The 144,179-nt window shown below is 36.9% G+C and overlaps 8 protein-coding genes across 10 annotated transcripts; 5 read left to right on the top strand and 3 right to left on the bottom strand.

Annotated features, from left to right (window-relative positions):
• Positions 1-36,385: 36,385 nt before the first annotated feature.
• LOC306847777 (TBC1 domain family member 10A-like) lies at positions 36,386-50,934 on the bottom strand. The gene is made up of 10 exons (XM_079381924.1): positions 50,580-50,934; positions 50,060-50,250; positions 47,345-47,444; positions 43,218-43,325; positions 42,881-42,987; positions 42,191-42,305; positions 42,002-42,067; positions 41,214-41,403; positions 40,970-41,124; positions 36,386-38,558 (listed from the first exon to the last, which is right to left on the bottom strand). The coding sequence occupies exons 2-10, from the start codon at positions 50,242-50,244 to the stop codon at positions 37,827-37,829; spliced, it is 1,758 nt and encodes a 585-aa protein (XP_079238050.1). The 5' UTR covers positions 50,245-50,250; positions 50,580-50,934; the 3' UTR covers positions 36,386-37,826.
• A 1,679-nt stretch (positions 50,935-52,613) lies between these two features.
• Positions 52,614-55,882, bottom strand: LOC306848727 (myosin regulatory light chain 2, atrial isoform-like). The gene is made up of 7 exons (XM_079383461.1): positions 55,757-55,882; positions 55,359-55,460; positions 54,863-54,938; positions 54,652-54,756; positions 54,456-54,534; positions 54,328-54,376; positions 52,614-54,113 (listed from the first exon to the last, which is right to left on the bottom strand). Exons 1-7 carry the CDS (start codon positions 55,757-55,759, stop codon positions 54,009-54,011), a joined length of 519 nt encoding a protein of 172 aa, XP_079239587.1. The 5' UTR covers positions 55,760-55,882; the 3' UTR covers positions 52,614-54,008.
• A 7,906-nt stretch (positions 55,883-63,788) lies between these two features.
• On the top strand, positions 63,789-69,243 carry LOC306848130 (hexokinase-4-like; the record flags this gene model as incomplete). Its single annotated transcript, XM_079382497.1, has 10 exons — positions 63,789-63,920; positions 64,070-64,232; positions 65,189-65,343; positions 65,424-65,543; positions 65,821-65,916; positions 66,120-66,219; positions 66,422-66,605; positions 67,872-68,027; positions 68,728-68,961; positions 69,096-69,243. Exons 1-10 carry the CDS (start codon positions 63,846-63,848, stop codon positions 69,241-69,243), a joined length of 1,431 nt encoding a protein of 476 aa, XP_079238623.1. The 5' UTR covers positions 63,789-63,845.
• Positions 69,244-72,747: 3,504 nt separating this feature from the next.
• Positions 72,748-78,278, top strand: LOC306848113 (uncharacterized protein). 3 transcript variants are annotated; one of them, XM_079382467.1, is made up of 6 exons: positions 72,748-72,939; positions 73,194-73,305; positions 74,446-74,494; positions 74,581-74,649; positions 76,548-76,632; positions 77,228-78,278. In XM_079382467.1, exons 2-6 carry the CDS (start codon positions 73,258-73,260, stop codon positions 77,280-77,282), a joined length of 306 nt encoding a protein of 101 aa, XP_079238593.1. In that variant the 5' UTR covers positions 72,748-72,939; positions 73,194-73,257; the 3' UTR covers positions 77,283-78,278. The 3 variants fall into 3 exon arrangements, with proteins under 3 accessions (XP_079238593.1, XP_079238592.1, XP_079238594.1); XM_079382466.1 differs by lacking the exon at positions 73,194-73,305; XM_079382468.1 differs by lacking the exon at positions 72,748-72,939 and having other exon boundaries at positions 72,970-73,305.
• A 321-nt stretch (positions 78,279-78,599) lies between these two features.
• Positions 78,600-95,422, bottom strand: LOC306848112 (NPC1-like intracellular cholesterol transporter 1; the record flags this gene model as incomplete). Its single annotated transcript, XM_079382465.1, has 19 exons — positions 78,600-79,442; positions 81,394-81,556; positions 81,661-81,774; positions 81,875-82,106; positions 82,423-82,573; positions 83,564-83,622; positions 83,710-83,842; positions 83,967-84,094; positions 84,361-84,551; positions 84,687-84,776; positions 87,118-87,383; positions 87,705-87,819; positions 88,550-88,732; positions 89,366-89,494; positions 89,580-89,752; positions 89,837-89,937; positions 91,890-92,154; positions 92,919-94,236; positions 95,360-95,422. 19 exons carry the CDS (start codon positions 95,420-95,422, stop codon positions 79,228-79,230), a joined length of 4,089 nt encoding a protein of 1,362 aa, XP_079238591.1. The 3' UTR covers positions 78,600-79,227.
• An 8,707-nt stretch (positions 95,423-104,129) lies between these two features.
• Positions 104,130-108,334, top strand: LOC306848785 (izumo sperm-egg fusion protein 1-like; the record flags this gene model as incomplete). Its single annotated transcript, XM_079383553.1, has 9 exons — positions 104,130-104,337; positions 104,877-104,984; positions 105,093-105,176; positions 105,263-105,283; positions 105,520-105,609; positions 105,735-105,853; positions 106,977-107,064; positions 107,143-107,311; positions 108,229-108,334. The coding sequence occupies 9 exons, from the start codon at positions 104,130-104,132 to the stop codon at positions 108,332-108,334; spliced, it is 993 nt and encodes a 330-aa protein (XP_079239679.1).
• A 6,623-nt stretch (positions 108,335-114,957) lies between these two features.
• On the top strand, positions 114,958-117,949 carry dusp2 (dual specificity phosphatase 2). The gene is made up of 4 exons (XM_079382386.1): positions 114,958-115,653; positions 116,185-116,312; positions 116,420-116,639; positions 116,727-117,949. The coding sequence occupies exons 1-4, from the start codon at positions 115,260-115,262 to the stop codon at positions 116,978-116,980; spliced, it is 996 nt and encodes a 331-aa protein (XP_079238512.1). The 5' UTR covers positions 114,958-115,259; the 3' UTR covers positions 116,981-117,949.
• Positions 117,950-121,850: 3,901 nt separating this feature from the next.
• Positions 121,851-126,024, top strand: adra2b (adrenoceptor alpha 2B). Its single transcript, XM_079382977.1, has 2 exons — positions 121,851-122,115; positions 122,975-126,024. Exon 2 carries the CDS (start codon positions 122,994-122,996, stop codon positions 124,518-124,520), a length of 1,527 nt encoding a protein of 508 aa, XP_079239103.1. The 5' UTR covers positions 121,851-122,115; positions 122,975-122,993; the 3' UTR covers positions 124,521-126,024.
• The last annotated feature ends 18,155 nt before the right edge of the window (positions 126,025-144,179 follow it).

The raw sequence follows: 144,179 nt of genomic DNA, 5'->3' as shown, positions 1-144,179 counted from the left end.
TTTGAAGTATACAGCTGTCAGGCTCCTAACACGTCAGATTTGATCTCTCGGCTTGATTTGTGGAACTTCAAACCCCACAAATCACACAAGGTGTGTGTGATTCTCTACTGTTGTGTGTCACCATATGCGCTTCAGGCAATGTAGAGGAAGGATAGTGAGTTTCAAGAGGCTGTTCCCTATATATAGTGGATAATATATTGTGTATTGGTTGTTTGGACTCTCTGTTGTAAAAGCAACGTCCCAAGTGTTCATATGGGTATGCTAAACACCAAGAAAGCTCCTCAGACGATATCACACCCATGTGCCACTCAACACCCCACTTCTGTCCTTACACACACACACTTAGATCACCAGCTTTCTGTTGATTTAGGCCTGTGAGCTAATTCATTGAGATTTAAAAGGCAATCATGTGTGTTTGTTTGCCTTTTAGCTTAGCATGTTAGCAGTCACTTCTGATTTGATGTAGACAGTCCTGTGAGTCTTTGAAATCCCTCAAATCATGTGTCTGTTCATCCCCTTGCTCTCCTCATGTGTACTTAGTAATCACATAGTGGAGGATACCGACAACGTGTTCTGTCAATGAATGTGCTTTTTCATCTCTTCTTAAGTGAGTTGCCATTCAGCTCTGGTTCGGACCAACCCAGCTCATTATTGAAGGCATGTTTGAAATATGGTGCCTGCAGGCAGCCACTTGACTCTTTGACTCTTTACCCTGAGACTGCCCTGGCTGATGAGCCTGATAACATGCTCACCTGGACTTTTAAAATCGTGTTTCTTTTAGTGGTTTCTCACCCTTAAATCTCAGGCCATAATTAAAATGCCATATGGACTTCCCTTATGGGCTGATTATTTATGTTACAATCATGTTTTTTGTAACATAATGTATGTGAAAAAGACTGGTTTGAATAAACTAGACTGTTCAAACTTCGAAAAACCAATACTGTCACAGCCGTTTACTGTATGAGTTTACATATACTGGGCCATGCTGCGCATATGGATGATGTGAGTTTGAATCATTTCCTTATTTTATTATCCACGTTTTATGCTGTCTCTCAAATATTATTGAATATAGTTTTTTCAATGGCCAGTTCCATTATCCAAATCCCAAAATGTGGTTACAGAGTCAAAAAGTAACAATTACAGTAAATGTAATCAGTTCTGCTGTGCATTGCCATAATTTAAGATAGGCCGTCTGTCTCATTAGTGTTAATGTAACAACAAAGGAAAAGATTGCTGCTTTTGATTGATCTGCTTTTGTAGTTTTAATAATCAATTTATTCGTAATGAACACAATGAAGTGATTTTAACATTTGATTATTTGTTTTTCTTACTTGAACGCTTTCGTTTAGATGTAAAATGAAAAAAGTAATGCACTATTTGTTGTTCTATTGTTTTTAATCTGTTCTTATTTTTAATAACAAAGATAAAATAAAAATGACTATATTGTGATTATTAATATGGTAAATAATATTACAAACAATGCAATGTTGCTAGGTGATTTTGCTTGGGAACCTTCAGAAAACTTCAACTTGTTTTGAACTTACTTTGCTGACTTTGTCAACTTCAAACAGCTGTAGCTCAGTCATTCTTCTAATAATAAAAGTAATAAAAATACACTCATTTAAAAAAAAAAAATTGCTCGTTACTAATTTAGTCAGCACAGGTCACAAATATACTTTTATATTGCAGTAAGTTCACATTAAATCTTCAAATTAATGTAGAAGCAACATATTTTTGCAGCAACAAAGACAGCATATTTTTTATATTTGTTTAATGGCATCTTTTTTATGACTGAAGGTGAATATCGTTAATACCAGTACTACTAATATCTCTATAAAAAAAATGTATAAACATTTTTTCCTAATATTTAACTATTGACTGTTGTCATCTGGGAATTTCTATCTGTCTTATATCTCATATTATCTTTAACCGAATAATCTATAAACCATTCTACATCATAAACATGGGCTCTCTCCACCTTCCACTATCTCTAAATCTGAATCAGGAACAAAGAGGGTTTGCAAGGTGTTTCCCTGCTTGCACCGAGGGCTTAGTGACCTCTGACCCCAGCTGTCTCCCTTGCCCTTCGTCCACAAAATGGATAAAGCAGCAAGCCAAGCAGGAAGTGCTCTGGACTCAGGATAATGGAAGATGCTGTGTGTGTTTTTGTGTGGGGTCTCCTTCAACATAAATAACATTTAGAGTTGTTGTTATGGAAGGTTTTGCTGATGAAGTAGGCCCAAATATAGGTCTTTTATGGGTTTAATAGAACATAGTGTTGTCTTTGGTCCAAACTTATATGTGCACTGGAAGGTTAAAATCACAAACGCCCACATCTATCCCACCGCACACACACACACACACACACACAATAGAAGATGTTCTATTGAGACTGACTTTAATGTTTCTGTTAACACAGTCTCATCCCAACTCGTCACATATTGACGCTTGGTTTTTGTGTCGCTTTTTGACGCTCAAGGTACCCCTTTCGCGTCACTTTTCGACGTGAAGGGAAGGTAATTTTTTTAAATAGGAAACACTTAGCGTATATTAATCATTTTTAAATAAATGATGCCAGTACTTGCATCTGCCTCCTATATCTTGCGTTTTCTTCACAGATGGTAGGTTTAGGGGCAGGGGTTGGGCAAGTCACTATTTTGACTGTTTACATTCAAAAATCACACCTCTACATATATGCAATAATGGCAACCTTATTATGACGATAAAATTCCCAATAGTGCGTTAGCATATCGACGCCGAAAAATTACGCTTCCCTTCACGTCGAAAAGTGACGCTAAAGGGGTACCTTGAGCGTCAAAAAGCGACGCCAAAACCAAAGCGTCAATATGTGACGAGTTGGGATGAGACCGGGTTGTTTCTGTTTATGGGGTTCAAGAAACTTCATTAATATACATGTATAGATAATAGCAATATAATCATTTTGAAAGTAATCTTTTTTGTTTCTTTCAAGTTTATTTAAAGGGATAGTTCACCCAAAAATGAGTGCACTATCCCTCACTGTTGTGCACTGTTATGAAGTATATTTGTGTTTTGTACATACAATGGAGGTCAATGGGAACCTAAACTTTTCAGTTACAAACATTCTTTAAGTTTTAACCCTTTTATTTGTCATTTTCATGTGAAATGTCATTTTTCATATACAATGTTTTGTTTACATAGATTTTATTGATAGTTATATCATAAGTCAGATGGTTATATTAAGTACAACTTTCAAGCTATTAAAACAGCCTTGAGGTCTCTAAGTGTTAAAGGTCTTGAGAACCAAAAGACAAGCTGGTGCTGCTGTTTTTCAGTTTTCCAATGTTGCTAAGCAGCACATTAACAGGAAGTGCCTTCTTTAATTATTATTTGTATAACCAGCATTTATGTGGAGCCCTTGGGCTGTGGATAAGGAAGAGGTGGTGATGGTGCAAAGGAGGGAGAGAAGGAGGACAAGGGCGGGAAAACATGGGAAGGAAAAACAAGGAGAGAAGGAAAAACAAAGATATAAGATAAAGGTGATGAGAGGCAGAAATGGATAATGACCAGGATTAGAGAAGAATGAAACACATAAATACTCAATCACACACAGTTACACACACACACAAGGTGTATTCACACCACTGCACATTTAAAACATGAGGATAAAGCTTACCGCCTATTTGGTTACCTCTTTCCTGGGGGGCTGAGAGGAATTTGGACACATCTGGACCCAAATCCTGCAGAAAACAAAAGCTTCTCCACGGCTTTACCTAAGACACACACAAATCGGTTTTACCCACTGGACAGATTGTGTGAAAAGAAAGACGGAGCACAGTACTAGAGTAAACAGAGAACTAATTCAGACCAGTTTTCACAAGCAAAAGGGCTAGTCATCATGTTAAGTTAGAGTTATTGCTTGTTATAATGTTCAGTGCCATAAACTATATCACAAATGTGTCATTCTCAGGAAATGGTGTATTTTTGCTGAACGTTTTGAGATAATTATGTATTTTTAATCATTTCATTTAAATGATTTATTGCTAAACCTTTAAGAAATCATATGTTGTACCTCAGACCCAAATTCTCTCACCATATGCATCCCATATTGTATTCAGATTAGTGGAGAGCAAATATGGGTTTTGCGCTGTACAGTACTTCAACCTTGTCACAGTAAGTTTAGTCATATGCTTATAAGTCATATGCTTATAATTTTGTGTGCTTTGTAATAAATCACAAACTAAAAGTATTGAAAAATATTCATAACCCATGACATTCTTCCAAAACCTTTCTTTGTGTCAAACCTGATAGAACGTATAAGCTGAATGCTGCAGGTCAGAAGGTCCAAAATGGCTAACTACTATAGTGAATACCGAAATACATTACATTAATATTCACACTGTAAAATAAATTCTGTAGTTTTTGCTAAATAATTTTGGCAGCTGTGGTTGCCAGAATAATTTAGTGAAAACTGTAAACACATTTACAGAACAAAACTGTAAAATTTACAGTATAAAACTGTAATTTACAAACAAGGAAATTTGAATGTAAACCACTAAATTCAACAACAAACACTGCTATTAAAATCTGTTTTGTACCTTTAACATACTGACAACCACCATAATAATGCCGGTGGTAAAAGAGAAAGCCACATGAAGAATCAAAGCTCATCACAAGTAGCTTCGCCACAAGCAGAAGTATATACTAATATATAGAAGGTGCACAGAGTCATTCATGCAAACACAAAACACCATCATGGTAACACACACGATACTTAAATAATGCAATAAACTTTCATTAAACAACAGAAGATGTAACAAAGCCCAAATGTACATAACTGATAACAAAAACTATTAAAAACATGATTCTTTAAACAAAATACTTTCAAATGTGGAGCGTCACGCAGGGACTGTAAATTATACTTTTATTACTATTATTTTTGACTGTAAATTATACATCAATTTGTTATTTTTTACTTCTAAAAACTGTATTTTATCTACACAGTTTTATCATCCACCTGGTATAAAATGCATGTTGGTCATCCGTTCATAAGTAGGCCATTCAGGTGCAGGTAGCATTTTCACCACAAATGCAATGTTGTTAAAATAAATCAGAATCAGAATCAGAATCAGAATCAGAATCAGAAAGAGCTTTATTGCCAAGTGTGTTTGCACACACAAGGAATTTGTCTTGGTGTTAGGAGCTTCCAGTACAGAAAGTACAAACATAGTGCAGACAACATATAATTAAGGTGATAAAGAACACTAATGAAGAGAATATACAATAATTAAGGATAACAGGAATATACAATAAATAAAGGATTCAGATCTCAACAAAACACATGGATTATGCTGGAAATCGCTAATGCCATCCATATTTTTATTTTTTATTTTTTGTTTGTTCATAGTTCCAGCCCAATCTCAGGGCAATTCGTACATATTTTACAAGGTGACTAATTCACTCATACAATTTCATATGATTTTTGCCAAATTGTACGTATTTTAAGAGTTGCACAGTTCATATGAATTTGTACGAATGACCTACACCTAACCCCGCCCCCTAAACCTACCCGTCACTGGGGTTTAGACAAATCGTACAAAATTGTACGAGTGAGGTCGTACGAATTCGTACAAATTACATGTAAAATTTACATACCTTGTAAAATATGTACAAAATATGTAGTTCACCAGTGGCTAATATTCATTTCAAATAATGTGACAGTGCCTTGTTAACTAAAATACACACATTAGGAAAAATGATGAATGAATCATAAAATGTCAGGATACTTTAGCAATTATTTCAGCCTAATACACTGTAAAAAAAAAAAAAAAAAAAAAAAAATGTTGGGCAAACTTTTAAGTTTAAGGCAACCAGCTTCAGCAGATTTGTGAGTTTTCTCAACTTGTTTTAAGTTTATACAACAAAATTTGAGAAATTTCCTAAAAAAATAAGTTGAGAAAACTCAAAAATCTGCTGAAGCTGGTGTAGGTACAAATATACCACCTCAATGCTAAGCAGAAATATATTGCAGCCCTTATTCAAACTGAATAACAAGAACATTAGAATAACAAGAAAATTTAGATTTCTGACTTGCCAGACAAGTTTTCCCTGGAGAGAGAGGTGCTTCGTAACTTTGGACTATTCCCACCGAAAATTTTCTAAATATGTATGTGTGTGCTATTCATGAGCCCCTGAAGGGCTGTTTCTGTTAAGGGCCAAGATTATTTTTACACTCTGTCAAAACCTCTTTTGCCATATGGTTTACAGTGACCCAAATGTGGCTGTTATTGAGCAGCCACTTTTAAACTAATTCTGTCCTTGTGTGTATGTGCTTTGACAGACCCCCATAGTGGCGTCCCGCTGAGAGGTAGAGGTGTCACAGTTTGAGTGACAGGTGGATTTTAAACATTGCATACCCTGTTTCACCAGATAGCTGTGTTTCTATTCCAGAGATTTTACTGTAGCTGTAAACCGCACTGAATGTTAAAGACAAACTCTTGCACTCCAAATGGACCAAATGATCCGGACTGAATGGATGGAGATATGAATAAAGAGCAAAAGTATGGAAGCTATTTCAACCATGGGATAAAATAGGGTAATTTTCGACTTTCGCCAATTCTGAGTTTATATCTCACAATTTAGAAAAAAAAAAAAAAAAGTCAGAATTGCGAGAAATAGTTGCAATTACCTTTATTTTTTTTTTTACATTTTTCATGGCAGATATAAACTCAGATTTGTGGGAAAAAAGTAAGAATTTCTGGTTTATATCAATTAGTTCTGTCTTTATATCTTGCAATTCTGATTTTATTTCTTCCAATTCTGAGAATGATAAGATAAACCGTCTCAGGTTACGTATGTAACCATGGTTCCCTGAAGGGAACGAGACGCTGCGTCGAAACGCATATGGGAACGCCTTCAGCGTGACCAGGCTCTGAATATGATGTGTAATCAGTCAAACAAGGGCGAGGCGTCACGGGCGGGGTGACGTCACGACCAGGAAGCATATAAGCACGTGCGGCGGAGCCGGCTTCAGCTTCAAGTCATGAAGCAAGCGCTGGCAGGGATGCCGGAAGTGTGGCAACGCGACGCAGCGTCTCGTTCCCTTCAGGGAACCATGGTTACATACGTAACCTGAGACGTTCCCTTCCAGGAACTTCGAGCTGCGTCGAAACGCATATGGGAACGAGATACCAACGCCGCCAGACTGACAAGTCCCTGCCTGGTGTCAGGACGAAAGGACAGAGGAGCCGGGAGTGGCTCGGATGTCGAGGTCATAGAACCTAACGAAAGTCAGGGGCGTGGACCACCCAGCTGCGTTGCAGATGTCCTGCATGGAACACCTGCCCAGAAGGCCTTGGAGGCCGCCACACCTCGGGTTGAGTGCGCTCTGACTCCCACCGGCGGGGGGAGCTCAGAGGCCTCGTATGCCAAAGCCATGACACCCACAATCCACCTACTAAGCGGAGGGCTTCGTAGCAGGAAGACCCCTCCTAGGCGGACCATAGCACACAGGCAGCTGGTCCGACTTTCTCCACAGGGAGGACCTGTGGATGTATGCGTCTAGTGCTCGCACTGGACACATACGGTTGTGCTTCTCCTGGTCTGGCTCCCCGAAGGGAGGAGGACAGAAGGCCTGCAGTACGACCGGCTGTGGAACGACCGATGGGACCTTAGGAACATACCCCACGCGGGGGTAGAGGAATACTTTCGCCGAACCGGGCGCAAAGTGAATAGAGGCTGTAGTCAGGGCCTGAAGGTCACTCACCCTCCTCAGAGAGGTGATAGCCAATAAGAAAATGGTCTTGATAGTGAGGAGTCTCTCAGTTATCTCCTGAATGGGCTCGAAAGGTGCATTGCACAGAGCCTCCAGAACCACAGCCAGATCCCACGTAGGGACGAGATCGTACCGGAGGCCTCAGCCTCAGCGCACCGCGGAGGAAACGTGTAACCAGGGGGTGTCTACCCACTGACTGGCCACCGGTAAGGGTGTGGTATGACGAAATAGCTGCCACGTACACCTTAACAGTGTAATGGGTTACCCCTGCGGAGAAACGGGCCTGCAGGAACTCCAGTACTGCACCAACGGGGCAGTTGACTGGGTCGAGCTGGCGGTCCCCGCACCAAGAAGTGAAGAGCCTCCACTTCAAGGCGTACAGTTTCCTCGTAGAGGGAGCTCTGGATTGGAGGATGGTCTCGACAACCTCGGTTGACAGACCGGAAGCTATGAGCTGTGCCCCCTCAGGGCGTCACACCAACAGCTTCCATCACTCCGGGCGAGGGTGCACCTCGGTGCCCCCGGCCTGTGAGAGGAGGTCCCTCCTGACGGGCACTTCCCACGGAGTGCCGTCGAGGAGAGATATCAGGTCCGAGAACCATACTCGGCCCGGCCAGAACGGTGCTACTAACAGTAGACTGACCTCGTCCCAGCGCACTCTCGCCAGAACTCCAGGGAGCAGAGCGATCGGGGGGAAGGCATACAGACGGAGCCTCGGCCACGTCTGTACCATAGCGTCCAGTCCCGGAGGAGCTGGAGGAACCAGAGGGGACATTGCGCTGACTCTCGAGTGGCGAAGAGGTCCACCTGTGTCTGGCCAAAAACCTTCCACATCTGCTTCACCCCTCAGGGTGAAGGATCCATACCCCGGGCCTCGGCCCCTGTCTCGACAGGACGCCTGCTCCCACATAAAGATGCCCAGGAATGTGCACAGCTCTCAGTGATAGGAGCTTGCCCTGGGACCACACAAGGATCTGGTGTGCCAGCTTATACAAGGGGCGCGACCGCAGACCTCCTTGGTGGTTGATGTAAGAGACCACTGCCGTGCTGTCGGTGCGCACCAGCACGTGGTGATCTCTCAGGTCTGGGAGGAAGTGCTTGAGTGCACGGAACACCGCTAACATCTCTAGCCGATTGATATGCCACGTCAGGTGGCAACCTCTCCACAGACCGCGGGCAGGGTGGCCACTCATGACCGCACCCCAACCAGTGAGGGAAGCGTCCGTCGCTAGCGAGACGCGGCGACAAGGAGCTCCCAACACCGGGCCCTGGGACAAGAACCAAGGATTCCTCCACATGTCGAAGGCACGGACACAACGGCGTGACACTTTGACAGCGCGGAGTGAGTTTCCCCTCAGGGAGACCCCCTTGGTCTTGAGCCACCACTGTAGGGGTCTCATGTACAGCAGGCCAGAAGGTATCACGCTGGACGCAGCTGCCATGAGCCCCAGCAGTCTCTGAAACTGCTTGACAGTGAGTGACTGGCCTTCTCGCACTCTCCTGACTGTAGTAAGGATCGACTCGATCCGAGCAGGGGACAATCGTGCCTGCATCGTGGTCGAATCCCACACCACGCCTAGATCAGTGATTCTCAGAACCGGAGAAAGCACACTTTTCTTGGCGTTCAGTCTCAACCCCAGTTCTTTCATGTGGGCGAGAACGACATCTCGATGCCGAACCGCCAACCGCTCTGATTGAGCGAGGATCAACCAATCGTCGATATAATTGAGTATGCGGATGCCCTGAAGCCGCAACGGGGCCAGTGCCGCATCCACACACTTGGTGAAAGTGCGGGGTGAAAGTGCTAGGCCGAAGGGAAGAACCCGATATTGGTACGCTTTCCCCCCAAAGGCGAACCTCAGGAACTTCCTGTGAGAAGGAAGGATGGAAACATGGAAATATGCGTCTTTGAGATCTATCGTGACAAACCAGTCCTCGGACCTGATTTGAGTCACGACCTGCTTGATAGTAAGCATCCTGAACTTCAGCTTTCTGACTGAGCGGTTCAGTAGACGCAGATCCAGTATGGGCCTCAGCCCTCCATCCTTCTTCGGAACAATGAAGTACCGGCTGTAGAAACCGGACTGGGTCTCGTGAGGAGGAACCAACTCGATGGCTTCCTTCCTCAGCAGAGTACCAACTTCCTGTTCCAAAACCAGAGCCTGCCCGGGGCGGACCGCAGTCATAACAACCCCGCAGAACGGCAGGGGTGGCCCGCCGAACTGAATACGATAGCCTCTCGCTACGGTCTGCAGGACCCAAGGAGACACATTCGGCAGCCGCTGCCAGGCTGTCAAATGCTCTACTAAGGGAATCAGTCTCTCGAGACTGACCTCTGGTGCAGCCAGACCGCTGTCTCGAAGCGGCGCACCGGAAGGAGGCACGTGGCCTGGCTGCTGGGGCGAGTTTCTCGGCTCCGCGCTGCCGGGCGGACAAACCTGAGAAATATACTCGCTGGGACCGGCTGTGCCCTAGAACAGCGGCAGGGTCAGCAGACAAGTCCCTGGAGGGCACCGAGGGGAGACGGTCACCGTGTGCCACGGTGTAAGCCGCTCCACCCCAGTAGGGGTCGTCCTCCGTAGTCCTGGGGCTCACCCGTCAGGACCTCTGAACGAACCAGCCCCTGCAAGGCAGGACCCAAAGAGACACATTCGGCAGCTCGCTGCCCAATGATCTTAAGGGAATCAGTCTCTCGAGACTGACCTCTGGGTTCAGAGAAGCGGCCAGACCGCTGTCTCGATGCGGCGCACCGGGATGAGACGCGTAATCTGGCGGCTGAGGCGAGTTTCTCGGCTCCGCGCTGCCGGGCGGACAAACCTGAGAAATATACTCGCTGGGACCGGCTGTGCCCTGGAACAGCGGCAGGGTCAGCAGACAAGTCCCTGGAGGGCACCGAGGTGAAGTGGTCACCGAGTGCCGCGATGCAAGCCACTCCACCCCAGTAGGGGTCGCCCTCCGCGGTCCTGGGGCTCGCCCGTCAGGACCTTTTGCGCGAGGAGCTGGTATGCAGAGGAGGCTGCGCCCGCCCAGCAGCCACCTGAGTTTATAGAGAGCGCATACCCTCTGCCCACCAAAGATGTTGTAAGCAGAGCAGGAGCCTTCAAAGGCGATGCCGTAGAGGGAGACAGATAGCTCGCAAGCGTCTGTTCAACCCGCTGCATCGCCGCATACCCGCGTTCTTTCAGTTCCCGCGGGAACGAATGGCCGGGAAGAAAAGATTTCACCCGCGATCTCGACACCTCGGTGAGGAGATCGGGGAAAACGGAAGGCTCCTGTGTAGAAGTAGCTCTCTGGGGCGAGAGAGGCGGCGAAACCTCGTCAACGCTCGTCACATCAACCTTCCTCGGAGGACGCAGCGTCAAGCCCTCGTCTCGGGGGAAGAGAAGAGACCGCTTCCGAACCGAGAGACGGGGCGCCAGATCAGGCGCGGGAGGATATAGGGACATGCCCGTCTGACTCTCGCCAGCCAGATCAGCCTTTTTCTCTCTTTTTTTTCTCTGCAAGCCCCGCGAGCGCAGCCGCCGCTCTGCCTTTTTTTCTCTCTGATTTAAAGGCAAGCGGGACCGGCTTTATTCATTTTATGCTTGTGCACGAGCGCAGCCGCCGCTCTGCCTTTTTTCTCTCTGATTTAAAGGCAAGCGGGACCGGCTTTATTCATTTTATGCTTGTGCAAACACTGCAGCTTACAAAGCTCATAGTTATATCATATTGGGGTGACAGAGGCGGCGAAACCTCGTGAACGCTCGTCACATCAACCTCCTCAGAGGAAGAGAGACGAAGCATTGAGCCCTCGTCTCGGGGGAAGAGACAGCTTCCACACCGAGAGACGGGGCGCCAGATCTGGCTGATACGGGAGGAGATAGGGACATGCCCGTCTCACACTCGCCAGCCAGATCAGCCTGCGAGCCCCACGAGTGCAGCCGCCGCTCTGCCTCGGCAGCAGCGGGACCGGCACCGCGTGGGGAGCTCGCAAAGGCTCCCTTCTCGAAGAGAGCCCTCCGGGTGCGGAGACCGATTTTGCGTGCTCCGCACCCAGGCAGACCACGCGCAAATCGTGTGTGTCTTCGCTCGTGATATAGCGAGGGCAAGGATGCACACACAACTCAAAACGTGGTCTGAAAGCTTCACCCCTGAGCTTGCCCTTGGCTTTGGCATGATACTGAATGCTTTCCACTTAAAACTAGGACAAACAACAGTAAATAAGACTGACACACACAGAGCGCTTCGCTGAATGACAAAAAGCTGAAGCCGGCTCCGCCGCACGTGCTTATATGCTTCCTGGTCGTGACGTCACCCCGCCCGTGACGCCTCGCCCTTGTTTGACTGATTACACATCATATTCAGAGCCTGGTCACGCTGAAGGCGTTCCCATATGCGTTTCGACGCAGCTCGAAGTTCCTGGAAGGGAACCTCTTCTTTTTGTAAATCATGTGGCAAAACAAGCTTCGGTATATTAGTGTATTTGTGAGCCCTGGGGGAATTTTTTTTTAAGTTGCCTTTTTTCAAATTAATTAAAAGAATAGTTTAGCCAAAAATAAACATAATTCTATCATAATTTCTCACACTCATGTTGATCCCAACCTGGGCTGCGTTTCCCAAAAGCATCGACTATGGTCGTTAGTTCCATTAAACTCTATTGGTAACAATTATTTATTTTTTGGTCCGTCATTGTTTCTTTATATAGATGAAAAACAGATGAAACACACAAAAGAAGATTTTTCTTAAAATGTCTTTTGTTAAAATGTTTATTTATTTATTTATTTGTGGTTTTATGGATGAAAACCAGAAGAAAAAAAATGCAAGATTTACTTGTGGGTAAATGATGAGTAAATGATGACAGAATTTCCATTTTAGGATGAATTATTCCTGTACACAATAATTTTGAAATTTAAATCCTGTATGAGAATAAGATATTATTTATGGCTTGTCTGTCCTATGATTAATGAGCATGTTTTGCTAAAGGCCTCATTGTTGTAGTTCTGATGACCGTCTGTTTTACTCCCGTAAGAGGCACAATCATCATCCTGTTGTTGAGTACAATGGCTTCTGTTCTTATTGTTAAAAGACGCGTGCTTGCATGTGAATTGGGAGTGCATCGTCTCTTTGCACGTGTGTGTGTGTCCTGGAGTTCTTAGCACTCTGTGGGCAGTCGGTAAAACACAACAAACAATCTGTAAGACCATGCAGACACTGACAGCCGGTAGCTGTGTTTATGTGCACATGTGCTCGCGTGCTTGTGTATGTTCACTCTAAACTTCCTTATCTTCATGTTAGTCTTTTAATCAAGCGCTGCAGCCAGAACCAATCAAGAACTGGCACTAATCACTTTCCTTCCACTCTGGTCTTTTCCTTCTCAGAAAATCGCCAGTCTACTCAATCCTCTCTTTCTTTCTCTTCCTTGTATTGCTCTATCCTTCTTTAGCAGTTGAAGGCCATAAACAGCCCTTGTGAAATTGAAGCATACTTTTGAAAATAATGCTTATTACAGAAATAATTTACTTTAAAAGAATATACTTAAGTGTGCACTGAATGCATTGTAGTTTAAATGTACTATATATTAAATGCAATTTTCTGAATTTTAGAATGCTTTTTTGACTACTTAAGTAAGACTTAAGTACATCTTTATATATAATTTCATAAGTACTTTTATTGTCTTTGCAATATTGTTAAAATTTACTGTCGAATCAAGCATATACGATTTTTTATTCACTTTATTACAAAGTGCACCAACGTGTACTTAAGTAGCTTAAGAAACAAAGCTCTCTTTTAGTACTCTTAAGTGGCCTTTTATTTCATTTATATTATATTTTATTATTTTCAAATATACTTTTAAGACTTGTAGTACACTACTAGTACACATTCAATACTATTAAGCACACTTCATTTTCACAAGGGCCGATAGAGTTCTTCAGCATTTCTGTCTCAACAGCTGATTCTAATATTACCTTCATTATTTATAGATGATTATAGCACACACACATACAAACACTGTCATTACAGGTTAAAAGGTTATGGCTATTATTATACCAAACCAATGGGATGTGGAAAAGGGAAAAATACACATACATTATAGTAGGGCTGAGAAGTTTTTTAAAAAGTATGCATGTATGGAATCTCAATCCCGCCTCAGGTAATTGCAACTTTATCTCACAAAATGCTACTTCATTTCTCAGAATTGCAACTTTTGGACTTTTTTTTTTACTTACAGTTGGTACTATGTCAGAAAGTGACTTAAAGGGGTCATCGGATGCCCATTTTCCACAAGTTGATACGATTTTTAGGGTCTTAATGAAGAGTCTGTAACATACTTTGGTTAAAATTTCTCAAAGGTAGTGTAAAAACCACCTTTACCCTGTCAAAATCAGCTCTGTTTTCAGCAAGCCTTTTTTAGTCCATGTTGCTTTAAATGCTAATAAGTTCTGCTGACCCTTTTCCATGGGGTGACGAGCAGTACTGTTTACTTTAGCTGCAAAACTGGCTAACTAGCACGTTATTAGGAAAGGCGATATGCAAAGATTCATAAAAACCATTATACTCAGTTCTTCTGTAGATGAAGCTGGATCACAAATGATTTGTGCAAACATAGATGCATTTAGGCAGATTGGGGATCGGCGTATTCACTTCAAAGCGAAAGTAACCTTAATCCTCTGTGTCTTCAGCGGCTCAGATGTCAGGAGTTAATGACGACTGCTATATTCATTATTACATCCAGTGTTGGGTAAGTTACTTTCAAAAAGTAATTAATTACAGTTACTAATTACTTAATCAATATTGTATTTAAATTACTTTACTAATTACTCTATCTGAAAAGTAACTTAGTTACTCAATAAGTAACTTAATTATTCAAATCGCTAATTAGGCTACATCTTAAAATCCCTATAAACCTTAATAGAAATTAAACTCTATATTCTTTCAATTCGAGTCAAACATAGAATAGTTTAGCCTTTTAGCTTTAAAACAACTGTAATACTTAAACATTTTTATGAAAAAAAATGTAACCACCTTTGGTTAACAAATAGAAATACTCTGCAAAATATCTGAATAACAAAAAGGCTTAAAAGTTAAACAATACATTTCAGTTTGGCAAGATGTTCAGGAAAAGCCCAACTAGTAAAATCTGTACAGGTTTATGTCAAAATAACTAATGTAGGAAAGAATAAATTACAGAAATGATCTTCTCTGCTGCATAATGTCAGATCGCGCTGTTCTTATGAGGTAAATTTCTCATAGCAGGTCTTCTTTCAAAAATGATGAATATTAGATGATTTTTTTTTTCTTAATATTTTACATTTTTTTTTTGTATCTATGGGCATATGCGCGCAGGTGACTGCATATAATGAGCTCAGACACGGGAAAGACTGTACCTTGCTTTAGTTTCATACGGATTGCATAATCAGAAACATAAGTTTTTAATTTCAAGTATTCAGTCTTATATGTATCTGAGTCAGAGCCGGCGCCAGGGCACCTCCATCAGTGGGGCATTTGGGGGGGGGGGGGGGGGGGGATGGGCACAAATCACGTTTTGTGTGTGTGTGTGTGGTGGGTGGTGGTGGTGGTGTGTGTGTGGGGGGGTTCGGGGTGGGATGGGAAGCGTGCAATCTGTGATTGCGTGCAGTTTCTGACGCTCGCTAAAGCGTGCAATCGCTTTCTTATGTGCGCTGTTTTACCGGTTTCACTTTCGCTTTCGAAACGATCACGTTCAGCAAGAAGGGGAGAGAATGGAAAGTGGGGGGCACAGTAACTCTGCCCGCGAATGCCCCCTCTTGGTGCCGGCCCTGATTTGAGTATTTAAGGTTTCTCTGTGAATCAGGAAAATCTGAAAGTGAACGCACCCGCACGCGGAGGGTTAAAGCCGCTGCATTCAATATCTTTAGACGGTAAATTTAGATTTCAAATTCAATATTGCTTTTAGAACTGTTGAAATTATTTACTGTATGTAACGCAAGTACTTTATAAGTAACTGTAATTAAATTACCTAAAAATGAACAGTAATCCCTTACTTTACTTTTTCAGTGGATAAGTAATTTAATTACAGTAACGCGTTACTTAGTAACGTGTTACACCCAACACTGATTACATCCAATAACAAAACGCCTCAATCGCTTAATCTGACACATTCTCGTCTTCCCCTGCACCAGAGTCGACACAATGGCGGTCGGACTGTTTACAGCTCACTCAGTTCACTACGCTCATTCAGGGCGGGTCTAAGGTAAAAGGCGGCTTTGTCAATCAACTATCGTGGGAGGGGCCTGTGCAGAACCACGCCATTGTGACAGGACTCTCAGAACAGCCTGATTTGAGACAGGGGGGATTTAAAGAAAACCACTAGGTGGATTTTTGTCATTATAGGATGGATGTGTACACTTTCAACAAACATTTATGTTCAAACAACTTGTAAATTTTGTATCCGGTGACCCTTTTCATATCTTTCCAGCTGGCTCTTGATGACCTTCAACATTCAAAAAATGTTAGATTTAAGTGTCAAAAGAACATTAAAACATCATTTAATGCTAAATGGTTTTAAAATACTCATGAATCAATACCGAAACTCATTAATGTAGCTATGTTTAAACAACATTGAAATATCAATGTTGATTCGAATTGCAAAACTGAAACAACATTCAACAGTGTTTCAATCTTGATCCATGATGCTGATTCACCTGAGATTCATCCAGCTTTTTTTATCACAATGCCACGTTTGATCTCACGTGTAATTACATATGTGCCAATGTTTTGCTTAAAGTACAAATAAAGACTTGGTTTATATGTTATTATTTAAAGCAATGATATTAATATGTTTTAAGAGAGTCTAAAGTGACTAAATACCTTTAGGGACCACTGACACATACGCACTCCAAAAGGCCAAGTTATGTAAGTAGGTGTGTAACAGGCTATTACTGGACTCTTTGGTCCTCTAAAACAGACAGAGGTTACTCTTTTGGAGCACTTTAGACAGTCCCTCATGTTTACGTCTGCCTGCTGCTGGTGAGCACTGACAAACTGCCCTTTAACGATGGCACATGGGCTCAAAGCCAATGTCAAAGCCATGTGTGTGTCTCTCATAATACACGCAAATAACAAGCAGTACTGGTCGCTGTGGGAAAATATTTGAACTGGCTACTTTCTTTAGACACTCGCAGACCATCAGTCAGTATTATCATTAACAGGATCACTAGAAGAGAGAGACAAACTGAAGAAATGTCCCAATAAATGCTGATTTGAAGTCAGGGAAGGAAAAAGGAAAGGGGTCCATACACACACACACACACACACACACACACTAACAGCCAAGCAGCTGACCTCCATCTTCTAAACGCTTACAGCTGCAGTACACCCATCAACACACACACAAACCTCTGTGAGCCTTTTTTGTTTGATTATAAACAGAGTATTTCTTTGCTGGAAGTTTCACTAAATAATGTGTACAATGTCCAAACTTGGGCACTTTTGGGACACTTAAAAACCAAACAAACCTCTTTTTGTCATATGTTTTTGGTTGAATACACACTTTTAAAGTGTGTTTAAGCTTCTGAAATCTTTGAGATCTGATGTACATTGTTATTCAGAAGTTTGAGGTTTGTAAGATTTGTTAATGTTTTGGACAAAAGTCTCTTATTCTCACCAAGGTTGCATTTATTTGATCAAAAACAGTAATGTTGTAAAAAATTAAGAAAAGTTTTTGTTAAATAAACATTTTATATTTTAATATATTTAAAATGTAATTTATTCCTGTGATGGCAAAACTGAATTTTTCGGTATTCATAAGTCTTCAGTGTCACATGGTCCTTCAGTAATTATTTTAATATGCTGATTTGCTGCTCAATAAACATTTCTGATTGTTATCAATGTTGGAAACAGTTGTGCTGCATTTTTATGGAAACCAATGATGCATTCTTTTTCAGGATTCTTTAACAAATAGAAAAGAACTAATAAAAAAAACAGCTGTTATTTGAATCAAAAATCTTTTATACATTATAAATGTCTTCATTGTCACTTTTCATCATTTTATCATGTTCTTGGTCAATAAAGGTATTAATTTCTTAAAACAAAAATTTTAAATTTTTTTACTGACTCTCTACTTTTGAAAAGGTACTGCCCCAGTGACTGCTAAATAATGTTTTAATAATTAATTATTAAATAATGTTTTAATAAAGGTGTATATAGCAGTTTCTGTTAGGGTTAGGTGTAGTTTTAGGGGATTGAAAAAATAACGTAAATATTTGGAAAGTTCCAATCATGGCTTCACAAAGGGGTAACAAACAACATCATTTCCCTTTGTCCATCCTTTGTGCATTTGTTTCTGTGTGGATTTGTGTGCTACTCTGTGTTTTATGTCCTGTAATCCAGGTGAGCATTTAATGGTTCATGACTAGGCCTGGTGGTCTCAAAAAATCTAAAGACAGAGGGAAGGAGACAAAGAATGTGATAAAAAGACTTTACTGATGGATGTAAAAGATTCCCTGTGACAGGTGAGTGAAAGAAGAACTGACTCGAGCTCTTAAAGAAGCTCTCAGCAAACAACAAGAATAGACTTGCTCGCAACCTCTGCTTCTTGCTCTTCACCTTGCTCAGAGGTTGCCCTTTCATTGACACATCAACTTTGTATATTGTATACTTTGGATGTTTCTGCTTATGAGAAAAAAGAAAAAGAAACACACAAAAAAAACAACAACAACATATGAGACGATTGTTAACATTACTATATTTTTGCTTTATTAAAAATATTGTGCTGAAACTAATGCATGTAGCATAGTCCAGATTGTTGAAAACAAATATCTGAGTTTAGGCTGAAACATCTGATGTTTGATTGCAGAGTTTTGTACAGGTCTGAGCACAATGTGTGACGTTCTGAAACTCTAGATGATATGTGAGATTACTGAGGTCTCAGGAAAAAAAAAATCTAAGAAAGCAAGAGACTTCAGTAAAAAAAAGTCCAGTTGCATGCTGTTAAGATTTTTGTTAAGATGTTCTGATCTTTAAAATACAGAATGCATCATCAAGAACATTTTCAATCTTCAAAGAGTCACAGATCAGCTCTAGAAGACAAGACATTTTTGCTGAGAACCATTGAAGAACCATTTTCCTTAAAGGAATACTTCACCAAAGACTGAAAATTTGCTTGAAAAATGTACTCACCCTCAGGCCATCGATGATGTCGATGAGTTTGTTTCTTCATTGGATTTGGAGAAATTTTGTATTATATCACTTGCTCACTAATGGATCCTCTGCAGTGAATGGGTGCCGTCAGAATCTGAGAATCCAAACAGCTGATAAAAACATCACAATTATCAACGAGTAATCCACATGGCCTCCTTCACTCCTCTATTTACCATTTTGCTCACCATCTGTGTATAGTCCCATCTGTTACAGAAGACCGGACCCCCTTACCGAACTATAAGATGGACAGCACCTTCTCACACCCAGAAAAGACACTTCTCATGATTTCCCAAAATGGCCGCCCCATTGAGTATTATATTGAAGAGTTATATCCAGGTAGCCCACCAAGTACCCTGGAATGATGATTCATTGAAGATTGCCTTCTGGGGCGGTCTGGATAATCACCTGTTCCTCCAGGCACCACCTGTTGCTATTCCTGGCTCCCTGGTGCAATACCTGAACTATGTACTGTACCTTGCGAGTTCATTCATGGAGGAGGAAGCCCTCGACAGCGCCCTCCTGTGCCCGCTCCACGCCAGCGCTTTCCAGTGCCCGCTGCTAGTCAGCATTCCTCAGTGCTCACTTCTCCAGAGCCAGTCCCTCCAGTGCCCTCCTTCGTCTCCGCTGGTCCCGTCCAGCTCTCCTGCGTCTCTGCTGGTCTCGTCCAGCTCTCCTGCATCTCCGCTGGTCCCATCCAGCTCTCCTATGTCTCCGCTGGTCCCATCCAGCTCTCCTATGTCTCCGCTGGTCCCATCCAGCTCTCCTATGTCTCCGCTGGTCCCATCCAGCTCTCCAGGCGCCCTCAAGTGTCCGCACCTCCAGAGCGCCCTCCTATGTTTCCGCTGGTCCCGTCCAGCTTCGCGCTGCCCGAGTGCCCTCAAGTGTCCGCGCCTCCAGAGCACCCTCAAGTGTCCGCGCTTCCAGAGCGCCCTCCTATGTCTCCGCTGGTCCCGTCCAGCTCCGCGCTGCCAAAGCGCCCCCAAGTGTCCACGCTTCCAGAGCGCCCCCAAGAGCCTGCGCTTCTAGAGCGCCCCCAAGTGACTGCGCTGTCAGAGCACCCTCAAGTGCCCGCTCCTCCAGAGCGCCCCACAGAGCACGCTTCTCCAGAGCACCCCACAGAGCCCGCTCCTCCTCAATGGCTCCCAGAGGGGAACTTCCCCAAGAAAATTGGGGGGGGGGGGGGGGGGGCGGGGCATATACCCTCAGCCTGTGTGGCCAGGCCAAGGCCACGGAACTCCCTGATCTACCATGCCCCCCTGAAAAAATAATATGGCCATGGCTCCCCGAGTCCCCGGATCCGCCATGGCCACCGAAGCCCCCTGACCCGCCATGGCTTCCTGGGTCTCCGATTCCACCCTGGATGCCTCCCCAGTGTCCCTGTCCTCCACCGACATCCAGGGTGCCCACCCACAAAATGTCACAGAACGGCCAGGCTCCATCGTCATCCAATCACTACGATCACCATCATCTGTGTTCTGAGCACCTGCACCTGTCACTCATTCAATAACCTCGTTAGCAGCCAGTACTAAAGCACACACCTCAGCCAGCACTTTTGTCCGGTCTCGTACATTCGTAGAGGACTCTCTGTCTCTGTACAGATTCTTGAAGATACCTACCTGTGTTATACTCACCTCTTGTGTTCCACAGTCGTCTGATTCTCCTGGTTCCAGTTCGTTTCCAGTGTCTTGGTGTGTGTGCTTCATCGACGTGTCATCTGCCCTCCTTCACTCTTCTATTTATCATTTTACTCACCATCTGTGTATAGTCCCATCTGTAACACCATAATGATAACCCTAACAGTCTAATACTCCAATAACTCTCTAATAAGAATAACTTGACATGTAATTGCAAAGTTACTTATAGTTAGTAAAATGTCTAAGAGTGGACTATCGAAATAAAGTGTAACCCAATGGAAACATCACATGAAAAAATGTGAAAAATTATATTTCCACCAGTTTGTGCTGATTCTTTCCAAAAGTCCACCTGGCCAGACGTGGCCAGACTTGAAGAAGCCCATAAAATCATCTCTATTACACACACAGCAAATCACAGGTTGTCACTTGTGCACATTCTCATAATGGGTCACAATGAAATAGAGTTTAGGGGTCAGTGCTGAAAACAGGACAGAACCCCACCTCTAGGCATTGTGGGAACAATGACAGGATAGGAGAACTAATTGAAGTAACAGCACGAGAGAGTTACAATGTGTGTATGTGACAGAGAGAGAGAGAGAGAGAGAGAGTGGTCAGAATCAGATTGTTTTGTCTAGAGATGTGATTGCAGTATACAGTAATAAATTTGTGTACATGACTCTGTTAAATACGCGTTTATGTGTGTTATGATGGTCATATGTGTGTAGGCATTACAGCGCTGTGAAAAAGGGCAAAAGTTGATCTTAAAATGTTGACTTTTTTGTTTATTTAATTTGTAAAAGCATTACAGAATGAGAACATTTTCAATTATATTGCCTTCTATCTATTAAAGTTGTTAAAGAATAAATATAATATGTTGGGGTTAGATATTTTTCACAACTCTGTCTGTGTGTGTACGCTGTGCCAATTTTGCAGGTTATAAATGACAGTAGATATGCAAGTATGTCACAGTTCACCCTAATTCAATAAATCATTATAAAATACTTTCACTTATTGCAATTTATCACTGCTCTAATGTCATTTCCTCTCTGTCCTCTCATGAAGCTGCAGACAAGCAGCTCAAGTTTTCCTCTCGGTCTAAAGCAATTTTTCTAGGAGACAAACACAGGTCAACAAGTGAGAAGCATCTTCCTAAAATAATAAGACCCTGTTTTTTCTTCACTGACCCCAATTCTCAGAGTGACAACTGAATTCGCAATAGGTTGTGGGACAGACATGCTATGACCTGTATTCTCCCCCGAACTTGTCTTTTTGACGTACGTTAATGAAAGTTCTCAGTGAGATGGAGAGCTGGAGGGCAGATTGGCCTCAACTTTGTCACAGTATTCAGTGTAGTGTACGCCACAATGCCTGCAGCTCATGGGGTCATCCCAACACACACACACACACACACACACACACACACTGATCTGAATTCTTTTCTGTTGTATTTGACCCCTCACCCGTATGGTAATTTGTAACAGGAGGGCAGAAAATGGGGCCCCAAAGACAAGCCCCAACACACCTGCCGACTCTCTGCTGCTCTCCTTTTGACTGACTTAACCTTTGGGTGTGTGCATATGGAAACTGCCTGACACAAGTGACTTATTGGACTAAATGGTTACGACGATGATGGTGCTGATGATGTGTTAATGTTCTGTCATTAAATAATGCAAAGGAAACCAGAAAACACTTAACATGCTGTGCAGTATTACTTCTCAAGGAAACTAGTCTTGTTTTAGGGATGTTTAGATGTTTTTACTGGAAAACAAGATAAAATACTGATTAAGAAAATGAACATTTAGTGCACAGACAGACCTCTGCAGTTGCTATATGACCACACACGGAGCCAGAGTCAAAAATGAACAGGCCTGTCAACAACCAACCAAATCAACAACCATGTGTTTCTCCACACACATGCACATATTACACGAGCTACCACTTCTTCCACGTCTGCCCCCGATCTTATGCATAAGGGACCAATTTACTGGTTTGGCACAAGTGCAAAAAGAACACAAAAAAGAGTGAGAACGTGCGAGAGAGAGAAAGAAGCAGATTTGGAATGAACGGAAGAGAATTGAGATACTTAATTGATATTAAATTGTCGAATTTGTGTGTAATTTCATAATTACATCCTCTTTTTCCGCAATGTTTCCTGTGTAGGTTTATATATAAATTAAAATGCATACGCATTTAGAATGATTTACAGAAGTGACATAAATAAGTAGATCATAGGTTTATTAAAAAAGAATTAAAACAAAGTATTAAAATTAAAATAAGGGAAGGAAAAGAACAAAAATCCATTCACAGTGTATAATAATGAAATAAAAAGTATAAATTAAAGCCATCAAATGGAATAAAATAACGTGCAATGATGTAAAAGATGTAAAGATTACATAATAAATCAAGTCTACCATGCAGAGACTCACTGTACTTTAATGTTAATAGCTTCCAGTCAAAGTCTTATTGCAGCATTTGTAAACCAGATATATTGGGAATGGGAAAGAACCCTTGGTGTCCCTCTTCAGTGTCGTTCATCTCTTTTTCCCGTGGCCATAACTCAACCCTTGACTTCCTTAAGGAGGAGAACCATTACACTCAATGTACACACCCATACCCTCCAATACTCTTCTATTACACAGTTCGTACACCCTAATTATAGGAAATGTGCACTCAAAAGCACACTAACTGCATACTAGTATTACAGTTCCACTACAAATTACTCCTGGAAGTCTTTAAGTGCCCAGTTGAGCCCTGCACGCATGTATGAGATTATGGAGACACTACAAAGGCTCTTGTTTAATCCGGATCAATATTAACTTCTCTTACTTAAGGAAAGATTATTTTAAAACCACTTAGTATATCCTAGTCACTGTAAATGCATGCACTAAAAACAACTCAGAATACCCTAGCAATCACACAGCAATGCTCTAAAACCCACTCAGAAGACTTTATTAACTGCATTGCAATGCACTAAAAACATCAACAACACTAAACACCATTCAAAACAACATAGCAACAGAAAGCAACACACTAGAAACCACCTACAACACTAAAAACCCCTCAGAACACCATAGCAACTACATAAGAACTCACTAGAAACCCCTCACAACACTAAAAATCACTCAAAACACCCTAGCAACCGCATAGCAACACATTACAAAATGCACAGAATACACCAGCAATTGCATAGCAACACACTAGATACCACCCACAACACTAAAAATCACTCAAAACACCCTAGCAACAGCATAGCAACACATTACAAAATGCACAGAATACACCAGCCACAGCACTAAAAACCACCCAGAACACTAACATTAACATTAAACATTAAACATTAACATCTACATTAAAAGCACTCAGAACACCCCAGCAACAGATAGCAACACACTAGAAACCACCCACAGCACTAAAAACCACCCAGAACACCATGGCAACTGCATAGTAACACACTAGAAACCACCCACAACACCAAAAACACTCAGAACACCCTAGCAACTGCATGGCAACACATTACAAAATTCACAGAACACCCAACTTCATAGCAATACACTAGAAACCACCCACAACACTAAAAACACCCTGAACACCCTAGCAACAGATAGCAACACACTAGAAAACATCTACAACACTAAAAACAACCTGAACACCCTAGCAACTGCATATAAACACTCTAGAAACCACCTACAACACTAAAAACACTCATAACATCCTAGCAACTGCATACCAACACACTAAACCACCCATGATACTACAAACACTCAGAACACCCTAGCAACAGATAGCAACACACTAGAAACCATCTACAACACTAAAAGACCCTGAACACCCTAGCAACTGCATAGTAACACACTAGAAACCATCCACAACACTGAAATTCTCTCAAAACAAACTAGCAACTGCACAGCAACACACTAGAAACCATCCACAACAATAAAAAACACCCAAGCAACAGCATAGCAACACATTACAAAATACATAGAACATCATAACAACTGCATAGAAACAGACAAAAAAAAAAAAACTAACACCCTGCAACACATTAAAAACCAATCAGAAAACCTTAGCAAATGCATTTTTTACATGAAAAAGTACATACTAACAAGGAAAATGTACAATGACTAAACTCTGTTTAACATTTATAATATTATATGTTTAATTTATGTCTGTTATCAGATATTTTCTCCATTTTGTTACCTCCACTTCCTCCTAATCTGTGTGTTTTATCTCTTTAGAGGAGGTGTGGGCCTCTCTGATGACATCACATAACTGGCTCACTGCCATAGCAACATCTGTGCAAACCTGAACCGCACGAAACCTGACATCTAACTTATAGCCACAAACTTGTTTTCACACACACGGTTGTGTAAATTATCTTGCCCTGCTCACAGTTTAGGCTGCAGACTGAAGTATGTGATGGGATTTTTCCTCTGGGGAAAAGAGCCACATGAGGGAAACCTCCAACCGTCTGAGATGGAACCCTCCGGTGTCACATAACACACAACTGTGTGAGTGTGTATTTGTCTAAGTGTGTACTTGTGTGAATACATACAGTGCAATTCATTTTGTTAACCTCTAATGGCACTCTACTGATTGACATCAAAGACAATTTCTCTGCTGATTGCAATTTGGGCATTGTGTGGTATGTGTCTCAATATGGTCATGTGTGCTTACAATCTGTGTGTGTGATGAAATCTTATGCGCAATTGACCTCAAAGCAGTCAAATATGCACACGCTGGACCCACATGCTCAATCAAGGTTTTCAGTGGCATATGCCTATAATCAGTGGGAAAAAAGAGTATCGGGTTTTATAGACAATCTGATTATAATGGAAGGAAAGAGTGTACAAGAGGCAGAGTGCACCTGTGGACACATCTTGAATCGCCATAAAATTATGAAGCCAAATGACTGACCGGATCAGCACATCTGCCAAAAAATATTATTATGAGTATATAGGAAGGATGCTAACAGGAAACACCTTCACATTTTCCCCATTAAATCTTGCATTACTCTTAATTGCTCATATGCACACAGACATTTGTTTTATTATAGTGGAAACTTCCCATTGACTTCTATTGTTTTAATATTAAGCAGCTCATAGCTGTTCCAGATAGTGAGCAACTTCGATGGCTGTCATGACTGATTTGGTACACTCTCCCTTAAATATAATTATGCAGTATATAAATATAAAAAATAATTATTACAAAAGCAATAATATAAGAAATTAGAAAAATAACATGACAACAATAATAGTAATAATATAGCTGCAAGCAGCAATGACGGGGCCAAGCACATCAGCAGCAAAATTAGGAGCTAAGCATAGTACGGAGCATCAGAATAACTGCAGAAATTAGTAATTGAAACCATTTTAAGATTATTACAGACCGAATGAGTGAAAAATCATTTAAAACTAGCAGTAATAGGATTGATTGACTTTTAACTTTTGACCAACAGGTGGCACCATTATCAAATCGATGTGGTGTGTTCTGTGTGAGGTAACAATGGCACACACAAAGTTTGGTGTCAATATGCCAAAGCATTGCAGAGATACGGCCTCAAGTGTCGTTTTGGCATCATACCTCAAATTCATTGTTGTGGTATGTGAAAACTGTTTTGTCTGTCAACACGAAATCCATAATTTTTTGTCAGCATGGTCTGAAGATGATACGATATGATTTTGGTGAAAATCGGACCAACGGTCTAGGAGGAGTTCGAAAAAGTAGTTTGTCATGTTTGTTATACCACACACCAAGTTTCGTGTCAATCCGTCAAACCCTCGTGGAGATATAGCCTCAGATCCATTTTCAGCGAATTCGTTCGCTCATTATTCGAGACCTGCTAAGCAAATCAACTTGAATTCCATAAATTTTTGCCACCATGGTCTGTTGATGATCTGAGCCAATTTTGGTGAGAATCCGACGAACCGTCTAGGACGAGTTTGACAAAGTAGGTTTTACGAACAATTGAAGATAGTGAAAAAACTAAACCTTACAAATCAAGTCCTAATTTTGGACTTGATTCGACTCGGCTTGAGCCAAGGATTCAGAGGAAAAAAGAATTTTAATTTTGTGGCTTACGGTTGAAAAGTTATTAGCATTAAAAATTGAATGTTTGGACAAGTGGTGGCGCTAAAGAGTTTGAGTTAGAGACTCCAAATTTGGTGTGGTTACTACTGACAGTATCATCTATCAGTGTGCCAAATTTGACAACTTTCCCGCAATCGGTTCTATGGGCTGCCTTTGACTTTCGGCGGAAGAAACGGAAGAAGAAGAATAAGAACGCTAACAATTACAATAGGTGCCTACGCACCGTCGGTGCTTGGCTCCTAATAATTTGATAATGTTTTACAATAAGATGTAATTTGTTAATGTATTATTACTGTATGAAATATTTTTGCACACATGCACATGTATTTTATTATACAGTGCCCTCCAAAAGTATTGGAACAGTAAAAACAAAATTGCTCTGTTGGCTGTGGAGTCAAGACTTTTACAAATATGATTAAAAGATGAATATGAGACAAAACTACAGAATGTCACATTTTATTATTGGGTGATTCAACACATAGATGTTTTACCAGCTAAGAAGTTCAGCACTTTTAGAGTTTCATCCGTCTATCTGATGTGAGCATAAGTATTGGAACAGTTGCCTCACAGGTCTTTCTAAGTGATCAGCTGTGTCCTGTTGCATTAATTCTTCAGATATTAAAAGCAGGGAATGTGTCGTGTCAGTTATATCCATTACTTCTGTCTTCTGAATCTTGCATTCGATGATGACACACACAAACCAGGATGAAGATGAGGGAGCTGACTTTGAGAGAAAAAGAAGCAATTTGGATGCTAAAAGAAAAGAGGAAGTCAATTAGAGCTCTAGCAAAAACAAAGGGCATGGAGAAATCAAGAGTTTGGAAACCACCAGCAACCATCAACTACCTGATCGGCTGAGAAAGCAACAGTAGTTGATGAAAGACAAATCATAAAAGCTGTGAAAATGAACCATAAAAGACGTGTCTGTAAAATCACCAACAACTTCCAGAAAGCTGGGGTGATGCTCTGACAATCTACTGTCCTCAGGAGACTTTGACACAGAATTACAGATGCTACTCAGCAAGATGCAAAATTAGAGTTTGCAAAAAAGCACAAAGGTGAGCCAGAAGAGTTTTGGAATTGTGTTTATAGACCGATGAGACAAAGATGAACTTTGATCTAAGTGATAGGAAAGCAAAAATGTGGAGAAAAAAGGGAACTGCAATGATCCCAAGCATACAGCCTCAACTGCAAAGCATGGTGAAGGTGATGTCATGGCATGGGCATACATGGCTGCCTCTGGAACAGGCCCTCTCAACTTTACTGATGACTTAATGTATGATGACAGTAGCAGAATGAATTTGGAAGGGTACAAAACCATATTGCCTACCAATATTCAAGAAAATGCCACCAGATTCATTGGGAATTACTTCATATTGCATCAGGACAATGACCCAAAACACCCTGCCAGTTCAGTCAAGGAATTTATAAGGGCAAATAAATGGAGAGTCTTAGATTGCCCAAGTCAATCTCCAGATTTAAATCCGATTGAACATGAATTTCACCAGCTGAAGAGGAGAGTAAAGGCAGAAACTCCCCAAAACAAGCAACAATTGGAATTGGCTGAATTAAAGGCTGGGAAAATATTTCAAAGGATGAGACCAAGAGTCTGGTGATGTCTATGGGTCACAGACTCACTGCTGTGATTGTGTGCAAGGGATCTGCAACTAAATAATAGCTTTTAATCTTTTATATCTGCCTTATGTTCAACTGTCCCAATACCAATGAGTGGGATGAACTCTAAAAGTGCTGTTCTTTTTATTTGGTAAAACATGTATGTGTTGAAACGGCTAATAATAAAATGTGACATTCTGTAGTTTTGTCTCATATTCATCTTTTAATCATATTTGCAAATGTCTTGACTCCACAGCCAACAGAACAATTTTGTCTTTACTGTTACAATACTTATGGAGGGCACTGTATATATATATATATATACTAAGTTCTTGTCACAGAATCTATAAAACATAGCAAGTTGGGCAAAACACACACACGTTGCAAAAAAAACCCCACTAAAATATTTGCAAAAAACAGGAACTCTGAACAATGTATCATCAATGTCTTTTGGTGTCTCATCTTTTAATTTAGATACTAGTATCCTCTACTGTAAACCAATCCATATCAAATGCACAACACACCTTCCCCAAAACAAACAATCGCAGGATGTTTCATTGATTCATGGACCATTTTTTAAACAAAGCATCTTTAAGAAGAGGAGCCAGTTGGGATGAGACACTTTGGCTGCTTGTCAATAACAGCATTCAGATTTAGTGCATCTGCATTTAGTGCACAGCCCATTTCCTATTCTCACGGGCCGCTGTATTTATTAATACATACGCAGACACACTCAAGAGCGTCTCTGTTCGTGTCATAACCCTCTCAATATCCGCTCTGCCTTCCCAACAATGCCACTGTGGTGACCTTTGACCCCAGTGGGTCCGAGCTTACTTCCTCTGTTGTGCGTGTGTTTACTTTGATGTGACCGGAGGGCATCTCTCTGCCAGCACTGGAGATTAGTAGGAGCTTCCTACTCTTCAAACACACAGACACACAGAGACAGACACACACACGCTGCACTGATTTGTGACCGCGTGTTTTGAGTTTGAGCTCCATCAAGTTGATTCTTTATCGTCTATTTTCTATCTTTAAAACAATTTTATACACTATAATTTTCGTTTCTATAACGTGTGAATATATCCCCTATAGCATTCTAAAACAAAACCAATCAGAGCGCCTTGTAATCACTAGTTTTATTTTGATTTCTATTAGCTGCTATTAGCTTATAGCCCGTTAGCATCGTCAGCGTGGCCGCCGCTAATCTATCTTAAATTGCTAATACTCTATTCACACACATTACCATTGTTTCACTGTTACTTGCTTAAATGGCGGATTTGTGTCTACCTTTGAGTGCGGATGAGGACACATTCGAGCTGCATTCGGTGCAGCTGGAGCTGGAGGCCGTGGAGAAGCAGATCCGCGACCTGGTGGAGAAGCAGGCCCAGCTGAGAGAGCGGAGAGCCGCGCTGGAAACATCCCGGGCTGACGCTCACAAGTCCGGGGTAAGTATACAGCACGCTGCTAACACTCCCACCACCTCTACTCCGTGTGTTTCTCTGCACAGACCCTGTGCACCCAGGACGCGATCTTCCCAGATGTCCTTCACTCCTGCGCCGGGACGCCACTGACCCTGGGTGCACCAGCAGCGGAGGACGAGAGCCAGGCCCCGGGCGACAACCTCTCTCCCTCCGCCGCCTCCGGTCTACGACATCTCCACCCGGAACCACTTCGCTCCCCTCCCCTCCGCGAGACACAAAGCGCAAAGCTGTGATTGTCGGAGACATATCGTCCAGCACATCCGTGCTACGTTAGCTGAAGGTAAAGTGCACACTCACTGTTTCCCCAGTGCTCGTGTTCTCGATGTTTCTGCTGTTGTGCTGCATGTGGGGGTTAACGACACCAAGCTGCGGCAGACAGAGACACTGAAGAGGGACTTCAGGAGCCTGATAGAGACGGTACAAATTTGTGTCCTCATAAACCACATAAACATGCACACACACACACACACACAGACACACACACACACACACACACACCAACAACACAGGATAAAGGGGTACAATTTGTGCCATACTGGTAAAAGCTCAAAAAAGGAAAAGAGACAGTTGTTTTGCATCCTATACAGGATACAGCTTTTTTCTTGTGTGTATACAGGTTCTACACTTTCACTGCACCCTGACAAACATGCCATCCCATATGATGGGTATTCACCATGAATTAGATGAATATTGCTTTAAATTAAGGCGATTGTAAAACCACCAAGACAATAAATTAAAAAAATTAATTAAAAAAAAATATTAAACTATATTATATTATATAATTTTTTACATCATTACACACACACACACACACACACACACACACACACATAGCCTATATATATATATATATATATATATATATATATATATATATATACAGTGGTGTGAAAAAGTGTTGGCCCCCTTCCTGATTTTTTATTTTATTGCATATTTGTCACACTTTAATGTTTCAGATCATCAAACAAATTTAAATATTAATCAAAGATAACACAAGTAAACACAACATGCAGTTTTTAAATGAAGGGGTTTTTTTTATGAAGGGAAAACAAAATCCAAACCCACATGGCCCTGTGTGAAAAGGTGTCTCTAAGAAGTCTCTAATGCTCACCAAGGCTGGTTTTCTTTAATAAAGAACTGTTTTCTATCGCAATGTATTTTAAAATATATTATAAATATTATTGATATTATTAATATATTTTAAAGCTGAATCATGCTGATGCTGATTTGCTGCTCATAAAACATGACTGATTTTTATCATGTTTATTTAAAACAGTTGCTTCTTAATATTTTTGTGGAAACCATAACCATTTTTTTCTAAATTCTTTGATGAATAGAAATGAGTCAGAATAATAGCATATACAAAGGACAGCGTTATATATATATATATTATACATATTTGAAATATATTTTCTGAAACATTTTGACATTTATTTATTTTCCTGCCCCCAAACCTTGCATATTTTGTAATACTGTATAATATTGTAAATTATTGGTAGGATGTGCCCCCCATAAATGTCAGTGCTGGTTAAAGTAATGTACAGTATATGACATATGAAAACACACATTTGCACAAAAATGTACATAAACACCCCCACCAGCACAGCATCTATGACTACTAACATACAGTAAAGAGTAACTGAGTCTCTTAAGGGAGCATGGAGACAGGATGGGGAGACAGGGTGTGCGAGCGCACATCGGGGTATCTGCTCCTCCTCGTGTCACTGATATCTACCATATGTGTGTTACTCATCACCTTATAGAGTACACACAAGCACGCACCCATACTTGTGTGCACGCACACACACACACACACACACACACACACACACACACAGAAAACGTACTGGATGTGAAGCTCTGCAGCTAAAAGATAATCAGTTAATTTCCAGGCAATATTTGACTCATAACTTTAAATAACTAGCCTAAGGCCTAAAGTGTGAAGATGTCAGTGCAGGTTTTTGGAAGCCTTTGGCACTGATGAATTGCTTTATTCAGGAGTCTTCCTCTGCTTATCACTTCTCTTATCTGACAAGTCAGACATGATGTCAGATTCCAGGAGCAGACCATGCTGTGACAACTCAAGCATCCAGTGCCAAGCTGAAGACTGAGACAGTCATGCTTTTAGAAAGAGCATTTGAGCTCTGCTCTTCTTGATAATTGGATTCATATTCAGTTCAAAGTAAGCCAGATGCGTTACATACAGCTGATAGGACAGTCTCAGCTATTAACATCCTCTCTTGTAGACTTTGGATGTTCTGCTAAAACAACATTCTTGAGAAAAAAGCAGAGAGAGTTTAAAAAGCAATACTAACACCATCATTTTTTTCAAAGAATCTGAAATCAAAGCAAGGTTTTCAGCTTGTGAATAAATTTTTAAACTGTCTCTTAAATAAAATAAAATAATAATAATAAAACCCAAAGGATCTGGAAAAAAAAGATAAGTTTTTCATTTGTGCACACCATAATCAGAGCAGTATAAACCAGGTCAAACATAATTCATAAAGATTTTCATGAAACAAAGATTTTCAACATTATTATTATTATTATTATATAGTGATCTGATTTTCAGTTCATTCATATAAACTGTCTGCATTGAATTACATTGAATTATTGGTAAAAGGTTTAATTTGTTATTATCAGTTAACTACATTAGTTAACATAAATGAACAATACTTCGACAGCATTTCGTAATCTTCGTAACACGTTTTTAAACTCAAAATATGAATTTGTTAATATGAGTTAGTGCGCTGTGAACTTATATGAACAAACAATGATCAGCTGTTATTTTATTAATTGACATTAACAATGCTCGTGATTAGTTATTATATTAACTAATGTTAACAAATGAGACATTCGTATAATAATAACTAATAATAATAATAATTTAACATATAAAGTTGTATAAATTATCATGCGTTTAGATATGTATTCCATAAATATAGCATATTGTATTATTTATATATTTATAATTTAATAATAAGATAGATTAATAAATGCTGAAAAAATTTTCAATGTTAGTTTAAGCCACCTAAATTTACTTCTATAAATTAACCAAAATTAACCTCACTGCCATGTGTTCCCCTTATTATTATTATATAATTAATATACTTTAATTATTAACTTTCATAAAACTGATTAAATCAGTCAGGCATTCATATGTAAACTATTACAGAGCAAATAGTTTGAAAATACAATCAAGAAATTCCAGAGATTCCTGCAGACTCCGTGGTTTAGTTCTCTAGCTGCTTTCTTGCATCTGATTGTGCTTATCCTGCTCTCTGTAGGAGTTTGATTAGTTGGATCAGGTGTTTGTGTGGGGATAAAGCCAAAACCTGCAGCCCCCAATTCCCCCCTGCAGAGTACAGACCACCCCTTCTTTGAGAGATAAAGATAATAACTTTATATTCTGACCATATATTGGTTATTACATCATTCTTTTGATCTCAGACAATAAGCCCACCCATGACAAGAAAGAAAGAACAGTTTCTTCTCAGTATCATAATAAAGATTAGCTTTTGACCACTGCATTGTGAATTGCTTCAGACGCCGACTCCAAATAGTTTTACTGGCCAGGAATCCTGTTCTGTCCAGCAGAAGTCCTGATTTTTTGACAGACAGACACCTGATGGAATTCATTAGGAGATCTGAGTGTTTTATGTGAGCTGAAAGAATGCTTCTTTTTCAGATTTTTATAGACACAGTGCTAAAATTTCATTTTCATGCACTTTACAGTGCTTCTCAAAAGTTTATATTACAGCTGGTGTTCCTGAAGCTTCATCTAGTGCTGAAAACTGATTATGTTTTTGAACTGCTCATAATGTTTAAAATTATAATGTTGAGAGTGATGTTGTCCAGACAAATTCTCTTCAGTGTATTCATCATGGTTAGTCATGTTGATATATGAAATCCTTTCATGAAGTGTGGAATTTACATGCAAAGATTCCTTATTCTGTTATTTTTCCTCTGTTCCCTCAGTGCTGTACAGCTGCTCTGCTCTCTGTCTGCAGGCCAAATCGGCCAGAATGAAGAATGGAGCTGTTTGAATGGCGCCTGTGCAAATGAGGACCAGTTGATAAAGTCAGACCCAGAGAAATATGTGGTATTATCCTGAGGCATGTCTGTCTTTTTTTCACAGGTAGGAACCTGCAGCACCTTAGGGTGAAGTGAGAAGTGTCATACCATGATACATAGCTTAAAAATGTATTTTTCTCACCAGCACACAAGTTAGCCTGTCAAATATTAAATTAATTAATATCATAGAACATCAAACCAATAGAAATGAATACAGTAGGTTACTACTGTAAACTATAAAATATAAAATAAAAAACTCTCCAGGAGTGATTTGTTTTTTCTAATAATGAAAATTTGTATCTGTTTACCATTCATTGTATTTTGTAAAAAAACCAAAACCAACTAATAATTCTCTTAAAAAAGACAGCGAATTTAACCGTAAAAGATTGTAAAAATGCTAAAGTAAAAACCTGCTAAATGGTTAACGATAAGTTCCCCTACTATATACGGTGACAACTTGTATCGGACATTACATGTAATTTTACGGTAGTATACAGTTTTTGGAAGTGGAAAAATAACATATAATTTACAGTGAATAACCGTAAATTGACATTCCCAGAATTCCCTGTGTTACATTTCAAATTCGATTTTTTTTTGTTGAAATAACTTTTTTCTTATCAGTTTTGTACATTAGGGTTGTATGTTACATCCAATGTTGGTAAATTCATGTTTGTTGCTTTATTTCAGTTTCATGTGTGTTACCATGATGGTGTTTAGTGTTTCTGTGAATGACACTGCACGTTCTATATATGTTAACATTTAAAAACTGCTTGTGATAGGCTTTGGTTCATCATGTGACTCTCATCATCACCTGCTGTTGGTGGTTATCAGTGTATTACAAAGGTACAAAATAGATTTCAGTACTTCAATAGGTTGGTATATTAACATTATATCAGTTAATGAAATTACAGTATTTAACTGTATATTTAAGTTAAAACCGTGAAACCTAAAATGTTGCCACTGTATTTTTTACGGTAAAATTCTGGCAACCACAGCTGCCGTTTTTTTACCATAAGTTTTATGTATTTTTTTGTTTTACACACATCTGATTGTATTATAATTCCAATGTTTTGAACAGTGACCTTAATTGTTGGACTTGGAGTCATATGAATTACTTGTGGATTATTGTGCTGTTTTTATCAGCTGTTTAGACTCTCATTCTGACGGCACCCATTCACTGCAGAAGATCCATTGATAAGTGAGTGATGTAATGCTACATTTCTTCAAAACTGTTCTGATGAAGAAACAAACTCATCTACATCTTGGATGGCCTGAGAGTGAGTACATTTTCAGCAGATTTTCTTTTGTGGGTGAACTATTCTTTTCAACTGATCAAAAGTGACAGTAAAAATATATATACTGTTACAAAACATTTTTATTTCAAATAAATGCTGTGCTTTTGAACTTAATTCTGTAAAGTATCCTTAAAAATACAACATCCCTAACAACACTGCACTGGCCAAGAAAGCCCAACAACGTCTCTACTTCCTCCGCAAACTTAGAAGAGCCAGAGCCCCGGCCCCCATCATGTGCACCTTCTACAGAGGCACCATCGAGAGCATCCTAACTAGCTGCATCACTGTGTGGCATGGCGCTTGCAACGCATCCTGCCGCAAGTCACTTCAACGCATAGTGAGAGCAGCTGAGAAGATCGTTGGTGTCTCTCTCCCCTCCCTCCAGGACATTTACAGCACCCGTCTCACCCACAAAGCCCTCTGCATTGCAGGTGATCCCACCCACCCGACACACAGCTTCTTCAGTCTGCTGCCATCAGGGAGGAGACTGTGGAGTCTCCAGGCGAGGACCAGCAGACTGAAGGACAGCTTCATACATCAGGCTGTCAGGAAGCTGAACTCCCTCCCGTCCTTGCCCCCCCTCCCCTCTTGTACCCCATGCAACACTGAACTCTGATACTACGTTCCCCCCCCCCACCCAGCTCCCCACACCCCCAGGACCTTCTTATCTGTATTTGAACGTCTACTGTCAGTGTTTAATGTTAACTGTATGCACCAAGGGTCTGAGAGTAACGCAATTTCAATTCTCTGTATGTATGTGCTGTACATGTGGAAGAATTGACAATAAAGCAGACTTGACTTAAAAATGTACCATCGTTTCTGCTAAAATATACTGTTTTAAACATTAATAATGATTTTTTTTTTTTCCTGAATGATTTCCGAAGGATCATGTGACACTGAAGACTGGAGTAATGATGCTGAAAATTCAGTTTATTCAGACTAATATGTGAATATGCATTGAACTGATCGTCAGCGATAAAACAGCAGTTTATGTAAAGCTGTAGTTTGACCTCAAGCAGGCAGGCAGTTGTCACTGGTAATTTGTGGCCAGAGACATGGGTTTAGACCTCCCAAAAAAAATAAAATAGAGTAAGGCGCTCTCTAATTTGCTACTTAGCACAGGCCATCGCAGATGACCCAGAGCATTAAGGTTTCAGCTTACACCAGCCTCTTTGATGGCTTTCCTTACGGTAATTGAAGCACAGCAGTGACAGAAAACAGACACGCTCTGTGACCCAGTGGGAAACGGCGCCTTCGTCCTGCGCATAAAACACAAGAACACTTTCACAAGACCTTACTATAAGTGCTTTTATTTGTACAAAATCTACATATAGGTGACAGTCAGTTGTTGAGGGTTGATTATATATTAGACATACAAATCAGAGTTTTTGACAAAGTAATTTGTAAGCATTAGTTTAGCATTAACAGTGCTCCCATAATCTCAAATTATAAAATCTGAAAATCTGACAGATTAGAATATTTCAGTTATTATTCAAATGTAACGTAAATAAAAATGACTCCCCCAAAAACATGTAATCACATCTGTGACCAAAAAACAGCACTTTTAGTTGTGTAACACACTTCTCTTCACAGATGATGACTGTACAAGTAACTAGAAATTCCCAATGTAACAGGTTACCATCTCTGACATTTGAGCGAACAAAATGAATCATCTGTAGGGAACGTGCGCCACCTAGTGGCTTGAGATGAAATAGGATTAGTCTTCAGTTTCTCATTTTAGCGAAATAAATACATCAGATGTGTTAAAGAGACACTTCAACATCATTTCAACATCACATCTATGTTTGTGATTTCAATGTTAACACACAAGAAATATATGTTTTTTTTAGCTATGTAGTTTATAAAAATCAGAAGTATTCAGATATTTATTTTTTATAAACAACAAACACTCACAAAAAAGTACAGCCTGTCACTGGAGAAATATCCTTAATGGCTCTCAAAGGAACTAATACGCACCTCTTAAAGGTACAAAGTTGTCATTTCAAAGGTACTGCCCCAGTGTCAAGCTTCAATACACCTAAAGATACAATTCTTGCATTTTTTTTTTCCTGAAAAGTGAAGTTTAAGGAAGCTTCCACTTCAATTGCTTCTAAGAAAGATTGAAAAACTTTTTTCATTTCACTCACATTTGAATGTAATTGCTGGTAACAGACATGATGTTGAAACACGAAATGCTCCTTTGCGCTTATTATGAAAGTTATACATTAAACGGTTTAGTGAAAATAATAATAAAAACAAAAACTTATAATAGTGGCAGTTGTAAGTAAATATAAGACTGTTAGATTGGAGATTCATACATTATCAACTCTTGCAATGTGACCTAATATTGGTAAGCAGCGAATAACACAATAACTAGCCAAAGATCTTTGATTATAAAGTCTGTTCTGCTTATGATTGAGGAATAATGGAAGAACTAATAGTCAGATTTTTTGTGGAGTCAATTATGGACCATCACAGAGACAAAAGGAGGTTTGTGTGCATGGACACCAAAATGAAGTCTTGGAGGTTGTTAAGTCATTTGATCCTTGTCATTAAGCTTTATATATTCTTGAATTCTTCACACTAATGAGCGCAAGATACTGACGACAAAGATTCTTGTCACCTCACCCAAAGAAAATCAAAATACATTCATTGTTTTTCCTCCCATCTTGTTCTCATGCATAATGCTGGTTCCCAATACTGTTTTCTCCCTGAATGCTGACCTGGAAAGCTACAGGTACGTGTCTTCTGAACCCACGCTCTCACATGAGTTACGTAAACCAGGAACTCTGGGAGCAGCGACCGAGTTGCCGTTCACAGGTGTGTCGTCTGGAAGAAGCGGAGTGGAGTCTGTAGTGGGTGGAGGATCTGTCAGGTGTGCTGAGTTGTTGGTGTTGCTCGAGTCTTTAGGCAGAGAGAGTGGTTGGACGGTGACTGCAGGCATCTCGGTCGGATGTGCGGGTTTGGGTTTTGGTGAGGGTTGGGGAGGTGGTGGGGTGCGAGAGAGATTTGGAGACGGTTGAGCTGGTTGTGGATCAGAGGAGGGTGTGTTTTCGGGTGTAGTGAGGTGGGATTGCTGTAGTGATGGAGGAGGATGGTTGGACTGATTGCTTGAGGCTGTCTCTTGTGTTTGATTATTAAGAGCGGTTGGTTTGGGGTTTATAGGCGGGGCATATGGGTTTGGGATGTCCATTGTCAGACTGGGGGCTTTTCGGATAGTGCTTCTCCTCTTGATGCGAGGGAATTCAGATTTAGTGTCTGAGGGGAGGGGGTACTGGACGACGATGGTGGGATTCTGACGGAGGTCTTGGCGGGTGTGTGGCTCGGCAGACATGATGGCGTGAGCACTATGCATTCTGGGAGGGGACTTGTAGCTGAGCTCGCCGTGAGTTTTCCGCCAGCGTTTGAGCTGCACACGGTGCTCTCGCTCCACATCCCGAGAAGATATGGGCAGCTCTAATACCTGCATGTGCAGAAGATAATTCATCATCGTCATTGGCCTTGATGTTTTGAATACTACCCTTAACACCAACGTCATACTCATAAACACTTCTACATGACACAAATAAATTACATCAATCATGAAAAGTTCCTACATGACAATTAAAACCAGTTATCAATTAAATAAACAGTAATGCAAATAAATGATGCCACCTATTGAGTCTTTAAAGAATAGCACCCAGCAGCGTTCATAGTTAAAGTAATTTAAGGCATGTTACATTGTCTGAATTTTGTAATGTTATTAACATGAACATTCATGTTTTTAAAATAATTATTATAATTAATAACAAAATCCACATGTGTAAAAGTCTTCACATTATATGACTATATGAATATTTGATTGTTTAGTAGTGACGGTTAGGTTAATAAACCTAAACCTTTATTTTAACATGGATCATTATATTTATGCAAATTAGTAGATTTGTAAATAAATTAATACTTTTATTCTGCTAGAATGCCTTAAATTGATCAAAAGTGACAGTAAATACATTTATAATGTTACAAAAGATTTCTGTTTAAAAAATGCTGTTCTTTTGAACTTTCTATTCATAAATAAATCCAGACGAAATGTATCAAAATTTCCAATTTTCAGAAAAATATTAAGCAGCACTGTTGCTGTTTTTGGCATTGAAAATAATCGTGTCTTGAGCAGCAAATCAGCTTATTAGAATGATTTCTGAAGGATCATGTGACACTGAAAACTGGAGTAATGGCTGCTGAAAATTCAGCTTTGCCATCACAGGAATAAATTCAATTTGAATATATATTCAAATACAAAACAGTTATTTTAAATTGCAAAAAAAAAATATTTTACTGTATTTATGATTCAATTAATGTAGCCTTGGTAAACATAAGCTTAATAAAACCATAAAAAAAAAAATATATATATATACAGTGGCATGCGAAAATTTGGGAACCCCTTGCAGAATCTGTGAAAATGTGGATAATTTTACCAAAATAAGAGAGATCATACAAAATGCATGTTATTTTTTATTTAGTACTGTCCTGAGTAAGATATTTTGCATAAAAGATGTTTACATATAGTCCACAAGACAAAAAAATAACTGAAATGATTAAAATAACCACATTCAAAAGTTTGGGAACCCTTGGTTCTTAATACTGTGTGTGGTTACCTGGATGATCTAAGACTGTTTTTTTGTTTTGTGATGGTTGTTCATGAGTCCCTTTTTGTTCTGAACAGTTCAACTGAGCACTGTTCTTCAGAAAAATCCTCCAGGTCCTGCAGAATCTTCAGTTTTCCAGCATCTTTTGCATATTTGAACCCTTTCAACCAAACATTCACTGATGCTCCTGAAGGAAACACGATGCATTAAGAGCCGGGGGGTGAAAACGTTTGAACAGGATGAAGATGTCCAAATTTTTCTTATTTTGTTGAAATATCATATTTTTCCATTTAGTACTGCCCTTCTGACGTGACAGAAGATACTTGCATGTTTCCTGGAAGACAAATGAAGTACAATTTACCTTGATCTTCAAATTCAGAAAGTTTTCACCCCCGGCTCTTAATGCATCGTGTTTCCTTCAGGAACATCAGTGAATGTTTGAACCTTTTTTAATTGTTGTGTTTGAGTCCCTCAATCATCCTCAGTGTGAAAAGGTGGATCTCAAAATCATACAGTTACTGCTGGAAAGGGTTCAAATATGCAAAAGATGCTGGAAAACTGAAGATTCTGCAGGACCTGGAGGATTTTTCTGAAGAACAGTGCTCAGTTGAACTGTTCAGAACAAACAAGGGACTCATGAACAACCATCACAAAACAAAAAAACAGTCGTAGATCATCCAGGTAACCACACACAGTATTAAGAACCAAGGGTTCCCAAACTTTTGAATGTGGTTATTTTAATCATTTCAGCTATTTTTTTGTCTTGTGGACTATATGTAAACATCTTTTGTGGACTATATGTAAACATCTTTTATGGAAAATATCTTACTCAGGACAGTACTAAATAAAAAATAACATGCATTTTGTATGATCTCTCTTATTTTGGTAAAATTATCCACATTTTCACAGATTCTGCAAGGGGTTCCCAAACTTTCGATCCCTACTGTATATCAAACAGACTCCAAATATTTGAACAACGATGTGTGATGATTATAATAATAATAAAAAAAAACTTATAAAGCTGTAGTTTTATTGTAATAATTATTCAGTTACTAATGTGCACAATAAGCATTAATAAAATAATTAATAAATACTGGTTCTGCATATTCTGGTTCAGGTATTAGTCACAAATATAAAAAATATTGTTATCTACATCACTTGCAAAAAAACAACAACAACAAAAAAACAAATTCGAATCAGATCTACTCAAACCCCAAGTGCAGTACAACAGATTGAGAGCATGTGATACCTGATGGACGAGGAAGCCCTCTTGCATGTATCGTGGCTCCAGGGCCCTGAGAAGCTCCATAGTCTCGTACTGACCAGGGCAAGCCTTCAGTTTCTCACGAGATCCCAGCATGCATTTCAGCAACACCAGCCCAACACGGAATATTATCTTCACTCCTATTGTAAGTTACAGCAAAGAACATACAGTCAGAAAGAAGAAGACAAAGCTGCATGTGTGGTAATATGTGTGAATAAGTGAATCTCACCGTCACACAGGAACATGTCCCACACTCTGAGCACAGACGCCCAGGGTAGAGTTCTGGAAAATGCACACATGAACCACTCCGTCATGTAGAGGATAGGATCTATCTTGTGTTTCTCAAGATGGCGATATGCTGGAGGGCTCACACGCTTTAATAATGCATTTAAGATCTCTCCATCCAACTGTATGGCCTCCTAAAAAAACACAAACAACACTGGCATTAGGACAGTGGGGTTATTTTTCTTTGTCTTGGAGGAAACAGTGCCCTTCTTTTCAAATTATATAATTCACAAGTTCTATTTACAGCAGCAACTCCACATTCACATTAGAAAGGCATGAAGGATCATAGATTAGATCAAATTAATTTAGCCCACAGCTATTTAATTTACTACCCAACATTGAGCAAAAACAAAATAAGCTTTGTTTTAATTTTACTGGCTCCTACAGCCAATTTTTTCTCGTCTAAGGAAACATGACTCAGTGCTTGCAGATTGAAAAGGGGAACCTCAGATATGAATGCTATGAATAGAATGCAAACTATGAACCTGAGAACGTGTGTGAGGAACCCAGATAAGGTTTCAATTACCTAAAACTATGACGTTCATAATAGTTGGCCTTCGTTCACAATGCTCATCATTCAAATGTTTTATTACATGGTTGTAAAATGTAGGACCTTAATAATGTTAGCAGGCAATAGATAATGTACATTTACACACAATGTCTCCTAAATCTCACTTCCTGTTTCCCCTTTTTGGATTAGATTTGAGAAATAGTAACATTTAGAGGTCTTACCAGGCCTGCGCTGTAATATCCAGGGAGGTACTTCTCACAAATCTGAACCAACCCCCAAAATGCATCCTGAATACCAATAAAACATACAAGAATTTATCATTTTAATCATTCCTTAATCAATCAAGCATTACAGCTGCTGCTAATGAGAATGTGCACTAGAATAAGCATTGAAAATACAACGCACTGTACCTCAGCAGGCATGTGCATCAGAAGCACTGCTGCTATAGGAGCCTGAGCCTGGCAGTAACCCTCATCCGGTCTGTACAGGGTGTAAGCCTTCAACACCCGGAACAGGTCCTGCTGCCTGCTCAAACAGACAAACCAAATAAAATATCATTTAAAAGACAAAAATAACATACAACAAAAATATAGGTCACGCTTTATTTTAAGGTCTAATTCTCGCTATTAATAAACCATTAGCTATGATAAACTACTAATTTGCTGCTTATTAATAGTTAGTTAGGTAGTTGTTAAGTTTATTGGATAAGATTAAGGATGTTGAATATGGTCATGCTTTATAACTACTAATAAACAGCCAATATGTATATAATAGGCATGCTAATAAGCAACTAGTTAATAGTGAGAATTGGTCCCTAAATATACTAAAGTAATAAATGTTTCTTGAGCAGCAAATCAGCATATTAGAATGATTTCTGAAGAATCATGTGACTGGAGTAATGATGCTAAAAATTCAGCTTTGAAATCACAGGAATAAATTACATTTTAAAATATATTCAAATAGAAACAGTTATTTTAAATAGCAAAAATATTTCACAGTATTACTGCTTTTGCTGTATTTTGGATCAAATAAATGCAGGCTTGGTGAGCAGAAGAGACTTTAAAAATCTTGGTAGTGTATATGAAATTGTGTTGACTAACCCGTGACCTCCTTGGGACACAAACATCTCATGGAAGGGGAACTGTCTGTGTAGATCTCTCTCTATCACATCGACCCACTTAGGGTCTCCATCCATGTCATCCAACTCCTGTTCAACAACGACAGAAACACAGGTTCATCTCATTCATAGTCATAAAGTATGTTTTCGTAGCCTAATTTCATGCTGCACAGGTTTAACACATGTATAAACACTTTAAAAAAAAATAGTGGGGCTGTGACTAAGTTTGTGAAGCTTTACAATAAGAGATGCATGATGATACAACAAGCTTTAGTGTGACCTCTTCAAATCAGCTATAATCATGTGTACACCTGACTCACCTTGAACTTCCCGCTGTTCTGTTCTCTTTTCACTTTTCCACCCGACAGGTAGAGCCAGGCTCTGCCTCGCAATGATGGCGGGATTCCTTTCTGACATCGCAGTCGCACCTGTGGGTGACAGAGGTCTGAAAGTCACACACTGATGTGGAAATATCCAGATAAGCAGGGACCGGCATGGGTTCACAGTGATTACACAAATCTGAGACTGGACAGGTAACCCAGAGGGTCATTTTTCAAATGGTTGTTTGACACAAATATGTTTCCCTTTACACAAAAGCCACTTTATGATTTAAAGTTTTAACTATGCTGGCTCTGATTCTACGTGATGATTTGGGTTCCCTAAAGATTCTTGTCACAACACTGGCTGCACTGGTTTTGTTGTTACATGTGACCAATAAAGGCAAGATACTAGCAGAAAAATAGATTTTCTGTTTATTGCAGTACTTATAGGATGCACAGTGTGAAATAAAGACATTAATTTTGAATGTGAGCTTTAGTATCACTATTAAATTAGTAAAAAAAAAAAAACATAACTTTAAAGGTTAATAATAATGCTCCAAAAAACTAAAATGACCCTATGATTTACTCACCCTCAAGCAATTCTAGGTGTATATGACTTTCGTCTTTCAGACGAATACAATCAAGAGTTATATTTAAAAAAAATCCTGGCTCTTCCAAGCTTTATAATGGCAGCGAATGGGTGTGGAAATTTTGGAAAGCCCAAAAAAGTGTGTCTATCCATCATAAAAAGTGCTCCACATGGCTCTGGGGGTTAATAAAGACCCTCTGAAACTAATCGATGAGTTTGTTTAAAAATAATATCCACTAAAATTTAGAAACCGTAATCATTAGCTTCCACTAACTGTCGTAAGCTCCGGTGAGAATATGCTAGTCTCAAGAAAACCAATTTTTGTTTACAGCAAAGGAAAACCAGTCTCCTCTTAGCTTATATCAAAATCCTCTGACATTTCTCTTTACAAATCTTCGTTTTGTACTTCTAAATCATGACCGGTGTTTTGTCATAGCTCTCTCCTATGTGCTTCCGCATTCATCACTTCTCACCGGAGCGTATGCTACAATATGTCTCTCATGAACGTGTGTAAGACAGGAGATTGCGGTTTATAATATGGATAAATAATATGCATAAATACAGTTGTGGTCAGAATTATTGAAACCCTTGGTAAATATGATCAAAGAAGACTGTGAAAATTAACCTGCTTTGTTAATCCTTTTGATCTTTTATTTAAAAAATTCACAAAAAGCTAACCTTTCATTGGATAATAAGAATTTAAAATGGGGGGAAATATCATTATGAAATAAATGTTTTTCTCAAACACACGTTGGACACAATTATTGCACCCCTAGAAATTCTTATGAGTAAAATATCTCTGAAGTATACTCCCATTCATATTCACAATTTTGAGCACTCTAGGGTGATTATGAACATGAAATTATCCAGCCATGGCTTCCTGTTTCACAGAAATATAAATAGGAGGGAAAACAAAGCCCAAATTCCCTTAATCATCCATCACAATGAGAAAAAACAAAGAATATATTTCTGATGTGCAGCAAAAGATAATTGAGCTTCACAAATTAGTGAAGTGGCTTTAAGAAAAGAGCTAGAGCAGTGAAAATCCCCATTTCCACCATCAGGGCAATAATTAAGAATTTCCAATCAACAGAAAATGTAATGAAACTGCCTGGAAGAGGACGTGTGTCTATATCGTCCTAATGCACGGTGAGAAGGAGAGTTTGAGTGGCTAAAGACTCTTCAAGGATCACAGCTGGAGAATTGAAGAAAATAGTTGAGTCTCGGGGTCAGAAAACCTTAAAAAAAAATTGTCAAACAGCCCCTACATCACCACATGTTGTTTGGGAGTATTTCAAGAAAGATTCTCCTCACTCATCCAAAAACAAACTCCAGCATATTCAGTTATCAGACAGGACTGGCACTTCAAATGGGACTGGCTTCTATGGTCAGATGAAACTAAAAAATGAGCTTTTTAGCAGCAAACACTCAAGATGGGTTTGGTGAACACAGGGATAAAAAGTACCCCATGTGTACAATGAAATATACTGCTGTATTTGTGATGTTGTGGGCCTATATTTCTGCTGGAGGTCCTGGACATCTTGTTCAGACACATGGCATCATGGATTCTATCAAATACCAACAGATAAAAAATCAATAAGTGACTGATTCTATTAGAAATCTTATAATGGGCCATGTTTGGATCTTCCAACCGTACAATAATCCAAACACAAACCTCAAAAACAACACAAAAATGGGTCACTGAGCACACAACCAAGCTTCTGCTGACCATTCCAGTCCTCTGACCTGAACTCTGTAGAAAATGAGTGAGGTGAACTGAAGAGAAGAAGCACCAACATGGAGCTGTGAATCTAAAGGATCTGGAGTGATTCTGGATGAAGGAATGGTCTCTGATCTCTTGTCAGGTGTTCTCTAACCTCATCAGGCATTATAGGAGAAAATTTAGAGCTGTTAAACTGACAAATGGAGGTTTCAAAAAGTATTGAATAAAAAGGTGTCGTTAATTGTGACCAATGTGTATCAGAGAAAAACATTTATTTCATAATGATATTTCCCCCCATTTTAAATTCTTATTATCCAATGAAAGGTTAGCTTTTTGTGAGTTTTTTAAATAAAAGATCAAAAGGATTAACAAAGCAGGTTAATTTTCACAGTCTTCTTTGATCATATTTACCAAGGGTTTCAATAATTCTGACCACAACTGTATGGATATTTTTCTTACACAAACACATCTTTTCACTTCAGAAGGCCTTTATTAGTCTGTCGTCACGACTTGTTTGCATCTTTGTACAAAGATGAAGCGGTACTTGATCTGACTGCATCAACCGTAAGTAAATTATTTCATATTGCTTTTTCTTGAAATGACCGTTTTAATTTGATTATGTTGTCAAAACACTCATATGCAATAGCAAGGGGGCACTGAAACTGTTTCCTATGCAATGACGTTAGAAAATCGTAACACGATTTATTGCATGCAATAGTCATGCGCATCTCGTCAGTACAGCCGGTTCTCTAACATCAAAAATATTAGATATCTAAATATTAGATAATAAAAGATCTCTAATATCTAAAAATCTCTAATAAAAGCCAATAAGCTTAACAGTACAGATTTATCTTGCATTCATTTTTTATTATTATTTTGTATGGGATCTTATATTTAGTAAGAGTAATTTTACATCATGGCAAAAAATAAATAAATGATCTCCTATACTAAGTAACTTAACAGATTGACGCACCAAAATAAAAAGATCAAGTGACAAAAGAGCATGATGCAAACATCATTGTAAAAAACAAACAGATAGATAGATAGATAGATAGATAGATAGATAGATAGATAGATAGATAGATAGATAGATAGATAGATAGATAGATAGATAGATAGATAGATAGATAGATAATTATTATCATAATTGATTATCATTATTCTGGATTTTCCATGGAAATGTTATGAAATTCATCTGGTTTCAGTAAGAAGCAGTTCTCACTTCCCAACCCTAGAATTGCGTGTCATTGCTTTCAAAGCCGGCGTGACACAGGGACGAGCACACACAGTTACACAGGCATGCAAACATAAAGGCCAACAAAGACTGTTAAGAAATCCTTTGGCATGCTCTTCTGTTGTCTTTACCTGAAGATGCCTCACTCCCAGTGAAAGCTTTATACAGCTTGAGAGAAAAACAGATGTGAACACTCAGACTAATAGAAACACACTAACTGAAGACCATATAAGGAGAGCTGATGTGATATTAGGCTTGTCTAGACAGGGCTGCGTTGGAACGACTGTGTCATGGTGTCATTCTGCTGAGGCTTTTAATTATTCAAAGCAGCAGGACTGTCTGAGCAAGTCAATGAGAGGAAAAATGAGAAAGGGGAGAAAAGATAAGGAAGATCACGTTCATAATTTAAAGCCCCAAGCCCTGATATATGGAGATGATTTCCTCATGTTTTCACGGTTTGGTGTACCTATGCCTCCTCTCTCAGTTCTAGTGCTTACATGCAAGGCATTGGCAAACATCTTACATCATTGATCTGTTCCTGGGAACATGCAGTGGAAAAGAACGCTGATCGTAGCGCCTACCTTCTTGAACCTTTTACTGATCCATTTGTCCCAGTGGTTCAGCATATCCAACCATTTGGCTTCCCTGTGCCTTAACACTTCCAGAGGCACATCTTGAGCCCTGTGTAAGAGAGAATGAAAGATTAAGAACTATACATTTTTCTTGTCAAAGAAGATGGCAAATGTTATTAGTTCTCATAACCGAATACAACGCGGCAATATGAAATATGCAGAACTGCAAATGAAATTGGAATTAAACTGAATACAAACAGACTTCTTTAATAATAGTTCTATAATATTAGCGTATAGAAAATAGCTGCGTAAACATTGTGCTTAACTTCTCCTTTTGTGTTTAAAGAAAGAAAGACGAAGTCATAAGGGTTTGGATATGAGAGGGAGTAAATCATGACAATTTTTTTCTTTTTGGGTCAACCATAAAATTATAAAAATAGTGACTAAACCAACAACTGATATAGATTCTTGTGAACTAGTGACAATGTCATAAACATATCACTGACTCCTTCATATAAATACTTAAATATCACAAAAAGAGCTGCTGCTAAGTTTTTTGAAGTTTCCATATTTTTATATGGTATAATTTTCTGTAACTTGCATAAGCAATGCAGAGAAATAATGTTGTCTGATATGAGTTCCAATATGAATTACCCATTCACAACTTCTGCATTTGATAAGTCAGTAAGAGAGACATAACAAACCATGAAATGTTTTTCATAAACTACCGGTCAAATGTTTGGAGTCAACATTGATACGAAATGTAATCATTATTTTTGAGTAATGATGCTAAAAATTAGGTTTGCGTCACACACATCACAAATAAATCACAACTTATACTAAAATAGAAAATATTTTAAATTGTAATAATTTCACAGTATTGCTGTTTTTACTGTATTTCAATCAATTAAATGCAGCCTTGATATAGATATACAAATTTGAACCATTTAGCTTGTGACTGAGACATTTAAATATCAGTTTGCCAGCACATCAACCACCAGCTAGCTTCCCCTTTACTCAGATACCGATCCTAACCACTAGAAATTTGATCTGAAAGCAATGTTTCTTTAAATATTTTCCCTATTAAGCTATAACTTCCAGGTTTTACTTCCTTTTCATTTTCCAGAGCAATTTTGACTAAAAACAGAGGAACCTAGAACATTTTTCATGAGAGTTAGGTTTGGGGCCACTCACTTTCTCTCCAGTAGTTGGCAGAGATGGTGTAACCTCAGGGCACCACGCACCAGCACTCCCATAAACCACAGGAAACGGAAAGCGGCTGTACACTCAGTACAGAGGGACAACTATCACTTACTCATCTATTCCATGCTCTTTAACAATTCACAACGAACAGCCAGGCCTGCTGCCGTCTCAGGCTACTGTTCAAAACCGTTAATTCTTCACAATGGAGCGGTGACAATCCCAAATCCAGGCGTATCTGTAAACAACATGAACGTGTTCTTCTCTGTAGACTTCAGTGTCTTTATTAAAGAGGCCAACCTGGGGCAGATGCCTCGCTGATAAAAGACAGGAAGCTTTAACAGGGCTGCAACTGACTGCAGAGCAAGTGAGAATGAAACGCCCTGACACTCCATCCAAACCACATCAATGAAAACTAACATTCAACTTTTGAAGCCCATTTCCAATGAAAAGAAAACTGTCAGTTTCATACATCAGTCAAAACTGGTTCAACGAGTTAGCTACAAAAAACAGATTCGTAAACTCTGAAAACAGATTGGTTAATCTCGGTGAGTTTAAGATACTTGGTTGCAAGCTACAGTTTGTTTTGATTTTGTTTGCTTTAGTTTGACCAGCCATCAACCTCCCATTTATTTATTTTAAAAGGGAGGAATTGTGCTGCCTTGCAAAAAGGGTGTAGGAATTCATTACGCACAATTACTAATATCATGTGAACATTTCACATGGCTGGTGTAAGCAGTCACACGACATGAGCTGTAAACAGTATATAATTATATTACATACAACAGAAAACATTAAATAATTTAGTAATTCACATTATTTCTGTTTTACTGTATATATTCATTTATATAATCATTTGATATATTTTAAAAAATAATAATTTTTCACAAAATAGAACAGAGATTTTACAAACTGTTTTTTGTCATAATTGTAGAATGAATTATTCTACAATATCCACACACAAACATTAGACATTAAATACAGAATTGTTTAATTGTATCAATTTATTACTGTTTTTACTGTATTTTGTTTCAAATAAATGTGCTTTTGTTAGCACGAGAGGCTTAAAACACACAATAAAAATCTTTAATGATTCCAAACTTTTGACTGCTAGTGTATATTATTATTATTATTATTATTATTACATTCAAAGGGTTTAACTAAAAGGCTACATCTTCTACCAGGAATAAGGGATACTTCAACTCAATTTTTGAAGAGATGTTGTTACTTATTTATTTATTTGCATTGGGTTACATAATGAATGCATATATAATGCATACATACAGAATGGCATTGAATAGGTTAAGCAACAGTAATTGTTTTGTTTTGAATGCCTCTGTTAAAGTGTGTCAAGAATCTAAACTATGCTGCTTTCAAATGCTTTCCTACTACTCACACACACCCATTAAAGTCCAAACATGCAGTATTTTCTGTTCCACGCTTCATCACGTGACATCGATCACCCAAAATCAAGCAACACAAACAGGATCTGCTGGGAATAGTCTTGCAAACCAGTGCACTTACGATTCGACTGAATACTGCTGGGCTCCTCCGATGAATCCATACTTGTCAATTTGTCTCGAGCTGGGGAACCCGTTGATTTCAGAGTCCGATCCGAAAGAGCTCTCCTCATCAAACTGACTGCCCAGGGTCCTCACACTCATAGTGTCCTCAGACGACATACGTCCATTCTCCTGCTGAGCCATCATGATCCTCTAACACACACACACCCGATGATAAATTCACTTACAGGTCATCACCTGCACCCGCCAGTAAACATCCCAAGAGAAAACGTCAAATGAATGCGATACTTGATCCCAAAACTACACAGCCCCAGCACGACTTTAGTAAATCACTCGGGTTCACGTTAACTTTATTTCCCGTGTTTTGTAACGTTTGTGCGTCTTTTAAAGCTACAACGTCTCCTAAACGGATTATTGTGCGTCTAAATCACCGGAGTTAAATGCTAAATTAGCTTAGCGCGTAACGTGTCACTATCAAACCCACAGTTAAACAAAAAACGATCACTGAAAATGTACTTTACATGATCAGAAACGTCGTCCGAAAAATGTGTAAACAACTGGACTAGCGAAACTACGCCTGAATTTCCTGAATCACATTTTTCCAGTCCACGGATTGTCAGAAACGGCTTCAGCGGACTGTTTTCATTCAGCACGCAGAGGTTTGAGGAGGAAACCCGATTATATTCCCAGTCGAGATGCACCAGCAGTGTTGATTTCGTAATTTAAGTCGAGGTCCCATAGTTGAAAGGTAAATAATAAAGTAATGGACACATCAGTCGAGCCGAGTTTTTAGTGTTAGGGTGGTGGTGGTGATGACATTAGCGCTGAGTGAGCTTCCAGTCTTTGGCTGTTTGACAGTTCTGCACATGCGCGTCTGTGTCACTTCCGGAATCCACAGGTCATCAGATTTCTAAACAATGGATTTCTCGAGGTTTCATTTGAATAATTTAATCTTTATGTGACATATTAGTGATTCTTGAACATGTCCGGCAACTGTAACTGCCCTTAGGTTTAAAAAAATAAATACAAATATTTTTCAATTGTAAATGTTATGGGGATTAATAATAGAATGTATTTAACACAATTATTATATGAAATCTGTGACACTTATTGTCACTACATCTAAACAGCGTGTCCATAGAGAAGGGTTCAATCATTCATATGCTATAACATGGATAAAAATGTTTTATCAAAAGTAACACTTAATAATAACTCATATATCAAAGCAAGGTTGTTTTTCAGTGACACATGCATGTTTCATAAGTTTTCAAAGTTGTGTCCCCACTTTTTGTCAACATGTCAGACATTCATTAAAATGTAATAAAATCAGGGAATATGAGGGCAGCTGTCACTCTAAAGGACCCCCTTGCACAGTCCTCTTCTGCAGAGTACAACACAGGCTCAATTTTATAGTTTTAGAATATTTTAAATCCTAATGTTAATATTTCCTGTCACAACCATGATATATGTCAACACCATCTTAAAAAATTATTTGAAGTATTTAGATCATTTTATTCCCCTGAAACAGGTTCCATTAGCATCTAGCATCAACAAAAAACAAAATGGCTACTACATGAACTCCATTTGTTTTGTGAAAGAAATGCCAAATTTGTCAACACTGTCAAATGTCACCCCTTTCAGATTTTGTGTTCCAATATATCAAAATACTTTTGAATAAAATCTTTATAAACAATAACATACTCACTGTTTGTTGTGTTTGTTTAATACAGTAGGCCTAATTGTAGGCCTAATTTAATACAGTAGGCCTAATTGCCTAAGTGTAATCTGTCTGCTAACATGAGAATGTGTTTTGAAATGTTAAAAACATTGCGTTAAAGATAGTTGAAATTATATTACACAGCAAGGTAAAAAGCACATTTTGGGAAAAGTTGGGAAGTTTTATCAAAGCATAGCTCAGTAGCTTAGTACATGTAAGATACATAAATGTAGTTTCATTTGTCTCAGTACAAGCTTTTATTTTTGTTCAATTTTGCACCCTGTTTTGTTCCACTTCTCAAGAATGACTGATATGTAAATTTTTTTTGTGTTCGTCTGTTTCAAAGCTGTATGACTTGTGATCCTGGCTGGACCACAAAACCAGTCATAAGGGTCTTTTCTTTCTGAAATTGAGATTATTACTGAATAAATAAGCTTTCCATTGATGTATGGTTTGTTATGATAGGAGATACAACTATTTGAAAATCTGGAATCTGAGGGTGCAAAACAAAAATCTAAATATTGAGAAAATCGCCTTTAAAGTTGTCCAAATTAGGTAGTTAGCAATGCATATTGCTAATCAAAAATTAAGTTTTGATGTATTTACGGTAGGACATTGACAAGATATCTTCATTGTACAGCATCTTTACTTATTATCCTAATGTTTTTTGGCATAAAAAAAAATCGATAATTTTGCCCCATACAATGTATTGTTGGCTTGCTACAAATACACCCGTCCTACTTATGACTGATTTTGTGGTCACATTTTCTTTCTTGTTTGTTCCATAGATTAGTTTTTTCAATCATCTTATTCATAAATGTGTTCAGCAGAAGAAAGAAACTCTTCATTTGACTTTATTTGAATGGTTATTCCTTATATGTAAACAGCCAAAAAGACAGCCAGTCTATGAATATGGTAATCACTCACTTTCACTGTATAAAAAATGGCTATTATATATATCATTAATCATTAAATAGTGGACATATATCTAAGACTGGCAGAATACACATTCTAACAGACCGTTTTTACAAATGCACTGAAAAAAATGAGACATTCGTTTAATATAAATTGCTAATAAATTTCACAATTAATTACAAAGAAACAGCAAGTACCACAATTAATTAAACGTGAAAATTTAGACTGAAACAGTATTTTCTTGTGAAACGTACTGAACTCTTGGTCTTGGTAACACTAGATTAGGGAACTTTCATTATTAACTAAGAGTTTTCCCTCAATAAACCCCTAATTTGCTGCTTATTAATACTCAGTAAGGTTGTTAAGTTAGGTATTGGGTCAGGATAAGGGATGTAGAATATGATCATGCAGAATAAGGCATTAATATGTGCCTAATAAGTACTAATAAACAGCCAATATGCTAGTAATACACGTGCTAATAAGCAACTAGTAAGAATTGGTCCTTAAAATAAAGTGTTACCATAATCTTTGTTTTATTTGAAAAATAGTTTTTTACACTGTTGCCACTCTTTTGAACAATGCATGACATTTAATGAGGTAGTCCAAGTAATTCCAAGCTTGTATGCATTTCTTTCTGAACACAAATGTTGATATTTCGAAGAACATTCACAGAAAAAAACAGACAGTTCTCAAGAAAACTTAGTTTTCAACAGAAGAAAGTCATACTGTTTTCTCTTGATCATTTCTGAAAAGGTTGGGTTTAACATAATTTGTTTCCCCTCTCACACATAATGCCTTATTTCAACTACATTTGAAATAATTAAAGCAACTGTATATAAACTTAGTAGAGATTTGAGAATTGAGTCCAATAATTCAAGGGCCTCACAAAGTTCCAGTTACTAATTGCAGTTTAACAAACTGTCTGTGGGGGGCAGCAATTACAGGCAGAATTTACAAGTGAGCAAATATCCAACCCTTATGGTTTTCTCTAATGTTCAGTTAGTTATGCTCAATATAATATGTATGTATTCTGCACAATGATAATGAAAATGTAATTTTATAAAACTGAAATCAATGAGCTAGCTTCATCATGCAATTTGTTCTGTTAAAAACTTATGAAACTGTGTTGTCTTGTAGTGCACTGCTCTTACATGTGACAGCAAGCAATATATTTCCTTGCATTTAGCACTACCAGAACAATAATTCTTGTTTTAAAATGCAAAACAAAGGTTTTAATAGCTTAATCTGTTGGTATGCCTGAGGGCTGACATGAACAGAATGCAGACTGTGGAAGTTCAAATGAAAGATTTGTCTTTATTCAAGACTCCTCCTTTTCATCACCATGCGTGATAATGTAGCAAAGTGATTTATAGTCAATATTCCCAGCCACATCTATTGGAGCCACTGCAAAGGCCTGGTCAACCTGAGAGAGAATCAAGTAGATTAGAACATCATTAGAACAAGTGATTCTGTAAAAAGGACACATTCTTATAACAGCACCTGATAATATAGGCTATCAAAAGCCCATTGTTTGTGAATGATGGGGAACAATATCTGCATCTATTGATTTTAATGCATTTTATGTGACTCAATATTTTTTTTAAATGCAATTAGTTTTTATGAATGCAAATATGAACCTCTTCTGCTGTGAATTTATCAGCTTGGTTTATTAGCAGCCTCCTGAACCTGAAACAAAATGATACCAAATCCATCAGCTGTTCTTAAAAAATACAATAATGATTTTTGATCTGTTTTATACACTTACTCATCCTTATTGACAGCTCCTGTAGTATTTGGGTCAAACAGTTTAAAAGCAGCAAGAATGGTTTCTTCTGGGTCTGTGCCTGTTTGGAGAGAGGAATATTGCACAAATATTATAATAAATCCTCTATTCAAGTCCCTTATAGACTTGTTTCTTATTCATCAAAGCCTTAAAATCTTGAAAGTTTAGTTGTCATTACCATTGAGCTTTTCTCCGAAGAGTGTGAGGAAGACAGTAAAGTTGATGGGCCCTTTTCCCTCTGTTAACATCGACTCCAGCTCTTCATCACTCACATTCAGCTTTCCTGCACAAACACAGTGCTCAATGCTTATCTAAAAAGCTGTGTGCTTGTATGATGTGTCAGATGTATAATGAAAGTATTCTGGAACTCTACAATGCATTTTTTATACCTAGTTGTGCATACGTTTCCTTCAGATCAGCTTTGTTAATTACGCCATCCCGGTTCTGATCTATGCAGCCAAATGCCTGGAAAAAGCATAATGTACGTTACATGATAGTTATTATATCCAAGCAATCCAGTCTGATATCAATGCAGCTGGTGTCTATATGTGATTTTTTTTTTTTTTTTTTTTTTTATGAAATCAAGTAAATTTAATTTTTATGGTGCTTTGCACAATTCACATTGTTTCAGAGCATCTTTACAGAAAATCATGATTCCTTAAAATCTTCATGCTTTATAGTTTTTTATAAAACACATTTAACAGATTACAGCTGGACAATACAATAGTTTACATTTTGAAATAAACAGTCAAGCAGATGAGATTTGCTATACAGTAGATTATACAGTATATCACTTTGCATGAGTATACTGCATGTATTAATTTGTTATTAATTTGAATTGTGGTGATTTTTTTATTTCTTTTTTTAGATAATATAAAGGCTGACCTCTTTAAACTCCTGTATTTGTGATTGCTCGAACATGGAGAAGACATTGGAGGAGCCCCTTTGAGCAGTTTTACCCCTCTTAGCTGCAGCTTTCTTACTAGCCTGTAATAATAATTAAAAGCACCCAGAGTGTTCAATCCAAAGCAATACACATAAATATTTAGGCATAAATATTTAAATATTTACTTTTTTTAAGATGAATGCCACAGTTTGAGAAAATATTTATGCTTTTTATATTATAATTATTTATGCCTTATATTAACCATCAGTATTAATAGAAGGATTGCTTAAAAAGTGTCTAGTGCTTCTAGGTACACTATTATAAATCCTTTATATTTTAAATTCACATTCATTTTCATTATATTCTAAACCAGAAAAAAGTAGCTGTGTCCACTCACCATGGTGACTGTCTGCTTTGCTCTGTGTTTGTGCTCCTGGGTCAGTGGTGTTGCTAATGCAGTCTTTAAGTATGAGGACTCTTATCACTCATTCCTCTATAAAGGTCTGCAGTGCTTCTGTTAGTCCCCTACATGGGCACCCAGAACCTCCTAAATACAGGAGCCCTGATAACTGCCCAAGTACTCAGATTCCAGTGGGGTGGAGAATGAGATAAAGTGACTGGATAGGAAGGGGAGAGTAAATGGGGAACTTTTTAAGAGATGAAAATACTGGATGGATGCAATGAAAATAAGAAAGTGAATGAGAATCAGGGAAATAAAGGCCTGAGGCAGTGATTGCATGTGAGTTTATGTGAGTCTGGGTGGCAGTACAAATGTTACATGTCAAAATTAGGGCAGCTCAGCTTGCGTATCAACATAGTGTCCTTGAGTTACACGCACAGTCCTTGTGACTATTATATTTAGGGTTTGCCTGGATTGTGTTGAATTGGGTACAGTGTGAAGAATATAGACTGTGCTGTGTGACAGCATTGTGCATGTGGTCATTTTCAAGGACTAACCCCAACTCAAAAATGAATCACTCTTTTGAGAAAGTTCATTTTATGAGTTTATATCTCAGAATTGCGAGAAAAATAGTCAGAATTGTGAGTTTATATCTCACAATTGCAAGAAAAAAAGTCAGAATTGTGAGATAAAAAGTCGCAATTACCTTGTTTGATTTTTTATTCAGTGGCGGAAACGGGATTCCATAGTATTTGGCTGAGATACAACTATTTGAAAATCTGGAATCTGAGGGTGCAAAAAACTAAATACTGAGAAAATCGCCTTTAAAGTTGTCCAAATTAAGTTCTTAGCAATGGATATTACCAATCAAAATTAAGTTTTGATATATTTACAGTAGGAAATTTACAAAATATCTTCATGGAACATGATCTTTACTTAATGTCCTAATGATTTTTGGCATAAAAGAAAAATAAATAATTTTGACCCATACAATGTATTTTTGGCTATTGCTACAAATATACCCCAGCGACTTTTGTGGTCCAGGGTCACATATACCTAATTAAACACCTAAATAAGAATCTTAAACACACACACAAAGAAATTATTGCACATTATTTGTAACGCTAAATTTCTCCAAATTTAATCAAATTAAGAAACAACCTCATCTACATCTTGGACAGCCTGAGGGTGAGTACATTTTCAGTAAATTTCACTTGATCACTCAAGTATTTATCCATGCAGGATGCTAGTAGCTGTTCCTCAATCAGCTGGGCATTTTCAAACCATGATGGGTATTTTCAAAAGCTTGCTTGTTTAACTGCCTCACATACAGTAGCCTATGCATAGGACTTTATCCTATTATTTCTTTGTTCTTTGCCTTTACTGATTTATTTATTTATGTGTGTGTGTGTTTTGCAATGTGTATTATTGGTAACTGTAATTAAATTCATTGATTTTAAATGTTATTAAAGTGTTTGAATAAACCTTCCAGAAGTGTATTAGGTATACCTCGATCAACAAAGGTCCAACAACATTTGTGCAAGTGGAATAAGTGAGCGCTTCATACATGGCACGTCTGATCTGATTATACATTGATTTGTAGTTGACAGCATATCATCTGACATGGGATTTGATGCTAAACCATGCCTTATCTCTTCTTCCATGATTACTGGTTTATTAGGTAATCATTAGGTAATATATCATAAAACTGATCTTCAGTTTAGCCTGTTCCTGCTGAATCTTGTGTTTATGAGAGTGACAGAGACATAGCTATTTTGTGACAATTTATTAAAGTTTGATTAAAGTGCCCCTATTATGGGTTATGAAAGGTTCATATTTTGGTTTTGGGAGTCCCCAACAACAGGTTGACATGCATGCAAGGTCAAAAAACATTTGAACTTTCTTATGCATTTATTGATTTTTTTACCTTATTTGCTCAACGACTCCCAAATGATTCACAACAATTCATTTTTCCACGAGTGTTATGTGGATATTCTGTACTGTTTTGTATGTTCTTGATTTCAGCAATAAAAAAAATAACAAACATTTTTAATAAACATAAACATATACAAAAAATAAACATTTTTCCAAACTCCTTTGCATGACGCTAATCTGCTGTGATTGGTCGATTTCATTTAAAACATTGTTTGTGAGCTTTTAAGGCTCCAAAAGCAGCAACTAGTGGCAAATAATGAATTTGCATTTTCATTCAGAAAAATGCAAATGCAAAAAATTTTCATTTCATTCATTTCATTCATACCTTTCACTGCATGAACGGTAATTTTCAAAAAATCCATAATAGGGCACACAAGTTAAACCTGAAGTTTCAAAGAAACTGTCACTGAAACCACCTAAGCTCTGCTATTCTACAAGGTAAACTGGGAACTCGTGTCACTTAAAAGCTATGTGGTTTAAAATGAGAGATTCATGCAGAGTTCAGCCTCAACACACCTTTCTGGAAGTTTCTACAGGTCCTAAAAAGACCCACAGTGCCTTTAAGAGTGAGACTGTACACCCCTGTCAATGTGCTTCCATTTACAAATATTAAATGTGGAAACTGTAAGGGATACTGATGTTGATATAGATTAAATAAAAATACTTCACTGATGCTACATTTGTGTTGAGCAAACTGAAAAAAACAACAATTATATTGTTAACATTCCTGTATCTGACCATACACAGCTGAACTAATCATTCTTTCTTTTTCTCATTTCAGAGAACTGAAAGGAAAAATGGCATAAGTCTGATGTAAGCCAGATTTTTACAGCTTGAATCACTCGTTGAATCACTCGAACCACGTTGCACGACATAATGTCCCACATTTACTTTTCTAAGAAAGTTCCTTTTATCACTGATTGTGTTAAACTGTGCTATAATATTAAAAATGATTAAAAAGGAAGGTGGTTTTCTCTTTGTAATGGGCAGGAATATGTTGATGTAGCATTGAACAGAATTTGAATTGTTACTGCTGTTTTAACAAACACTTTTAGTTTGAAGTGTTTCAACAAATCTGATTTAGAATCAGCATTGCAGTGTTGATTTAGCATTTGTTTCAATATTACCTGAGGGTGCAAACATGATGCTGAATTAACAGCACATTTTAACATTGCTTCAACAACATTATTGATTATTTATGTTAATTTCAGCATTGAATCAACAGCAGTGATGTAGAATCAATATCACAGAATTGATTTTTGCTCATGGAATTCAATGTTTGATTCAACCGCAGTGATGTAAAATCAACACCAGTGTAACGCTGATTCAATGACATTACCATTATTTTTGTTCAAATTTCAATATTGTTTCCGCATTAAATGAGGCCAAAAAAAAGTGATGATGAAACTACATCATTTTGTAATGTTCATTCAGTGACATTACCATTGATTTTATTGTTGAAATTTCCATTTTTTCAACATCAGGGTGCAAAAGTGTTTTTTACATCAGCACTGATTTGCCAGTGTTTCAATAGTTGCTTGCGATCTGGGTAAAGTATTTGCCGACAACCTTTTTATAAAGAGCATAAAATAAAATAAAAAAAAAACCTTGCAGTTTACTAAAACACAAGATGCTTACATGCATTTGGTAATAATTCAGTACAGTCAGAGTACAGGCACGGTCATTGTAATTAACTGTTTAGTTGTAATTTACACAATTAATGCAATTTTATATCAATGTTACATTAATTTACTAAGTAGTGTTTGTCATCTAGGGTGCAAAATAGGGCAGGACGAGCACAGCTGTCACAGGGCCCAGGCCTTGTATATGGGAGAGATGGTCTCTCTCAGTTTCTGCATTATCTTTAAAAGCTGATTTGATAAGAAGTTGCAGCAGTGAACTATGAATCCTTTGTTCTCGGCTATAAAAGGCAATCTCAAGGAGGCTTTGAATCATCACATGAGCATTTTAACTTGGCCCACAGTTAAGCTTTAAATATGACATCTCATCTTTTGTTTTTATTATCATTGGCTGATATAATATTGCACCAAATTCCATATTACAACTGTTCTACTGTCTATGAAGGTTCGAGTTAAATGAACACATAGACTGTCCCTCATTTTCACTAAACAAGACTCATACTCCTCCAATGTTTTCCTAAGTAATTTTGCCTCATTTAACAATTTCCCTTTGGGCACTTAACCAAGGGCAAGCAAAGTATTTTCCATATCAGTAGTGTGTGGTCTTCACAGATATCCAAGGTGATGAGTTTGCCACAGCAACAAGAAGCGGCCTGCAGCGTAGAGGGAGACAGGTGTCGGTATTTTTCTACAAAAATAGGAGGAAACAGTCCTTTTGTTGCCTTAGTTACAGGGAGTCAGGGAGGGAAAAAATTATGAATGAAACCCTTTTTCCTCTACAGAGAATTGTTTCAGAGGATCACGGATCCCTGTTTTTTTTAAGTTAAAAGTAAAAAGTCTACTCATTATTGTATCATTGGGTCAGACAGCTAGTGCAATGTAAGCTGGTTGAGCATCATTTGTTGATACATCTCTCACGCCGGACAAGGAATTGGTGACTTTCTGAATGAACTGGAATGAAAACAAATTTAGGCTACAAAAATATTTGGATTTTGGTTTTGCGACACATCTAGGATGATTGAAAATGGACCACAAAAAGGACCATCCGGTGTGACTGACTATTGGAATATCCAAAGTTGACCATGAAGAAGGTTTGATAAGTTGATATAAATATTTTTTTTTACATTTCATTTGAGGCATTTGCATTGAGCTATTGTTCAGGAAGAACTAAGGAAAACCTGTACCTTATGCAGATTTTTCTTTAAAATGATGCACCAATGAAGAAGACACACCATGGAACTTCATGCCATGGATAAGGTAAAATATATTTTATATATATTTCTCTCTTTTTTTGTATGATCAGCATGTGTTGTCTAAATTGGCGTATGATTGATGTTTATGAAGCTTTACCTATAATTTACTTTCTTTAAAAGTATCATATATTGTACCAGTAGGTGTAGACCTGTTACTATGAAGCCCACATTGTCAAGAACATGTTCTTAAATCAGATCTTATTATCTATACTTAATGGTTTCTGTCCAAGACATTGCCAGGAATGTAGCGTTTATTGCCAGGAATGTAGCGTTTAGCCTGTTGCAATATCCTACAAATATCTCTTGAGCTTGCGTTGGTCCTCCCCCTCACGCTACAGTAGATGTCTTTGTTGCGAGTTTTGACAGTCTTATATGGCTCATGACCTGGGACGAACTCCACGTGTGATTTGTGTCACTCTTGCTGCATCTTTAATTCAGAGATGGCATGATTGTACAATTATGTGTTGGCCTGCCAACTCCATCGGCCTGCATTTTTATGATATAACAGTGCTTTGAATGTGTACCAATAAACAGTTCTTATGATAAATAAAACCTGATAATAAGCGATTAACTCTAACTAGAGTTGTCACACCCCTCATAAAATTATTAAAATTTAACATACTTTTTTTCTGGAATAAGCCTAGGCAACATACAGAAGCCACATCTGATAAAATATTATGATACTGATAGCTGTCTGTCTTGATTACGTTAGACTGAGGACGGGTCTTCTTAGAATAATGCAGGTTAGTGCAATGTGTGTTTAATAACAATGAATCATTTGCATTCTACGGAGCCCCTTAAAAGTTTTGCGAGGGAACGCAAACATCTTTGCGAGAGAATGCAAAGTTTCTCGAGAGAACGCAAAAGATTTGAAAAATATTTTTTCCTCCCACCCCGAATTTTTTTCACCCACCCCGAAATTTTTCCACCACCATGAGCTCTAAGGGGCTCCGTAGCATTCCAATCAATTGCATGTCATGTGTTTAAGTGTTTTTTATGTTATGATACAAATTCATATGATTTGTATGATAAAGACTCTAGTGTAGGGAAGCTTTACAGTGTTGGAGAGCATGATTAAATATCATTTCTTTAGTTGAACTATTTAAAGCAAGAATAAATGATAAATGTCTCCAAAAATAACATTCTGTTTGCACTGATAAGCACCTTTTGCAATGTTAGTATATTGAGTCCACAACTCGGTGTGGGAGTTCAATGGGTGTCTGACCATCCAGAGTACACAGGACTTGTTAAGGTCTTGATACGCATACACATAAAAAAGGCATTGTTTGAATATGAAGCACACATTTATATGTTATAAAATCCGTGTATGTGTGTGCGTGTATTAATGAGCGCAAATTACATGATAAAAATTGTGGCTGCTTTTGTAAGCCTAAGTAGATAGTAGAACCATTGCAACCAATCTATGATCAACTTAGCTCACAATGCTTTTTAGAAATGCAGCCATGAATTTCAAAGACATAGTAATACACTGTTGAGAAAACATTTCAAGTAAAATTATTTCTGCAAATCCAGTGGTCAAATGCTGTGCAGACTATCACATTTCTGTTTAATTATGATAGTGGCTAGTCTCTGTTTGCAATACTGTACAAACAATATATAAGTAAAAAAAAAGAAGTATTAGAAAGAATAAATTATGAACAATTTACTTCCAAATAATATACAATCCTGCAAATAATAAAAAGTAACTGCAATCTGATTATTAAAACAATCTACTTACAAGTACCACACACATAGGCTATAAATTCACAAATACATACATACACTATACTCTTATATATTGAAAATGGTCATAAGGAAATGAGATATAAATTTGTTACTTAATTCTTATGTAACTAACCCAAAAATGATAACAGTATCTATTGGCAACATATAAAGCCCAAACCATGTTGATATTTGGTCACACTTTAGATTGGGGACCAATTCGTACTATTAATTACAACTTTTGCTTCAATAAACTTCTAATTTGCTGCTCATTAATGTAGCTATTACGTTTAGGCATGGGGTCAGATTAAGGCATCTAAAATGTGCTAATGTGCTTTACAAGTAAACAGCCAAAATGCTAGTAATATGCAAGCTAATAAGCAACTAGTTAATACTCAGAATAGTTAATAGTCAGAATTGGTCCCCGAATTAAAGAGCAACCAGAAATCTGAGCCATGTAGTACACAAAATCAACACCCAACAGCCTTCATGTTAATATACACATAATTCAACAAGCCAGCAGAGTTAACATGATATTAAAGCTTCCATTATTTATGTCTTTCGACAATTGTAATTGAACTTCCATCAAGTTCAAGATAAATTACTTACCATTAGTGACAATTTTTTTTTAATGCTTCCATTTAGGACCTTTGTGTAATCATATATTTGACTTTTTAACAGACTTTTTTTATGCTGTCTGGCCACTTAGGTAACTCTTCAGAGTGCAATAAACTTTTGATGTTTGGACTTTCCCTCACATTACATTCCTGCAGACCTATTTCTGGAAAAAAATGTTTGCCCTTTGTAAACCAAGTCATCTAAATTTAGCAAGGGTTTTAAGTTCAGAGGCTATTTTTAAATGTAACCTAAATCCCACTTTGAAAGAAAATTTCATTAACTACAAAAAAAAAAAAAAAAAAAAAAAAAAAAATCGATATAATGCAATATTATACAATATAATATAATATCACTCAATTTTTGTGGCAAGATTAAACATCGGAGGAAATCCACATGCCAATTGTGCATCCTGGTATTATGTGGTTAAAATGGATCGATTTTTATTTATTTATTTGCATTGTATTGCATTGCACTGCATCAGAATTATGCTTGTGTTTAAAAATATACTCAGTATAATAGTAAAAATATAATAGTACTATAATATAATATGTTCATTGTTGTTTCATATATATTTATTTATATTATGTAGATTACATTGTGTCAATCTCATTTTGAATTTCCCATGGAGGCAAAGGTCAGGTCATGTTCACTGTGAAGCGTGTGATCATGCCGATTGGCCTTGACAGCTAGGTTTCCAAGGTGATGGGTGAGATTAAATGTTCATCTGTGTGTGTGATTGATCAAGATGTGTGTGTACTGTGTGTATGTGTACACAGAGGGCAATGATCTTTCTGACCACACCTCCCCACCTCCTTCACTGGAGCATAAAAACAGCTGAGCATCTCCATGCACCTCACACACATTCAAACTTTAGCAAATCAACGCTTATCACACACTTGTTTGAAAAGACTTGCAAAGATGCCTTGCCTTACTTCAGCTCGCAGGCAGAGGATGCCGAGTAACTTTGAGTCAGTACTGGAGAGAATTCTCATGGTAAGAGCCAAAGCAATGAAACTGTATCCATGTTTAGACTTAGTTAGTCATTGGCACTGCTGTAAGCGTTACAAACACATTCGAGATCATGCTAATATAACATTTTGAATCTCTTATTTGAATCTCTCTCTTTCTGGCATATTCTACAGGTGGACCAAATTCTGTCTGAATTTCTGCTGAGCAAAGTAGATCTAGAGGAAGTGATGAGGAGAATAAGGAGAGAGATGGAGAAGGGACTGCGAGTGGAGACACATGATGAAGCCAGCGTTAAAATGCTGCCCACTTATGTCCGCTCCACACCTGAAGGCTCCGGTAAGACTTCTGCTCTGATCCTCATGTTGGAAAACTACACAGTGCTTTTGTTTTATCTAATTACCCTTTATATCAATGTGTTTCATATTTATTGCATTGTTGAGTATTATATACTTATATACTTCCTTTTCTAATTTGTGACCCTGGACCAAAAAAACTAGTCATAAGGCTCAATTTTTCAAAAATTAGATTTATGCATCATCTGAAAGCTGAATAAATAAGCTTTCCATTGATGTATGGTTTATGGTATGTGCAGGAAGTTTACAAAATATCTTCATGGAACATGATCTTTACTTAATATCCTAATGATTGTTGGCATAAAAGAAAAAAAATAATAATTTCGACCCATACAATGTATTTTTGCTTATTGCTACAAATATATCTGTGCTACATAAGACTGGTTTTGTGGTCCAGGGTCACATTTATGGTTTAAAAAAAATATGTATTTTTAAAGAATTTTTTTTTAAATTTTTATATTGTTATTTTGTTTCATCAGATAATCTAATGCATATATTCATGGTAAATTAATAGTTTGCCATCTGTTATTTCTGTCAGCATTACCTCGCCCTAATGTTGTTCCAAGACTGTATAACTGACTTTCTTCTGTGGAACATAATTTTTTGAATAATGTTTGAACTATTTTGTCCTAACAGTGAAAGTCAGTGAAGTCTAAAACAATATTGGACCCCACTGACTTTGTAAGGACAGAAAGAATAAAGTGTTCTGCAGAATAAAGAAAGTTGCACAGGTTTGGAATAAGGTGTACTAAGTGACAAAGTAAATATATTGCAGTGTGCAATGAGTTTAATCAATATTAGCTTCTTATTAGCTTAGTTTATTTAAATAACAGATGAGTACATTGACAAAAAGCCCTAATGGGCTTTCTTTCCTGGAATCAGGTGTTGATTCCTATGACTCATGATGTTGCTGATGCTTATTCATGTGACTCATCTCAGAGGTTGGGGATTTCCTGGCACTGGATCTTGGAGGGACAAACTTTCGAGTGATGCTGGTGAAAGTGGGTGAGGATGAAGAGCGAGGCTGGAAGGTGGAGACGAAGCATCACATGTACTCCATCCCTGAAGACGCCATGACCGGCACAGCTGAAATGGTGAGATATCAAAAGGTCAAACACTCATACACATATTCTGACATTTTAGACTCATTGTGCCCCATTTTCTTTACATTTAGTTGTTTGACTACATTGCTGGCTGCATATCTGACTTCCTGGACAAACATAATCTGAAACATAAGAAGCTTCCACTGGGATTCACCTTCTCTTTTCCAGTCCGTCATGAGGATTTGGACAAGGTTAGTATCTGTATGCATATAAACATGAGCCTCTTAAAGGGATAGTTCACCTTCAGTTGCTGGTCCCCATTGACTTGCATAATGTTAAGTAAATGGAAACCAGTAACTGAAGGTGAACTATCCCTTTAAGGTTTAATCACACTGATGTTGTGGCAGATGTGCCATATTTTTAAACTCATTTCATTTCAAAGTGAAGTTAACATGCATTTTAATGTGGAAGTGAACTTTTTAATGTTTTAGGTTTACAGACGTACTATTTTATGTTTAATTTTAACAGGGCATTCTGCTTAACTGGACTAAAGGCTTCAAGGCCTCTGGCGCGGAGGGCAATAATGTTGTTGGTCTACTGAGAGATGCCATTAAAAGAAGAGGGGTTAGTATGCATGACTTAATTGTCATACTAAAAATTTCCAGCAGAAATTCTGTTCTTGGATCTTGCCTAACTGGTTATGGAAAGGTTAGGAAGGAGAACAGAAAGCTGCTTTCACACCAGTAGTATATTAGACACCTTAAAAGCTTATAATAAAAGGTTTAAACCGCTGTCCTATAAAAGTGAATGAATAATTCTTTGTTCAGGACTTTGAAATGGATGTGGTTGCCATGGTGAATGACACAGTAGCCACTATGATCTCCTGCTATTATGAAGACCGCAGCTGTGAAGTCGGTATGATAGTAGGTAAGAATGACCGCACACACTAAGACCCATGCAAATATAATTAGAGCTCGGACATAAACTTTATAACAGGAAGAAGGAATATTTTAACAACCATTCAGGAAAAAACAGCATGGCAATAAAGCAGTGGGACTGAAGCTTTTAGTTTAATGTTTTTGTTGTCTCTCTCTCTCTTTTTCTCTTTCATTTTTTCATGGTTTCTCAGGGACCGGCTGTAATGCGTGTTATATGGAGGAGATGCGTAAGGTGGAGCTGGTGGAGGGAGAGGAGGGGAGGATGTGTGTGAACACAGAGTGGGGAGCGTTTGGGGACAATGGTGAACTGGAAGACTTCCGGCTGGAGTACGACCGTGTTATTGATGAGACTTCACTAAACCCTGGACATCAGCTGTGAGTGAGCTTTAAATAATTCGCAAAAATTTGACTAAAATAAAATAAAATAAAAGGTGGTCCAGAACTCTGGTACCACTTTGATAATCCCAGGATCAAATTCATATTTAAATTTCGAAAAAAATAAAAAATAAATTTAATTTAAAAACAAAGAAAGGTTAAGAGGTAATTAAATTAATTAAAATTATAAATATTTAAATATGACTTATTGCTTACAGTGAAGCACAAGATGCTCTTCAGAACATGATATGATAAATGTCATAAAAACATGTACTACATTATTAAAATGTAAAATATACACATTTTTGGTGATCTCAGACTTTTCTTCAGTAAACTACAAAATAGTTTAGGATATTTTGATTTAAAACAATCACATGAACATTATTTAAGTATCTCATCTATGAAAGATGTATTTGACACATATTTTGTAGTATGATGAGTGCACTTAATTGCATTGAATGTGCACTCGTAGTGTACTTCAAATCTCAAAAGTACATTCACAAATTTATATATACTTTCATATAATGTATTAATGTAATATAGGCCACTTAATTGTACTTTAAGTGTTTCTTTATAATAATAATAATAATATCAAATAAAAATGTTAATTTAAAGTACAGTTTAAGTCATTACAAAAATATGGTGCATCTTTTTTGATATTTTAGGATATTTTTATGCAATTTTCATCTAAAATATTTACAGGAGCATTATTTCAACTCATCTATGAAAGAAGTATAAGATGTTATGATGTATCCTATCAAACAACTCTTTAATAAAATGTGAAGATGCATGCACAATTTCCTGAAATATCACATCTGTAACTAGATTAGACACTTTAGGAGCAGCAGTGTGATCAATGTCTGAATCTGAAACGCCGATGTCCTTACATATTTGCTTCTAGAGCTTAGTTAGACGGCAACCTGGAGCTCTTATGTGGTCTCCAGGTGACGAGGGTTGTTTTTCTGTACATGTGAGATACTGACGGTAGCCACGTCAGTGCTGGAATACACACGGCTGGATTAATGGCCAGGGAAAGAGATCATTAGCGAAGCTGCTCGCTTAATGGGTATTTACAATGTATGCTAGAAGATACTCAATGGGCCGCTCCTCTGTCCACGTCACTTTAGGCCATTTGTGTTTCATGATTATCCTCAGGCTTTTACTAGCATTAAAATCTTTCCTTTTGCTGCTGAAACTGATGAGTTTGTGGTAGTGTTTTAGCTTTGAAAGATCTCATTTCTAAATGTTCTTTTCTCATGACTCTAGGTATGAGAAGCTGATTGGTGGAAAGTACATGGGAGAGCTTGTGCGTCTTGTGCTGCTAAAACTAGTGAATGAAAATCTGCTGTTTAACGGCGAAGCCTCAGACCTGCTGAAAACACGTGGAGCTTTTGAAACTCGCTTCGTCTCCCAGATTGAGAGGTATGACCGATGATTTTAAAAATAGAACTGTAGATTTTATTGTTTGTTTAAACATTCTTAAATCCAGATACATTTGATTGAGAAGCAAAGTGGCATAAGATACTAAGTTTTGCTTTCTGAATATATGTAAATGTGAATATCGAAATTCAGTGTTTATACTGAAAACGAGAAAATATCTGCCAATGGTGTTCTTGTTTTCAGCATAAACTCACTTCATTTTGAGCACGGTTTTCAGAAAACAAGGCTTTAAAATCAGAAGCTTCAAAAACGTGTAGTGCGTAGTGTACTACAAAAAAAAAAGTGTAGTGTACTACAAAAACTGTAGTGTACTACATAAACGGTACTTACAGATAATAAATCAATGAAATTAAAGGTCACTTCATTGCACACAGACTTAAGTGTTTAACTTTAAAACACATTTAAAGCAAATAAATAATTGATTTAATAACCTTTTGTTGTGCTTTAAAGTACACTTATTTAATATCAATTTAAACGAGTGCGGTCAAACGATTAATTGCATACAAAAAGTTTTACGTATATATTATGTAAACAAAAACATTTATTTTGGATGCGAATAATCGCGATTAATCGTCTGACAGCACTAAGTTAAACAATAATACATTTCCATTTAATTGAATCAGAGTTTATATAAAAACATATGCTTGTACTTAGGCTATACATTTTATTTGATTAATTTCAGTGACACGGGCGACAGAAAGCAGATCTACAACATCCTAAGCTCAATGGGAATCTTACCTTCAGAGCTGGACTGTGACATTGTGAGTCTGGTCTGCGAGAGCGTGTCAACGCGAGCCGCTCACATGTGCGGGGCCGGCCTCGCTGGCGTCATCAACCTAATGAGAGAGCGCCGTTGTCAAGAGGAACTGACGATCACTGTGGGAGTCGATGGCTCTGTCTACAAACTACACCCTCAGTGAGTACAAGAAAAGTGAGAGGGATTATGGGAAGGCAAACAAAGAGAAATGAGGGGGGAAATTAAGAGGAAACAGAGATGAGTAAAGGATAAAACACCATGTGATATAAACACAATTATATTCTCCCATTTAGTTTCAAGGAGCGGTTCCATAAGCTTGTGTGGGAAATGACTCCTCACTGCGAAATTACCTTCATCCAATCAGAAGAGGGGAGCGGTCGGGGCGCAGCTCTCATTTCCGCTGTGGCGTGCAAGATGGCCGCCAGCATACTGACACCGTGATAAACCACGATTCGGCCTCGTCAGGTGGATCTCATGAATCACAGCTGACCTGCAGTGTTAGAGCGGCCTCTCAAAGCCTCTCTATATGGGGAAAGTGCTTTGCTCCTTTTCAACACTGCGTTGAGTATGTGAAGTGGCCAGCTATGGGGTTGTTAATCATACGCATACAGCCCATTGAAATGTTTAACATATGTATTATTTTATGCAATAAAGGCAGATGTTTGCAGTTAAATACGCTTTTAGACACAACATAAATCTTTTATTGTTAGCTATTGCCCTGAACACATTCAGGTAATGTTACGTATATTTGCACCTTCATGGCTGTTTGGTGGTTAGGAGGGACGCGTTTGTAAATATATGAACTGGTCAGGTTCAGCAACGAAATTGTGCACTGTTTATTGCTTGTTTTATTTATTTACTTTTAAATTATGTTTATATTCAGTGGTAATCAGAACTGTTACATTATTTAATGCAGGACTGGAAAATACTTTGTACATGTGATTGATTATTGTAAATAAAGCTGCTGTACTATTGAGTGACTTCAATTGTTGTTTTTAGAAGTCTGTTGTAATTTTCTTCAAATTTAAATTAACGTTATACTCAAACATAAAGGTAAATAGTAAAAAAAAAAAAAAAGTATAAAAGACATTTATCACAATGGATTCAATTACCATATCTATCCTGGTCCAGCCTTTCATATGGCACAACAAGGCTAAAGATGAAGGAGCCATTGTTTTAAAATACAATAAACACAAGAAAATTTTAAAAATAATAATAAGAAGAAGGAGCCTTAGATTTAAAAATTAAATCAAATGTACTTCTGCATCTTACTCCATGAGATTGGCCTGACATTTAAGGGATTCTCAAGACCTTCTGAGGGATTTATTCAAGACCTCATGGAACAGGATGGATCATGACAAAAGTTTGAGAAAGTGTTGTGGACTAGTTAATTAAATTACAATAGTCACAACTTCTGCTGGATTTTGCTGGAACACTATTACATGCATATACGTTTATGATTAAAGTTGCATCCTGTTTTGGAGCAGAACTTTATGACAGCACTGAGGTAGATGACATAAGAAGTGATGTGATACTGCCACCTGCTGCATCTTACATGCAAATATTTGTTTCCTGAAGCAAGGGTGTCAAATGGGCCAAAATATAAACTATGAATTGTTTACTTTTCATGTTTAAACATAAACCTCACTAAATTTTATATAACAAGAAAAAAAACAAAAACATATTTGCTTAAAAACTTAATTAGGTTTGACACCCAACACCCACCCCCAAGCCGCCGATACCACCCCACCCCACCCCCCCAGAAAACCAGACAAAAATATTGATTTTTTTTTCCCAATGAAATAATGAGGTGTCATTGTTTTTTTGTGGTGACAGCAGGCTGTTGTTCATAACGGATGTGGCTCTTACCAAACAAAAGTTAAAGATGATCTTCATAAGACAGTGACAGTGTTGACAAATCTTACTCACATCTTGGGAATATGTTGCAGTTATGTAGCAGGTTTGAAAGTGAAGCTAAGTAACTCGTGTAATTTTATTTTATCCTGAGTTGACATGAACTGCTGAAAAGGCAGAACTATATTATACACTCTCAGAAAAAAAAAGATACAAAACTGTCACTGGGGTGGTAGGCTACATTTCAACAGGTCTCACATGTGCAGGTACTAATATTCACTTTTAAAGTACTAATATGGTTACAGTCGTGGTGTTGATAGTGCTTTATAAATAAAGTTTTAGTTGAGTAATATGTACTTTTACTTTTAAGGGTAAATAAGATTTTGTACAGCTTTGCACCTTTTTTTCTGAGAGTGTGACCATATATCAGCTAAAAACACTATTTCACTGACTGCACTTCTTCATGCAATCGATGTGACTGATGGGCGCCCGTTCAAACTTCTGATCAAACTAGCTGTTCCACATTCTAAAATAAGCTATCCACTCGTTTAGGAATATGTCTCAAGTCCATCCTTAAACGTTACTTTGTACATTTTGAGGGGCATTGTTTAACCTCTGAACAACCGGAAACAAAAGCTTCCATGTTTACATGCTTGTTGCACAAGACAAGTAGAGGATGACTATTCTACATTTAGCAATGCTAACTGCAATCGTCAGCAAGGAGGACTAGTAATTTTGGCTTAATATTGCTGTATGTATAGGCCATATGTCACTGAGAACGAAAGCCTGTGGTCAAGGGCGGTTTCTCACTCACCCATTTCTGCTTTTCTCTGATGTCAGACCATCAAAAGCAGAACTGTGAGTTTGAAGTAAATTGATGTAATGGGTCACTTGCAACAATTAATCTCTCCCCAGACAGCACACGAACATCTGCAAGATGTCTGCTAAAGATCTCTTGATCTGGAAAGCATCTGCTGTCTACAAACGTCTGGCAGACGTCTGTAGATGTCAGTTTTACATACATTCTAAAACATATACATCTTAAAGACATCTAATAGACATCTATTTGACATCAAAAAGGAAACGTCCTTTAGACGTATTGCAGATGAGCAAACACCCTAAAAAATATGTCTTGCAGATGTAAATGCAGACGTCAAATAGACATCTCGGAGATGGATGTGTGCTATCAGGGTCTTTGCATGATGGTGTAGACAGTGTGTCATAATCATTTGCTTGATGTCTCTCTTAATCATTTTTTTTGTATCAAATTTCAGAATTAAAAAAATAAAAAGTTAGACAGGATCCTTAAAGATGGTTCATCCAAAAATGAAAATTCTGTCATCATTTACTCGCCCTCGAGTAGATCAATTTTCATTTTTGGGTGAATTATCCGTTTAACAGGAGGTCAATCATACTTCAGGCCGTTCGTTATTATTATACTCATTATTATTATTTAAATATATCAATATTTTGTAAATAACAGTAGTATCTAATATTAATATAATAAGTTATGTTATTAAGCGAGCGAGTTTTAAATGCAGTAGTCAGTTTTGCACAAAATGCATCAGGTTCCTGCACCAAGATGGCAGTGTAACACAATTAAATGTAATGTTTCAAATGTACCACATTGTATTTGATGAGCTAAAGGGATGTTCCACACAAAAATGATAAGTCTTTCATTATTTACTCACCCTCATGTCATTGTTATTTTGTCCCATATGGAACACAGACGAATACTTTTAAGAGCGTTAATACAGCTCATAGCGACCATGTCTGTCAATCTAACCAAAAATAGGTTTAAAAAAGTATTTTGAACTCGTAAGACAGCTTCATATATGACAAATAACAGACCACAATTTAAATAGACATTCCCGAAAAATCCTCCCCTCCGTGACAACTTTCAAATCAATGGCGTTGATCATTCATTCATTCAATTCACGCCTGTCAGATTATGATTAGCCTATATCTATATCTATATGATTATATGATTATCAAGTTTATCTGATTGAATGATTCTGTTACAAGCTTAACTCTAGAGGCGGATGGCTGGATTGTTGCCCCGCCCACGAGCTATACTTACCCCACCCACCCACTTTAAAAGTGAGCTAAAGGGGCTTTTACATTGTTTTGTTTGAGCCGCATTCGCAATTTTGCTCTCTTTATTCTGGGCGACTCGTGATGATCACGGGAGCAAACACAAACACGCGCTGAAACATGTGGACGGAGGTGGGACACAACAACAGCTCTGTTCATGAAGAACCACAGGACCACAATCTCACACAGGTACAAGCAAACACTCGAGAAACAATGCAATGCAACACTGAACTCTACTGCAGCGCATCTGTTAGAAATGCTTCACCTGTTTACAAGCTCTCAAAGACAGGACCTTTTTTAAGATAAGGAAAATACAGTTTTATTGCAAATGTTGAAATTAGGTTGGTGTATCAGAAAGACACTTTATGTGTTCTCTCTCTCTCTCTCTCTCTCTCTCTCTCTCTCTGTCTCTCTGTCTCTCTGTCCCATTTCCTGTCTTCCAGTATGTTTTGGAAACTTTCAGTCATGGCATAGTTTCTTATCTTTGTTAAACAACAGAGCCGGGACATGCTCCCCTCTCTGTCACAGTTCAGTGCTTGGATAGGATCTACAGAGGTACAAGTAACTTTTCCACAGTTTTTCCTCTGAAGAAATGAATACTACTTTTGACAGATAAATTAAAAATGATGTACACTTACATTTGATGAATGGTGCAGGAAATATTCCTGTGGATAGGTAACGTCTACAATGACAACTGTATCAAAAATCATTGTTGACTTTGTAGTCATCCATCAAAATTTAGCCATGCTTCTGAAACAACTTACTTTTTATGTAATGTCAACTTATGCTTATTTATTTAACCCTTCCCCACGTTTTCTTATGATAACCTATTTGATGGGTTAGTTCACCCAAAAATGAAAATGACCCCATGATTTACTCACCCTCAAGCCACCCTAGGTGTATATGACTTTCTTCTTTCAGACAAATGCAATCAGTTATGTTAAAAAATGTCCAGCTCTATATTGGCAGTGAATGGAGGTTGAGATTTTTAAGCCCGAAAAAGCACATCCATCCATCTTAAAAAGTGCCCCACACTGCTCCATGGGGTTAAAAAAGGCCTTCTGAAGTGAATTGATGTGTGTGTGTGTGTAAGAAAAATATCCATATTTAGAACTTTAGAAACGGTAATTTCTAGCTTCCGTGAAATATTGTACTCACGGTTACAAGAGAGTGGCGTCCAGCGGATGACGTAGGTTGTAGGCGTAGCAAAAGCTCCACTGAGAATATGCTAGTGACGTGAGAACTAGTTTTGTTTACAGCAAAGGAAAACCAGTCTCCTCTTGGCTTATGTCAAAATCCTCTGACGTTTTTCTTTGCAAATCCTTATTTTGTACTTCTGATTTGTGACCGGTGTTTTGTTTTTTAAATATGGATATTTTTCGTACAAAAATGCATCATACATTTCAGAAAGTCTTTATTAACCCCAGAGCGGTGTGGAGTATTTTTTATGATGGATAGATACACTTTTTTGGGGGCTTTAAAATCTCGACCACAATTGACTGCCATTATAAAGCTTGGAAGAGCCAGGACTTTTTAAAATATAACTCTGATTGTATATACGACTTGGAGGGTGAGTAAATCATGGGTAAATCATAATTAACACTCACTTTTTGCAATTCATTCAGTTCCTAAATGATCAAATCAAGGCCCACCCATTATTTTTTTTTCACTGAATAGCCTGTTTTCTCTCTCCAGATAGTTCCACCAGTGTCTTCATGGCTATCTTCCAACTCCGATAGAAATGGTAGTATATCAAACAGCCTGAATTACACCATGTTAATGATAGTTTGTATATTCATGCTTTAACATAATCTTCATTGTCTCCTAAAGGCTCAGCAACTACCAGTCCACCCCCTCTTGCTGAGACCCCCATGAACAGAGAGAGTGGAATCATACCAGGTTTTTTATAAATTAATTTTTTAATACTTCTATTCAGCAAAGGCACATTAAATTGATGAAATGTAACAGTAAAGACATTTCTAGTGTTACAAAAGATTTATTTCAAATAAATGCTGATTTCTATTTCAAATAAATGCGGTTGTTTTGAATGTTTTAATCAATCAATCATGAAGAAAAAAAAGTTTTTACAAAAACTTTTCAACATTGATAATAATAGAAAATGTTTGTTAAACACCAAATCAGAATATTAGAATGATTTCTGAAGGATCATGTGACATTGAAGACTGCAGTAATTATGCTGAACATTCAGCTTTATCATCATAGGAATAAATTATATATTAAAATATATATAAAAAAAAGTTATTTTAAACTGTAACAATGTTTAGTGTTTTTCCTGTATATTTGATTAAAAAATGCAGCCTTGGTGAGCATAAGAGACATCTTTGGAGACATCTTTGAAAACATTAAAAAAAAACTTGCTGACCCCAAAATCTCAGCTCATTTTCTCCTTAGGCATTTACAAAAATACTTAATGAGTTTTATGCCATGAACCTAACCATCCAGCTCTGAGATAAACCAGACATTACAACAGAAATGACAACCTGAACCTGTCAGTGATCTGACAAGCCCTTCCTCATTTATTATTGTCTTCCTCACTCATTCTGTAAGTCTTTGCCCACCTCTCATCAGTCCTACCTTGTTCATTATCTATTTATTTACAAATTTAAGTACATTTATATATATTATTTTCATATTTTTCTTATCATTCCATCTAAACTCTCCTTTGCTGACTGAGAGGTTTTTTATGACTTAAAACTTTGTTTTGTGTGTGACTCTCACATGACTTATTCCTCCCCCCAAAAAAGTCCTGTCAAAACAAAATATGATTTATCTGTGACCTCTCCGCTCTTTGTGCTCTTTCTCCAGTGGATGACGTTTGTCTTTTTCTCTTCATGTTCTGAGAAGAGCGGAAATCAAGTGTGAAATTAATCATTTGATTTCACAACTTGTTTGACCTTTTACCAGGAAGAAACGGCAAGGGTTATTTTGTGTAAAAATATCAAACTCCGTGAATTCTCAAAAACAAAAATGGCATATACATTTCTGGAGAAATCTGGTTGTACTGAGAAGTGTTCGAGGGTGCATGGGTCTGTGAGAAAGGAAGCTGTTGAATTTTCATTTTTATTATTTCTGGACTGAGTGTCAGAGGATAAAAAGATAATTTATTGAGAATATAAACTCAGTTGTTTACTAAATGTTTGAGAAGGTAATTTATTGACCACACAAAGTGAGACTTAAAATATCTACATATTCATTGCATTACAAAACAATTAAATAAAAAAAAAACAACCTGCATAACTTTTAACATTTTTATTTGTTTTAAAGAACTAATCTGAAAAGCAGGGTGTGGAGGAGCAAGTGAATGCTGAGTGTTAAATCATAGTTCAAGGCAGCTTCTCTGCTCACAGGCTCAAACAGGTTTCCAAGTTATCACAGGAATTTTCCACCTCCCTCATTACACCATATATCGCTTTAAACACACACTGTTTATGTCTATATATGTCTTGATTCTCGGGGTTAGTCTCCATGATGAAAAACACTAATGAAAAACAAGCTGACTGTTCTTTTCCGTTAAGTGGGACCTTTGACCTTTCACATGCCTGAGATCAGTATATAATGCAGCTGTGATGTTTCATAAATAGGAGATGTTTACTAACAGTACCAAAGTGTCCAGGCTGCATTTTTCACTGGATGAATGAAACTGCAGCCTGTCATTCTGTCATGCTCTATATCAGTGTTACTGATCTCATCTCTGGGTAGAGGATACAGATTATGTGCCCCTTTTGGACAAATGTTTTTCAGACAGCAGTGTAACAGGTTTGTGTGTGTTTTTGCAGGTGCGATTGCCGCAGCAGTGTTCATAGGCTTTCTGTTAGCCCTCTATGCAGTTCTTTGGAAATGCATGGTTACGCAACCAAAAAGGTATGAACTAAAGGAAATTTTCACAAGGTGCAAGTGCAATGTTGCTTTGTTTTTGTTTGTTTGTTTTTTTTGCCTGTTTTTTGTTTTGCTTTGCTTTGCTTTTTGTTTTTGTTTGTTTTTTGTTTATTGTTGTTTTTTGTGTGCGTGTTGTCGTTTTGTTATTGGTTCCAGAAGTATGTACTACATTTACACAAAAAATATTGTTTTTTACACTTATGATAATACTTAATGTTTTTTTTTTTTTTTTTTTTTTACAAACAAAACATTTCACAAGGTGCAAATGCAATCCAGTTTTTACTTTTTTTTTAGTTTTGTTGTCCAAAATCATCAGACCACATTTACATTAAAAACTAAATAAATATTATAGCATCAAATGAATATGACAGTCTTTCAATAACTATTTTGTTCCCATTTAAAAGGGGGGAATAAAAAAAATCTATGATAGTCAGAAATTAATGATAATTTGTCAATTTGTCCATTTCAATCATCATAAAAAAAGGTAACTAAAATTCTAATACTGTGGACCAACTGTAAATACATACAAACCAGTGTTTAAATACTATGTTTCTTTGTTCTCTTTCACTGTCTCGTTTAGGAGGAAAAAGAGAGTGAGTTTGAAGGCTCGTGAACGGAGGTCTCTCACATGTTGACCTCTGGACAGGACGTCCGCCGAGATTCTAAGTTACTGATGTTAGGACAGAACTTCTCCTGCTATGTATAAGAACCCTTATGAACTGTGTTTAGGTTTTAATACACAGTTTAAGACAATATTTCATGCATGAGGGAACTAGATGCTTTAGTTCTACATGGCCATCAACAGATCAACATCTGCTGTGTTTCATAGTCATCCATCAGTTTCTGGATTTGTCCCTTTGACAGTCAGACCGGGGAGTTAAATTTTAGAAAATGGCTCTTAAAATGTGAAATTTAGTCATTAAACTGAATGATTTTGTGAACATTGTCTATATATAGGGGATAGCAAACCCGAATGTTCTCTTGAGGTGTGCATGAATAGTTTCCTTTGTCACAGCACCACAAATGTTCACTAGATGGCAGAGGGCTCAAAGTTTTTTTTAACTTGATGGAACGAGGAAATCAGCCAAGATACACAGAGTATTTCAGGTTTACAGGTTTATCTTTATAGACTTGTGTATTTGGGATGTTTACTTTATTGCTGATAGCTATGCTAATTAATACATAAAAGATATAATAAATGTTAAGAGACTAGGCCCTTGTTTTTCTCCAAACATCCCCTTTGACCATAGTGAACTCTGCACCAGTGCATGTGTGTGAGTGAGTGAGAGAGAGAGCGATTTCCCTTATGCAGCAGTATTGACCAGGGAGCAGCAGATTTCTAGGTTAAAGTCTTTGGGTACGTGCATGTGAATATAAGAATTGCCCATTTGTATTGCAGTTGCTTCGTTTGCACAATTGATGTACTGTTATATATTTTATTTTTCCCGCGTGTCACTAATTTCAGTGGTTTTCATTAAGATTTGATTTTGGATTAGAATGCGTTAAATCTATTTTAGTCTATGCAGTGTAAGTTAGACTCAGTAGTGTGCCTGTATAAAACTTGTTTTTTTTTTTATATAGAATGTTGTAAATGATACGTGCCAATAAATGTGAACTTTGATCTACTGTAAGATGTATTTGAATACTTGCTAGATAATTTAATATTCATATGAGAAGGCAATATTACAGTTTATTATATTTTGTTTATTTTAACAGTGTATAACTTTTTATGGTGTTTATATATTTTTAAATATTAACCCTGTATAAACATACAAAAAGGTTCTTTGATTGCCTCTGATATTAATATTAGTTTGCCTACAATCATACAGGCAATAAACTGCTGTAAAAGTGTTTTATGGTTACTTTAACAGTAAACGGTAAACTTTGAATGCAGAGATTAGATATTGAACTATTGAGATAATATTGAACATTCAATGAATTTATACAGAATGTAGAAATACACAGTGCATTTAATATTATTACAGTAATACTTATAATACAAGAGCAGATCCTCTTTATACTGGAGTGTTTGAGTTTTTCCTGCTTTTCAAAGTTACGTGTTTCTGTCCTCAAAAGACAATTAGTTGCATGCAAAAATGACAATATCCAACCTAAACAACAACAAAATTAAATATAACATTTAACAAATATTACACAATAAAAAAATAAAAAAATTCTAAACTATTGTACTAATTTCCTTATTTCTAACACCGTGGAATTGAGCTCTTCATTTGTGTGCGTTATCACTTTGTGTCGGGTGTGACCTGGGCAAGATAATCACTGGTAAAGATGAACATCTCTCATGAATATCTTCAGAAGATAATAGACCTTTTTATAGCAGTAACGCTATGCTATAATGTCCACTTAAGGAGGCATAGAGCTGACATAGAAAGATGAGATTCTTATAATGTTTCTGAGCCTGTAATTGGTTGTTTTTCCCTCAGGTCTCACGTGCTGCAGTGTAAGTAATGGCAGGTGATCCCTTCATTCGGAGGAATCTCTCATAATACCAATTCAGTGTAATAGTAGTGGTAAATGAATTGGAAGGAAGAGGGAGAGCAGTTTGTAAGAGGTCTTGAGCTACAAAAAGTCTGTTTCATATTCGATGGGTTCTTGGGTGGTCTTGGGGACAATATCAGCCTTTACTGGATATGAGGGCTCTGCGGGGATTTCGCCATTTGACTTTTCATGATTTTCGAAGCTAATGTTGTCATATGTGGCTTTGCTCTTGAGTTCCAGTTCCTTGGCTTTCTTCTCTTGAATCTGTAGCAGAACGGCGTTGTTCACACCAGGACCTGAGCAACACAGACAGATGAGAAGTTTAGTGTAATCAAACCCTGATCTAATACACCAGATTATATTTGGTTGCTTCAAGTGTTTAGAACGGAATTCTAGTGCTTGCTACATCTTTTCTTATTAACTAAATTTAACTTGCTCTTTTATTGTAATTGAATATAATTAAGTCTGCAAACCCGTTAATTAAAATTACATTCAAAATAAAAGTTTCATACTCTCTGTGTGTGTGCTGTGCATACAGTTGAAGTCAAAACTTTACATACACCTTTCAGAATCAGATTTTTTTTATATATTTTTATAATTATTTTACCAAAATAAGAGGGATCATACAAAATGCATGTTATTGTTTATTTAGTACTGACCTGAATAAGATATTTCACATAAAATATATTTACATATAGTCCACAAGAGAAAATAATAGTTGAATTTATAAAAATGACCCTGTTCAAATTTTACATACACTTGATTCTTAATACTGTGCTGCTACCTGAATGATCCACAGCTGTGTTTTTTTTTTTTTTTTTTAGTGATAGTTGTTCATGAGTCCCTTGTTTGTCCCGAACAGTTAAACTGCCTTCTGTTCTTCAGAAAAATCCTTCAGGTCCCACAAATTCTTTGGTTTTCCAGCATTTTTGTGTATTTGAACCCTTTCCAACAATGACTGTATGATTTTGAAACCCATCTTTTCACACAGAGGACAATAGAGAGTTGGACTTGTAACCCGAAGGACTATATGTAAACATCTTTTATGTGAAATATCTTATTCAGGTCAGTACTAAATAAACAATAACAGGCATTTTGTATGATCCCTCTTATTTTGGTAACATAATTAGCATTTTGCAGATTCTGAAAGGTGTATGTAAACTTTTGACTTCAACTGTATTTATTATGTATATATAAATACACACTATGTATATATTAAAAATATTTGTATGTATATTTATTTATACTTGTATAAAAATTATATATAAATACAAATATTTTATATATAAATCTAACATATTGTTTCGTTAATATATACATGTATGTGTGCATTTGTATATAAATAATAAATATACAAAGTACACACACATAGAGTATGTAAACAAACTTTTATTTTAAATGTGATTAATCGCGATTAATCATTTTGTAGCACTAAAATTAATACAAGTAATTAAAATAAAGCTAAAATAAAATACAACATGAAAAAACTTGGACATAAAATAAGCTGAAGTTAAGGTACTAAAATGACAGAAAACTAAAAATAACTAACTAGCTTAATGGAAAAATATGAAAAAATAAATAAAAATGTCAAAAGCATATACAATTACTAAATTATTTAAACTACATTTAAAATGGAAATGTAAAAATCAAAGCTTCAAAATTTTAATAAATACCACCATATTTAATGATACTTAATGTATAACAGATTATTTGGCAATGTGCTAATATTAAACAACTATTATACTGCCATACTTTATTTCTAAATAACACTTTAAACTGTGTAACTATTCAAACTGTAGAATGATACATTGTTGCCTCATTATGTTTCATTTATTTCATCAAGTGATCTGTGGTAATGTTAAATATATATATATATATATATATATATATATGTATATACTTTTTTGTTGTTGTTGTCATCCTTCATGGATCCAACTCTTGTTCTGACATGTCTCTCCCTTATCTGTTCTTGCTGGATGTTTCCTATATATTTTTCATAGTCTGTGTTTTTAGATTTGAAATGCAATACACATTTTTGGTCAATAGTTTAGTGTTGTGTGTGTGGTTTTTGTGTAAAAACTTTTACATTTTGGCTGACCAATCAATTTTGTATTTGCATTTTGGGATACTTAAAACCAGTACAATTACAATACTTAGAATTTTAACTAGTCTCTTTAAACTTAAGCTCTTTGGGATTGAGTACCGTGTGCATAAAGACTGCATACTTTAATAAGAAACTACACATACCTAAGAAACTGAGCAGCACGGGCAGAAATATGAGGCCGTGGGCCATGCCAAGCAAAGTGATGACCAAATTGAGTCTGAAGAAGAAGATCTGGATGAGCTGTGCTTTAGCAAATGCCAACACCACTATTCCTGGTAGATTGGTCATTGCAACTCCAGCAAACACCTGGGAAATAGAACATACACACTAATGAAACAACACAATAACTGGACATGTGAACTAATGCATAACTGAGGAAGCTTCAACATGCTTGTGTTTGTGGTACTCACCGCGCTGCCCATGTTAGCTGTGGCTTCCTTTGCCCTCTCCACCTTCGTAGGGCGAATACTGAGAGCAAAGGAGCGTGTTAAATGAGACACAAACTCCACTGATATACCAACGGCCTGAAAAACAAACCCATAGTAAGATGAGAATGTTATCCTGACTACCGGAAGTATGAAGTGCAAACATGCAGACCATACAGAGTTTCTCTGAACCACTCACCGTCACAAGGTTGATAAGCGACACAGCGTTGAAGTCGATGCCCCACAACGTCATGACGCCAACCGTATCCACAGTGATCATCACTATGGTGAGCAGGTTCAGAAAGCCGGATCTCAAGTCCATGCCGAGCAGGATACAGCACACAACGAATGTGGGGAGCAAACACACGGCGATGTTGAACAAACCCTCATTCACGATGGTCAGATACTGTTCGTAATACACATACGTCACACTGCGAAATAAAAGATCAGAGTCAGTGCTGAGAGAAAAGTGCACTAAAAAGTGTAGTTAAAACACAGTCATGAAAGTGACCTCTACTAAAGTACACTTAAGTAATCTTCTATACAATATAGTGTAGTAGGCAGAAAAATACGAAGTAGCTCTAGGATCCGTGATGCTGGTTTGCAATTTATGAAGTAGCTCAAGGACACGTTATCATTCAATAGTATTACATTAACTGATTATCGTTTCTTATCTGGGAGAAGAAGCAACAAGGGTGAGGATGGTAAATGTAGAAAGATAAGGGAGGATTAGAAGTGGACACTTACGTGTATGGGAAGACCTCAAAGTCTTCAGAGGTGCCTGTGACGTTCCTCATGGCCAGTGTGATGCTATGTGCCAGTTCTCTGGCCTTCTCCAGTGCTCCCGTGAACTCCTCAGAGTTGGCCAGAGGAGTGTGGTAGGCCATGAACCGAGATGCTGAAAAGCGGAGAGATGCCATAATGAATTAAAGACTTAAATGTGTTTTATATAGAGTCTGTGGCTTTGTCACGTTTTATTCTTTAACATAAATTATAGTCATAACTCAAACATTGTGAACAAGTCACTAAATAAGGACTACAACTACCACAAGGATGTGAGTTTACTTGCTTGATAGCAACTGTTCTAGTCGTTGTGGCTTGGCAAATTTTTTGCAATTTTAAGTTTGTTTGAGATATGACAGTGTTTAACTAATGTTATAGAGCAAAACATTAATGTTTAATCTAGTAATTTTAACAACAGATTTTACTCTTAAACCAGAAACTGCTATTCTTCAATTTATGATGACAACCCATGCAAAACAGCCTACAAATTGATGTCCCCTATTGAAAAAACCAGCATATGCTGGTTAGGTATGTTTGAGCTGGTTTAAGCTGGTCATGTGCTGGTCCTAAGCAACTAGCTCCTGCTCAGGACCATCTTAAACCAGCAGCCATGATTCAAAACATACCTAACCAGCATATGCTGGATTTTTCAACAGGGTCATGACTAAACAGTTCTATTAATCAGTGGTTCTCAAATTTCCCCATTGTTCACAACAATATTTAAGGCCCCATGACTTTTCCAGCTGTTCATAGTTTACTGGAGAATTAAGGATAAGGAATATATTTCATGCTTGACATAACTAGAAAAATTTATATTCATTATACAATTGCCCAAGGACATTTTCATAGACAATTTCCAGATCTAGAAATCATATTATTAAAATTAAACAACTTCATATTTCCATGGTAATCCTGGTTCTTTAAAAAAAAAAAAGCGCTTGTTGAAGGGGTGAATTACAATAAGAAATAAACTTGTTTTGTCTTACTTTAAATTAGTTAAATTAATCGTGAGGGTCCTTAGTGGGCCCTGGTCCTCTGTTTGAGAACCACTGCTTTAGAAGGTGAATGCAAATTGTTACACATACAATTCATTCATGCATCTCACCTATTATTTCCCCAGTTTCTTTGTCTCTAATCACAGCTTTATCATAAGCTCCCAAACCACTGGAAATGAAAGCATATGAACATGTTTTATTCTTAACATTCATTCTGTTTAATCTTTCAGGTGTCTGGTTTAGTTGCTTTTCTTACCCCTTTGGACACTGTAGATCAGGTCTGTTGCTAAGAAAGTCTGGCAGGAATCTGTTAAAATCTTCAACACTAGGTCGCAGAACCCCATTTTGGGGTGCACGCATACACTTCTTGGTACACGTGAAGAGACCCGCTGTAAAAATAAGTTTATATTTAGTTCTCTAAAAATGTTGCATGGAAACACACACACACACACACACACACAATAAACAACAATGCTTTAAGTGTAAACTGCTAAATTATATAGTAACACTTACTCTCATTGGCAGGACAAAATTCATCTTTGTTTGGGCCTGTCGTATAGATACGACAACATTTGGATCCAGGGTTCAGCCAATCAATATAGTCATCCACCCAGGAGGATGCTGGGATAGCCATGTATGATCTAGAGCAATCAGCAAGATTTTAGTTTTAATCGGCAGCTTTATATATAGTGATTTGTTCACAGTAGTTAAGTACTATAACAGAACACCAAATATAGTGTATTGGTGCTCACACATGCTTCTTGTATGTACAGACTATAATTAAGGTCAATATTTATAAAATACATTACATAACTTTAGTTCTGTATATTTTAAACTTATTTATTGTGGATTACATTTTATATAGTGCTTTTATATATATCTATATATATTTTTATATAGTGCTCACCGCTCAGGGTACTCAGTGGCGTATCGGATCTTCTGGGTGAAAGAGAACTGGTCACAACCCACGCTGGAACAGACTGCGTTTATGCCTTCCTCACTGGTGAAATTGAACCCTTTGGTCGTGATAAAATATGTGGGCACACCAACTTCAAAATACTTATAGAGGTATGCGAAGTAGTCCAACATGTAGGAGTCCTGATAAAATTTACACACAGATGAAGAGAGAACGTTAAGACTGTAACGACTTATTTAATAACTGTTTTGGCATTTTGGCATATTTGGTAATTTTTGTTGCCAGGCTAGAAGAGTGTTAAGTATTTCTGTACTTACAGATGGCATGGCCAGTTCCTGATTTAAGCCCACTTTTACATGGAACGACAGGAACACACAGGCAAAGAACATCGCAAGGAACACCACCATCTAAGAGAACAAGACATAATAATAATAATAAACTAGTTATATAAAAGCATATACAGGTCCTTTTCAAAAAATTAGCATATTGTGATAAAGTTCATTATTTTCTGTAATGTACTGATAAACATTAGACTTTCATATATTTTAGATTCATTACAACACAACTGAAGTAGTTCAAGCCTTTTATTGTTTTAATATTGATGATTTTGGCATACAGCTCATGAAAACCCAAAATTCCTATCTCAAAAAATTAGCATATTTAATCCGACCAATAAAAGAAAAGTGTTTTTAATACAAAAAAAAAAAAAAAGTCAACCTTCAAATAATTATGTTCAGTTATGCACTCAATACTTGGTCGGGAATCCTTTTGCAGAAATGACTGCTTCAATGCGGCGTGGCATGGAGGCAATCAGCCTGTGGCACTGCTGAGGTGTTATGGAGGCCCAGGATGCTTCGATAGCGGCCTTAAGCTCATCCAGAGTGTTGGGTCTTGCGTCTCTCAACTTTCTCTTCACAATATCCCACAGATTCTCTATGGGGTTCAGGTCAGGAGAGTTCGCAGGCCAATTGAGCACAGTAATACCATGGTCAGTAAACCATTTACCAGTGGTTTTGGCACTGTGAGCAGGTGCCAGGTCGTGCTGAAAAATGAAATCATCTCCATAAAGCTTTTCAGCAGATGGAAGCATGAAGTGCTCCAAAATCTCCTGATAGCTAGCTGCATTGACCCTGCCCTTGATAAAACACAGTGGACCAACACCAGCATCACTGACTGTGGGTACTTGACACTGGACTTCAGGCATTTTGGCATTTCCCTCTCCCCAGTCTTCCTCCAGACTCTGGCACCTTGATTTCCGAATGACATGCAAAATTTGCTTTCATCCGAAAAAAGTACTTTGGACCACTGAGCAACAGTCCAGTGCTGCTTCTCTGTAGCCCAGGTCAGGCGCTTCTGCCGCTGTTTCTGGTTCAAAAGTGGCTTGACCTGGGGAATGCGGCACCTGTAGCCCATTTCCTGCACACGCCTGTACACGGTGGCTCTGGATGTTTCTACTCCAGACTCAGTCCACTGCTTCTGCAGGTCCCCCAAGGTCTGGAATCGGTCCTTCTCCACAATCTTCCTCAGGGTCCGGTCACCTCTTCTCGTTGTGCTGCGTTTTCTGCCACACTTTTTCCTTCCCACAGACTTCCCACTGAGGTGCCTTGATACAGCACTCTGGGAACAGCCTATTCGTTCAGAAATTTCTTTCTGTGTCTTACCCTCTTGCTTGAGGGTGTCAATGATGGCCTTCTGGACAGCAGTCAGGTCGGCAGTCTTACCCATGATTGCGGTTTTGAGTAATGAACCAGGCTGGGAGTTTTTAAAAGCCTCAGGAATCTTTTGCAGGTGTTTAGAGTTAATTAGTTGATTCAGATGATTAGGTTAATAGCTCGTCTAGAGAACCTTTTCATGATATGCTAATTTTTTGAGATAGGAATTTTGGGTTTTCATGAGCTGTATGCCAAAATCATCAATATTAAAACAATAAAAGGCTTGAACTACTTCAGTTGTGTTGTAATGAATCTAAAATATATGAAAGTCTAATGTTTATCAGTACATTACAGAAAATAATGAACTTTATCACAATATGCTAATTTTTTGAAAAGGACCTGTAAAGGACACAAAATCTTCCATTTACAGTCACAATATCAACTTTTGTTTGTTTTTTCAGAAAGATAAAATAATAACAGAAAATAATAAAATAATAATAATAAAAAAAATCTGTAAATGAGTGTTTCTTCAACAATGGGCACTTTTAGCCACATTTACTAGTTTTGCATTGTAAAGGTATATTTACTGAAATACAATGTCTTCCTTTGTTCTGTTGAAGTTATCTTTAAGAAAAAAAAATAATACAATTATTGTTAATAATTTTTATTTTTTAAATTACAGCTTTTAATAACTTTATTTAGTGGCAGGTTGGCTGTTTTAAAAAAAATGCTAAGGATCAGTACAAAATGTATATACATTTTTAACACAAAACATTTAAATGTTTTAGTTTTTAAATTCTTTTTAGATTATTATAGCTTTTGGAATGTATTACTTTACATCTTCACAATGGATTTTCATATTTTAAAACTAAAAGAACTCTTGAACTGGGACAAAGTTAAGTCCATAAAATCTATAAATAAGACATTTGAAATGCAGTAATTCACTGTAAATTAAATTTCTAAGTTCTCCAAGTTTCTTGTGAAAAGAAAAAAAATATCTTGAAATCTTTTAGTTAATAAAAATCCACCGTGGGACCTGTAGTGCCTGTAGTTGATGAAACACTTTAATACCATTGTTGGTGAAGGAGCAACGTACCACTAATACTCTGCTGACAGGGTTAAGCAGTGCAGGGGCGTAGTACTTTTTCATTAATGGGAGCAGGATGCCCTGGTTGGGTTCGGACGGGTGTGGAGTTTCAACAGTTACACAGCAAGCTATCTCACAACGATTTGCATCTTGTCGTCGCGCATCAAGTGAGAGCAGAGCCACAAAGGCGGTCATCTGCAGAATGAAGTCCATGAGCACAGCCAGTGCTGCGTATAGGGCAAAAGACTTCACTGCTGGCATAGTGCTCAAAGCACCTGCAAAGAGACAACGTGACTGTGTTTAATCAGCCGTATATGTTTCCTCATTAATCTGAACCTAGTGAATGCATTATATGTGACTCATTCGGGAGCTGAAAGTACATTATCGCCTGTGCTACACATGAATCATATCTCTCTTTAATTGGGATGGTACAAATCTACTGCATCATGTTTTGCTGACATGCACCAGTGAGTAAAGGTCAGGCAATATAATTAATGTTCCCGGTTTCTATCCATAAATGTATTCAAATATTTTCTTCTCTTGTATTTGTGTTTTATGGGTTGAAGCAGAGTTTGAGATCAGTAGGAGATTCTCACCCAGGAAGAAACAAACAGATTCAGACAAACTGCAAAGCAGCATGCTGGGAGCCACATTTCCAAGAACTCTCCCAATGTGTTCCTCCCTCATCTCTCCTGGTCTGCGCATATCTCTCTGATAGAGAATAAACATGGAAAAGACAGAAAGAAAACATGTTTTATGAAATTGTAGTCTTAGTAGTGGAGACAAAGTAATCTTTAAGTTCTAAAATAGAATGTAATGGTAGAAATACACTATTATTCATTTAAAAGTTTGCGTTTGGTAAGATTTAAAAAAAAAAAGTAGTATACTGTATTAAAGTAAAATATAGTGAATAAAACAGTAAAAACGGCAATATAGCAAAATGTTATTACAATTCAAAATAACTGTTTATCTTTGAATATATTTTAACATTGAATTTTTTCCTGTAATGCAAAGCTGAATTTTCATCATCAATACTCAGTCTTCAGTGTCACATGATCCTTTAGAAACATTTTAATATGCCGATGTCGGTGCTCAAGAAACATTTCTTATTATTATCATTGTTGAAAACAGCTGCTTAATTGTTTTTAGGACAAATCACAAGGATACCCTTATTTAGGTGATGAAAAAAAAGTTCAAAATTTGAAGTAGAATTTTTTTGTCACTTTTGAGTAATTTAATGCTTTCTTGTTCCTTGCTGACTTAAATTATTCTTATTTCTAAAAAATTTGAATTTTCTAAAAAAAAATCAGTAGCTAAGAAATGTGAATTACTTAGAGTGTGCTTAAGAGTATCCAATGTGATTAAAGCTGACTAGAAGTATGTCAAAAGATAACCAACAAAAATGAAGAAAAATAAGAGTGAAGAAATAAACTCAACATACCTGATACTCCAGAACAAAAATGAAGATGTTATCAGCTCCCACAGCAAGCACAAGGAAAGGTACGACCTGCAGAATGACCAGTGAGGACGGAAACCCAATCCAGGCATAGAAACCCATTGAGGCCATGACAGAGCAGCCGACGACCAGAATACCACCCAGACCAACCAAGAACTTTGAATCTACCTGAGAAAGCAAGAATATGACCTTGTCAAACTAGGCAAGTTTATCTGAAATACTTTAATGGAAAGAGAAATATCCTGAGGTCTGATATGCTAGTGTACAGTACTCCATCTAAAACTATTTTCGAATAATACTACTAATAATTAATAATAAAAATGATTTATTTTACTTATCGGCGCCTTTCACAGACACTTTTATTAATGATGCTTTTATGACCTCATATCATAAATATTCCACATCTGTAAATATTAGTAAATAGTTTTGGCAATATTTAAAAGGACCGTTTTAAAAACATTAAAGAAGATAAGTCTTTAAAACAGTTAAAAATGGTCACTATGTATATGACATCAGAAGTATATTCATATTCATGTTAAAGAATCTATTTTATATATTAAAAATATTGTTAACAAAATACATTCCTATAGCTAATAAATCTGTATCTATTTTATTTATTTTAACTGTTAGTAGGCCTAGACTATTTTAATTGAGAATGTATTGATTCAAATGCTCATAACACTTAAAACATCCTGGAGTTTCCATTAGGCCATTATTTTGAGAAAAGCTTCTTCCTTTATTCCCGTTATCAGAAATGAGGAAATTCCCAGTAGGCCATTAACCTCTCTGTAACGCACTCACCAGGATACGCTTGCAGGATGAATATTCCCCAAGAGCCACGGCTATGTAGAGGAAGATGACAGCATAGCTTATCATGAATATGGGGATATCCTCTGCAGTTGTTCTGTTTATCTCATCCTCCAAGGACCTCTGCAGAGCACCAGGCAGTTTGATTATGAGACTGTTAAACACTGATATCTCTGATCATTACAGCATATGGTCAGTAGCAGCTCACCTCAGCCATGTAGGCAAATGTGAAGTTTGTGTTCGGGTTTTTCTGATATTCCTGCACAATGTTAAGGAACCTACTTTCCCACTCTTGAACCACCTTAAATTTAACATCAGTTCGTGCATAATTATTCAGGGAGAAGGTAAGGATCAGGGCCTCAGCAGTGGTGAATTCCTCATCTGAAAATATAATAGAAAGTCAAAGTCAGCCCAGTGACTCTTAAAGATAATGGTGAGATGTTAGCCACCAGATTTGTGTCTTACTCTCATATCCTCCTACAGCCAGGAAGGGGAAGACAGGGCCACCATAGTCTGCCATGCAACTCATGCCAAGAGCTGTGATGTCTTTAAATGATAATGGAGAGCTGTGGGCAAGCAGAATATAATTATGTTCTGTGTGATACTGTTTTTATAAAGCAGTTCAAACAAGAATAACATAATTAAGCAACATTTCCACCAATAAAAACACTTCAAAATTAAGCCACACTCAAAAAGTGGAATTTTGTTCCTGCATGAATCAGTGTTTTAGAAATATCAAAATAGTTGATTGAATGTTTCGATGACTCTCTCATTAATACAGTAACTGATTTAGCATAGCATACTCTTAACAATTCTTTCTATATTAGATAATAGTATGCTATTATTGGGAAGTCATGGCATAATTGTTAGAAAGTCGGACTCGCAATCCAAAGGTTGCGAGTTCGAGTCTCAGGTCTGGCAGGGATTGTAGGTGGGGGGAGTGAATGTACAGCGCTCTCTCCACCCTCAATACCACGACTGAGGAGCCCTTGAGCAAGGCACCAAACCCCCAACTGCTCCCCGGGAGCCGCAGCATAAATGGCTGCCCACTGCTCTTCCGGGTGTGTGTTCATGGTGTGTGTGTGTGTGTGTGTGTGCACTTTGGATGGCTTAAATGCAGAGCACAAATTCTGAGTATGGGTCACCATCCTTGGCCGTATGTCACGTCACTTTCACTTATTAAGCTAAATAGGAGCCAGTTACTGCTGTATCTGAATAGGCATAGTAAATCCAGATTACATTCACACTACACACATTCATTCTAAATAGAGCACACCTTTTTTTTAATATTTGCAAGGCACATACTTATTCAAAAGAAGTACCAACTTAGAGAGTATGTGATTTTGGAAAGACAGTGACTGAATTCAAAATTTAATTGTATGCTACTCTTACTATTTCTGATGTATAAAGCTTTCATATAGATTTTATACTGTAGTATTAGTATATTATCATAATAGTACGCTACAAATTTTGAATTAAAGGGTTAGTTCACCCAAAAATTAGCCTGTGTTTTTTCTTCTTTCAGACGAATCCAATCTGAGTTATATTAAAACTTGTCCTGGCTATTTCAAGCGTTATCATTGCAGTGGGTGGGTTTTTCTGTTCAACAGTCCAAAAGACATGAAATAAAACTCACGCATCTATAATAAAACGGGCCTCATACGGCTCCGGGGCATGAATAAAGGCCTCCTGTAGCGAATCCATACATTTTGGTAAGATAAATATCCATATTTCAAACATAATAAACACTTTTCTCTCACGTCCGCTATCTGTTGTACGTAGAAGCTGTTACGGGCAGATGACGTAGGACTTTTGCGCAGTGCGCACCTCTAAGATATGCTAATCTTGCGAGTTTGTTTACAGGAGCAAAGGAAGGAAAGTTTCCTTACTTTAGCAAAGGAAACCCAGTTTTGCTCTCTCTCCGTGTTCATGCAACGCCAACGTCCTACGTCATCTGCCAGAACGGCTTCCACTTATGACCATTAGATGAAGTGAGAGACAAGTGTTTTTTTCTTACAAAAAGCATGTATTCGCTACAGGAGGCCTTTATTCATGACCCGGAGCCGCACATTTTATTATGGATACGCGCACTTTATTTGATGTCTTTTGGACTGTTGAACAGAAACACCCACCCACAGCAATGATAGAGATTAGAAGAGCCAGGACAATTTTTAATATAACTCTGATTGGATTCGTCTGAAAGAAGAAAGTCATATACACCCAGGATGCCTCGAGGGTGAGTAAATCCCAGGCTTATTTTCATTTTTGGGTGAACTAACCCTTTAAGCCAGTTCTTATTTTGTTCCTGAATGAATCGTGTTTTTAATGGCTCACTCAAGGAGTCACTTGACGCCACCTACTTAACAATGTAACCTACAGCCTCTGTGCTTGAAAAATCCCACTGAGCAAGTGATATAAAAAAGTCTCAGTGCTTGGAACTTGTTCAATGGAACCTCAAAAAGCTGGAAATGTCTCTGTGCAGTCTTGGTAATGTGACAACTACAGATATCTGACTTACTTTACGCAGTAGATGAAATGGTCCCTCCAGTCCACCTCCTTCGTCACGCCGAGCTCTGTCATGTTTGCTTTGGCGTTCAGGTTATCGATGCTATTTTGGAAGTACTGCGGTAGACTGTTGACAGCACAGTCTGTTAACGAGGGGTTGTCTGGATTGAGTGGCGCATAGCAAACATCTTTAAGACTTGCAGTGCGGTTTAGATCATCTGACCAGAATTCAATGGCCTGGATTTTTTTCTGAAGCTCCAACAGCTCTATGATCAAATCTGTGAGAAAGAAATGTACACAGTATATTTTAATATGACTGAAGAACAAAAAAAATATAAAAATGGAAGCATTTCTACATAAAAAAACTGCATGAATAGACTATGACAAAAGCATAAATGTCATTATATTGCAACTGCACTGCACATTCTTTATTTAAACTACACATCCAAACTTCACCGTGGTTCTCTTGGCAGCAGTTCGCATTGTGGATCAAATATATACGGAAAGCTATACTATACTAAAGTTAAACAGTATACTGGTGATGGCTGCTTTCGAAACGTACGAATATTTTGTTTCGGAGCTTGAATCAAACTCGCCAAGTCGAACAAACCAACGGGTCCTCGTTACGTTTGGGAATTTCGACGGTTCACTGCTGGGGTGAGTTAATATTGTGATTGTGAACACATGAAACAAGTGTCTAAATATGGTTTTAACCGAATTGTTTTTCTAATTTAAGCTGAATTTTAATGACAAAAACGTGCATATACAAAGAGTAATATTGAAGCCCTCTCAAAAACATGAACAAAACAAAACAACAATCTAATGAAAGAACATACACTTCTAATAAAAAGACAGAAACAAGTTCCTGCTCTAAAATTTTGGTCTTTTTTAATATTCTGTATTTCTCAGGTGAACCTGTTTTTCAACAGGTGATCGAAGAAAAGATCTGTTACTTTTGTTACTACACATTGTGAGATTGTGTAAACCTAAATAGTATGCTTTCGACACTTTTCATGATAAATTCATTTTGAGGCAATGTTACCTTTAGATATGATACCGCTGAAGTTCTGCTCGCCAAAGAGTAAGGAGTCATAGTAGTGACTGGGCTGGTCTGGAGCGATCAGGATCAGCTGATTGGTGCGGTAAAATGGATCAAAATGTTCATCATGGAAGGCCTTCTCACGCATGGCACGACTTTCAGGCGCTGACCAAAGCTGGACAGGATCTGTGGTGAGCTCTATGTCTTTTATTCCCACTGCAAATACCAACACAACCACAAGGCAGACTGGGAGTACTATCAGAGGATATCGCGCCATTATGGTTCCCCAGGTCTGGAAAAGAGATCCCAGGAACTCCTGAGTGGCAAGACTGGCTTTATCAGAGCATGTAACATCTTTAGAACTGATTTTATGTTCAATCTCATTTTCATTTTGGTCCTTAGTGCTCTTGCTCTTCTGAGTGCCCTTTGACTTTTGGATGTGGGTAATGAACTCTAAAACTACATAACACATAATAAGGAAAAAGATGCAGGAGAAGATTGTGATGCTGATGACAAGGACACCATCTAGTTGACCAATCATGAATGGTTTTGGTAAAGGTGGTGGCTGTGGTACAGCTGGACAGGATTGTTCGCAGTCCTGACAGGAACAAGCCTCACCACCTGTTGCTGTTGTCTCGTTACAATTTAACGCTCTATCTGCAAACAGAACTGCTCCAGGGGGGAGTCCAGCGGTCTGACTGTCTGACAAAAGCATGAAGTTGATATCCAGAGGAGCCAGTCCATTGCTCGAGTCACCCTGGAAATCTAACCAGCGTTGCGGCGTACACAGTGTCGAACCATAGCGGCCGCACATCGTGGCAATGGCGTAGCCTCCGGTGGCTGGGATTCGTACACTTTTGCAGGACCTAAACGATGCATCTGAGAAGTTTGTGGATATGTAAGCTTCGTAACCCACCACAGCTTCCTTGACAATGCCAGTGGGTTGCGTGATGTTTGCAGTTTTGGTAATCTTTAAAATCTGACTTTGGTTGGGACTGCAGGTGGTGGCGCAGTGGATATGCGCAAAATTGTCAGCACAGGACGGGCAGCGGATCAGCACAGCTTTGGACAGCGTCAGACTGCCCTGTAGAGCTGTGAGCTGTCTGATGGAGCAGCAGCCCAATGTTTCACCCTCACCATGAGCCAACATTGGGCACACGGATTTGAAAAGTTCATAGTGGTCTCCTGTCACATTCACAGCTTTTCTGTAGTCCTTACAGGGTACCTTAGGGGGGATAAGAGCCCCCTCCACTCCAGGGTTTAGGCCACACTCATCGTAGAATGAGCAGTAGCCTGGTTCATGCTGAGCACTTGCGAGAACCTTCAGTAAACAGAGAAATGACATACATAAAGATGTTTAGGTAATCCTTACAATATCTTATAGATCTGCTGTAGTAATGAATCTTTAGCACATCTCAGAACTCAATAATTATCTTTTTTTCCGAGTTCAGAGTTTTACAGTTTCTCTGCATGTGTTTATTTTTTCTTAAAAATTTAAAGTGAAATGTTTTCTTTATAATTTGCAACAATAATTTACCAGATTGATCATATACGATGTAATAACTAATATTAGTTAAATAACTTATTTGTTTACATTTTCTATTCATAATAATTTATCCTTAATATAAAAATGAAATGTAATATAATTAAATGATTAAAAACTGTCATTTATTTTTACAGAGGCCCCACATTTTTTAACCAGTGAATTTATATTATGTTTAAAGATTTTCATTACTTTTCCAAGGTTGGAATATTGTAATGTACTCTTCCATGACTGTGGAGGAATTAGAAAAGCTTAATATGCTTAAAAGCTTAATATGATCATAGTTCTTGCCCAAACATATTTTCTAAGACGCATGATACTTTTGTGTCTTGTTCTGCTTGACTCACTTCTTCTGCCTTACATTCCACAGTAAGAAAAAGTGTGGATGTGATCATATGAGGTGATATTTGTTTCACATTCACAAAATTAGATAAATCTGAAATGATTCAAAAAAATTGTGAACTAATAAACATAAATAAAATGAGATAAGAAAATATACAATTAGAAATCTATTTTATGCCACAATTAAGGCCAGACAGTGTTTAATAAAGCTAGAGATTGTGAATTCTAGATGTATATCAATGGAAAACTGATTTTAACCACAGTTTAACCATCAAAGACCATAGACATAAATGTTTAAATCTTCATTTTTTTGTTTTTTTTAGACAAGTGTCAGCAATCTGTCGCAAATCCATCCATATTTCAATATATCATTATTGCAAGTATCACTCCGACTCAAGTTATTGATCCATATCCCACAAATAAAGTATAGAGCATAACTACACAGTTACAGCCAAAACCCTTCACATCGTAATTTCAACATATAAAAGAGTTTCACATATTTTGTAATGAGAGGATTCTGTCACTCAGAAAAATTACATCTAGAAAATCGAAGACCTACCATGCAAGCAGCAAGTGTAAACAATAAAACGGACCAAGTCCAGCTCTTTCTTTGGAAATACATTTCTCTTGTTGTCTTACACATGTGTGCGTATGGAGTGTTAGTTCCAGTGGAGAGATGGAAGTAGGAGGATGTAAGGAGTTTCTGGCAGCAGCAACCTCTGCCTGTGATGGTTTACTATCGACAAAGTCTGGAGGAAATGAAAGGCTTTCTCATTCTCATTGGATAAACATTAGTGATAGTGATGACGATTAGAGTCTTATCTGGCCTGATGTTTCCACCACCAACCAGAATGGATGAAAGCCAATCTAGCTCACTGATCATTAACTAGATGGGCAGACTAAACTAAAGGTGTGTTATTGACGCTATGGAAATTCAAAGGTACAAAACACACCTACCAAAACCTGATAACCCCCCGATGACTCTCATTAATAAAATATGCACGAATGCAAAACAACTTCAGTTTTTTTTATTTTTTCATTGGTACGGTTTGTATTCGTACACGATGCATAACATAGTACAGTCAATATTCTGTTTCTAGTCTATATTTTATTTTTGCTTGTTCTTGCTTTATATATATAAAATAATAATAATAATAATCTGAAAAATTGGTTTAAAGTGCTGTTTTTCTTTTCTTGCAGTGCAGTCACCTAACTGTTTATTGATAGAGAGCCTGTTGAAATACATTAAATCAAGACCTCAGGAGAAGCTTTCATTTGCACAGAAAAAAACTATTCAGACAGCTAAGATTTATGACACAAGACTGAAGTATATAGGTATTGTTTGGCCGTAAATTGTTAAAGCTTTTGAAAGAAGCCTTTAATGCTCACCAAGGCTGCATTTGTTTGGTCAAAAACAGTACTAATGTGAAATATTATTACAATTTAACATAACTGTATTCTATTTGGATATATTTTAAAATGTAATTTACTCTTGTTAATGCAAAGCTGATGTGAAATATTATTACAATTTAACATAACTGTATTCTATTTGGATATATTTTAAAATGTAATTTACTATGATGCAAAGCTGAATTTTCAGCATCAACACCTTGATCCTTCAGAAATCATTCTAATATGCTGATTTGCAACTGAAGAAATATTTCTTAGTGCTATCAACAATTTAAACAGTACTTAATAGTTTTGTGGAAACTCATGTTTTTTATGGCTTCTGATGAATTTAAAGTTCAAAAGAACATTTATTTGAAATAGAAATCTTTTTTAACATAAATATCTTCACCTTTTGTCAATTTGATGCATCTCTGCTAAACAAAAGTATTAATTTCTTTAAATAATAATAATAATCATACTTGAAGCATTTCCTCAGGCTTCTCGGCAGAAGCTTAAGACTATTTTACAAGTAAGCTATTGTAAGTATCTTAACATTAGTCTAGTTATTTATTTGGTAGCTTTGAAATAATTGCTTTCGTTATAGCAGTCCTCATGGGTAAGTGGCCAACAAATAAAAGTGTTTGCTAAAGTAATAGGAGTACATTGTTAACGGAGCAATACAGTTAAGCAATATCAAAAAAATTAAATAAATACATTTCTCAAAACAACAAATGACAACAGGAAAGGGAGAAGACATAAATAGGCAGATACAATATAATAAAACTGGAGGGCTTTAGAATACTAGCAGCAATACATGCAGCAGTTCACGACAATGTGCTACATATAAAATGTACTGCAGGTGTCAGTAAGTAATCTGCAGAATCTGTGTTGTGTATTGTAATCTATGTTTTTTTTTTTTTTTTTTTGCATTGGCCAATGAAAGGAGATTTCCAGTAGTGAGGATGTGAGGATATAAAGACAAGGGCTGGTGCATGCCACTGCACCACAAAAATATATTTTATTTTCTTTGCAAAAACATAATTAGGGGTCATATCCACTTTCCTTGAACCAACACCAGATAGGACAAAGGTTTACATAACTGTCCTTCAAGATTGTCAGTTAAAGCAATCAGATAAGTTTCAGACTGTTGATAAGATTAAACATGCAATTTGATAAACTGATACTTAATGTGCCAAATTAAGCTTGCGAATGCATTGGAATCGATTAGGATTAGTTTAACACATACAGTACAAGATTTTTATTCATACAGTTTGATGCTGATGTCTGTATAATGTTTGAATATAATTTGATCGATTTTTGGATTCTGCACATTATATTAGTATCTAGTAATATTAAAGGGATAGTTGACACTTCCGTGTCAGTCTTCGACGCACATTCACAACAGTAATAAGGTGCAGTGCATCCAGGGTCTATGTTAGAACGCCAACTCCTGTGTCAGCAGCACTATATGCATGCATCGTGAAACTCTCATGAACACGAGGTGAAGACTGAAATAAAGAAGAAATTGTTGAATAAAGTCATTATTTTTGTTTTCTTTGTACACAAAAAATATTCTTGTAGCATAAAATTGAGATAGTTGTGTTGCTGTGTATGCAGGGTCAGAAAGCTCTCGGATTTCTTCGAAAATAAGTAATTAATTAGTAATTAATGAGTAATTAATGACAGAATTAATTTTTGGGGTGAACTATCCCTTTAAAGTTGTTATAATGATAACAGCAATTTAGAAATAACTGAATTGGATTTGTTTTAGTTGTTTTTACCATCAATACACATTACGAAAAGTTTTACACTGCACGTCACGAGTAGTACAGGATGTTATTTGAGATATTTTTGGATGCTGCACATTGTATTAGTAGAGTAATATTCAAGTTATCATAATGATACTGACAATTTAGAGCTCATGTAGTTTGGATGATTCAAATATATTAGTTTTAGTTATTTTTACCATCAATACACATCAATAAATAAATATATAACGCAATTTCAATTCTCTGTATGTATGTGCTGTACATGTGGAAGAATTGACAATAAAGCAGACTTGACTATATAAAACTTTTAAACTGCACCTCACAAGAGAGTATATAGATTATTCATTTATAATATGTAGTATACTTCTCTGATAAATAGAATAAAATAGAAAGAATAATTAATAAATGTTATCAATTTGCCTTGTAATTACTATGAAGATAGAAGACTATTGTTACTTTTGAATGCCTAATGTCTAATCAGAGAAAAGGCTAGACTGAAATTGCATTATGAGTCCAATATCATCCGGCACCATACCTCAGCAAGCATTTTGCACAGACGTTACTGTCATTCTGCAGACTAACATACGTAAAAAATAACTTAATAGAAATAACAAAAGAATGTATAATGTGGCATCTTACCATATTTACTGCTATTATAATTTTTAGACAATCTGAACATAAAATAGATATATAACTGTTTATATTTTTATAATGTATTCATTACATGTTATTATTAATAACAGTATTGCTGTAATGTAAGCTAATTAGCACAATGGAACAAAGCTTAAGAAACAGTGTGATATAACTGATGAGAGCTACCTCTTACCGTTAGTTTTACCTTTGTAACAGAAATACTAATAAAAACGTATTTTTTTTGCGACTATTTGGCAGCTGACACCTTTTAAATAACTTAAATAGTTTAGTAGATATACTATCATGCTTGTCTTTTGGCACTTAATAACTTACTTAAGGCCTAGACATTCTGCACTGTTTAAACATCCAAAGTTTTCTATGCACACACAGTGTATAATGAGGACAAATGGTTCATGTGACAAAAAATAGGTGACTATAATATTTGGTTTGTGTATATAATTCTTCAAGTATTTTTTAAGAGAAATGTGAAATGTGGCCATAAAGGATGTGTGATTGTGCATAATCAAAACAAATGAATAATAAGAGATGTTTGAGTTATTGTTGAATCTGACATAGGATATAAGAAGTATATAGGATATGTCCTATAATATGTAGGAATAGTGAAGAGTTTGGAGACAGAGATAATGTGTATTATCAGACATGAGAGAATATAGTGAATGTGAATGGTGACTGGATCCATGGAAAGAATGCACATCTAAATTTCAGTTAATACAATAATAAAAAAAAAAAATCACAAAAATGCAAACACACTTTTGCTCCCAAAATACTTTCATAGATTTGAACTAGAACATAGCCAGACTCGTGGCTTTCACTCCATTGTGTTTCTAGACTGATTAGTCACAACCATAGATTTATATATATATATAAAAATATTTTAAGTATTTAAAAAGCATGCCAATGTTTTTGAGCTCCTGTGTCTCTGATTTGTACATACTATATATGAATGAGATTAACAGAATGAAATAGAAAGACTTGTGTTGTTTTTAAAGGAGAGAAGAATTTGAGAACAATCAAAGAAAGAAGAAACTCTTATAAATGTATCTTATAAAATCTCTTCTTCCAAAAAAATGACCATACTTATGTATTTGAATTTCTTTTTCATTTTAATGCTTTGAAAAAACGAAATTTCCCTCATGTTTTGAAAGAACAGAACATTATTACACATTATAACAGAAACTATTTATCCATATTTCTTAGGAAAAATCTGAAGCTTACTAAAAAAGTTGAATTCTAACGTCATACATACAGTATCATGTATCTTCATGACTGTAAAACATGTAATTCTATATAGTTGTGAATGATTACCTGCCCTGTCCTTGAGAATACAATTAATTAAGATTAGTGTTATCAGGTAATACAGATACTCAGGACAGAGTGCCCGTTACCATAGGAACAGGAAACATAAGCTGATCCATGATCATTCAGAAAGTCTCTTTTGAAAGGGGTTATGCTTTTTTATATGGCTTGGTGTATAAATGCATGCACTCATTACACTTGTATGTCAACTGACGAATAAACAAATACATCAGGTACCAAATAAGTGTTTTTAGAGTTTCACTTCCTGAAATTCAAACCACCAGCATTGTCATGTATATTGCAATCATTAAAATGCTTAATTATGATTTTTTTTTTATATACAATTTAATATTTGTTAGTTAGTTTGATTCAGCTGTACAAAAGTTGGAAAAAAGCAAGGAATGAATCTTTCAAATGAGTAATGAAAGGGATTTTCCTAGCAAAAAAGGCATCTGAGAAAGTAAAAGTGAATTAGCTTCACATTTCAGGGATTTTCCAGCTGTGCTGCCTTCGGTTTTTTTTTTTGTGGTTTTTTTACCTTTCAAGGGTAAGTGTCCCTTTAACAGTTATTTGGATCTTCAAAAGCGTGATACAGAGAGCAGAGTTCTTCAGCAAACAGCTGTCTGGACTCTGATGATTGTGCACAATAACTTTATTATTTTAGGTGTGGTGTCACAATATGGGTTCTGGGAGGGCGTGTGAGAATGTTTTTTATTTAATGTCTCACTAATTGTTCTTGTGTCTCAGAGTTTTATATTGTGTAGTCACTGTAAACGTTGTAAAACTGTTGTAACAGCTGTAAAAACCAAATCTATTTTACGAGGTGGTGATTTCACATGAATTTGTACGTTGTGAATCATATGAAAATGTATGGTTTTTAGAAAACTAGTAGCCTAAGCATGAAGGTCCACCTCCAAAACAGATATTTCAGATTGTACGAATGAGATCACACAAATTCATCCGAATTAGCCAGTTTTCACCAAAATGTAACATAGTTACCCTATTGAAAAATAAATATAGTAAATGTGTTTGAAATACATTTGCATTACACATTTATGTACTTAACAGAAATATCCTGCAATTGTACTTAGTATTCTAATCTAGTATACTTAAAGTCTGCTAATTTTGTACTTAATGCACTTTAATTGTGCGGAAGTATTCCTTAAGTCCAACTAAAGATATACTGAAGTATATTTGATTGTGCTAAAGTGGAACTATTTTAAGTATAATTCAGGTAAATATCTTGCATTTAAAGATCAATATTATTCAAAGATCATACAATCCTCATCAACAGCAACATAAAACCCATTTTAGGCTTAATATTAATAAATGTGCATTGTGCACAAGTACTGCTCCAAATAAGTTTAATTATAATTTTTATATCAGTAAAAAGCAAATATGTTAATATAGATTTTAAATATACTTTTTATAAAATAAATGCATTTTATATTGATACATTTTACATGATTTGTGTTGTAAAAACACCATAAAACTCATGTCATAAACAATGTTCTATTCTTCTAACAACTTGAAACTTTCAGGGACCCACATAATAATAATGTCATGAATCGCTTACCCCCATGTCGTTCCAAACCCGTAAAAGCTTCCTTCACCTTCAGAACACAATTTAAGAAATTTTGGATGAAAACCAGGAGGCTTGTGAGTTGTGACTGTCCCACTGACTGCTAAACAAATAACACCGTCAAGGCCCAGAAAATTATGAAAGACATCGTCAGAATAGTCCATCTGCCATCAGTGGTTCAATCTGAATGTTATGAAGCGACGAGAATACTTTTCGTAAGCAAATAAAATAAAAATTAAGACTTTATTCAACAATTTGTCTCCTCCGCGTCACCGTAGCACCGCTCCACACATATGCTGTTTTCGTTCAAATCAAAGCGTAAATGAACACAATATCTTAAATCGTGTTCCGAAGGCGAACAAAGCTTTTACGGGTTTGGAATGACATGGGTGTAAGAGATTAGTGACTAAATTTTCATTTTGGGGTGGAGTAACCCTTTAATACATTCTGTTTAGTTTATTTATATTCAAATAAGCTTAATTAAACAAAAAAAGAAAGAGCCTTTCTACTAGACTAGACAGTTTACTAGTAGTGACTTTACATTGTTGAGGATTTTCTTGTCCCAGAGTCTTCTCGTGATGAGCTTCTTCCCATACTTTAACAACAGAAAATTACTGAAACTACAGTTACTGTAAGCAATAATGATAATTAATTGAAATGTTCCGTGCTAATTCTTTTTTTCTTTTTCTTTTTACGGTGTTGAGTCTTCTAAAGTGAGTGTCTGGATGAAGATTTTCACTGTACAGTATGTTCACTGCAGTATTTTACACTCTTATGGATAAGCACACATGTAGACACATGGTTAAGGCCATATAAATTATCTTTTCAATGTATAGTTTCTGTATGGAGGTACAATATATGTTGAACTTTATCCAGGATGTTCTGGCAAGTGATAAACTATCAGGTAACTACATCTTTCATAATCCTTTATCCTTTTGTAAATGTTGTCTTTTTGGTGTCCATGTATTTGGCTAAAATGAATAATTTTTTGATTACAGTAATGTCTCCTTTTTGTACCAGTGGGTGGCAATATTATGTAGATTTTGACTGATTTTGAAAAAAATCATTTTGGATTATGCTGTGTGCGCATGTTTTTATGCCTGTTTGTGTGTGAAGGTATACAGTAAGGTCACAAGTCTAAATCCACTATAACAATACTTTTATTTTTTAAAACCTGTTGATCATGTTCTCCAGCATGATTTGAGATGATCCAGAAACATCTTGAGCTTCAGTGAATGAAGAACTTTGACTGTGGAGTCTGGAGTCACAAATTTACTTATTTGATTAATGACCTACAAATAGTTCAGCATTTCAAACATTTATAAATCATCATCATCATAACTTTTCATAACTACTCTTTGTTTTTCATCCTAAAACTTTAAGGTTATATCAAGGTTTGAATCTGATTTTAAGACTTACATTTTCAGTGTGCATATGCTTGCATTAGCTCATCTTTAACATGCATGACTATAGCGTGTGCTTTGTGTTGAGTACATAATTGCGTGTAATTTGATGGTTTTTTGAGGACATGGAAACTTCAAAACTTTCCGATGTCCTCATGTGTATGCGTTCATTGTCATCACACCTACGTGATCATTACACGTCATGAACGAAGCAAAATTATCTTGCAGTTGTCACCTACATCAGGCCTGTGCCGAGGTGGGACAGACCGCCGCTGTCATGGTTAACCACTGAGTAGGCTAAGTGTAATGTGATGATGTACTTTGACAGCAAGACTCTGCTCTAGAGGAGGTAACCTGCCTCAACCCCATTGTCTGCATTCAGAGCAGTATTTGAAACAACCATTTGTCATGAAACATTAGTTTAAAGGAATAGTTCACTCAAAAATGAACATTTGCTGAACATTTACTCACCCTCAGGCAGAGGTGGGTAGAGTACCCAAAAACTGTACTCAAGTAAAAGTAAAAGTACTTCTAGAAATATTTACTCAAGTAAAAGTAAAAGTAATAGTCTGAATAGTTACTTGAGTAAGAGTAAAAAAGTATCGGATAAAAAAACTACTCAAGTAGTTAGTTACTAGTTACTTTGGATCATATAGGTACTGAATATAGTGTATTTTTATTTAGATATATAGATTACATGCACACACACACACACACACACACACACACTGCCGTAATTTATGTATGTGATGCAAATCAGAATTTAGAAGGATCATATGACTCCGAAAACTGGAGTAACAGCTGATGAAAATTCTGATTTGCATCACTGAATTAAATTATATTTTAAAGTAAATTAATTATGTATTATCCTATAACCTCTGACACTGAAACCTCTAAAAACGCCTCACATAGTATATGGAATAACCACTTTATAAAAGCAATAAGCCCTGTGAAGCCATGGTTTACAGTGAATTTATAACAGCTAAGGGGGTTTTAGGCATTCCGCTCCGCGTTGTGCTTAATAACGCCCCTTAGCTGTTATAAATTCACTGTAAACCATGGCTTCATGGGGCTTATTGCTTTACTCTAAATAGCCTTATAGTGTTGCTATGGAGTTTAGAATGTTTCTGAATGTATGACATCATAAGGGTACTTTGACTCTGAAGTGACTTTACTAAAGAATGTCAAAGATTGACTTTTTATATTTTGAAGGCCACAGCTTACTGGCTCTCCTAAATGGCTTTTGCATTGCTTTTCGGCTGGCTTTTGATTCTGGGTTCATGCCCCAGTGAAAGGTCCTGTCTGCAATGTGACCAGGTGGTTCGTTATGTGCATGAAGACTTCCTGTCCACAGTTAAAGGAATCACTGTCCAGGATCAGATCGATCTGAAGGAAATCATTGAGCAGGCTTACAACAGCTATCGGGACACCAGCAGACGGTTTCGTGGTGTTATATAATCGGAGTGGCTGAGAGATATATCTGTAAAATGTAGTAGAAATTAGCTGTTTAGATTGGTACATTCTCTGAACGGTTATCTACTCATAACATCGACTGTGCTGAATAGTATTTTTCTTGGGTTTTGTTGTTTTTACGATTATGTTAATAGACATTCATGTCTGCAGAATTTTTCATTACATTACAATTTCACATTTTAAAGAGTTATTATAGTGAGTCAAAAGTACAATACATAACTTTACCCCAGGCCAGGGATAATATAGTTAGCTAAAACTATTAAAAACTTGATGTACTATAATAAATAAAACTAAAACTGACATAAAAGTAATAAAAACATATAAAAACGAATACAAATGACAACTTTATCTAAGATAAAAATGAAGACAAAATTAAAACTATTTTTATTGAGAGGAAGGCAATAATATATTTATGTAATTTTGATGGCTTTACTATTATTCAAAAATTTGGAAAAATGCTTATGTTGAAACTAATACATTGCAAGACTGGCCAAATGATATTTCTAAAAGATGATGTTGAGTGCTATCTTATGTTTGCTTTAGATCCCACAACTCTCTATCGTGCACGGACAGAATACCAGAGTGAATTCAAGAGGCACTGGAAAGAGGACAGGACAGGTGAGTGCTTGTGGATTCAGAAGATAAGTTCTAGCAAAAACATCAGAAAAACTAACATGCTTTACATCTGACAACATGTTAAACTAATGTTGTGTTCTTCTTGTTTAGGTTCTATTCAGTGGGATATGATTAATATAGTGGAGAAAGGAAAGAGAATCCTTCAGAAACATTTGGAGATTTTTGCTGCCCAAGGTATGGCATACACATAGCAATAACATTTCAGAACATCTAATTCTCACTAATCTTTTTTTTTTTTTAATTATTATTCTTTTTCAAAGGTCTGTGTCCAAATAAATGCGGTAAGTACAGATGTGAGATTCCTGTATTTCTCCAGAATATTATTCTGAATTTCTTAAATAATTATCTAAATAATTTTCACTCAGTAAATGTAACAGTTACAGTGAAACAGTAAGTAACACATGTAATAAATGAAATGTGAAATTGTGTATGTGTTACAGGACACTGAGTGTGTAAAGTATGAAATATTTATCACTCATTGGGTGTGTGGGTGTATACGGATGTTTGTTTGCTACAGGGCTGTTGTATCAGAGAGTGATGAACTGCACTTCCTGTCAGCATGGGCTCTTTACGTGTCAATCTGCCATGTCGCCACTAGACTGTGGAGGTGAGACAGACAAACGCCCACAGATACACACACCAAGATTTGATGTGACTATATTGACACTTCACACTTCTCTTTTGTCCTTCTCTCTTCTTTGTATTCTTTCTCTCACTCTCTGTTCCTTTCAGAGCATCATCTTGAGGCAGATGAAGGAGAGGAGGTGGTGCTAGACTGTTTCCTGCCCTGGCACACTCTTGTAGTTGGACAGACCGAGTACCATTACTCCTGGCATCCTGCAGAAAAGAATGTACATGCTCACAGACAAACAAACACATTTGCTGTTTTCAAAGAATCCCGAAGCCATTTTGAATACTGTTTCAGACAACATCAGAAATACACTGTAGCATATTTTAAAATAATATAAATAAGTGCAAACTGACTTTTCAGAAAAACCTAATTGCATGTTATTTGCAATTGAATGAAAATTTATTATAGTTTAAATTTATATGGAACGGAATTAGCTCAACTCACTTGACCCACTTAAGTAGTACTAAGTAATATGCAGTGTACTGCATAATTTACTGCAGGCATTTTATATAGCTTTAAATGTAATATTGAATAACACACTATAGATAAAATTACAATCAAGTACTTTAGTATTCAGCACATCAATCCTAATGATTTTTGACGTAAAAGAAAAATCAATAATTTTGATCCATACTATGTATTTTTGGCTATTGCTACAAATATACCCCAGCGGCTTTGTGGTCCAGGGTCACATTTGTATGTTAAGATTTTTTTCTAAATTTTTGCTATGCCACACCATAGGACACAGTCCCATTTTTACTTGTCAACTACCCAAGTGCACGTTTTAGAGGTTTATTTATATGTGCTAAGAAACAGTTATGAAAGTGTTTCTATACACTTAAGTGCCCTTTTATTTTAGTAATATTAAAAGCAAGTACAATTTTTTTATATATAAATTTACAATTTTTACACTGTTTGTGCTTTGTACATTATTTTTGTGCTATTTGTGTTTGTTGGAGTAGAGATTCTAACTTAACTAATTTCCTTAGTAGCATCACAACAGCTTTTTTTCAGTAATAATCTAATTTTCCCAACATATTATGTAATTTATCTAATGATATATAATTTTATAGTAATGTTAAAGAAAGCATGTCCCATTGAATAGCTTTGCTTTACCATGTAGTCTACCAGATAGCCTACTTTAAATCAGCAGCTTTTTTCTTTTCATTAAGCTACCGTTTTAAAGTACACTCAAGTCTTTCCAGACCAGAGTACTCTGATTTAAATTTGAATTATTTACTAAAATGTACTAAAACGCAGACTGTTTATCACTGACTGCAAGCTGTCACATGGCGGAGAGCATGAAGCTAGTGGTGACAGAGTCTAAAATTGTCCTCAATCAGCTAAAAGTCAATGAGGAAGGCACATACCGCTGCCTTCTACAGGATCAAAAGGGTACTACGCTGTCCCGCATGTATTTCAAACTGAAAGGTAGGCGATGTTTATTGAATTTAATAACTCATAGTGATCTAGGTTTGTCCTCCTCTCATCTGTCTCTCTTTCCCTCAGTCACCCCACTGCCATCTACAACCCCTAGACTGACTGTGGCTTTGCCGTCCCTGCCCTCGGGTTATGATGCCACACTTCACAACCTTCAGAGGAGCAGTCTCATCATCATATTGATTTTACTCACTGTACTCAGCATCACAGGCAGCCTTGTCATCATAGCTAACCTCAGGTATGTCATAACAGGATGGTTAGTAGTACCTAAGGGGCTTTTTAATATAGTTCGAACAACAACACTAACAAGAAGAAAATTGAAAATGGGCCAAAATATAAATAGTGAAGGAAAGAATGAATGAGTAATTAAATGATCAAGCAGTTATTGAGCATTTTGTAAAAAAGCCCTTGTGGGTTTTCCCTAGATTTTGCTTCAGAAAACATTTATTGGACGGCCTTTCTGTGCATATTTTGTGCTACTGTTACTGTATATAGTAGCAGTGTTATATTTAAATCAAATTTCATTTCATAAAAGCTTCCATTTAAGTGTCATTTGTTTATATTTTTATTCATTTTCATATTTTGGAAGACATAAATGAGATATAATCAGGCCTACGTTGAATCCGCACCCACAGAAGATCAGCAGATTTCCATTGTCGTTGTTTGTTTATGAAATATCATGGCCAGTTACTGTTACCTAAAACTATTACAAATCATTTGCATTACTTGCAATAAAGCTGATATAAAATAAAGTATAAATTTTAGATGGAAACTAGATGATTGCTATAAATGTTGCCTTGGCAATTAGCTGAAATAAATGTAAGTACTCAAATGACTAAAACTAAAATTGAAATGGCTAAATAGATCATATAAAAAGAAACAAAAACAAATAAAGATTAAAAAAGCACCCTACACAATTACTAAAACTTAAACTAAATGATTATTTTAATGGAATATAATATGCAGCTCAGCATATAATATGCATGAATGAGGGTTGGCACATGCGGGGAGAGGGAGAGAATGGGGAGGAAGAAAGAATAACAGTGGCTGATCTGTCATGGTATCCAGCTGATTTTGTCCAAAGAGACAACATTAGGAAGGAAGCACACTTTGTTTGCATTTATTCTGTCATGTTGCTTTGTGTCGCTCTGATAGAGTGACCATGAAGTGGCAGGAGGAGGAGAGAGACAGCAGGAGAGGAGGAGATGGGGAGGATGTGGAGAACATTGAGCTGATGAGTGTGACAGAAAGAGGGATGTGATCCAAAGAGATGCATGAATAAATGACTACAGACACCCAAAAGACTGATAAGTTTCAAATGCTACAGTGTGAAAGTTTAAAAGATCACATATTTTATTTTATATATATTTTTTAATAACATTAGGGTCAGTATTTTTTTTTTTTATTTATGTAATATTTTAAATATATTAAAGTAAAGACATTTATGTATAATGTTACACTAAAGACTGGAGTAATGGCTGCTGAAAATTCAGCTTTTGCGAATATTATTTCACAATATTACCATTTCACTGTATTTTGATCTAATAAATGCAGCCTTGGTGAGCAGAAGATACTAGAAGGAAAAAAAAAAGAAGAAGCATCACTTGGCAAAAGTTCATACAGAAAATAGTGACATCATTATCTGATATGAAGTCATGTGACAAATTTAGGGACAGGCTCTGGAGGTAGATTTTCATGGGTAATTTATTTTGGGTTTATTTCAGTGGTTAAAGTAATTTGCATTATTATCTGTCCACCAGGTGCTGTAGTATGTTATTCAATTACACACTGAGCACACACACACACACACACACCCTATGTAAAATAGATCCATTCACTGGAAAAGCAAAAGGAAGACATGTTTCAGATGAATGAATGACACATTTTGGTTGGGCAGACATGTGGGAGAGAACGAGAGATAAAGTGAGAGAGGTAAATCTCTTGGATTACAATGTTTTTCTAGAATGAATATTCCCCTGCCTACGGGTTAATCCTGGGGATTATCCGCTCTTCTGGCCAGAGGAGAGTACGCTGAAAACTCTCAAACGCTTGTTTTCATATGAAGTTCCCCTTCGGTAACTGAGAGGCTGTCAGACTTCCTGTTCAGAATGGCTCCATTACATCTGATTGACAGTTTTGCAGTTCTTTCAGTTACAGTATTGTGTTGTTCGGCATGAGCAGGTGGCTGAAGTCTTTAGAAAATATATTAGAAGTCAAATTAAATCAATGTTAATTGTTTAGCATTTTTTCCACAGTATTTCATTATTTCAAAGCAGCTTTATAGAAAATCACGATGTTAATGTTTATGATATTCTTATATTATCATGTCACTGGGGATTCTTGGGAAAGTCCTTTTAAGTAACAGGAAATGATCCATTTAGAAAGTTCTGCTCAGTTGTGATTTTGAATGGTTTCAGCTATTGTTTAATGTCTTTCTGCATTTTCTTATTGTTTTACCGAGACGAGTGACGTCACGGGAGGCAAGAAACACAGCCAGAGTAAACGCAGGTCGAATAGTTCTTCCAAAACATTTTTTTTTTAACACAGCTAACTACATTATCTTATTTATTCCTCCAACTTTCTGGCTTGAATGTGTTGATTGTTTTCTCTGGAACAAAACATAGAATACAAAACAGAATATGTACATAGAATAAGTATTGATTTTCACTGGATTACTCATTACTTCCTTTATGAGACACAGAGAGTTTGATTAAACAAATGTGGAGGAGGCTTCTCTCAAGCAAATATTATTTTAAATAAGACGTAGTCATGGGTATTAATATTAGGCTGTGTCGACATTCATGACGTACATAAATTATTTGATCCACAGGAAACAACTAACACAGGAAATATTAAAATATATGCATATCTATTAAAAAAAATATGCATGTTCACACATTTGTTGGTGAGTTACAGATTATTTAAGTGTCAAATATTTAAATTTCAGTTGTTTTAATTAATTTTCTTTAATTGAATGTATTAGAATTTATGAAAAATTTATGTATACACCATTGTATCGTATATATATATATATATATATATATATATATATACACACACACACACACAATTATTCATTCAGGACATCTAGTCTTAAAAACTATTTTCACAATTTTGTTTTATTGAATTATTTTCAGACAGTTAACAGGCCCTATTCTACAGCAACAAGGGACAGCTCTTTTCTGCCAAACAGGAAGTTGTGACATTACGTGGATCGTTTCACTAACCTCAGCCCACAGCACCATCCTTGCAACAGTTTACTTGCATCTTAAAATTAACACCCTCATCCTGACACCCTCACAAAACCACATATAGATTATTCAATGCTACACACACACACACACACTTAATGCTACAGGTGTGAATGCTGAATTCACATAACATATGATTAAATAAACAGATGAGAACAATGGAAAACTTTTTTATTTTTTATCTACTCATTCTGAGCTGCTTGTTTTTAAGTTATTATGGACTGGCGAGACATATTGCCCGTAGTAGCAGCAAGAACATCAACAACAACATGGTATTTGATTTACTGCCATGGTAGAAAAAATCTAGATACAGGTCAGGAGGCATATTCTTTTTTGTTTTTAATTCATAGCACATGAATTAGCATTCAATTAGTTAAAACATGAACAATTAATCTCATATCTATGAAGTGTGTCTTCACTATTTGACATGCCAAGATATGCACTCGTACTTGTAATATGAGGCAAGTACGAACACGCAACCTCATATTCTTAAGCTTAAAAGGAGGACGAGTGTGGGATGGAAGAGTGGCAGCATGTTGTGGGAGAAATTGTAGGGGAAAAAGACGGGGGAGAGACAGAGTGAATGAAGGGAAATTCAAGACTGAGGGAGTGAATGAGAAAGAAGGACGGAGCTGAACTCAGCTGCTCTTTACATACACATTCAGGGAAAGAGAAACAGTGCATGGGAGGGTCCTCCTCCTCTTCCTTTAACAAACGTGGTTTTAGTTTTGCTTTGTGATTTTAGGTTGAGCTGAATATGTACAAGTGTTTATTCTCAAATTTTACAATGTTGAGAAATACTGTATATTTTGGCAGATAAGAAACAATTTCAATCAATGCAATGCTACTTTTCATTAAAACATCAAAATGTTTCTTATTTAACCCTCATGTACTATTTGCGGTTTCAGAGAATCATGTTAATAACATGATAATACAAAAAATACAACATTGATGTGTCAGGTTGATGTAACAATTAAAAAAAAAAAAAAAAAAAAAACGTAGAGGTTAATTTAATTTCTTAGATTATCGCTAGTAGTTTTTCATTTTTAGCTGTCAGTTTGACTGAAACAGAATTACTAGAATCGATACTAGTCACATGATAAACAAGGCAGTCAGATCTTCAATAATATCTGTCACCTGGGTTTTGGTGAGGTCTGAGGAAAAATAAGATGAAGGCTTAAATATTTAAATTAATATAATGATATATATATAAGTCAATTGTAACAGATCGTGAAAGTTAAGAATAATCTTTCTTGTCAGCATGAGGCATAATGATGTCATTTTAAGTCACGCTGGTTAGTTATCTTATGGGGGTGTCTTTGAGCAATAGCATAAGTCTGAATTCTTGTGCTGTATCACATTTGATGGGCTATATCAATCATCCACGAGGAAGCATCATTTCCATTCTCAGATATGTGACTCAGACTCACACATCCTCCCTCATGTTAGTAGTGCCATATGTTTGTTGTTGTCATTTAAAATAAATAACAGGCGAGCTCAGACCTGTGGGTGACGTTCCACACTTTACAGAAATAATTGTGGGTGAACTTTTTTTTAACTTTTATTTTTTTTATAAAATCACTGGCTATTAGTTTCAACCTTCATTTGAATTTACATTTAGTTACTAGTTTCTGTACTTTCATTTGAATCTACATTTATTCCTGGCTACTAGTTGCTGTAATTTCACAGTAATTTCTTTACAGTAGTGCTTTTACAATAAATGACTGCATACTGTGACTGCAGTGTGAACAATAGCAGGAAATTACTGTTATCAAATGACTGTCAACAATAACTGTAATTGTGTGTTGCTAGACTTCCAACCATGAATAAATTAATTTCATGTATTTTATTTTATTTTTTATTTTTTTTTCTGTTTGACGGACTATTTATTTTAAAATTATGTTGACTGCAGTGACCAGTGTTAAGTTGCAGTCCCGGTTGGCGAGTCATACTAATACTGTAGTTCACCTGACTCAGCTCACCACAATAGCATAAAAATCCCCAACCACTCATTGAGGAATAGTTCACCCAAAATTGAAAATTTGCTAAAAATTACCCTCAGGCCATCCAAAATGAGCTTCTTTCATAATCAAAACTGTTTTGGAGAAATTTAGCATTACATCACTTGCTCATCAATGGATCCTTTGCAGTGAATGGGTGCCGTCAGAATGAGAGTCCAAACAGTTGATAAAAACATCACAATAATCCACAGCTAATGGATGTCTTGTGAAGTGAAACGCTGTGTGTTTGTAAGAAACAAATCCATCATTTAGGCATTTTAACTTCAAGCCATCACTTCTTGCCAAAATAGTCCAGTCCATAATCCAAATTATTGCTTTCTCCAGTGAAAAAGTCCATCCACTGTTGTCCTCTCACATCAGAATCCACCTACATATTTTTTTTTTTACTGTTTTTGCTTCATAATAACCAACTGTTCTGTAACACTATTACACTTGCAAGGAGAAAATGAATTCAATTATAAAAAGGTCCAGGTTCCCAGCCAAAGTGAACACTAATGACATTACTCAAACTATTATCCCACAATGCAGCACAATATGACCATTATTTATTGTATTTACAGTGGCTTCTTGTGTAATGCCAGACAATGACCTAGTCTACACTGATCTCACTGTCAAATTCTTAATACAGCATTTTATTATAAGAAATCATTCTCTTGAATCTTGTAAAAAATCTGGCAGTGTGTGATTATAAATTATTCCGTAATATCTTTAATATTGAAAGATGAGCATTCAAACAGATAGATGAAGGTGCAGAGAGGTCAAAACAAGGAATACAAAATACATTGCTTTTAAAACGAATGATATTAGTCTTTAAAGCTGTAGAGAAAGAGCCGGTGCAGAGTCAAAACAGTGGGAAAGTACAGAGAAAGACAAATAAGCTGTGATAGGAACAGAGAGAGAGTGAATGCAGGGTTTGTGAATGTGACCTCAGATTGCAGACTGCTGTTAAAGATTATCCAGCCTCTTGAGTCGTTTAATTCCAAACATAATCCTGCATCCAGAGTTCATGTTGTTTTTCCACTTTATACCACATGGCCTATTTCTCCACTGCACATCGTTTCATTCACAAGTACAAACCCCCCTTTATAGCACTTGTGTGGACGTGCATGGAGAATGTGCTGGCTAGACACCGAGTCCTGGACAACCACAATAAGGTGGATGCGTGGGAGGCCGTGCTATTAGACTCGTTCATGCATCCAAAGAACAACCTGTTCCTTAATGTCTATAACTGTGTTGTTTGTTCTTAGGGGTTAAAAATAGATGTACATTTAGAATTGATTTTAGAGCATACTTATAAAACTGTTTAATTACTAAGGAACTAAATACATTGTAGATATGCTTACTGCATATAACCTCTGGTTATAGTTTGGCTTTTTGATTTTAGGCTTAGAGTTGAAAATGCACAAGTGTTTTTTCTCAACAGTCTTCCACAGGCGGATACATATATGTTGTGAAATACTGTATATTTTGTCAGGCGATAAATTATTTCAACTAGTGGAATGATTCTTTTTATTACAACATAAAATATTTCTTATTCTTTTAACCCTTGGGGCTTCAGTGTCCCCAGAGCTACTTTATTCGCTCAAAATATACTTGATGTTAATGCACCAGGATGATATGTCATATGTCACATTACTTGTTTGGGGTCTCAGAGACAGCCGATAAAACTAAATTGCTAAAACTGCAATAAAATTGTCTGATATACACTCCTGCTATCTGTTTATTTTAATTTCTTCAATTTTAAAACTTCAATAATATCCACTGCCTTGGTTTTGATGACGTCAGATGAACCTATAAAAAAATCTGAAGGAAAAAAATAGGTAAATTTTAAAATTACTATTATTATTTTTACACCTAAATGCATCACAAATATGCTTACTGCATAAAGAAACCTCTAAGATGTTTATGATGAAGTCAACTAGAAATGTTAACTAGAAAAGATAATATGTCAGATTCACAGTCGCATGATGTGAAAAAAAAATATTTATTTAAATTTTTCTTTGTTTGCAAAGCACTTACTACTTTTTTATATAAATATAGCAATAAATACACTGCATTGTTTGTGTGTTTTTCTTTTTTCTTTTTTTAGCATCTTTTCTGTCTATTTGTCATTTTAACAGTTATTCTCTGCTGGCAGCTTGCATCACCCACTGAAACTGTACACCTGTATGGAAAGCTGCAGCTCGGTGTATTTTACCCACACAAAATGACATAGTACGGTCAAGCATGAAAATACATAATCGCCTTCAGCGCGTGGTTTGATGCTCCTGATTTAATAATGTGACCTTGCCCAAAGCCCTCAAGCCAACCACAAAGGTGTCATATTAGAACGTACTCTAACGTGTGTGTGTGTGTGTGTGTTGTGGTTGTACGGTTCTATGGTACTGCTTAAACTCACGTCACAAAATAAAAAACACGGGTAACCCCAACGACCACGTGCCAGTGGGAAAAGAAGGGTGAGCGAATCAAGAGCCATATATGGAATGTCGGTCTAAGTCCACGGGCCATATATGGTGCTTCCGTGCGTGACGTCTGTTCCTTATGTGGAAAACGAAGGCGTGGCTGTGGCGGAGGAGACGCGATACAAATACTGCTTCCATCCCCGCCTCACTGTAGAATCACATCTGCTGACAAATAAAGGACTTTAAAACTAAGCTTTGACGAAATACCGAGAACGAATATACGAAATTTACATTTAAAGACAAAATTATTCGATGTTCATTTTATAAAGCAATAATACTGTCAAAACACACCAGGCCTAAACGGACAAAAATATTGTTTTGTGTCATCTGTTTTTGTTACTGTTTATAGTTCTTCATTTCTAGTGGACAAAAAAATCCGTTCCAGTATACTGTTGTTGATGCTGTGAAGAATATCCGTTTCTCCTCACGGCTGTTGTTTATCTGGAGAGGTCATGGGTATTGGCGACCCTCTGGAGATCTCAGGCAGTGAGTTGGTTCATATTTTGCGGACTCCCTGTGAGCTCTTCGCGTCTGGGGGATGCATCGTGCTGGACTGCCGGCCGTTCCTCGCCTTCTCCCGAGCGCACATCCTCGAGTCCCGCAACGTTAACTGGAATTCCATGCTGAGACGGAGGTCCAAGAGCTCCGTGGTGTGTCTGGAGTGGCTGGTGGCGGATAAGTCGCTCCTGGCCCAGCTGCGGAACGGGGACTTCTCTCCGGTGGTGGTCCTGGATGACAACAGTCGCTCGATCAGAGATCTGAAGAGCGAGAGTCTGGCCAGTCTCCTCCTCAGTGCCCTTCAGTCAGAGGTCCAGTCTGCCTCGACGCACATTTGCTTCTTACAAGGTAAACTTCACAGAACTAGACACGTTGTCATTGTTTTTTGGGGAATAGCCTACATCAATTCCAAGTTCTAAACTGCTGTATTTTATTTCTTTACACTGCAAAACTTCTTATTTGATTCTCATATATTATCTTATATCAATGAAAGTAATTAGATTGTATAGTTCTATATTTATATCGTTAGTTGGAAAATGTAGCTTATTTGCTGCATAAACAGCTGCTTTATACACTGTAAAAAATTACTTGTCAGGTAACATAAAAATACTTGTCATGTAACACCTGCATCAAACTGTTTTTATTCCAGTATATTATATATATATATATATATATATATATATATTGTTACAAAGGATACTTTTATCTTGTTTTACAGTGCATTTGCACCATAGGTTATTTCTAATAGAAAATGTCATTTTTGCTACACTTGGAGGCTTATTGCAAATTTTTTGAGATGTTTGCTTGCTCTGTTTGTCAAACCCTGTAAAATGAAATGCACAGAATTAACAACAAAATGTTTTCTTTGACCATTTCTAGGTGGATTTGATGGCTTCTTCGCACTTTATCCGGAGCTCTGCTTTAGCCCTCCTGCCATGTGCTCAAATCATCTTGCTCTCAATGATTCAGAGACGGTTTCCGGAAGAAAGACTCCTCTCTATGATCAGGTTAGCTATGTGAAATCTCAAAATCATTATGAATTGTCTAATGAATTTTTATATATTACAATGTGTTTTGAACACACTCATAGATTTTTGTCTTTTGTGATTTCTAGGGTGGTCCAGTTGAAATCCTCCCATTCCTCTTTCTGGGCAGTGCGCTTCACTCCTCCAGACGGGAGACTCTGGAGCGATGTGGGATCACGGCCGTGCTCAATGTATCCTCTTCCTGTCCCAACCTGTTTGAGGAGGAACTTCAGTACAAAACTCTGAAGGTGGAGGACAGTCTGGCCGCAGACATACGCGTCCTCTTTCCAGAGGCCATCCACTTTATTGGTAAGCCTTTACAAAAATACATTTCTGAATCCTTCAGAAATATAATAATGTCCTAAAAACTAACGCACGACTTCATTGCATCTGCAGAATCGATAAAAGAGAATGGTGGTCGAGTGCTGGTCCACTGTCAAGCAGGAATCTCCCGGTCAGCCACCATATGCCTGGCATACCTCATTCACGCCCGACGTGTCAGTCTGGACGAGGCCTTTGACTTCGTAAAGCGCCGCCGACAAGTCATCTCACCCAACTTAGCCTTCATGGGCCAACTTCTTCAGTTCGAGACGGACGTTTTATGCCCCTATACTGTACTAGACAGAGAAAACAGTGGCACTGCGTTTTGAACTTTAATATCTTGAACTGGCTCCACTAACTTTCAGAAACCAGATCTTCTGGCCACAGCTTTGACTTCCAAGACTGTGAATGATCTGCAAAGGTGCTTTCAGGAAATTTTAGTTTGCTATCTATAGGTGTAGTACAAACGAGAGCAATGAGACTCTTAATAAAGGGACCAAATGAGGCATCTCGGCCTTTAAACTGCACCGTTTCATTACTCAACTTGTTTGGGTAATAGATGGCATCAGCTGACTACCTGTTCTCAATTGTTTATGGCAATACAAACTAAACATAGATGAATGGCTTTCGGTGTTTCTGAACAACAACGGAATCTCTGACACACTGCTACACCCAATAGCCCTCGTGGAAAACATAATGATCACATGTCATTGTGACATTGTACTACTGTGATCTTATAATATCGACCCAAGATAACTTTTATATGAGATACTGATGAAACAGACAAACAGCTTACCCAAAAATGGGTAATAAAGCATTTCGCTTTCATTATGGCTTGAGCGGTAATATATGTTTAGGATGTATGTGTGCAGATCATCATAACGTGAAATTGTGTTGCATCAGTCAGTGTTCCATTTGACTGAGGCTGTGACCATATAAGGCTGTGATGTGTGGTTTTTCTTCTGTCTGCTAAATGTCAAGTTTTTCCATGAAGTTACTGTCTAATTGTCAGTCTCAGGTTTTAAAGGGCAAAGACCTGACAAACTGTGATCTTAGCTCATTTTAAAAGCAAGTTGAATTGTGTCATGATAGGCACTAATGCCATTTTGTAATTTATTTAATTTTTATAAAGTCTAATTTTATTTCCTTTCTTTTGGTGAATATTTATTTATATATTTCCATTCAAGCAATGCACTTTAAATGAGATTTGTTTGATAATAAGATCTTTTGTAAGCTATATGTGGTTCACTTGTTTCAATATGTAAATAAAATAATGGATTCATTCTTTTTTAATGCAGATGTCAATGTTGTTGTCTTTGTATCATGTTTTAAATTATTACTCGTTGACAAATTATGGTCCCAATTCTTATTATAGGCCACCTTCCATGTGCTATATTAAAGTCCAAGTAATGAGTTTTTACTTAATATGATAAATATAGTCACAATTAGCCATTATGACAATTGCACATAATTATATTTTATGTTTTAAAATAATTATCTCATGCTTAGCAAGGCTGCGTTTATTTGATCAAAAATACAGTAAAAAGTTACGTTATTAAATTAACTTAACGCAATTTTACATATTGTAAAATATAAAAAATATAATTTATTTCTGTGATGCAAAGCTGAATTTTCGCCATCAACACATGATCCTTCCAAAATCAGTATATGCTGATTTGGTGTTCAAGAAATATTTCTTATTATTTTCATTTGAAAACAATTGTTCTAATTAATGTTTTTGTAACGTTTTGCAACTTTCAGAGCTGCAGTGGTGTCAAACTAATAACATTGTTTCACATTGTTGCAGTAGTCATTGGTATTTACTATCTGGCCTCGCTCCCTGCTGCGGTAATCACTCAGAAGTATTAAGATGGAAATGTAATGCTTTTTGAATTGGCTACGCGATATAAACAGGTGAAATCTTTTACCACAGCGCCATCTACTGACGAAGTAAAAGAAGCTGACTGCACCCGTCAAGCATTGCTACAAGAGACCACAAAGTGGCAGTGTTAGATTACAAATCTGAGTATGAGCAGTTCTATGATGATTATTATGATGATTATTATTTAGATCTTAAATTACACTGTAATTGTTGAATGTATTGAAGGTGAGAAAATACCAGTGAAGAAGTACAGCAAAAAATAGAGGAGTTTGTTTCGTAACTTTGGAGCATTGTGCGGAATTCATCAGCAAATCAGAGATCACCAATCACCAATTGCTGCCTCCAGCCATCAGCATCTACAACTCTTTCATTGTGAGCATGGGCATGGAATTTGTTTAGCTTTCTGCCAAAATTTGATGGAAGTTCTAAACACTTAGGGTGAAGCAGATTGCGGTTGCCCATGTGAGGCAGGTCCTGTGTTGACAGCATTGAAATGGTCATACATTAACTCTCACACATATCCCTCAGAACTCAGAACATCCTGCTCTGCTGTGATGCTATCTGGCAAACATTTTAACTTATTTGCTTACTCAGGCAGTTTTAAAATGAAATTGAAATTGGATCCAGCCTTAACTGCTTCATTTTGTTGGAGCTCCAGTGAGGGCCTCTCAGTATTTCTGAATTATATTTTACCCAGTAAATATTTAGTCCTACACAGTGACTGAAATAATTAACTGTCTCATTCACAAACTTTTCATTTGACACTTCTTATTCTTGACGGCAGCAATTTCTGCCTCTTTTTTGCTTTAAGTACCTAAACAAATAATTTAAATAATGCTTACGACAGTCTATGGGGAATATTGGCAGTCTTGTCAGCTCCGAAGCACTTTGTCAGCTAAGTGAATTTGGAAAAGCTGCATGTTGTCCAGGGTTAATTCTGTTTGTGAACTCTTATGCCTTCGGTTTGCTCATAACAGCAGGAACATCACAGTGGGTTTGTTTTTGTTGTTGGGAATCGAGGTTGCTTCATGATGTGTGTGTGTGTGTGTGTGTGTGTGTGTGTGTGTGTGTGTGTGTGTGTGTGTGTGATGATTAAGTTGCAATTTAGTACATGTAAAATATATTTACAGTAATACTGTATTATATATATTTAGTCTAATATTGTATTAAACACTAGTTAAAATTATAATCAAGTACATTACACTTTAGTATAAGTCAACCCATCAAAATAATACTTTAAACATCTTGATTTAATGTACTTTAAAGTAACACTTAATTTGACATTATTACAAAGTTAACTTTCTAAAAGTGTACTTACAGTATATATATAAAAAATATATGAAGATATTAAGTACTCTTTCTCTCCAGGTTTTATTTCATTAATATTATATAATTTCCCAGCACGGTTGCTTTAATATACTTTTAAGATTTGAAGAACACTGCAATTATACATTCAATACAATTAAGTGCACTTCTTTTTCACAATGGTCGGCAAATTAAACAGCCTATCTAATATCTCAGTCACACTTTCTAAAAGTGTACCTATATATTAAAAACATGAAGACATTAAGTACTCTTTCTCCAGATTTTGTTTTATTAATATCATATAATATGCAAGTACATTTATTTTAATGTACTTTTAAGATTTGAAGAACACTGCAATTATACATTCAATGCAATTAAGCACACTTCTTTTTCACAAGGGTTGGCAAATTAAACAGCCTATCTAATATTTCAGTCTATCACTCCTAAGAAAATGACTTCTCTCCAGAAGGAACATGATGACCCTCTTGAAAGCTATTGGGGGAAAAAGTACAGTAAATGAAATGCAGACATTCATGGAAAAAAAATAATAATCTGACATGCAGCGGAAACTTTAACACCATTAAGATTTATTAGGATACCCACCATTAGGATACAGTCTTTATAGTGGCGTGCAAGGCATAAACGTCCTAGAGTTGGCAGTTTTTTAAACATTTTGGTCCATTGATTTTTTCGGTAAGTTAGCTGAACAACTGGTATGTTATTAAACAACAGTACAATTCATTGAACGGACTGTACTATAACACATGACCTTATTTTAGTTCTTGTAAAAAAATAGGCTAAATATGGTGCTACAAACAATAAGGTCTATAAGACTAGGCTTAACACTTTTGAGTCATGCAGAAGCGTGTTTCAAAAGAAACATGAATGCTGAATAAAGAAAGAATTATTAAATTATCAGACAATATCTGCAAAATTATGGTTAAATATTTTTGCATTTTGTTGTCCATAAGAGGGCAGACCTCACCACAGGTTTATAAATGTACAACATAACTATTCCCTTCTATCTATCTATCTATCTATCTATCTATCTATCTATCTATCTATCTATCTATCTATCTATCTATCTATCTATCTATCTATCTATCTATCTATCTATCTATCTATGTTAAAAACCGTCAAATACATATTTCTGTAAAACCCAGTTCTCCACTGAAGAGCTTTCAGTTCGAAATATTGCTTCGTGCAAATATTATATATATTTTATAATTTTTTTTTTTTTGCGTACTGGAAATGGTGCAACTCATTCGACCCTTTTGACACAACGCCCTGTGTTCCTTACTAAAATCACGACGGTAATACGGGTGATTCAGGAAATAGAAATCCACTGATCCTAATGGATACGCTTGAAGAGGTTCTAAATTGCGTTTGGGTATATGTTGCACTTTCTCATCTGAAGAGAGCATTAAACCACTTGATCTCTATGAAATGAAGCGCGAATACGGTGCGGAGGAAGCGCTCGGCCGTCACGAGTCCATTTACGCACGAGAGCGCAGTCTGTCATTAAAGTTTGAAATGTTTCAAACAGGTCTCTGTTGCTTTTATAGTTTATTTGCTTTTTATTTGTTGCTCTTTGTTGGGTTGGAGGCAATCGGCAGCACTGTCAAATGTAGTTCTGAACAGTTACGCAACTTTAACTAAAAAAAACGACCTTTCATTTTTCATACTTGGTGCTTTACAATACAGTTTGATATGGTTATATATAAAGTAAACTTCTAATATCCAGTCAAATGAATCCTGTACCTACTCTTAATTATGTAAATATCATTATTCAAAATCGTTACCTTTATCCGTTTTGGATACAAGTTGGTGACTTCTCCAAAATGTATTATCTGAATTGCATCCACTACACGCCTGTATTTGTTTTATGTTTGACAATAGAGTGTTAGGATAGGTCAGGATTTTAAGTGGGAGGGAAGAGTTCGCCTCATGACGCCCGTCCTGACATCACTTATACTGGGGTACTGAGGAGAACCGCTGCGTAGATATGGAGCCAGAGCACCGATACTTCAAACTGTCACTGAGGCAATGCGCGAGGCACATAGAAGGCATTCAACTCGCTGATTGAGATACTGTGACTAAAACGGGAGAAACACGGAGGGAGACGGACGAGAAACTGTTTTCAGACACTGTACTTCTTTTTAATGCTTGGACATACCCGACAAATTTCGGCGTGCCTCTGATTCTTTATTAAGCCGACTTTCTCCACTCAGGAATGTAACAACGACACAACTACATCAGACTCCATCATTTATCAGGGTAGTTGTTGCGCTTAAATTCTTTTTGTAAACTTGTGAAAACTGTGAGGGGAAACTGGCACATCGCCGCGCGCTGCTGCGTGCTCTCTGGAGATATATATTTAAAGCCTTGCGCTCCATGGAGGCTTGTGCATCTGGGTAACCTAGATTTAAGCATTCCAATATATTTGTTTTGTAGGCACTTGTTAAGAATTTATAACGTTTTTATTCCTAATTCTGAATTTTAGAATAGCCTATGTAAAATGTTAAAACTGAATAAGTGTTACTCTAATCATTTATAGAAGCACAATATTGCGCTGTTTTTTCATATTGGAAAATAATCGATCTGTGGCACCATAGCTTGTATTTCTGCATTGGTTCTGGGCGTTTTTGTTCGTTTTGTTTTAGTTTTCCCCCTCACATTAGCTGTCGTCTATAAAATAATACTAATAATAATAATAATAATAATAAAACATTCTGAAGTTGATAATTTACCGACAGAGCTGTGAATTGTAGTTTATCGCAACCGTAAATTATAATTAAATAAATGTAATCTATCCGACATTTAATTTATTTGATGCCTGCCTTTTAAATTAAGTTGCATGTTTGCATAATTATTCCAGAACCCAGATGATGCTTATTGCAAGTTTGACGCAAAGAAACAAACTACCAACACTCGACGAGATGTGACATAACAATAGCTGGCAGAATCTTTAGCTCAGTGAACAATGTATTCATTCGTTTATACGTAAGATCGTTGATTTAATTTCAAACAAACATATTTTACTAAATTCTTAGAAGCGAAAAAAAGCAGCTAAAGGAGATTATTCAATTTATTCTGGCCACATTCGGATAACTAATAGAGACGATTATTATTTCAGTTGACGCGCTTTGGCAGTCATGGCAAGCGCGTGCTCTACCGGCACGGGTCTGCATGGCCACAACATCAACAGCACCGGAGGCACGTCTTCACCGACTTGTAACCAGAGCATGATTAAACTCCATCCATACACTCCAGAAGCCACAGCAGCCTTTGCAACAGCCATCACGTTGATGATTATTTTTACAATTGTTGGCAATATTCTGGTCATCATAGCTGTTTTAACCAGCCGCTCGCTTAGAGGGCCCCAGAACCTCTTCTTGGTTTCGCTTGCGGCCGCGGATATTTTGGTGGCCACCCTAATCATCCCATTTTCGCTGGCCAATGAACTGATGGGCTACTGGTATTTCCGCTCCGTATGGTGTGAGATTTACCTGGCGCTGGATGTGTTGTTCTGCACTTCCTCTATAGTACACCTGTGCGCCATCAGTCTAGACCGCTACATGTCTATCTCACGTGCCGTCACATACGGCGCAAAGCGGACGCCCAAACGCATCAAATGTGCCATTTTGGTGGTGTGGCTGATCTCAGCAGTCATCTCCTTCCCACCGCTACTCTCCATGAACAAGAACAAAGGTGGTGCTGATTCAGGTGGGCTGCCACAGTGTCAGCTCAATGATGAGCGCTGGTACATCCTGTACTCTACTATCGGTTCCTTCTTTGCTCCTTGTCTGATTATGATTTTAGTCTACATGCGGATCTACCAAATCGCCAAGCAGCGCACAAGATGTCCACCAGGGGAGCCCCTCAAAGAGGTCCTGGTCAATGCCGCAACCCCTCAGCACAAGGTCCACACGGATGGTCTACAAAACGGAAGAGGAGATGAAACGCCCTCTACCTTGCAGAAAAAACCCAGGCCTCCGACTCTGGCCGTGTCTCAAGTGGAGTCTGCCCAGCAAGCGGCGAGCCCCCCAATCTCCAACAAACATCTGCAACTCCCTTCGGCAACCCTGACGCCGACCACGCCGTGCCCCTCCCCGTCTCCTTCAAATTCATCCGAAATGGCTCCTAATAAACCTAAAGCGGGTAAAAAGGCGAAGAAGATCATGAAACAGCCTGACAATAATAATGGAGAGAGCATGAGCTCTGACTCGGACACCGAGCAAGGTGGAAGGGGGTTAGAGGTCCCTTGCACCCCAGGTGTGACACCAAGTGGCATCCATTCTCCCGCCACCATCCAGAAATACAGAGACATGATCGCCACTGCCAAAGGTGCCAAGCTAGTGACCCAGAAGATGAAGCAAGAAGGAACGCCCAACTCTGCACGGCGCAAAGCCATGGTGAACCGAGAGAAGCGCTTCACCTTTGTCCTGGCGGTGGTAATTGGTGTCTTTGTCATCTGCTGGTTCCCTTTCTTCTTCTCGTACAGCCTACAGGCTGTGTGCCCGGAGACGTGCACCCTGCCAGAGCCGCTCTTTAAGTTCTTCTTCTGGATCGGCTACTGCAACAGCTGCCTTAACCCGGTCATCTACACCATCTTCAACAAAGACTTTCGCAGAGCCTTCAAAAAGATTCTCTGCAAGAACACCAAAGGCACATTCTTCTGAAGCTCCTGAGGTGGATCATCTGCACAGACAACAAATATGCGGTTATTCAGAACACAGACTAAAAGAAGCACAATAACGGTGCTGTTGCGATGTAAACGAAGGGCTTTTTGTGCTGCCCAGTGAACTGAGAATACCATGCTATTCAAATGACTCCAGGTTACCGCCTCAGGCATTGGATTCTTGGTATTTGTGTTATAAAATGGGGCTAATCCAAAAATATTCACAGACTTTGACAAATCATGGCTGAACATAAAAGAACTTACTGGGACTATCGCACACCTGCAAGGACAAGTGACATGGAAGTCAGTTACAAAGTTTATTGTATTTTTTTTCTGTTATCTCGCCTTTCTAAGAACACCAGGCCTTGGAGATACTGCAAACATGGATTTCTCTAAGGATTTCAGAGGTACACCATTCAGAATCTTTACGTACAACTTTTCCATGCTGATTGGTCTACCAATGCCTACACAGCATTACTTCTGAGGAACAAAGACACGAAATACTCCTGTGGAAATCCTTGCCAGGGGCAATGTGTATTAAACGAGCTGACACAAGTTTCTCCAATCGAACATTAAGGCTTCTAGTTACAGATCCCCCCTAGTGTAGGACCACTGGGGACATTTTCTGCCATGCTGTGATGCAGAAAGGCTCTGTGAATACAGAACACCTGTCATGGATGGAAGCCTTTCTGTCTCTTTGCATCTTGGACTGGTTACCAGCAGGCTTTAAGACAACAAAATGTTTATTATGGGAACTTAAGATATGTATTCATATCAAAAGTCATTTTCACTTTTAATATAAGACTTTTTGCATCATCCAAAAAAATGACTTTAGACTTTGGTGACTGTATCAGATGATACAAACACCTCCTGATTTCACTGGAGGTGCTCTTTCTGACTTGGTTCAGCACTTTTCTTGTATAAAAGAACAAATGATCATTTGTTGGTGTACACTGATCTACTGCACCCTAAATGTCTGAGCATTCAGTAGGGTGATACTTTGGGACTAAGGGCTGATAGCAGTGATGCTTTCTATTTCTTTGGTCATTGTCTTTTTGCTATCGATCTCCGTGTGTGTGTGTGTGTGCCGAACAAATGTTGTGAATGGGTTTGTGTTGTGTCTGAATGCAGTGTATGTTTGGAAATGTATGCTGTGTGCGAGAGGGTGTGCGGATGCTGTTGTGTGGAGGTTTCTTTGCGTGTGTGAGTTCCATCCCTCCCCTGATTCCACTGGCACCAATTCAACTATATATGTATGTGCTTGATAAACGTGGCTGGTTCACCATATCTGCCAGTGCTTTTGATTCAGCTACTTCTCGTGCCAATGCTTTTACATGTTTTGCTGCTAAACTCATTTAATATCTTCTTAAACCAGAGTTTATTTAAGAACAATCTTTTTTATTGCAGGTCATTTTGAAACAAATAATTTTGAGACAATTAGGAAATGAGTCAAATTTAAGATGAGAGCTGTAAATTACTATTATGTGAATGATTCTGTATTTATTTATCCTGCTGTTTCCTATTGTCACCCCCCCCCCCCCCCCCCCCCCCCCCCCGTTCTATATATTTTCAATTTTTCCCCAAGGGGAAAACAGACATGAGGAGTTCAGTTTGAGCTACAACACGATTAAAAATCCTTCGACTGTACTTTTTTTTTTTTTTGATGAATTATTTGTATGTGTCAGGACATTGCATTTGGGCTGCATTCTCAAAAGCTTTGCAATTGAATTGCAATGAAGGGATTGCAATGAAGGGATCCTGGTAACTGTATCCATTTTGCCTCCTGGACTCCTCTTTCTTCAGTGTAACGCTGTTGGTTTTCCACTGCTCTTGAAAATAAAACCACTGAGCTGTGTGCCAACTGACTCATTGCTGTCAGAGAATAACTATGGCGCTTTTAGTGCAGATGAACAGATTTTTATCTCGACACACGTCATTGGGACACATTGAAAATTATGCAAAGAAAATGAGGTTTTACACTGTAAGCCCGTACAAGTTGATTGAACTTAAAACATTTATGGAAACTCGTTGCCCTAAAAAAGTTGATTTTGTCTTGTTGAACAAACAAGACATTTCAAGTTCTTTACATTGGAAAGTGTTAGTTCTGTAGGGAGTGAAATTTAAGGTTAAAATGAATGTTCTGTAACTTTAAATAAGACGTAGAGGTAATATCGCGAGAACAGAGATCCGCGATTAGGCTCGCGAGAGATACTAGGCTTGTTTGAGATTTTTTGCACTAAATTTGCACTAAATTTACACTGTTATCCCCAATTACGGGTTAAACATTTCAGAGTGGGATATGGCACAGCTGATTAACCTAATTATGTGTATCCTACTTAAGGGACAGTTTACCCCCCCCCCCCCCAAAAAAAAACCTCTTTGGGTGAACTATACCTTTTTTACATGAAACATATTCCATATAAATATATTACACAATTGTTTGTCACCTTAATGTAAATTTGAATTTCATGTTTAATGATTAGGAAAAGTGTGTACAGCAGATTATTATTCAAAATTAATATGAAACAAAAACACATTTTAAATTAAGAAATTAGCATGCATGTGTGGGCTTTGTTTACTGCACTCCTGAAATAAGACATACCCAGATAAAGATCTCAGATAAAAACACACAAACATGAGGCCTAATTGCAAAACCGTCACATTAGATGTAGCCAATGCATGCATGTATTGATGGATTGACTAATTTATTTAATGGAATAATGTTGTACAAAAATGTAAATGTACAAAATTAACATCAGCATACAATACATAAAGAGAAAATTACAACAAACAGGACTTCAAACCAAGAAAATAAAAATAAAAGGGTAAATAAATAAAGCACATGTCCTAATTACTAATAAATTACTATAGAAAAAGTAAATAGTATTAGGCTATAGCTAATGGACTTCTTAGGATTAAGGGGAAAAAATATCAGATGACATTCGCAGCCAATGAGCATTAAGCTGTGTCGTCAGCAAGTCGTTTCCCATGATGCTTTTGATCAGCGCAGTTGGTGGAGAGTAACTGCGCTCGACTGCAGAATCCGACACGTGCGCCTTGCGCTCGCGAGAGATTTTTGACATACGTCAGCATGACATCAGAGCAAGGCGGACCGCCCTCGGACACATTTCTAACCGGCATGCATCTCGCGCTGATCACCGGTGATCGGTTCTGCGCAGATTTTGCTCATCTCAAACAAGCCTATTAGTTTGGCGAGCAGTTGGTGTGAGCGTTGAGAAAGAGTTGACGCGCACTGTGTAATCGGATGTGGCTAATCCGTGATGTTCACCTCTACTGTTTAATAAACCAAGTGTTATGACTTCCGAGCTCTCTGTCCTCCTTGGAACAAAGCCAAGAACCCGCGAGCCAACGCGCGGTAAGAACTGTGAAGCTGGCATATAGAACCAACGCGCGTTACAGTTCATTGACTATCTGTTACAATAACTCAAATTTACCAGTTAAGGTAACTCAAAACAATAAATTGCACTAAAGTTAACTTTTAGTAGACCAAATTGCATTTTTAATATAACTATTTAATTGGTTTAATATGACTGATTTCTCTGCCGATTTATTATTCTTTAAGTTACAGCTGCACAATAAACAAGGACAAAAATACAAAAAACAAGGATTTTGTTTTATAATTCAGTTTATTTTAATTCATTTTACAAAATCCATTTAACAAATTTCAGGTAACTTTAGGTAAGTTGAGATTTTGTCTAATTAAACAAAGAGAAAATGTATGTGTTTAATGTATTGCTCATTAATCAAGATGCAAGGCATAAGTCAGTCCAAAAACAAGAATGGTCTGAGGGAGGTTCTCTAAACCGTCCTTCCCAAGATTACCCTCTGAGACAATTATTTAAAGGGGCTAGATGGAGGAGAAAGACAGGGAATGTTGTGCAACATCTTCGCTTTTGCGAATTCCAACTGGAACGTTTTGGTGTGACTCCTCATCATCAGAAGCCTGGACATGAAGGAAATTAATAAAACGAATTTTTAGCTAAAAACTATGTTATGACCCCTTTAGTTTACATCATTTATAACAGAAAGAAAAATCAACAATACTTACAAAGCATGCTTTGAAGAACGTCATGAAGTTCTTCAAGGAAGGGTGATCAGGTATTACAGGAATGCCTCTTATTTCCACACTTGATGTCAGTGAGGTCAGAGGTCTGAGGTGGCAGAGACAACATTGTATCAATGAAAAATGAAAGTCACATTTCCATCAATTAATGCTTTTTTCTGTATTACAGGAAAAGTTCACCCAAAATGAAAATTTGCTGTTAATGTACTCACCCTCAAGCCATTTAAAATGTAGGTGACTGAATCCATGGTCATTGGTGATTCATAAAATGGAAGTGAAGGGGTTATATCACTTTGTGAGTAAAAAAAAAAAGCAGATACAGAAAACAGAATTAATACTCCTGGCTCTTGACGATATACTCATATCTTATGAAGCAAAACAATGAGCACATTGTTTGTACATTGACATCATTACTTGTAATCCGTAGCCTTAACATAAACAAAATGTTTAGTCTAGTATGTTTTAACAAGTATCCCCTTTTGCCACAAGCAAATTAACCGCACTTACATTTCCAGATCATCTTTATTTATTTTTTATTTTTTTTAGCTCAGCACTGCACTTCTTGGAATCTGTGGAGTGACAACAATGCACATTAGACTTTTTTTTAACAAGCTGATAAAGCAAATGTCATTAAGATGTGACCTGTTGAGTTATCCATCTTTGTTTTCATGTGGAATGGTCTACAGTAACCTCACTTTCCTTATTCATTTGTATGATTTTACAGATTTTAATGCAAATATTCTAGTATCTAGATGTAGAGAGAGGAAATCTGTATTCAAAAGGGCAGATGTTTTGATGTATTAGAATACGGGATTAATTGGTGCTTTGGCAGATGTATGTTGATATGGTTGGATAAACTCTGTTTCCCTTGAGGTCAATTTGACACCCTCCAATCCTTTTAAAAAAAATAATATTCACCGGCATGATTGCATTAGGAATGGTGATGTTTCTGAACACAATGCATGCATGGGATCGAGGATTAATACTGGTCTGAGTTTAATTCTTAAAATGCAGGTTCAGCGTCTTTGATGTTAATTGTCTTTTTTTTTTTTTTTTATCGACACAGCACTTTAAAAATAGAGGATTAGAAAAGAAAAATGTTAATATTATGTGTAGTTTACAAGATAAGAGGCTCTGAACTCAAACAGGGAAGGAGATTCAGTTCTGGTAATTGTAGGAAGATGCTGCATTTAATAATTAATGAAGTCTCCATGTGAAGCGTGTAAATAATTTTGTATTAATTAGTAGCTGATCCTTTTCCTTAAGCATCTACCTGTAAGGTCATACTCTGGCAGAGCCTCAAATTATTGATTGCTTTGCTTTGACTTGCATGAGAAATTGAACTCATTCATCCACAAATATGGAAACGTTATTCCAGGGAAATGAATATTTCCCCAATGCGTCGGACTGTCTGCTATGTAAATCTTTCAATTAAAAAAATACAAGATGTTGGCAAAATTCTGAACCCCCCCCCCCCCCCCCCCCCCCCCACTTCAGACAGAGTCCGAATCCAGTTAATGCAGGAACAGAAAAGTTTGGGAAAATTTGAGACCTACTTTTTAAACAACTGAATGTAATTAGTGGTTGAGTATGTGGCTGGCAGTGTGGGGTAGAAGACATTCTCAATTTGCAAAACAAAGTAAATAAGCTATATTTAGTCTCTGGATCCAAATATATATCTGGAACAATGAACTTGATGGTCATGCAACAGAATCTTATGTCTGATATGAAGTATAAGATAATTTCCCAAAGTTTTTAGAGTTTTGTTTGTGATATTTAAGACTATAATAATAATAATAATAATTATACAGTATCTAATGGATAATGTATATCCAGCTGGCGATCAGGACCCAACCAAAGCAATCAATCAAATAATCAGGTTTCAATAGCACACTTTCTGGGGAAAACCGGCATGATGCTGCAAAGAAATCACCACCAATTAGGGAATTGAAACAAGCAAGTTGCACCAAAATAACTATTTAATGCCCACTTACTCCAATGAAGCATTGTAAACTGCGCAATTGAGCCAGTCTCTCTATGCTCTAAAACTACTTAAATATTTTAAGCCATTTTAAAATAACAAATACATGATTGGAACAACATCAGGGTGAGTAAATGATGGCAGAATTTTCATTTTCTTGTACCTTTATGTTTTTGACTGATTTTTAAAAATTTTCGCTTCAGAATTTGTGATTTACCATGTAGCTGGTTAGTTTGATTTGTGGTTTATAACTCTTTATGGAAGACTTTTTATAAAAAAATCCTTATGAGAAAAATCAATGGGGAAAAGTACGAGTTTCACTCTATAAATATGACAAGAAATATCACCCAAGCAAGCATGTTGTTTCAAATTATCAGCATGGCAGTAGGACATATTAGACACAATATTGTCTATTGTTGCTAAATCAAGTAAAATAGTTCCACATGCAGCCACAGAAGAACTTTAATAAATAAGATAAGTGTTTTTGAATGAATCTTTTGATTTAATGATTAACTCAATTAAAAAGAGAGCATCTAAATTCAAAATAGCATACTCATTTACTACTTCTAATATAGCAGAAATAGCAATAGCAGTATGTTTGTATGCTATTAAGAATCGTCTCATAATTAGTTTTATTCCTGTTGTTTTAAAAAATGCATTGAATGAATGACTTAATAATTACTCGCTCATAAAGGCAGCCACTTGTCGGCACTTACTATACTGAAACCTTCAGGAAGGTCACAGTTTGTTATATATATTTAATGTATGAAGCATTAAGAAATGTCATGAACCAACATTTTCTCTAAAAGATACAATTTGTTAGGATTATCTCATGTCCTTCACTGACCAACTGTCAATGTTTTGAGTGTAGAGAAGACAAGTTCAAAAAGTTCAACAAGTTAAACTTCCTCTTAGGAAGTGTTCCTTATTACTCTCTGCAAATGACTTTCCACTGTACTAATCTTAAAACATACCATTAAAAAAAATAATAATAATAATAACATTAAATTTACCCATGCACATATATCTCATAAAACCCATAGAGCTGTCTTTAAATGTCAGTATAATTCTGTAAACAAGAGATAATCCATTTAGCATTTAACAGTTTGACCATTTTGTTTCAGAAATGTCTTGAGTCTGATATGACAGCTCTGGCATGTCCTTTCTCCTCCAGTCTTACCCCTGACCCAAATTCGCATCCATGGAATTTCTATAATGTTCATGTATTTGGGTGAGCAAACTATTACAGTACATTTGAAAATGGATTAGCAGGACCATGGCTGGGAATGGATGGGAGGAGGAGGGTTGTTTTTTGGCATAGACAATCAAACAGGAAATACAAAGTGTGTTCAGTCACAGCCTTATCACGTACCACATCTCATCATGTCTAACAACTGTATCATAATCCACTGAGGATAGGTCTTTTAGGACAGCACTCAGCCTCAGTGGTGTCTTTGCTATCTGAGAGAAAAGCTATGGGATTTTGTTTTTTAATTCTGTTGTCATTTCAATGTACAAGAACATAAAAAGTAAGGAAAGAATATAGAATAGGGGAATAGAATCAAATGAACTTATTTTTAATTTAATTATAATGTATTAGCTGTGGTTACAATTATTCATGAGATTGTACAATGTATTATAAAGTGCAGTAATGCATTAAAACTACTTTTATACTGCATTATACATAAAGGCTTTAAGTAAAGTGTTACCCAATATTTAATTAAAATTGCTTGACTGTTTATTATTAATATAGCCAAAAAAAATTATTTTGCTAAACCAGTCATGTGGTGCGACCAAGCAGAAACAAGAGTAAAAGCCAAAACATCAAAGATATATGGTGCGACCAACATGCAAAACATGAATAAAAACCATTAAAAGTCATGTGGTGCGACCAACATGCAGAAACATGAATAAAAACCATAAAATCAAAGCCATGTGGTGCGACCAACAAGCAAACGTGAATAAAAATCCTTAAATCAGAGTTATATGGTGCGATCAGCATGCAGAAACAAAAATAAAAACCTTAAAACTGGAAATTATATCATATAGAGGACAACTGCAGACCCTCATGATTGTGTCTTAAGGTTAATATCTTAATAAATCAGATAATTTGAGAACACAATGATAGTTCAGGTTGTAAAATGTTATGTTGTACAACACTCATCCCCCCAAAAAAACACAATGATACTTTTGAAATAATTAAAAAAAATAATTAATTAAATAATGATTAAGTACACTCACATTTTACTGACCCACAAGTCACTGTCACCAAGTAACAATGTAAGGCAAAAATTACCAGGGTAGTGGCTAAACTACCAAGCTGAAGTCAAAATGTTCAAGCAGGAGCATATTTGCAACACAGCTTGGAGCAGTGTGACTGATTGTCATATTTGAATTCTTCGGAAGTAAATTGTTGGCTGATACAAGGCAAAGTTGTTGGCAAAACATCTAAATTTTCAGCATTTCCGTGTTTACATTTTTAGCAGTGAGTCTGGAAAGCTGGAACAGTAGCTTGGAGGGCCTGAACCTGAGCCAAAGCAGCACAGATTGCTGTGAGCATCATTTACGAGACGCCTGATTCTCCCATGCACTTGTACAAGAAGAGTCACCCATGAATATTTATGCTGTGTAGATGCACCATAATGTTATATAATTTAAAAATGGCTGTCGCATTGTGGACAACAGAAGCAGGGAGGGTGGATCTGGAAAGTGTGTTTTAATCAGACATGCTGGATGAGGACATTTTGGGCAAGGCGAAAAAGTCCCTGGGTGACCATCGTGTGAGATAGGACTCAAAGAGAAAAAGACTAAAGAGACATCTGGAGAGATGAGAGGCTTGACAGAGAGAGATGGGAACAAAAACTGGGATGAAGAATAATAGATGGACGGGAAGCTGGAAGCAGAGACAGCTCGGAACAGACGGGAAATGAAATGCAATGGGAGTGAGAGGGATCAGGAAAGGGTTCATGCAGCAAAGACGTGGAACAGAGAGAGCTTTATAATGTACACTGAAAAAAATAGAACCATGTTCACTCACAAATAGCTAGTAAATTTCACAATTAATTAAAAAGAAACAGCAAGTAACTCACTGTACTAAGTGAACAATTTTGAAGTAGACTGAAAAAAAATATTATAAAACATACTCCAATAATCTTTGTATATGGTGGGATGAGAAAGAAAGAAAGAATGAATGAATTAATTTTACTGTTTCTTAACCTTTAGAAATGTTCATAATGAACTTTAGTAGTTCAATCTGAATAAAATATTATTTTGCTTTCTAACTATCTTATATGTTTTTTTTTTTCAGAGCTTTTACCTAAATTTGGGACAATTTAAACTCCAAATAAATATTTAAAAATAAATAAATAAATGAATAGGCAAAATTGTAAAATGAAAACATTAAACAAATGCACCAGAATGGAATAAGTAGCAAGGCTGAAAATGTTAATGATACTTTTACCATAAATGAAAGAAAAATATTTGTTTTATCATTATCTTAAAAAAAAACTTACAAGATTTTTTATTATGTTTGATATTTTTATGAATCCATTTAGTTACAGTAATGGCAATTAGAAACATGCCATTAAACTAGCTTGTGATATATCATTTATGATAATAAATTTATGATATCAAGGGATGCATCTCACTGTACTGATGGATGTAAAAGTCTTTAAATTGATTTTGTACATGAGATGCCCTCTGTCCATCAGGATGAGTAATCTTAAGATTGAAAGAATTACAGTTCAACCATTATTTATTAATTCATTGCTCAGTGACATTATTTAAAGTCAGAAATGTAAGTAAGCCTAGAATACACTCCACAACTTTTAAAATCTGAAGATTTGAAAACACTAGGCATCAAAAAACAAGCCTCTCATTGTAAACGTAGTAAAGCAATGCAGCCATTTAAGAGAAAAAGACAAGAAGAAAACCTCCCTCTGCAGCTGTCATCTAGAACCCAGTTTGTGACTGTGAAGATGGCAAAGAGTCATGAATGTTTGCTATGAATGGTGAGATGGTTTGTTTGCCTGGTGAGGGTCATCTGAAGTTCTCCATGTGTGAAGAACGACGAATGCAGTGTAGAATTTCTTCAGTCTTCAGTCAGCAACATCCCAGCCTGTGAACAACTTGCCTTCTGTCAATAAACAAAAGCCATTTTTGTAGCGTACTTCCTGATCCCCACAACATCTCTCCCAGCAGGCAGGCTAAAGACATGAATGACACCAGCTAATTAATCAAATTCTAATACATTCACAAACACAGGCAAGCCAAAATCACTGACTTGTCTTTCACAAGTTTCACTGAGACATCTGCAAGAGCCCAGAACGAAGCTGGTTCCACAAGATGCGTAACTGAGGCGCTACGTTAAGTGACAACGCAAACAAATATCACAGTTCCAAACCTGAGGGAGGGATGACAGCGTGTTCAGCATCTGTTGTGATGACTTAACACTTGGTGAAACCATATGGTGATTCACACATCACTAAGTGTCCACACTGCAGTCAGAAGATAGTGTATAATTACCAAGAGCCCAAATAGAAGGTTTGCAAATTACCACATCTCCCTCAATGCTGGTACAGTAAGTAATGAGTGTGTGCATGCAGAGACATCCAAGTGATACAAGTAAGACAATGTTCCTGCCCAGCTACTCGTGTGGAGGTGGACAGGAGTGGCTAATTGCTGTGTTATTGGCCCAGAATGAACGTAATACATAATTAGACCTTTTTGCACAAGAATAAAAAAAAAAAAAGTTGATCATATTAAAATTTCAGAAAAGTATATTAAAATACTACTGATTAAGAATGTAATATTGAAAATGCACTTAGTCATTTTTTTGTTGTGCTGGTCGTCTTCACCTTAAGGCAAATTTTTCATATTCGTCATCTTTTCCAATCAAAATGTTTGTTATGGATGCGAAAACGCTTAAAATCGAACCTGATCCGAATTAGGCAGTAAACATGATTGACACTGCATGAGGTCGTATTTATTTTTCAACGTGCAAAAATGTCGGACGAACATTTCAGACTCAGTGTGCTATGAGCTTTGTAGTGACACCTGGTGATGTGGATGTACAGTAGCATAATACAAAAGCATTGTAGAAATGCTGTGTTCATGGTCAGTCATGATTAATAGAATAGTTCACCCAAAAATTAAAATTAGCTGAAAATGTACTCACCTTCAAGCCATCCAAGATGTAGATGAGTTTGTTTCTTCATTGAAACAAATGTAGAAAAATTTTGCATTACGTCACTTGCTCACCAATGGATCATCTGCAGTGAATGGGTGCCGTCAGAATGAGAGTCCAGACAGCTGATAAAAAAACATTACAGTAATTCACAAGTAATCCACATGAATCCAGTCCATCAGTTAACATTTTATGAAGTGACAAATCCATTATTAAAGCGTTTTAACTTTAAACCGTAGCTTCTGGCCAAAATAGCGATAATAACGCTTCAGTCCATAATATGATCCATAATAACGCTGTCCACAACTAAATCAACCAACCTGTTTGTTTGGAACTGTTTTGGACTGTTTTCACTTGTAAACAAGGAATGGTTGAAGTTAAAGTTAAAAACTTCATCTTAAAAATATTGATGGATTTGTTACGTACAATAAAGCAGCTTTTCAATTCAAAAGATGTTAACTGATGGACTGGAGCCTTGTGGATTATCGTGATGTTTTTATCACTCTGACGGTACCCATTCACGGCAGAGGATCAATTGGTGAGAAAGTGATGCAATGCTAAATTTCTCCAAATCTTTTCTGATGAAGAAAAAAACTCATCTGCATCTTGGATGGCATGAGGGTGAGTAAATGTCAAGCATGATTAAATTTTTATTAGCATTATTATTTTCTCTTTTAATGAGCATGAAATTACTGTGGCAGATAATTATAAAACAGATTATTATCATTAAGCCACAGCATGATAAAGAGGGACTGTCCCAACTTTGATTCATGAATGTTACACTTGACATTACCAAATCAATTGGCTTTACTTGCTGTTCTTCTGTAAATGCTTTTGGGATTTTAGACAACCATGTAAAGTAATTACCAGAGTCAATCAAGTATGCTTAATAATAACCTCAACATTTTCTTGCTTTTGTGCAACTGAGAAAACCTAATGCATCACTGAACTGAGACTTTAAGCAAGACTTAAAGCAATACAATACAAAATGTATTGCTGTGCAAATTTCCCAGTGCACAGTCAGCTGTGTCCAATGTGTCTACTAATACATTTCAACATTAACAAATCCACTGAAAAACTTTAATGCCTCAAGGACCCAATGTACACTGTATCTACTTTTTCATTAAGGTTGCAGAGGAAGATTGGAGAAATTCCAATGCAGCCAGACTGATGTGCTGCCCAGGTACTGCCTTTTGAATTTCAAACTATTGTATATTGTGCTTGTGCCTCTGATCACAAGCCCCCCTGAAAGTCTTAATGTACATTAATTCTACTTTAAATCATACAGTGTGGTCCAAATGTCTGAGACAGCTATAGTAAACATACTTCTATTTTTCTATTGTAATAGTCTATATAAAATAAAATACAATTTGCTTAAAATCTGATGAACCATGATTTGACATTCAAAAAGCATCTTGAGTTTCAGCAGAAGAAATTAAGTCTCTCCATTTACTGTGAACACAACTTGATTATTTCTCTTTTTATTTACATGACCTTTGGAGGCATATAGCCTAAGGAATGCTGCTGAGCAGTGGTCTACCATACCAGTCAAACACGATGGACATTGTGGACATAATGTTTGAACAGTGGAAACCATGGAAACAGAGAATCACCGCTGCGGTGTTCAGCTAGAACTCATGCAGAGAACTACATAGTTTACTCTGTGTACTCAAACAAAAGCTTTTCGCATGGGAAAAAGATAAGGTATGGGAAGCAAAAATTACGGACAGACCGACAAAAAGAAATAAACCAGAAGAGAACAATGAAAAATTCTGGCAATTTTATGAGCCGATAAAGTGCTACGCAAAATGAAAGTGCTTTATTAGAAGGTTACTAAATGATGTTGACATTCTTCTCTTTAATAGGTGTTGAGGGGCTGTGATATTGTCATTTCACTGGTGCCTCTGGAATTGCTGTTATGAGTCATCCTTAGCATCTCTTTATGGGCTTCCCACTCACTGGCATCTCCAAAATGTGAATTCACATGTGATTGAGAAGAGCACCAATTATGTTTCATGTTAGAGGATGAGTTCTGAGGTCATGTGTGTTTTCAAATATTTTGTGATTGTATTCATTGCAAACCTTGAACCTTTAACTAGAAAAATGATAGTAATTCAGTATTATAAAGTATTTTATATGATCAGTATTTTATGTTATTCATCGGTTTTGTGATTTAGATCACAGTTATGGAAGTTTGTTTCTGCTAGGGGAGTTTTGCTGCCGTCTGCTCTGGGTGTGTGTGTTCACTGCTCTGTGTGTGCACATTGAATGGGTTAAATGCAGAGCACTAATTTCGAGTATGGGTCACCATACTATGTCACGTCACTTTCACTTTTTCACTTTCATATAATATGCACATTGAGTATATGCCACCTCAGCCTTATTTACTTGTTCACCTTTTCAGCTGTAGCTTATTTGGTGAAATATCATAGTTCTTTGACTTTCTTCTGCCTCTTCATTGGATCATTATGGAGTGGAACACAGTTTCATGAATCAAAGTGCTGTTCATTTCTTGCTATATTGGAAATTATTTTATTACAGAAAGTGCCAGCGCAAGCTATTATTTTGGGGGTTTGTTGAGTGGATCTCTATACTAGCAAGATTATGTGTGTTGTAAAGCAGTGTCCTCACTGAGATATTTGTAAAGTGTTGGTCTTTGCGACTGTGGCAGCATACTAAAGCAGTGATACAGAAAAATGCTTGTGCTGAGTCAGCTCACACTGGTGTGTATGTGTGTAGCATGGACGTATTTGTGATTTATTATTATGCAGCACTTTGACAACTTCAGAAAAGGATGTTTATGCATATTTGTGCAAAGAAGAAAAAGTGTGCACTTGCATGAGTGGAATTGTGCATGTCTTAAAAGCCAGAGTTGAGGAAGAGAGATTAATCAAAGAATGAAAGTGACATGACATGTGGCCAAGTATGGTAACCCATACTCGGAATTAGCCCATCCTAAGTGCACACAAACAGCAGTGAACACACACCCGGAGCAGTGGGCAGCCAATGCTGCGGCACCCGGGGAGCAGTTGGGGGTTCAGTCGTGGTATTGAAAGTGGAAGAAAGCGCTGGTTATTCACTCCCCCACGAACAATTCCTGCCAGACCTGAGACTCGAACAGTCCACTGTGAAAAAAAATAAAATAAATAAAACATTTTAGCCAACAAAAAATCATTGTCAGTCAGTCAAAAAATCAGTCATTGCAGTGTATTGTGACTTCATGCATTTTCTCAAATCAGATACGTGATCAATCCAATCGAACAAAAGCACAAGTGGTCAAGTGTAAAAAGGCCCACAGAGTTTACCAATAATTTGGTCCAGATGTAAATGGTGTCCTATCTCAATAGTAAAACATAGAAAGCTGTTGCTTTTGTGAACAGCATGTTGTTTTTGTTCATTTAATTAGTAAATAATAATAATTTATAAGGGTTGTCTTACCTGTAAGGTATACATTTAAATTTATTTCCAAAATAAAATAAAAACAAAAATATTTTACACCTAAAATCCAAGTAAACCACACACCAATCCACCGTAAACCTGTTCAGATGGAATAAATCTCATAAATGTTGATGTTCAGATGTCACATGTCAAAATAAAGAAAAGCATAAGCAGTTGCTGCAAGCTGAAATATGTTTTGCTCACATTTATGGTCAAGTGGAAAATTAAAGGCAGGGGGACGTCTTACTGAGGGGTTGTCGGTCTCTCTGCTCTTTGTGGTGTTGTGCTGATATGAGTCAAATTTACATGACACACTCCTCTCACCGGGCTGTCTAGGCTTAACATTGTGTATGTCTACTGTATTTTGCCAGCGGGGAATGTCTGAGCAGTAAGCCTACTGCAAAGAACCGAAAAAGTGAAAGAAAGTGCATGGTGGACAAAAACACTTAGTGATCTCCCTGCTGCACCTGCCATCTCTTTTGTAATCACACAGAAAAACAAGCATAGCTCATGTGGGGTTAATTAAATAAGGCCTCAAAGTTCTCGCTTCAAAGTCTGGTAATTTAACAAAGGAAACAGGGACTATTAGTAGAGAAAAGTCATCTGTCTTGTGGCAGTTGATGAGAGGCATCAGCATTACCGTGTGAAGAGAAGCTGAAATGAGCAGTGCGACTGTTACGGTTCCATCTGACAGTTGCTAAATAATTATGCTTCATTATCGTGTCAGTGACACTAATAAAAAACAACAATAGTTGCAGCTATCATGATCTCGGATGAAGCACATCAGTGGCCATGTGTTAATGTGTAAGGTTTTGCAGTGATAACGTGCCAAACAACTCAAGTGATGAATAGACGCTTGGCTTTTGAATTCATACAGTTCATCATTTCACAGTTTTGGAGAAAATTAATATTTCATTGCTGTTTGGCTCACAGATACTTTTACTTGCTCATTGGACACAGTTGGAACGTGTACAAAATCATATTTTGTCTGTTGACAGGCTGTTCAATTTGTGTTTCAAAAAAGAAATGAGAGATACAAATGTACTTTAGGTGGTTGTTAATATTTTTTTCTGCTCAGTTTTATCAGTCATGACCCTCAGTTATGATATATGCTAGTCAATAAAGGAAGCAATATCCAGTACAATTTAAACACAAACACTAAGCTGCAGGGCAGGATCTTTGTGTAATATTGTTTGGCTTGTGTGACATAACTGAATTATGCGGTGTGGTAAGGCACTTTATCATTAGAGCTGTTTTAATGTTGACTGATAAGCTGTATTAGACAGGAATATAATCTCCTCTGACTCGCCAAAGTTATATTTATCTATTAATCTAACATCTGAAGAACCTTTCTGTTTTACAAAAGGTTATTTGTGGTGAAAGAAGGTTCTTCAGATTATAAAAAGGTAAGAAAGAGATGGTTCTTTAAAGAACTTTGACTGAATGGTTTTTTTGTGGAACCAAAAATTATTCTTCTATGGCATCACTGTGAAGAACCTTATAAGCACCTTTATTTTTAAGAGTGTAGCGCCACATTGTTTAAATAGCAAATGCACCTGTGCCCATCTGTTCGCCCATGGGCGTGCTGGTCTGAAAATGAGGTGTGTTCAGGTGCATTGTTAGTGCGTTGCTATTTTGAGGGAACTGAAAATGATTGTGCCATTGGCCAACTAAAACTTGGTGTAAAGTAAATGACCCAGCATTTTTTTATTTATTTAAAGGACGTGTCAGTAATATCCGCCTATAGGCGCAGCAGCACACAAACATGCCATTAAAAATGAAAGGAATAAAATATTATTATTGTGTACACTTTAAACTCACGCACAAGCACCTCTGTTTCTATGTGCACGTGCAGAATGTATTTAGAAACTTCATTTACATTAAAATTGAAAAATTCTACCAGAGGCCTGTTGTTTAATGCATTTGAGACCTGTTTTCCTCAACATATATAGTTTACATCTAACATTTTTAGCCTTATCTATAAATGTTTTAAAATTCATGAGAGTATTTCCATTTTGCTAAAAGGCTTGTTCTGAGATTAAGTGGGTATTCATTCACTGAAGAAGTGGCAGCGCGTGAATGCACATCAAACTGATGGAGTTCAATATAATAGTAGTTCGCAATAATACTAAACTATACATTCTGCTACATATTTTGCATTCCAAAAGTCAAGGAAATTCATTTGAAACTGCCAGGCCCAGTTTCAGATCAGTGAGTGTGCTTCTGAAAGTGATGCGGATATGCTTTAACTTTATAGTGAGGATATGATGACAGAATTTTCCTTTTTGGGTGAACTATCCATTTAATCATCTATTTTGACATTTATTTGTCCCATCCATTGTTATGGTTATCACTATGTCAGTCATTGCAATTTCAAGAGTAATTCACTTAAACTTAAATCCTACTGATTGGCCACTGCGTTAAAAAATAAAAGAAAAGAAAAGAAAGAAAAGAAACAAATCAACACATATGTCTGTGTTTAACTAAAAATTGCTCAGAGCTGCAAAAACTTTTTGCAAACATAAACCATTGATGTTCCCCTGAGCTCAAACACAAATATGCTCTGGAACATTTCTCACACTGCTCAGACTTGTGAAGATACCAAAGTCTGCAATCAAAAATCTGAGATTTCAATCAGAACTCATTCATTCAGAATGAAATGTAATGAAATGAAATTAAACTGTCTTTTATTTCTCTCAAAAAATGTAGGGATGTGAGGACAAAGTCAGTAAATTATAAAGTTGATACTTAAGTGAAACACGTCTCACATGTCCTATAAGTCTCTTGAGCTTTGAAATAGTAATAAAATTTCCCATGTCCAATCCAAAAAGATCATTTCAAAGAATGTTGGCAAGAAGAAAAGCTTTAAGTTTGAAGGCTTTTAGGCTTGGAGGAAAAAGTTCTGGGCTCCTGTTCTGTCAAGCTGTGAGCGGATTAGCCATATCTGACCAAACAGACCTACTTCTACTTCTTGCTTCTATCCTCAGCCTTGCTTTTATTGTCACACAAATATTTCCACACCACAGAATTCCATCTTTCTAACTTTTTCCTTTCTCATTTTTTCCCTTTTCTTGAGAATACCTGTAATTCAGCAGACAGATGTGGAAAACATAGGACAAATGACAAGATAAAGACACAAACAGAGCAAAATCAAAGCACAGGCAAGAAAATGTGCTGTTCATTTATAGTGCAGAACAGCTAAAAGATAGTTGAACATCTTCTGCCTCCTATTTGACAAAAAATACCTCAGTGCCCAAGTGGAAAATATAACTGCACAATTTCATTTTACCGGTAAAAACATGCTGATGTAACACATTGATTGAAATGGGACATTCTGCCAAGTCATTTTGCTGAATGTATTAGGATTCTATGTTGGTTGCCACATTTACATTCATAATAATTTTTTATAACCAAACATTTTCATAAGGTTTCAACTAATGGACTTTCCCATGAATCATTTCCATGATTCTTTGTACTGTATCAGAACCTCTCTCTTCCTCTATATAAATAGATTTCAAAAATACATGGAAATATTGAAAAACAGGGAAAATGCAGTAAACATTATTAGAATACAAAATGCATGTTTATTATTATAACACATTTTAAAATGCAATTTATTCCTGTGATGGCAAAGCTGAATTTTCAGCATCATTACTCCAGTCTTCAGTGTCACATGATCCTTCAGAAATCATTCTAATACGCTGATTTTCTTAAGAAACATTTCATTTTATCAGTGTTCAAAACAGAGCTGCTTAATATTTTTGTGAAAAGCATGATACATATTTTGATTAATAGAAAGTTTAAAAGAAAAACATTTATTTGAATTTTTATCACTTTTGATCAGTTTAATGCTGTGGAATAAAAATATGAATTTCTTTCATGCACACATTTTGCATTTTAAAAGTGTTTATTAGTGAGGTAAAAAGATGTGTTAGGATTTCAAGTGAGGTTCAACTTCTATTCATTAGCACAAGCCTTTGAGTAACTGTAAGAGCAGCTCCTTTTGATTTGAAAGAATGTCGATCATAACCAAAATTGTCGACCCCTGCACCCTTCACCTCTTCAAAGTTCTCATTGTAGAGTGAAGCCTCAAAAGATGAAGTGACACCATAATTCATAGCAGCTATTTGTCAGGCCTGCTAATGGCTAAGTGTTTGAACAGCTACATGATCAATAATCTGTAGCTGTTCAGCTCATTAAACTGCAGATCCATACCTCTATCACAATTGATCTTGTAAATTCGCATCACCCTCACATGCAAAGTGCAGTATCTCTAACGAACATTCACATTTCACATGGGACAGCGTGATGATCTGATTTCAGAAATGTTCGTGTCAGATCAAATGTGTCAGAGTCGACCTCATTAGCGTTAGCAGTGATAATTTTCCTCCCACTGCTTTTCCGCCATGTTGGAAAATGAGCAAAATTCCAATGTGCTACTATATTCTCTTAACCTTCAAATTTTTAAATGACTTTGGCTCATACAAGGTCCAGAGTCGATGGAGGAGTAGTGGAGTCACTCCGTGGAAAATGAACAATGACATTAACCTGCTCTTCTGAATGACAGGGGCGGTGAACTTTCTTTGGCATTTAATTGTGTGTAATCACATCTCATAAAGCCAGAGTGTCACAGTCGATCAAGGAACCCTGTGGTAACTCTGAATAATTTTGTCATTGATTATAAAATAAATGAATGTCTTTTATCCTCTTTCTTAGGCAGGAATAATTCACATTTCGACAAGCTACACAAATTATGCATTTTCCCATCTGCTTATTCTTCTGCCCTGTATAGTAATGACGGCTCAATGAAGTAAGAGTTGGTGGAGGGAAAAATTGTCCCCATACTGCTGTGGACGCTAATCCTATTTGTGCTTATGTATTAGGATTTCAGAAAGTGCACAGTGTTCACTAATGCAGCCTACCTGATAAATCCAATCTACAGAAAGTCAAAGTCATTCTGCTGCCCTTAAAG

This window comes from Barbus barbus, assembly GCF_936440315.1.
Source record: "Barbus barbus genome assembly, chromosome: 28".
Classification (NCBI taxonomy): Eukaryota; Metazoa; Chordata; class Actinopteri; order Cypriniformes; family Cyprinidae; genus Barbus; species Barbus barbus.
This window is presented reverse-complemented; position numbering and strand designations above follow the sequence as displayed.

Coding starts and splice junctions, on each gene's coding strand:
- LOC306848727 (XM_079383461.1), bottom strand. Junction 54,377..54,455: donor GGAGCTGTCAATAAGGATGA/GTAAGTGTATAA, acceptor ATTTTGTTTCAG/GTTCAGGAGGCTGCTAATAA. Junction 54,114..54,327: donor ATAAATTCACAGCAGAAGAG/GTTCATATTTGC, acceptor ATTCTCTCTCAG/GTTGACCAGGCCTTTGCAGT.
- LOC306847777 (XM_079381924.1), bottom strand. CDS start 50,244: ATGATGGCTCAGCAGGAGAATGGACGTATGTCGTCTGAGGACACTATG. Junction 41,404..42,001: donor GATATTACAGCGCAGGCCTG/GTAAGACCTCTA, acceptor GTGTTTTTTTAG/GAGGCCATACAGTTGGATGG. Junction 41,125..41,213: donor GGACATGTTCCTGTGTGACG/GTGAGATTCACT, acceptor AACTTACAATAG/GAGTGAAGATAATATTCCGT.
- adra2b (XM_079382977.1), top strand. CDS start 122,994: ATGGCAAGCGCGTGCTCTACCGGCACGGGTCTGCATGGCCACAACATC.
- dusp2 (XM_079382386.1), top strand. CDS start 115,260: ATGGGTATTGGCGACCCTCTGGAGATCTCAGGCAGTGAGTTGGTTCAT. Junction 116,313..116,419: donor AGACTCCTCTCTATGATCAG/GTTAGCTATGTG, acceptor TGTGATTTCTAG/GGTGGTCCAGTTGAAATCCT. Junction 116,640..116,726: donor AGAGGCCATCCACTTTATTG/GTAAGCCTTTAC, acceptor TTGCATCTGCAG/AATCGATAAAAGAGAATGGT.
- LOC306848113 (XM_079382466.1), top strand. CDS start 72,871: ATGTGGACGGAGGTGGGACACAACAACAGCTCTGTTCATGAAGAACCA. Junction 72,940..74,445: donor AGGACCACAATCTCACACAG/GTACAAGCAAAC, acceptor TTCTCTCTCCAG/ATAGTTCCACCAGTGTCTTC. Junction 74,495..74,580: donor TTCCAACTCCGATAGAAATG/GTAGTATATCAA, acceptor TGTCTCCTAAAG/GCTCAGCAACTACCAGTCCA.